Source organism: Mesoplodon bidens (assembly GCF_964165515.1).
Source record: "Mesoplodon bidens genome assembly, chromosome: 18".
Classification (NCBI taxonomy): Eukaryota; Metazoa; Chordata; class Mammalia; order Artiodactyla; family Ziphiidae; genus Mesoplodon; species Mesoplodon bidens.
The window spans coordinates 15,225,194-15,369,372 of NC_138175.1; the positions used below are offsets into that span (position 1 = coordinate 15,225,194).

The 144,179-nt window shown below is 40.8% G+C and overlaps 3 protein-coding genes across 7 annotated transcripts in view; 1 reads left to right on the forward strand and 2 right to left on the reverse strand.

Annotated features, from left to right (window-relative positions):
* Positions 1 to 967: 967 nt before the first annotated feature.
* Positions 968 to 14,479, forward strand: MARVELD3 (MARVEL domain containing 3). Of its 2 annotated transcripts, none has more exons than XM_081216170.1 (3): positions 968 to 1,398; positions 3,910 to 4,037; positions 13,462 to 14,479. In XM_081216170.1, the coding sequence occupies exons 1-3, from the start codon at positions 1,010 to 1,012 to the stop codon at positions 14,097 to 14,099; spliced, it is 1,155 nt and encodes a 384-aa protein (XP_081072296.1). In that variant the 5' UTR covers positions 968 to 1,009; the 3' UTR covers positions 14,100 to 14,479. The 2 variants fall into 2 exon arrangements, with proteins under 2 accessions (XP_081072296.1, XP_081072297.1); XM_081216171.1 differs by lacking the exon at positions 13,462 to 14,479 and adding an exon at positions 8,497 to 9,947.
* A 2,390-nt stretch (positions 14,480 to 16,869) lies between these two features.
* Positions 16,870 to 91,837, reverse strand: PHLPP2 (PH domain and leucine rich repeat protein phosphatase 2). 3 transcript variants are annotated; one of them, XM_081216142.1, is made up of 19 exons: positions 91,675 to 91,837; positions 84,167 to 84,444; positions 73,393 to 73,526; positions 60,041 to 60,231; positions 53,991 to 54,116; positions 51,796 to 51,950; positions 49,649 to 49,795; positions 49,041 to 49,271; positions 47,585 to 47,787; positions 43,225 to 43,285; positions 39,242 to 39,337; positions 37,777 to 37,932; positions 34,806 to 35,006; positions 29,919 to 30,081; positions 29,577 to 29,707; positions 28,320 to 28,430; positions 27,288 to 27,482; positions 25,609 to 25,840; positions 16,870 to 21,944 (listed from the first exon to the last, which is right to left on the reverse strand). In XM_081216142.1, exons 1-19 carry the CDS (start codon positions 91,771 to 91,773, stop codon positions 20,790 to 20,792), a joined length of 4,065 nt encoding a protein of 1,354 aa, XP_081072268.1. In that variant the 5' UTR covers positions 91,774 to 91,837; the 3' UTR covers positions 16,870 to 20,789. The 3 variants fall into 3 exon arrangements, with proteins under 3 accessions (XP_081072268.1, XP_081072269.1, XP_081072270.1); XM_081216143.1 differs by lacking the exon at positions 49,649 to 49,795; XM_081216144.1 differs by lacking the exon at positions 84,167 to 84,444 and having other exon boundaries at positions 91,675 to 91,763.
* A 7,072-nt stretch (positions 91,838 to 98,909) lies between these two features.
* The window catches only part of AP1G1 (adaptor related protein complex 1 subunit gamma 1), a gene marked incomplete at its 5' end in the record, with an annotated part of 80,566 nt that continues 35,296 nt past the window's right edge, over positions 98,910 to 144,179 (reverse strand). For both annotated transcript variants that reach the window (XM_081216146.1, XM_081216145.1), the window contains 21 exons: positions 98,910 to 100,218; positions 101,085 to 101,183; positions 103,830 to 103,990; positions 104,111 to 104,218; positions 108,773 to 108,899; positions 109,091 to 109,232; positions 110,103 to 110,207; positions 111,163 to 111,290; positions 111,907 to 111,996; positions 112,168 to 112,290; positions 116,744 to 116,798; positions 117,536 to 117,676; positions 120,051 to 120,164; positions 121,245 to 121,300; positions 124,736 to 124,834; positions 125,037 to 125,117; positions 125,582 to 125,677; positions 129,491 to 129,567; positions 130,746 to 130,842; positions 132,727 to 132,868; positions 138,228 to 138,352. In XM_081216146.1, coding sequence (XP_081072272.1) covers positions 100,117 to 100,218; positions 101,085 to 101,183; positions 103,830 to 103,990; positions 104,111 to 104,218; positions 108,773 to 108,899; positions 109,091 to 109,232; positions 110,103 to 110,207; positions 111,163 to 111,290; positions 111,907 to 111,996; positions 112,168 to 112,290; positions 116,744 to 116,798; positions 117,536 to 117,676; positions 120,051 to 120,164; positions 121,245 to 121,300; positions 124,736 to 124,834; positions 125,037 to 125,117; positions 125,582 to 125,677; positions 129,491 to 129,567; positions 130,746 to 130,842; positions 132,727 to 132,868; positions 138,228 to 138,352 — 2,268 coding nt within the window. In that variant the 3' untranslated portion in view covers positions 98,910 to 100,116. The remainder of the gene's footprint in view (positions 100,219 to 101,084; positions 101,184 to 103,829; positions 103,991 to 104,110; positions 104,219 to 108,772; positions 108,900 to 109,090; positions 109,233 to 110,102; positions 110,208 to 111,162; positions 111,291 to 111,906; positions 111,997 to 112,167; positions 112,291 to 116,743; positions 116,799 to 117,535; positions 117,677 to 120,050; positions 120,165 to 121,244; positions 121,301 to 124,735; positions 124,835 to 125,036; positions 125,118 to 125,581; positions 125,678 to 129,490; positions 129,568 to 130,745; positions 130,843 to 132,726; positions 132,869 to 138,227; positions 138,353 to 144,179) is intronic.

Genomic DNA, 144,179 nt, shown 5'->3' on the forward strand with positions numbered 1-144,179 from the left:
CTCCGCTTGCAGTGACATTCTCTTTTTTTTCATTAAAAAAAATTTTATTGGAGCATAGTTGATTGCAGTGACCCTCTTGTACAGCTCTCTGTATAAGTCAGGGTTTCTCTCTTTCTGGAACATTCTCTCAGCTCTCCTCAAGGCTGCCTCCTTCTCTTCTAGGACTCAACTCAAATGTCCCCTTCCCAGATCTATATAAAGAAACCTGCTCCGTCAAAATTTAGACGTCAAATTGTCTTCTCTGTTTCTTGCCAGTTCTCCTTTTCCACACACAGTAGAATGGACGCACGGTACAAGGAGAGTTCATTGCTGGATCTCCCGCCCCTGCTAGGCTAGGGGCTCACACATATTCGTTGAAAGAATTCATTAATAGACGGCAATTTTGTATGTTTTTAAATATCCTTCCTTGGCAAAAGAAAAGGCTGCCAATTCTGTGTGGTTCATCATTTAAAAAAAAAAAACATTTATGAGTCCAGGACTCTTGGATGAACTGGCCTCAAGTCCCCTACAACACAGTTGTTGTAAGGATAGCAGGAGAGGGAGGAAGAGACGGACAGTGGCTGGGGGGCCGGCTGGGTGGCTGAGTGGACGGATGGGTGAGAGAGCGGATGGGTGAACACTCTGGGGAAGCATACCCAAGGTGCTAAGTTGAGAGCACAGTTCCCTAGGCAGCCCATCTTGAGGGGTCGCGAAGCGGATACTTCAGGGCCGACGGGGCACGGCGGAAGGGCGGTAGTCCCCTCCTCTGTGTGTAACGCAGCAAACCCCGCCAGGCTCGCACCCCACCCAGGCGCACGCGCGCCCAGACCCCGGGCCGCGCTCAGCAGCGTCCCCTTCCGGCGCGCGCGCTCAAGTGAACGCTCTCCTGGCGCGCAGCGGGGTTAGTGCGCGTGCGCGCAGGTGAGCGTCCCGCCCCGCCCTGCCCCGCCCCCGGGCTTGGCCACCTGCCGGGGAAACTTGCGGATTGTTGCCCTCGGGTCGCTCTGGGGCGGGGACGCGGAACAGAGCCATGGAACAACCTACGTCGGGGAATCGCGAGTCCCGGGCCCGGCCGAGAGAGCGGGACCCAGACCGGCACCCCCGCTCGGACCGAGACCACCACCCCGAGAGACAGCGGGACAGAGCCGGGGACCGGCGCAGGGAGAGAAACGGGGGCGGACGGAGGGACGGGGACCGGGACAGGGGGAGGGACCGGGAACCCCGCCAGGACAGACACAGGGCCGGGGACCATCGTGGCGGTGAACAAAGAGTTTGGGAACAATCCCGCCAGAGTCGGTCGCGGGACGGACCCCGGCAGCCGACCTGGGACGCGGCCCCGCCCCCCTGGCCCGCGCCTTCGAAAACCCCGGAGCCACCGCCCCTGCGGAAGGAGGGCCTCGGACGCCGAGGACCAGAAAGGTAAGGTGGGGCAGCGAGGGCCCTCTACCTCGCCCCGGAAGAAGCCTGGGTCTGAGGCCAGTCTGCGCGGTTCTGCTGTCCCGGCTACTTGTCCTGGGAATCTGGTTTAAAGGAAGTGCCATTGTTCCCTTTTGAGCTCTTAAAGGTGACCTGGGAGGGAAGGAAGACCTTACAGTGCCCCCGCCACACACACACACACACACACTCCTTGACCTGAACCTGATGAACAACGCAGAGACCTACCCCCCACCTCCCTCCACCCTCCACCCCCCTGCCCCCCACCCCCCCTTTAGCAGTGGAAGGACCGGGGACCAGGTAAAGAGGAAGAGAGGACTTCAGGACTAGAAAGGGAAGGGGTGGGAAGGAGATTGGGTGGGTCGGGTTAACCTGAGGCCCCTCGCTGACCCCCACTCACGTGGTCACAGGACTGCCCCTTGGGGCTTCAGACCCTTGTCCTGTGCTCCAAAACCAGCCCTCCCCAAAGTCCCGTTCCCTGGAGACCCGGGCCTAATAAAAGACCAATGAAAAGCTAATAGTTTAATGTGTAATCCCTTCCAGGGGTATATGCATTTCAAAACCAGACAGCTGGGAGAAGATACACTTTTAGCCCAAGAACTGAATGTACCTAAAACTCTGCAAAAAAGGGCAGAGATTTTTTCCCCCCTTTGTCAGTGAGGTCTTTCTGGGCAGCCTCATTCAAATCCCATGATTGTTTCAGACCCCACCCTCTTGAATGAACAAACTTTGCCATCACTACCTTGTAGAACAGAGTTCCCATAAGGCCTGTGGGGTGAAAGCATCGTGACGTTCTGGAAGACTGTGAGCTGGGAGAGGGTAAGGATGGAAGGAAAGAGAGGTGGTGGTCCCAGACCCCACTCCCCCTCTAGGGAAGTGGTCTTTTTTCCATTGCACGTTCCATCCAACTCCACAAATATTACTGAATGCCTAGATTAGATGCCAGGCCAAGAAGGAGACAGGCAGGTACTGGCGTGATGACTGCCTTCTGGCTTTTGCCCTCGTCCCCAGGAGGAGTCCAGGCTCCTCTCTGCTATGGAACTTGGAGGCTTAAGCCTAGTCTCTCTTCTGGTTGTGTCCACACAGCGGGAAAGCTATTATCCTGAGTTTATGTTACATTATCTAGAACTAACTAGCCAAACTGTGACAAAGGGTGTGCCCAGTTACAGTCACAGGCACTGGCCACTGTCTCCCTGCCTAAAGCCACACTGCATTGCAACTGCCAGGCCTGGGAGAATCCAGAGCTTCATGTTTAGGTTTCCTTCTATACTGGTGTCCTGGTCCCCCTGTCCCCACCCCCGCCAAGCCCCAAAGCTAGTGAAGGGAATACTTTTGCTTCTTTTGCTCACAGTTGGTGGTTTAAAACCAAGAGCAATTTATTTCTGTCTCTCCTCCACATAACAAGCATGTATTTAATGGATGGGAGGTAGGGCCAGGGACTACAGAGATCTACTCACGGTGTCCACAGGACACTGACAAGTAAACAGGCCAATTTGCAGCACTTGTGAAACATGCCACTCCAGCGGGGGGACAGACACAAAGAGAACAGAACTGGGGCCCTGATTGGGCTCTGGAATGTTTTCTGGAGGAGATAGCCTCAAAGCTGAGTTCTGGAGAAGGAGCAAGAGGCTGTCTCAAGCAGAGAAGTAGTTTCCACGGTGACCTGGAGGCATGGGAATGCGGGTCATCTTTTGGGGCGGGGAGAGGGGCAGTTCACTATGGCTGGGTCTGTGAACATGAGGTTGTGAGTGGAGAGAGATGAGCACGGGCCCTCCCTTGCTGTGCTTAAAGTTTGGACTTTATGGATTTCAAACGCAAAAAATACATGGTGAGATCTATGTTCTAGAAGGATCCCTGGAGCCCAGCTAGTAGAATGCAGCCCCCACCATTCACCACTGAATCTTGGACAAAGCCCAGGATGTGCTGGATAAAGTGATAGGGAAGGGTGGTGGGGGGGGAGGAGAAGGAACAGAATATTCCAGGGCTGGCAGAGGAAGAGGGAGACATGTGAAGATGTCCAAAGTTGTCTGTACCACCCACAGCCTAGAGAATGATTGTGGATTCAACTCTTTCCAAAGTAACAAGGGAAAGAAGAGAATGCCAGCCTGGGCATCAGTCTTGTGAATGCAAACTAGTTTTGAAGAGGGCCTGGTCCTCACTGAACTGAAAAGCTCCCCCAGGTGGCTCCCAGCTACCTGTTAGATACCCCCCCAACACACACACACACCCTCCCCCGCGGGCCAAGCCAGCATGGGAGGCGGGGCTCAGAATTACTGAGATAAGTGATGTGCTTAATTAGCAGAACTGGGCCAAGTGTTTGGAGGCCTTGTATAGCCACTAAACGAGAAAATTCTCTGGAGTATGAAATCTGTGGCAGATTTTCTGTTCTGTGCATTCTTTAATGTCTGAGCCCAGCGTGAGGTGTCCAGAGTTCTAATGCTGAACATGCTATTGAATTTGAAGCCTGCTAATGGCCACACATGTGTTTGATTATAGTGAGCCCACTTCAGGGAGATATCCACTTTCGACCCCCAGGCCTGGACTTGAGGAAGTGGAATATTACCAGTCAGAGGCTGAAGGGCTCCTGGAATGCCACAAGTGCAGATACCTGTGCACCGGGAGAGGTGAGCCATTTTGAAGGCAGTTTGACCAATTACTTACCATTGCTGGTGGTTCTGGACGAGGTCCGAGATAATGGAGCAAAAATTCAAGCCGACTTCCCTTTTGGTTTCCTCGTATTTTCGTTTTCATACCTGCGTGAAGTTCACGCTTTCTAAAGAAGGGTAGGAACATCTGAAAGGGGCGGCTAGGTTTCCCGTGTTTCTCCTCGGAAGGGCCTGGGTGTGGTGAGGCGGTCATGCCTGCAGTTTTCAGAGCCAGCTCTGAGTTGCCGGCTGTCAGAGGGGGACCCCTCTGGCAAGGCGGGCCGAGTTAAAGAGAGATCACCGGAGATGGCAGCCAGGTTGAGCTCATGCCACAGGACGGGAGATCCGATGCCCAAACCTGCCATCATGGCTTTTAAATATTGTTGACTGAGACCCACAGTAAGAAATACGTTTCACATTAAGAACAAGTTCACATGTGCGCGCATGTGCACACACACGTCATGAAACAACACGCCATCACCTACGAAGGGCAGTAACTTCTATTTCACTGAAAACAAACAAAAACAAAAAACCACACTTATTAGAATCCACAGTATTAAGAACACTTAAATAATATCATGCGTCAGCTCCAAATGTGGTTTCCCAGAGTTCCCATCCTAGCACCAGGCCTGGCCTTGCCAACAATGAAGAAAATCTGGTTTGTCAGGGTGAAGAAAATCTTACCCTTATGGCTCACATGATTTGGTAAGAAATTTTCCTCGGCTACCTATGACTAAGAGGGGAAAACTTCTTGGCCTAAGGGGGAGAAATCATGGAACTTATACCTGAAGATGTCTCTCTCTTTTTTTTAAATTAACTTATTTTTGGCTGCATTGGGTCTTCATTGCTGCGTGCGGGCTTTCTCTAGTTGCGGCGAGCGGGGGCTACTCTTCAGTGTGGTGCGCGGGCTTCTCATTGCGGTAGCTTCTCTTGTTTTGGAGCACAGGCTTTAGGTGTGCAGGCTTCAGTAGTTGTGGCACATAGGCTCAGTAGTTGTGGCTTGCAGGCCCTAGGGCATAGGCTCAGTAGTTGTGGCACACGGGCTTAGTTGCTCTGTGGCATGTGGGATCTTCCCGGACCAGGGCTCGAACCCATGTCCCCTGCATTGGCAGGGGGATTCTTAACCACTGTGCCACCAGGGAAGCCCCTAAAGATGTCTCTTAGAATGATTACAATGAGATATGTTATTACGGGATTATGTAGAACTTTCATTGAAGAGCTCTAGGCAATCCAGGTACAAGAATCCTCACTCTAGTTTACGTATGTTGGCACACCCCGTTGCTTTTAATTCTCTCAACAACTCCTGAGGCTCAGAGAGGTACAGTAAGTTATACAAAGTCACACAGCAGTTAAGTGGAAGAGCTGGAATTGAAAGTTGGAGCCTGACTTTAAGATCTGAAGTGGTTTATGTGCTTGACCTTCTTTTCTTGATGATATAAATAATAAGAATAAGCCCGAGGCTCTTTAACAGGTTTCTCTCTAGAGGTATTCTTCTTCAGCAGTTGATTTACCAAGAGGAGAGGGCAGAGCTTGAGGCCCCTGATTTAGCTTTGATTGCTTCTGGCTATTTGGTTGGGCCTAGATGTTGGGTTTCTGAGTCAAGATAGTGAAAGGATAGTTCAGCAGTCAGAAGCTAACAAATGAGGGCTTATAAAGATCTCTGGACACGCAGGGACCCATATAAATACACAATGCTGTGTTGTGTTGAGAGCAACTGCCATTAAACACTGGGAACTTGTCTCAAACAGGAAATTCACACCTGGGTAAAGGTCACCTGAAGATTTTCAGCCTCGTCTTAGAGTAGATCTTCTGTGATTTCTTTTCCTCATCAGTGAAATCATGTCCTCCTCCAGCAAACTGGCAAAAATGGGAGGCAGCTGTGGCTCTCTCTAACTTCCTAGGGAGACCCTGCAGTTTGGGCTGAGTCACCCTTAGGAAGTTCAGTGGAACACTGACAAAAATAGATAAGCCTTCACGGTTATGGGCAAGACTCCTCAGCTGCTAAAAACTTTAAAGGCTGAGGATAAAGATCAGATAAACAGCAAGTACAGACGTCACATGTGCATATCAGATCACTAGGAATCCTGTCATTTATAGGTTGTGTTATAGGTTTATTATCTGGAAGGACTGGTGAGGAATTACAAGTTCCCTGGGGAGGAGGTACATGGCCTGCTCCCCTCCTGGCTCCCTCCCGGCTCCCTCCCATTTGCATTTGGAGCAGCTTCCCCTTTCCCTTTTGTCCTTTTCCTCTTCCTTGAGACCTTTGGTGCTCAAATCATGATGGAGAAGATCGTAAAAGGAGATCTAGGCCAGTGTAACAAGGAAATTGTGAAGAAAAAAAAAAGGGCGATGTTTGCATTCAGCTTGATGCAAGGGCTTGATGTTTGCCTTACTTGCAAACCATCCTTAAAAATTTAATTTCCTTCTCTCTCCAAACGTGTAATCCCTATAGTCAGTGGTGCTGTCTCTCACTCAGAGCCTGGAGGTTTAGGTTTTCAGATGGCTTCTCATTGCCAGTGGCATTGACTTGTGACCACACTGAAAAGGTTCAGAGGGACAGTGGTGGGGGTTTTGCCCCCCAACTTGCATTCTCCCTCCCCCCTTTATATGCTTTTTTTTTTTTTTCCGGTACGCGGGCGTCTCACTGTTGTGGCCTTTCCTGTTGTGGAGCACAGGCTCCGGACGCGCAGGCTCAGCGGCCATGGCTCACGGGCCCAGCCGCTCCGCGGCATGTGGGATCCTCCCGGACCGGGGCATGAACCCGTGTTCCCTGCATCCGCAGGCGGACTCTCAACCACTGCGCCACCAGGGAAGCCCTATATGCTTATTTAATACCCTAACTCAGTGCTTATGGGACTGAACCTATGTCAGCACGTACAACTCCCAGCTCAGAAGCACCCAGCTTTATATTATGCTGAGAAAAAAAAGCAACACACAGAAGAGTACATTAACTGTATGATTCCATTTGCATGAAATTTGAGAAAGACAAACCTAGTTCCTAATAGCAGAGAGTAGATCAGTGGTGGCCTGAGGAGGAAGGTGAGAGGTTGACCACAAGGGGTGACTAGGGAACTTTCTGGGGAGATGAAAACAGTCTGTATCTTGATTATGATTACATGGCATACACAGTTGTCAAAACTTACTAAGCTGTTTGCTTAATGCGGGTCATTTTGTTGTGTATAAGTTATATAACAGTAAAGCTGACTTTAAGGAAAGTAGCCAGCTTTGGTGGAAGATCTGGGGCTCTTGCATCGTCCAAGATAAAGCAGCCAAGGGTCCTGAAAAAATCCAGCCCTGGGAAAATATCACAGCCCAGATTTGCTCTTTAGGGAAACTAAAAGAAAACAAAATTAAACTTTAAAACATAGTTATTGAATTAAAGTCTAAGAACAGTAAAACCAATTATGTTTCTCTAATTCAGTAAGCCTTATAGTTTCTTTTTTTTGCGGTACGCAGGCCTCTCACTGTTGTGGTCTCTCCCGTTGCGGAGCACAGGCTCCGGACGCGCAGGCTCAGCGGCCATGGCTCACGGGCCCAGCCGCTCTGCGGCATGTGGGATCTTCCTGGACCGGGGCACGAACCCGTGTCCCCTGCATCGGCAGGTGGACTCTCAACCACTGCGCCACCAGGGAAGCCCAGCCTTACAGGTTTAATTAAGTTAACCTTTCTTATCCCTAATACGTGTGAACGAACCATGGTTAACATTCTGATGGATAACTTCCATGCTTTTTTTCTAACGTCATTATATTTTTTAAGCACTATGATATAAGCTCCTTCAAATTTGGAGAAATTTCCTCTTTCAAACTGAAGATGGCCACAAAACACATCTAAAGAGGAAATAACTACTTTTCAGTCTTCTTGGCAGGGAAGGGTTCGGGCAGAGAACGTGCTTGCCTTCCATAAAGGACCCCTTTCTTTCTGCTCACTGGCCTGATTTCTGCCCCCATCGTCCTGCAGCCCACCTGGGGCAGGCTGCTTTGCTCTTTTGAGAGTTACCCTTGGGCTTCCCTGGTGGCGCAGTGGTTGAGAGTCCGCCTGCCGATGCAGGGGACACGGGTTCGTGCCCCGGTCTGGGAAGATCCCACATGCCATGGAGCGGCTGGGCCCGTGAGCCATGGCCGCTGAGCCTGCACGTCCAGAGCCTGTGCTCCACAACGGGAGAGGCCACAACAGTGAGAGGCCCGTGTACCGCAAAAAAAAAAAAAAAAAGAGAGTTACCCTTTTCAGTCCAAAGTACCTCTGACATCATTTCTGGAGACCACAGTTCCCTGCTACCATCTAATGCTAATCATGCAGCTTTGGCTGCTCAGGCCTTCCAGGGGGCAGGATAAAGAGCTGGCTGTGGTGTGAGCTGCCACGGGGAAGATAAGCCTCAAGGTGGAAGTCTCCAAGCGCAAAGTAGCATCTCTCAAAATGGTAACACACCCTTCTTTTGCAGCCTGCTGCCAAATGCTGGAGGTTCTCCTGAACTTGCTGATCCTGGCCTGCAGCTCTGTGTCTTACAGTTCCACAGGGGGCTACACGGGCATCACCAGCCTGGGGGGCATTTACTACTACCAGTACGGAGGGGCTTACAGTGGTTTCGATGGTGCTGACGGGGAGAAAGCGCAGCAGCTGGACGTCCAGTTCTACCAGCTAAAGCTGCCCATGGTCACCGTGGCAATGGCCTGCAGCGGAGCCCTCATGGCCTTCTGCTGCCTCCTCATCGCCGTGGGCGTCCTGCGGGTCCCGTGGCATTGCCCACTATGGCTGGTGATCGAAGGCTTGTTGGACGTGCTCATTGCCGGGGCTTACATCCCAGCCTTGTACTTCTACTTCCACTACCTCTCGGCTGCCTACGCCTCTCCCGTGTGTAAGGAGAGGGAGGCGCTGTATCAGAGGAAAGGATACAGTGGCTTCAGCTGCAGTTTCCACGGGGGAGACATAGGTGCTGGAATCTTTGCTGCCCTGGGCATTGGGGTCTTTGCCCTGGGGGCCGTGCTGGCCATCAGGGGTTACCGAAAGGTTAGGAAGCTGAAAGAGAAGCCTGCGGAAATGCTGGAGTTTTAGGCTTTTTAAAACGTTCCGAAAAACTTGAGGGATGGAAGTTACTCTGAACCACTGTCTTTCATGGAATATTTTGTTGTAGAACTTGCCAACCCTTGGAAAGTAACAGACCGATTTTAGTTTGCTGGGCCTAGCTCCAGGGTACATGGAGCAGCACTGCCTGATGTAATAAACCCTGATTCTGGAGCCCTCTGTTGGTGAGGGACCAACCAAAATTACTTTAAAAAACAAAAACAAAACAACAACAAAAAACCACCAAAACTAGAGCCCGAGACCCACAAGGAAAAGGCATATGCTGCAGCAAAATGCACTTCTTGAGTGAATAAAGGGAGATAACCAAGTGAATTTGAAGAACCTCATCCTCAAAGTTCATGAAAAGCCACACAGACATGAAAAAACATTTCAGCCTTAAGTTCTCTAAACACAGCGGTCTTAAGCAGATTAGCCTCGAATTTTTTCCTCACTGAACTCTAGGCCCTTGACTTCTTTAATGCTCTGGATGGCAGGGGTTGGGGATGCCTGGGAAACTGCTGCTGTAAGATATAAGCTGGAGGGAGACGTGGGCTGAGGAAAGAGGAATCAGATTAATTCACTGGGCTGCAAAGGAGGTATTCTAACAAGCCCCTTACAATGGGCTTGAAAGCTCAATAAGTGTCTTGTACCTCTTGTAAATGTACCATTGTACGACGAATTCAACCCGACATCTGGAATTCAGGATCCATCCAAAATTAAAGAAAGTAAAATCTTTCCCAGGATAAGTATGCTACTTTTGGCCAGACAACTTCATGGGTTCTTACTGCATGTTAAGTTAGGATTTATGGCCCATTATAATATATTCTTGGTACAAGTGAATATGTTCTTTGCTTTATGTGACTCCAATAAAAATCCAAAGAAAAATTTTAATTTGGAGGTGATGGTTCTCTTTACATTTATAATATTATTTTCTTGTCACATTTAAAAGGTGAGTTGATTTTACAAAAGGAAATACATATAGTTGCTTGTATATGATTAGAAAACTTCTTGAAGAATATATAAGAATGTATTAACAGTATTTGCTTCTGGAGAGGAAATTAAAAAAAATTTTTTTCATTTTATGTAAGACTTGACTGCACGTCTTAGTCTTATTTTAGAAAAAAATGTTTTAATTTGATTTGCTTTCCTCAATTTTTTCACATTTACAGTGAAAAGGCAGATAGTAGATGTTTAGTTAAGCAGAGTACTAAATGATCAGCCACAAAAGCAGCCTCACCCAAAAAGATGCTATTTTGCAATAAAAATCTCCTGTTTCAGTTTCCACTTCCCTCTACAGTTTATCCCTCTCCATAGGGATAAACTGCTAGCTCTAGTAGGCCACTCTTTTCTTTTCTCCTGATGTCTGTGAATCTTTCTGCACTAACAGCATGCTTGGAAATACTTGAACCTGTTCGATGTTTTCAGCAAAGCCAGGTCAGGCCTGGCTGCTGCTCCGATAATATCCAGTGGCCATATTTCTTCATCACTGGCCCCAGCAACAGACCATTATTCCTCTTGATTGTTGCAGTCAGTGGAGTGGTTGACAACATCTATCAATAGATATATTACATTTCAGCCTGGCAGATATGTGCTGCGTGGATTATGCCGCTGCTGTTTTGGCAGAATCTTGTCCCAGAAGGAAACATTCAGGTTGCCCACATCTTGTAGTAGCACAGTATCCCTGCTTCCCTTCAGGGGGTGAGAGATTAACTGCATGCAGAAGGAAAACCAAGGCAGAGAAAGGTGTTGGGTGGGGGAGATAGCTACTCCCCGTGAATTAGAATGATGTCTGGGTCAATTAATTTGCGCTGCTTGTAGGGAGAGAGTAGCCAGTAGCTTATGGTGCCTGGGAGGAGAGTGGGCAGTTCTGGTCTGATGTTATTTTCAGATTTAAATTAGAGGAATGTAGCTTCTCAACCGTCAGAGCCCTTAACTGCTGCGTTCCACGGACCTCCTAGGAATTTGTGTGGGCCCAGCAGGAGATGGAATCAGCAAGCCCAGTAGCTGTTGCCTAAGTACATTAGACATACTGACTGGTCTTTAGCTGCCCAGTTTATAAACGTTGTGGTACCCCCTTGTGTATTGCAGGGTTTTCCTGACTTCTGGGAAACCATGCTTTTCATAAATTTGTCCCTTTTCTTCTTTTTTTTTTATATATTGATTTATTTATTTTGGCTGCACTGGGTCTTAATTGTGGCATGTGGGATCTAGGTCCCCAACCAGGGATTGAACGCCAGGCCCCCTGCATTGGGAGCGTGGAGTTTTCCCCACTGAACACCAAGGAAGTCCCTGTCCCTTTTCTTCTTAAATCTCTTACTAATCCCCCCCTTTTTTTTGGGGGGGGTGCATTGGGTCTTCATTGTTGCGCACGGGCTTTCTCTAGTTGTGGCGAGCGGGGGCTACTCTTTATTTCAGTGCCCAGGCTTCTCATTGTGATGGCTACTCTTGTTGTGGAGCACAAGCTCTGTGCGCCCAGGCTTCATTAGTTGCAGCACATGGGCTCAGTATTTGTGGCATGCGGGCTCAATAGTTGTGGCATGCAGGCTCTAGAGCACAGGCTCAGTAGTTGTGGCTCACGGGCTTAGTTGCTCTGCGGCATGTGGGATCTTCCTGGACCAGGGATCGAACCGTGTCCCCTGCATTGGCAGGTGGATTCTTGACCACTGCACCACCAGGGAAGTCCCCTCTCCTTCCATTTTATATATGTTACTGGGTAGCATCACCATCCACTTGTATAACATTTTATAATTTTCCAGGTATTTTCACATACTTGCTTTCATTTGGGCCTCATCCCAGCCCTGTGGGATAAGACAGGGAGGCATTTCCTTCATTTGTCAGATGAAGTATCTGAGGCTTAGTGTCAGTGACTTGGGCACGGTCACAAGGCAGTAAAGAGCGGGGATGTGAGCCTGGCATTCCCACTCTAGGTTCATATGCTTTTCTCTTCATTCTCATCTCTGACCCCTGAGAGAACAACAGGAGACCTTCTCCCAGGAAGACGCCTAACGAGAGGCTGGGGCCCCTGTCAAGTGACAAATGAAAGGTGACTTTGGACAAGTCGACATTCATCTCCATTCACCTGTTGGCTTCCGCTGCCTCCTGGCATTTGCGGGTTCCTTAAACTTGTAAGAACCCCCCCAAGTGAACAGGCCAAGTATTCAGCAGTAGGATCCTGGCTGAATAGACTGGTCCACCCACACAGTGGGCTTGGAGGCCACGTAACAGAGCATGTGGACACTGTAGGAGCTGATCTGAAAACATCTCCAGGAAGAGTAAAGCACAATGCAAAGCAGTGTGTGTGGTGTCCTCCCTGTGACACAAGCAGGGAAAGGGGGGATGAAATTCAGATTTGAGTGCTTTTACTTGCATAAACGAATGCTGGAAAGTTATATTAGAAAATAATGAAAGTGGTTGGGGGTAGAGAACAGGGTGGACAGGGACATGGGTGATTTTTCTCAGTTTATGCCCTTTTATGTCATTCTGATTTTTTTAAAACTTTAAAATTTGAAATAATTATAGATTCACAAAACATTGCTAATATAAAACAAAGATCCTGTGTATCCTTAACCCGGTTTTCCCCAGTGGTGACTACAGTACAAAATCACAACCAGGAAATTGACACTCTCCAGAGCTTAGTTAGATTTCACCAGTGTTACATGCACTCATGTCTGTGTGAGTGTAGGTCTGTGCGGTTTTATCACCTGTGTAGATTCGTGTGACCCCTGCCGCCATCAGCTACAGAACTGTTCCATCATTGGAACATCCCTACGCTCCCCACTTACAGTCACACCCATCCCCCTCCCGCTCCCACAATCCCACTCCTCCCTGACAACCACTAATCTGTTCACATTTTGAGACTGTTATGTAAATGGAATCATACAGTATGTAACCTTTTGAGACTGGCTTTTTTCACTCATCATAAATCTCTTGAGATCCATCTGAGCTGTTCTGAGTATCAGCAGCTCATTCCTTTTCATAGCTGAGTAGAGTTTCCCCTGGGGATGGCTGTACCAGATTGTTGAACCATTCGCCCACTGGAAGGCATTAGGGTTTACTGTGACATCTGTGTACATGTTTTTGTGTAGACCGGAGTTTTCATTTCTTTAGGATGAATGCTCAGGGGTACAGTTGCAAGGTCACATGGTAAGTGTATGTATAGTTTTTAAAGTAATGGCCAAAAGTTTTTCCACAGTGGCATTTTGATTTTCAAACATGAGTATTAAAAAACAAACACCAAGGATGTTGAGTCTGACCTCACAATCAGGTGGTATTTCTCTTGCCTGACCTAGAGAGCTTTCCTGGGTGAGTGACATCAGTGTTAAATTCCCAATCTCTCTCCTCCTAGGTGTGATACAGATAGTGGAGGTGATATTGAATGGGATGGTTCTCATGTGTATCGTGGCCTCCTACTTTGTCCTTGCTGGATTCAGTGCCAGCTTTACCAGCGGCGGTGGCTTTGGGAACAACTATTACTCACCGTTTGAGGGCACTGAGCTGGAGCAGGTTCGGCAGCTGGACCAGCAGTACACGATCCTCCGGGCGCCCCTGATATACAGCGGCGTGGCTGTTTCTCTGGGGCTGGGTGTCCTCACCTTGGGTGTTTTACTCCAAGGAGCCAAGAGTCTAAACAAACTGCCGGGGAAGTGGCTCCTCTTGGAGGCCGCCTTCAGCCTCCTCGCGGCATTGGGCTACTGCGTAGGCATCGGCATTTACCTCTACGCGGCCTTGAGGATCAATGCCACAGACACCTGCAGGACAAGAGAGAGGGTCTATGCCCGCAGGGGTCTCACCTGGGTGAACTGCCAGCTGGCAGGCACTGACGGAGCAGCAGCCACCTTTGCTTGTCTTCTGGTGGTGATGTATGGCGCCAGCGTGGTGCTGGCCCTGCGGAGCTACCGAGAACAGAAGCACTACAAGGACAGCCAAGAACAGCACAGCAATTATAATGATGCACCAGAATACCTGTGGTCTGGGATACTCTGAGATCTACTACTGGAACCTAAAAGTCAACCCAGCTCCCTTGTTTCTCTCAAAAACCACATTACACAAATGTGGTTTTCATGTACTTGATTTTATAAATGTTCCCTTTGGCACCAATGCAAAGCTAGATGATCATCCCATTTTTCTATCAATGTCTTTGTTGGCTGAGAGCTAGAAAAAAATACCTCCACCTTCGCTACAAAGAGCAACATTGGAAGTTTGCATATACGCTTATGGTTTGGCTGTCTTACCAAATGGTAAGGTAATAATCCTAGCTAAGTAGCCAGAGAAATTGTGAAAGATGAGAACAACACGTCAGGGGTAGCAGGCCCAGTGTTACAGTGGAAATAGCTTGCCTGACCGAACTAAAGTCACTAAGAAAAACATGACATTTCCCCCTGTATTTGATCCCAGGGGAATGATTATAAAGCATTTGTGTGATTAGATTCCAAATGAGTAACTACATTCTGGCTCTCTCCTGGAGGAAAACTCTCCTGCCCATTCGACAGTATACCATGACTGCATGGGTCCCAGAGGCTGGACCCCTGAAACCTGAAGACAGGTAGGTGCTTTTAGCATGCACGTTCCTCCTCGGGATTCCTGGGGTAGGGCTCAGATAAAATGGTTTTTGCCACCTTGCCAAGCTAGTTGCTTTCTTGTTTCAAGTCATTTGATTGGAATTCCCTTTCCTGAAATATTTTATAATTTCCTGACCTATGACGCCTCCAAATAGTGAGAAATAAAATTCATAAACTTCTTAAACGTGTTATTCAGCTGAGTACAAAGATAAAGCAGTTGATTTTACTAGACTATACAGGCATTTTGGAGCCTTCTTTATTTCTGCATCCCTTCCAGTGCCCTACGGAGTAGGCCTTCAGAGGTCGATTGTAATCTCTCACAATTCTGAATTGTTTCCATATGTAACAGATCATTAACACTGAATCTCAAAAATAAAGTTCTTTCAGTAATTTTAACCTAAAGTTTTATAGCTGTTCTTATACTTTACAACTAGTCTCAGATATTCCGTTCATGTAAGATGCAACTAGGAATATACATGTTCTTATTATAAAGGGTAGTTTTTCTAGTTGTCATCTGTTTTTTATAACATTGTTTTATTTTCATATTATAAATGGGATTAAACTATTAATAAGTTCGAACCAAATTTTTAGTACATTTCTAAAAATAGCAATTTTGACAGAAATCTCAGACTGTCTATACAGTTAGTAAGAAATCAGCAAACGTAAGCCCGTTTCAATGTATGCCAAAGTGGCTATTAAAAAAATTCAGTCAATGTCATTTTCCTCTGATGTGTGTTGGCCGATTTTACCCCTGCATGTTTGCTGACTCTTTTCCCTGGAATATATTACCTTTCCTCTCTCCTCTTAAATCCTCCCTATTGCTAGCTCTTATAGAACCTATCCAAGGTGAAGGATCCAAACTAAACCTCAAACAGAAATGAGAAAATATCTAGATTCTACTTTTACAAAAAGTAAAGCTTGGAGGAAAACAACAACTAGAAGTCTACACTGCTAGCTTCAAATACAAACACCAGTGCCACAGAAAGCTGCTTCTGCTCCACCACCTTAGCCCGAGGCAGTGGCTGGAGTCCCACAGAGTTTTCACTGAGTGGTAAGACAAGTTGAACAGCAGCAAAAATCAAACAACCCATTTCCCACCTGAACCCCCCAAAAGACTTCCCAACACACACTATTCTCACCTAGGATTTATTCCCTGAAACATACCCTGAGTAGATCTTTGCCCGTGTCTGGGTCCGGGGCTTGGAAAAATGAGGACTTTGGCCACTGCGAGCGACCCCAGTGTGGTGCACTGGCCCAGCTCAGGTCCTCTCACATCAGTGTAGCGACATTCAAAATGCCTTAGCAAAACTTGCCTTAGTTACTACCACTTGGCAGGTTGGCAGGTCAAGATTTCTTACTCACATTTTACAGATGAAATGAAAGTTCAAGAAGGCTAAGTGGCTCACCCAATGGTTGACATTTCATTGAGTGCTCACCGTGCTGGGTCCAGTACGGAGCTAAGGAAGCATTTGTTGACATCATCTCATTTTAGCTCACAGCTGTTGAGAGAGAGACCATTATCTCCATTTAACAATCGAGAAAAAACCACCTGCCTTGGAGAGGTGAACTTGCCTAAAGTCAAATCTTTTTAAGTAGCGGAGGAACAACTCAGACCCAGTGAATCACACACGGGAAAGTGTCCTGAGTGACTAACGTGCTCTTGTGGTGTGGACGTACCAGGAAGACAGTATCACACCAAGGAGAGAACAACCCAGAGAGGTTCACTTCTGCCACCCTGCAGGCAGGTGTGTGTGTCATGGAACCGAGGTATGAAAGTAGACGGTGGCATTGAGCCTAGCACATTGGAGGTACTCGAGGAACAGTTGGTGGACCAAGTTTTCAAAATTTCATTCTGCTCAACGAGGAGGAAACCAGCAAAATGATTTCAACTGGGCCTTTATTTGGAGTGAGAGGTAGCTAATCTTGCTTGGAAGTCCAGAGATTATGGGAGACAACCAATGGGGAGAGGGGAGGGGAACAATTTAGAGACTTAGCGAGATTAGACGTACTCTGTGAGCCAAAACTCACCACTGTCTTAAACTCTAACACCAAAGCCATTAGGACAGAAAAGATGGCCAGATTACCCACTTAGTTCCTCTGTATCACTGGTAGTTCTGTGGTTTAAGAAGAGCTGTAGATTATTTACAAATTAAGTTCCCTCTAGTCAGCTAATGACCTGCATGGAAATAAGGACCATGCTTCCTGTCTTTGGGATTTCTTTGAACATATAAACCAAGTCAGAATATAATATTTCTTAATGTAAAAAATCTTTATTGCTATTTCAGCTTAAATGGTGATCAAAAATATTTATTCTTGCCTTAACTCACAGCTTCATAGAGTGTTACGGAACGTGGTTTCATTTGTTATCTTCCCCTACAATAAGAAAAAGCAGAAAAATCCTAAAGGTGCTTTTGGTTAAGAAACTAATTTCACATACAAGTTAGAGAAAATTACAGTTTCATGCTAAAATAAAGTACTTATAAAATAACAGGTACTCCATTTTAAAACAAAGCCATGAAAAAGATTCCATTTTATTTATTATTATTGTTATTGTTATTTATTATTATTTTTTTTTACAAACAATAGATTTGCTGCAACATGCTCTGGCTCATATTATTGAATTTAAAAATTTAACACATTTCAAAAATATCAAAAATACACTATAATGAGTCTTAGGACTACAATATGACAATGATTGCACAAAACCATAAGATATGAACTCACTGTCTGGAGGACATCTACTGGCAACAGTGAGAGAAAACCCTACAGCTTCTGGGAGAAGTGCGTGAAATTTCGAAGGAGCTTATGTGTGATTGAATGATCATCAAATGAGGGAAACAGAGCAGGATTTACTGTAGCTGCTTTTCTCAACCCAGGAAGTGCTTACCCAACTATGGGGCAAAAGTCACTAACTGGAGAGAAAGATTAACTTGCCACTGGGGGAGTCTGAAAGTCCCCACCCAGAGGGAAGTAAAAAGTGACACAAGACAGTTCTATAGTGATGCTGAGGACATCACTGAATGGCTTGGAGACTATTTAATAATCGGTACATTTATCAATAACAGCCAAGTGCTCCCTTATGGAGGTCTCTTCATGAGTAATTATTGAGTAGATAGAGAAGGTGAGCCTGTGGCTTCCAAGTACCTGCTTTTGCTGAAAGCCTACATGGAAAGAAGGGCATCGTTTGATATTCAGCAGATCAGCCAAACCTCACTGGCTCCATCTCCTAGAAAATAGCACCCAATGATTACCAAGCTGCTTGTGTTGGCTCTTCTATACACCAGGAAAATGAATTCATCAACTTATTGCACACACACAGTCTACAGTAGTATAATAAAGCCCTCTCTTGTAATGAGGAGTGGTAAGTCAATGACTCTATGGTAGCACGGTAGATTTATGACATACTAGCGTTCAAATTTTCAAATGGATTTTCAATCCATTTGCATAAAAATAAAAATACCATGGCTGCCAAGACTTGTGTATTTTTCTTTCTTCCATGGGACTCCTGGACTGCTCCCATTAAACAGGAGTATTCTTTCAGAAATCCTCTTAAACGTCTCTATTAAATGGGAGGTACGCACGAGGACCTGAGAATCATGCAGAGGCCGGGATCTCTGGGCTAGGCCGGGATCTCTGGGCTAGAGATCAACGGGCCTCTGCCCACCTGGGGCACACATCCTCTGGGTGAAGTCCTGGGAAGTAGATTACATTCACCTGGAGACGGATTACTGGCTTTCACCACCCGACAACCTAATCAGATCACACAATAACTGTAAATGACTTCATAGGTCAAAAGAGTTCTGTGTATTTTTGGTGATGGGCTATGGCCTTGTCATCCCGTTTTAACAAAGAGCAATTATAGAGGGAAATGAATCAAAGGAAGTTACAAAAAAAGAGTAGTCAGTTTTGGTGTAGCCTATATTAAAGGTTTTCATACAACCTAACGTTTCCTGAACATAAATCTACCACATAAAAGAACATTTGGAACTTTAGGGTCCTGCTGACTAAAAAGTGAATACATTTACTTTTAGTAAAGTCATTTCATAACTGGGTTTTGTGGTGATTCCAACTAGTAGGGTGGGAAACAAAGACAAGAAAAGGTTCACAGATAAAGGGTAATTTTTAAAAGACTATACTATTAAAGTGGTATATTCCCAAAATAATTTCCAACACTGTCATCTTGGGTTTTTTCCTTCATTTTCATTCCCCCCCCAGTTTTTCTATTAAAAAATAAGGCAGCAACACACTACTGTTCCCATCATTCTTACAGCACCTGAACTTTGCATGAACCACTATGTTCCCCACTTCAAATCAAGACCTGAGTTCTAAAATTTTGCAGTAGCTAACCAGTAGTTTGACACAGAAAAGTTTGTGTTCCTGGTAATTTGGGGACTCAAATTCAGATCCTTGATGGGTTGAACACTAGACAGCCATTGGTATGGAACCCCCCAAGAGTGCACCCCACTGACACACGCACATGGGTACAGGGCCTCTGAGAAGATGAGGATACATAACCATTTGTGGAGTGGTCATCTGGTTTTCTACCACTGCTTTAAGAAAACATCCCCCCGCCCCCCCCCAAAAAAAAGAGACAAATATATGTATAGATTAACCTTATCTTTAACATTTTGTTTCTCATGAAACAAAAATGGTTCCACTCTATTTTCTTTTTAATTGTGAAAGTATTTAAAAATTCAAAGCACAGTCCCCACTGGGTAACATTAAGCAATGTCAAAACTTTGCAGGAATAAAGAGGAATTAATTTTCCTAAGTAAATCTTCTAAAAGAAAAGGCAACAGAACAGAATTATGGAAGGAACTGCATTTTGCAAGGGTTACATGGAATGTGCAAAAAAAATCAGTAAACCAGGTTTTTTCTGTAAGCTTAGGATTTTCTCAATTAAGTCTTTCAGAAATTGAGCCCAGTACTGTGAAACCATGTGAGATGGATAAGCATTTTCAGAAGAAGACTCTGTTAAACATTAAGAGATGAACCCTCAACTCACTCCTGATGTTTTAGAAAACCACCTCTCTGCTCTAGAGTAAGAGAAGGAACCTGCCTAACCTGGAAGCTCCATCCATCCATCTGTGCTCGTTAGGCCTCAGTCTGTTCAGAGTCATCTATAACTCAAGGTTACTTGGATGTAACCTTACAGCAGCAGCCTTGGACCTACGTGCTAGGAGGCTGACCGCCACCTCCATCACATGTTATGGAAAGAGGCCAATCCCCAAATGCCTCTCTTGTGACCTGCTGGGAGATTCCTAGCAGGTGTCACATTTGTCAAGGAGTTATTCTCTTTTTGTGATTTTGGGGGGAAGTAGTCTTAGTCCTCACTCCTTCTGCATCTTCATCCCCAAAAGAAGGCCCTACTCCCCTGTTTCTCAGGAACTTTCACAGTCTGACATCCAACAGTTAAATCAATTTCCCAGGGCCCTTCCTAGTACCCTCACAGCCGGCTCCAGCACCCGACGATCATCCTCCTGTGGACAAAGGCGCTGGGCTGCCTCTAAGAAGACTGGCTCGAGTGCAGATTCAAAAATAAAAAGTTCACAGTCAATGAAAAGTGCTCTCACTACATCACATACATAAATTATCTGTTTGATTGGTTCTACACTTCCAATAAACATCATTTTGATAGGCTGTATTCTCGTAGAGAAGAAGGAAAAGCCATGTGACTAGTCACGTTGCATCCCGTCAGGTTGAGATATAAGGTGATTTCTCTGTCACAGAGATCCAACAGCAGCAATCAGTAAAGGGAATCAATCTTCAGTTATTTCCTCCACAGATATAGTCCCTTTCCTGCCCAGGCAGGCAAATTCTCAAAATTATCCTAGGAGAGAAAGGGTTAATGGCAGGTGGTAGCACTGGTACAGGGCAATGCCTGCCTGCTCCCCAGTAGCCCTGGGGATCCCAGTGCAGGTTAAATGTGGAACTGAACACTGATGGTGTTTACTAGCTTATCCAGAGCAAGACCCTGACAGCTCTCACCATTTCTGGCTCCGAGTTCTACCCCCATCTCATCTGTGGTTTAGAAATGCAGAGGCAGAGTGCCCCTGGCAGGGTGCCCTATCCCACACCTCACAGCCTCCCCAGTGCCGTGGACCCCAGGGGAGTACTACAGCGCCGTGTCAAACTCCTCTGCGAGCTCGGTCCGACCCTCTTCGCTGGAATCAGGCTCAGGCCTGCTTTCCTGGTGGTGTTTCATTTGTTCCTTCACTTCTTCTTCGAGGTCACGAGGTACAACAAACTGGTCCTCTGGCTCCAGCTGAGCGGGGGCAGCAAAATAGCCAGTTTTCTTCCTGGGTGCTTCTGTGGCCACTTCGATGAGGTTCAGGCTATCTTCCAGGGGCACAATCGAGCCATTGGAGAGTTTCTTTCCGTAGAGACAGGAAGTGGAGGGAGACTTCTGTAACTCCATCTTGTCCTTGCTCAATGGCAGAAGGATGCCACTATTCACACTGTTCTGTCTTCGGATCCCAAAAACTAACCCTCTAGCACGTTCCTCGAGGCACGGGGTAGGGGAATTCTCCCTAAGAGTGGGAGAGTTCTCAGGCTGCCTCCCCCTACAGCAGTGGATATCTACTTCTACTTCCACCTTGCTGCCATTTGTCATGACCCCTTCAACGGGCTGGTCGTCATCACTGTCCAGGCCGTTGTCAGACTGGTTACTGGAGAAAGTCGCACAAGAAGGCTGGCGCTGGAACACCCCTGATGTGGGCGTTGGGTGGAGGCTGCAGCGCCTCTCTGGCCTTGAAGGCAAGCCAGCATCCAGGCCAACAGTGTTATGTTCGTCAGAAGCAGTGGATCCCACCTCACTGCTCACCTCTGAAGTGGACATCTCGCTGCTGAACTCAGAGGCAATACCACTACTGGAGGAAGGAGTGGTTGGCTTGGGTGGGTCCTTGATGACGGTGGTTGAAGCAAATCCCACAGGACCTGGGAGGGTGAGCCCGTTCATTTCACAAGTGCAGCCTTCCTCGCCAACGTTCAAATAAACCACCATCGCACCCACGTTGTCCTGACAACCATAGCTCTGCGCTAATGTGCACAGCTTCTTGGCAGCCGCTAATGGGTCTTGTACATGGCATACTGCGTTGACTGCTTCTGTGTATGACAAGTGTTCCCACAATGCTTTGTTTCCCAGAATCAGCAACTCATCCTGAATGGTAAGTGGAGTGGAAGATATGTGGGGCTTGGGGAGGATCCAAGGGTAGAGGTATGTACAGCCCAGCAGCCGGGTACAGCAGGTTACCCCATTCACTTTGTTGTCCTAGAGACAAGCAGAATGCAAACTCTGAGAAACAAGCGACAATGACACAGAGTTTTATATCTCTCTAGATCACAATGCTTAGGGCTCTACAACAAAACAGAATTGACATGTTATGTGGTTTTTCCTAGGACCTGTGTAATTTTAAGTGGACTTACGAAAAATAAATGTATAGAATTCTAAAAGGACAAGGGCCCACATCATAAAAAGGTGAGAAACCTAGCAGGAGTGACCTAATGCAAGAGGGCCCACATCACCAAGGGGAAGAGGAACCCAGCAGGATCCACCTCACACCAGAGGGCCCACATCACCAAGGGGAAGGGAACCAGGCAGGAACCACCTCATACCAGAGGGCCCACATCACCAAGGGGATGAGGCACCCAGCAGATTCCACCTCACACCAGAGGGCGCACATCACCAAGGGCATGGGAAGCAGACAGGAGTGACCTCACACAAGAGGGCCCACATCATATAAACCTGAGGAACCCAGCAGTTGTGACCTCACACCAGAGGGCCCACATCACCAAGGGCATGGGAAGCAGACAGGAGTGACCTCACACAAGAGGGCCCACATCATATAAACCTGAGGAACCCAGCAGTTGTGACCTCACACCAGAGGGCCCACATCACCAAGGGGATGGGAACCCAGCAGGATCCACCTCACACCAGAGGGCCCACATCACCATGGGAACTGGAACCAGGCAGGAGTGACCTCATACCAGAGGGCCCACATCATAAAAAGGTGAGAAACCAAGCAGGAGTGACCTCACACCAGTGGACCCACATCACCAAGAGGAAGAGGCACCCAGCAGGATCCACCTCACGGCAGAAGGCCCACATCACAAAGGGATGGGAACCAGGCAGGAGTGACCTCACACCAGAAGGCCTACAACACCAAGGGGATGGGAACCCAGCAGGATCCACCTCACACCAGAGGGCCCACATCACCATGGGAACTGGAACCAGGCAGGAGTGACCTCACACCAGAGGGCCCACATCACTAAGGGGATGGGAACCAGGCAGGAGTGACCTCACACCAGAGGGCCCACATCATATAAACCTGAGGAACCCAGCAGTTGTGATCTCACACCAGAGGGCCCACATCACCAAGGGGATGAGGCACCCAGCAGGATCTCCCTCACACCAGAGGGCCCACATCACCAAGGGGATGGGAACCAGGCAGGAGTGACCTCACACCAGAGGGTCCACATCATATAAACCTGAGGAACCCAGCAGTTGTGACCTCACACCAGAGGGCCCACATCACCAAGGGGATGAGGCACCCAGCAGGATCCACCTCACACCAGAGGGCCCACATCATCAAGGGGATGGGAACCCAGCAGGATCCACCTCACACCGGAGGGCCCACATCACAAAGGGTATGGGAACCAGGCAGGAGCTACCTCACAGCAGAAGGCCCACATCATAAAAATGTGAGGAAGCCAGCAGGTGTGAATATCAAATGGGTATTATTCTGCAAATAGTTCAGAGGACTGAGTTAAAACCAATTAAAATTAAGTGGCTAAAAGGCACCTCCGTCTCAAAAGATATTTGCTCTAACATGAAGTATAGGCCTCAGCCTGCTCTTAAATGGAGAAACATCTGTTAGAAAAACAATAAGCAAAACTATCAATTCCGCATCACTAGTATTCTTGGAGGGGCCAAAACTCAGATGGGTCACTAAATATGACTTCTCATTTAAAGGCAGAGTTGGGACTGAAGATACTAAATGGCTAAGAGAATTTTTATAGCTAAAGCACCGACTAATGCCTAAAGTCTGAAATCTGTGGCATAATTTACCTACTCTGGAATGGTTGTACCAAGAACGATGTAATTCTAAACTCAGAGGAAAAGGAAGAACCCTGGTTGCAGGCTGGGAATGTTCATCTGCCAGACGCTTCATATTGATTTCTTCTCAAGATAAAACCAAACTGCTAAAGCCCTCAATATATTAATTTCATAGTTGCAGTCATGCTTTGGGTGAAAATCCTGCCTCATTTATCAGAATTTGTCACAAACTCTCGAAATTTGTAATCTTATTTTCCTCACCTGTAAAATGAAAATAAAAGCACTTCTTTCATGGGGGTTATTGTGAAGCTTAAACAAAACAGGGAAAGTACAATGCTTAGCAAATAACAAGAAAACAATCAATGTCTGTAGTTATAAAAATGTTTCCTACTTGTCCAGGACTCCCTAAGAAAAATCTGAACATTATCTAAATTCTGTAATAGACTAATCAAGCAAAAAGTTATCTTTTATCTTTCATTTGTTTTGACTGAAAGACTCTCCTAAGACCAAATTTCCAGAATCTCCATAGCATCAACCACATTATAATGATACTTTTTTTTGGTTTTGTGCTTCCTTGGATGGAATCTTTTATAGTCCTTATGACAGAATTCTGACAGAACAGACAGCCTAGAAGTGGGCCCACACATATAGTCGACTGATCTTTGACAAAGGAGCCAAGGCAATTCAGTGAAGAAAGGACAGTCTATTTCAAAACACGGTGCTGTGTCAACTGGACATTCACATGCCAAAAAAGAAAAAAAACCTAGACACGGAGCAGCTTACACCTTTCACAAAAATTAATTCAAAATAAAACACAGGGGGCTTCCCTGGTGGCGCAGTGGTTGGGAGTCCACCTGCCGATGCAGGGGACACGGGTTCGTGCCCCCGTCAGGGAAGATCCCACATGCCGCAGAGCGGCTGGGCCGGTGAGCCATGGCCGCTGAGCCTGCACGTCCGGAGCCTGTGCTCCGCAACGGGAGAGGCCACGGCAGTGAGAGGCCCGCGTACCGCAAAAAAAAAAAAATAAATAAAATAAAATAAAACACAGACCTAAATGTAAAAGATGAAACTTCTAGAAGATAACACAGAAGAAAATCTAAGTGACTTTGGGTTTGGCAATGAGTTTTTAGATACAACACCAAAAGCATGACCCATGAAAGAAGAGAATTGGTAAGCGGGACTTCATTAAACTAGAAACTTCTGCTCTGCAAAAGACACTGTTAAAAGAATGAAAGACAAGCCACAGACCGGGAGAAAATATTTGCAAAACATTTCGGATAAGGACTTGTATCCAAAGTACACAAAGAACTCAACAATAAAGAAACAAACAATCCAATGAAAAATGGGCAAAAGATCTGAACAAAATTCTGCTTTGCAGTAAACAATGTTCACATGTAATTGCTAAAGTCTTTTTGAAAGCAAAAACGTTATGCTAGCTTCTGAAAAGGGAGAAAAGTTATAGAGATACTGAGGCTTCTTTATTAAAAAAAACAATACCAGAGTATACTAAGCCATATACAATATAAAAAGGAAAAATACTGTGAAACTTTTCATTTCAGAACAGGGATGTCAAACTATAAAACGTTTTTTCTTCTGTTTGGAATAACCAGATGAAAATTAACCAAGGAGGACATTTACATTTATTTTACATGCTATATATGTCTCAAGGACCACAAATTAGGATTTTTCATTTCTAATTAATTTGCTTTTTCTTTCTGCTAGTCATTAGCTGCTCATTAGATTTTCTTTTATTACTATTTTCAGGATTGGATACAATTTACAGGGCTTGATAGGAAGAAAATGGACCTTCACTGTTCCATGCAGAACAGCATTCATTAGATTCGGGGAGCGGAAGTGACCAGTGGAGAGCAAGATTCACCTCTGTTATGATGGCTTTTTGGTCCTTCACCCTCTGAGCCTCCTCTGGGTCCTGTTCCAGGCTGAAGACTTTAGACAGGGGCACTGGCTTCCCACTTCGGCACAGGACTGCTTGGCACATGCCAACGTTGGCCACGGTCAAGCTAAAGCTACTTGTTGGATCGGCAGTGTCGGGGTGGATATAACAAAGGAGAGCAGAAGAGCCCAGCTTCTGGCCAGCCATTCCTAGTTTCCTGTTGAGAAAGAAAAGAAAATGAAAACATGGCAGCTAGTTTTAGAAGAAAGCAGCAGTCCTTCATGTCCATGACTCCCTCGTTTTTTTGCCGTGTGACTGAAGCCGCTTCACCCTCCTCCGTCTGAAGGCAGTCTCTTGATGTGGGTGATGATGGTGAAGACAGCCTTGCCTTGTACTCTTAGCTGAGAAATTTTACCAGAAGGGTCCGGGTAGAGGAGACAAGGTGCGGCTTTCTCTGTTGCTTCTGCTTGCCTGATCATAGACTACAATGACCTAATTTGGTGGCTTCCAATGGTAGCAAATCAGAAACACCTGAAGGGCTTGTTAAAGACAACTCTGGGCCCACCCCGACAGTTTCTGATTCAGTGGGTAAGGGGCTGGCCCAATAATCTACATTCCAATAAGTTTCCGGTGATGCTGAGGCTGCTAGTCCTAGAACAACACTTTGTGAACCGCTTACTTAGGCTGCAAGTTCCCTGAAGGAAGGCCCATAATTTTCCTTGTATCTCTCCCATATACACGGCATCCATCCCCCTCAGCGATTGGTACACAATGCTAAGTACAGAGCAGATGCTATCAGAAAGATCTGGTTTCAAATTCCAGCTCTGCCATTTATGGGCTATAGAGCCTCAGCAAGTTGATGCTCCGAGAAATTTTTCTGACTAAAATACCCACCTCCACGGATTGTTTTGAAAATTAAAGATACAGTATGAAAAATGCTTGGTACAGTGCCCAGCTCTTGGGAAGTGCTTCATAAACTGAGTTTCCTTTCCCACACCCTTTGTTTTGCCAAGTCCCTAGGCTCAATTCTATTACTGAAAAATACTCCTTTCCCAACATCTTTGTGTCATAATGACAGATAAAACCACCTCGGGCTCCAGGTTGTTCCGTTTCAACCTTGATTATACAAAGGTACACCCTCTCAGTTGTATGTACCCTTTATGCAGCCCACCTGATGTGCAAGATGCTCTATTAGCCACGTAGAGATTTTCAACCATTGGTTTATAGGGTTTTTGCCCTTAAGTGGCTTAGACTTTAGTGAGGAGATTACTTGGTAAATCCCCAATAATAAGTATTTTGAACACAAGAATCTGATGAGTGCTTAACCTTTTGTAGGTCACTGATGCTTTGGAGAATCTTATAAAGGATTACCACCTTCCTTCCCCGAAATGCGCATACACACACACAACCTTTTGCGCAAGATTTCTGGGCTTTCCAGATTCTCAGCAGCCTTTGGTTTCAACAGAGAAAACAGATGCCTCCACAGGCTCTTTAAAGAGCCAAAGTCCCCACATTCCATGCTGATGGAGAGAATGGTCACAGAACAAAGAGCAAGATCTCACCTTGCCCCTGTACTTATAATTGAGACCCTGACCTTCTGGCTTAGTGAGATTCATTTTCCAAAAGCAGAACTGAGTTAGGAATTATTCAATCCACCTGCTTACCTGTGAGATACCAAGAAGGTGTGAGCCATGAAAACTGTGTCATTGGTTGACTGCTGTACCTCTTCCAAAAGCACATCTGCCATGGTACACTGGAGTAGGCGAGGGAGCTCCTCATTTCGGTCCCCATCAAACATGCCATACACAGCTCCCACGCCCTCTGCAAAGTTATCCACAGCTAGAGCAGATATACAAAGCCTATCACAGAAACAGGAGAAAGACAAACAATGAAGAAAGTTAGTGGTAAAGCATTCTTCTCCAGGGAGCCTTCTTTAAAAAAGTAAGTATTGATTGAGGGTGGAGAAGGATAGTAGTAAATCCTAATCTACACATGAAAGAAGTGTTACAGAAGATAAGTAAGCAGCATCTTAAAGAGTTGATGCCATAAGAAAAGGGGGAATTCAGCCACATTCAGGGGCAGTACATATTAGCTCTGCAATGCTGTGGAAGGCTGGGAAAATTAGATGTTTTCTCTTCGTAGTGATTAAGGACTAGTATCAACACCCTTCAGCCAAAGACTCCCCCAGGTGCACGACATACCTGTGGCTGCAGAAGTTGAGTTTATTATGCCTTGCAACAAGAGAAAGCACACCATGGGACTCTGGGGTATATGAGGGTATTGGAAAAAATCTAGTACAGGATTTGTGTCTGCCTGGGTCATTTTGGGGAAGATCTAACAAAGTGGGGGATCATACTAGATTGGGTGCTGTCAGAAAGCAGGGCTATTCTATGGTTGGGTACCTCAATAAATCTTATCTACAGGGAAAGAAGATTAGCATGGGGACAAAGCTGTGATTGATAAAGAAAGTAGCAGTCACCCATCTTATTCATGAGATGGCATGTGGGTGTTTTGTGGGCTGCACATTCATCTTGTTTTGTCTTACTGGATCATGGTCTCAGAGGAATCTTATCTGATGTTGGCATTCTGTGATTTGTTTATGTCCAACAGGAGAACAACATGGCCTAGCTTTCAGCACCAGATCCTTTCCCAGATGTCAGGGGAACTTTCTCAGTCTCCATGGCCGTGATACTCACTTGTTTCTCTGCCCTGCCATCTCAGCCAGTCCATGGCTCCAGAAGTTTGATGTAACTGTAGAATCAGTGGTTGGCAAAGGTTTCTGATCAATTTTCAGGGTGGTGATATGGCTGTGGGAAGTGGAGGAAAGGAAGTTTAAACCGTATATGCTTCTGTACTTTACAGAAGCTATCCCAACAATAATTTATGTTTTTATAAAATAATCTGTTGACAGACTAAGACTAATTTCCAGAGAGACCAAAGAAAGTAGTATGCTGACCCACTGGCCAAGAAGAGAGAGAAAGGAAAGGGGTAGGAGGAAGAAATAGGGGCCAAATTTGTTATAATCGATGCCGTTCATTTCAATGAAAAACTAAGCACAACAAAGATTTCTAAGTTTCAACTGCCTACTTATTTTAAGTATTTTGATACAGTGAAGTCTTGGTACAATGAATGAGCTTGCATTGTCTTAGATGTAATGTAATGTGATCTGTGACACCTAAATTACCTATGCCTGCTGTACAATCACACCACTCAGGATGGCTGTTCTCTTGCTCCCTGTATGACCCTGCCCAACCAGTGCCTGCCTCACCCACACCCTACTCGCCTGACTGACCTTCCCTCTGAATCACAGAGCCTGATCAGTAAATGCCTGCATACCTACCTCCCCACCCCCGCTTCACTCGGCCCCAGCTAGTGACTGTTCTCTCTTTAGATCAGAACTCTCTCTACTATGAGAGTTTATCAAAGGGGTGGCGAGGGGGCGTGCCTCTGCTTGTTTTCCAGGTAACTGATGAGCCAACCTCCCTCTATAACTGGTAACCTCCCTCTCCCGCAGTAGTAAAGCCACTACCATGTCCTGCCCACCAGATGCTGCACACGGTGGGGTGTTGCTCCGGGACCTTGCTTCAGACATGTAAGATCCCCCTACCCATTAAAACACGATGTCTCTGTTGCTAGCTCTGGGCTCTTTCTTTGGTCTCGAGGTTGGGCAAGTACAGGGCTTGCAGGCCTGTGGGGTGCAGCCACACACCTGCCCTGTAAAGATACTGGGGTACGGCTGAGCAGTACCCACGATGTTGAGTTCGAATATCTATGGGCTGACTGCTGGACAGAACACCCATCGAAAACTGACTCAAAGAACAGAACCGAGGGGCTTTGTGATCTAATTCATTCTATTCCTTTAATGAACTGAGTCTCCACAGTCCTTAAGAAGAATCACACAAGGCTGGTGGGAGTTACAGCACATGTGGATTCAACTTCGTAAGTCTTCCTACCTAAATGCGTCTAGCGTCTTGTGTTCCAGAACCAGATTTGTATTTCCAGTTAGGTCCAGGTCTTGTAAAGTAGCAGGCAGAGCCTCTGGAATCAGGATTTCGGTCAAGTCGTTGCAACTTAGGTCTACAAACTGAGAGGAAAACAGAGAGATTAAGTTAATTCTTAACTCCCTAAGGGTCAATGTCCTACTATATCCTCAAAGGGAATTTAATTTCTTCCCAGAAGCCAATTAAATATACTGTGATCCCAAACCTCCACTTTCCTCTTCCTTAGGAGAAGAGAACTGCCTCAGTCACACCCCTCCCATCACCCCCAGACATCACTCCAGCGCACACAAGTACCTGTATCTGAGGCAACTGCAGTATTTCTGGGAAAATGCTAATGTGGTTGGAGTGCGCCACCAGAGTGTGCAGCCTTTTGCAGTTTGCGATGGTCGTGGGGATGGTTTTAAGCTTGTTGCCACTTAGGTTCAGTTCCTCTAATTGCTCCAATTTATTTAGTTTGCTGAAAAGGAAACACCAAAATACCATATTGCACCCAAATGAGCAGCTGCCAAACAAGTTCCACAGCTGCCAGAGTACAGAGGTGACTGACCCGCTGCCCAATGACCAGCCAGAATGAAACAGCCACAAGGGTGAACAAACACTCTCGCTGAGCCTCAGCCCCATCTCCCTCCCTCTCAGTGCATTTCAAGGGCTGAACCCTCCTTGCGCTTCTACTGCAGCTGCTGGATCTTTAGGGCACGAACATCTTCCTATTATCTGACTTCTAGGAAGTGGCTGAATTGGCATCAGCCTAGGGTTGGTCGACCAGTTACAGTACTTGCTTTGCCACTAACTAGTTGCAAAATACTGGGTAGATTAGTGTCAGCGGACATCAATAGCCTTGGCTATAAAGTAAAGAAGTTGTACTAAATCATCACTAAGATTGCTTTTAGTTTTATTTATTTATTTTAAATTAATTTTTTAAAATTTAATTAATTAATTTAATTCTTGGCTGCTTTGGGTCTTAGTTGCAGCACGCGGGATCTTTGTTGTGTTGCGCAGACTCTTTGATGTCATGCACAGGCTCTTTGTTGTGGCGCGTGGGCGTCTCTCTAGTTGTGGTGCGCAGGCTCCAGAGAGCATGGGCTCTGTAGTTTGTGGCACGCGGGCTAACTGAGGTGCGAGGGCTTAGTTGTCCCGAGGCATGTGGGATCCTAGTTCCCCGACCAAGGATCGAACCCGCATCCCCTGCATTGGAAGGCAGATTCTTTAGCACTGGACCACCAGAGAATTCCCTCCTTTTAGTTTTAAATTTCTAGGGACTTCCCTGGTGGCACAGTGGTACAGAGTCCTCCTGCTAGTGCAGGGCACACGGGTTCAAGCCCTGGTCCGGGAAGAGCCCACATGCCACAGAGCCACTAAGCCTGTGTACCACAGCTACTGAACCTGCGTGCTACAACCACTGAAGCCCGCATGCCTAGAACCCGTGCTCCACAACAAGAGAAGCCACTGCAATGAGAAGCCCGCGCACAGGGAAACAAAGAGTAGCCCCCCGCTCGCCGCAGCTAGGGAAAATCCTCGTGCAGCAACAAAGACCCAACACAGCCAAAACTAAATAAATAAAATAAATTTAAACAGTAATAAATTTCTACAGTTACTCATAACGTAATCCACCTTCAGCAAACATTTATCAAGTGCCTATAATACACACAGCGCTGTGCTAGGGACTGTGATGCAGGCGATTCACACTGTCCCTCCAGTACGCAAAGTTTTCTACACAGTAAGCAAAACATCTTCAGACGGCCTAACACCTTTATCAGATTATGACAAATTGCTCTGATTTCTCTTTATCGACCAATTTTAAACACTGTAAAAATAATAAACTGCTGTAACATAGAAAGTTTAGAAAATAAACCAACAATAATACCAATCTGAAAAAATTACTATTTTCATTTTGCTGAATTTCCTGCTAAATTTTTCATATGGAGATTTTACATGAAATTTATATCCTGCCCTTTTCACATATCATAAATATTGATAATTTTCATTGCTAGAAAACTGATGAATAGTTTGTAATAATTAAGCTCAGTAAGTTAAAATTGTTTTCTTTCTTATTACAATAGTAATACTCACTGAAAAAAATTGAAAAATAAAGATGAACATCAAAAAAAACCTTTTAATCCCACAACTAGACATAATCTCTGATGACAATTTGGTGGAGAGTAGTCTTGTTGGCCTTTTTAATGCATGAAACTCTATGTTTCGAATTAAAACATGATGATGCTTATCATATGTATTGTTTAACAACTTTTTTTTTTACTTAATAATATATTTTAAAAATATTCCCATGTCCAAATTTCACACTTTTCTCTTACATGATTCCCTACTTGGATCCTTCTGACTTACAGATAGAAACGCAGCATCTGTATCTCATTAAGTGTCTTACTGAGCACCCAGAACTGTGCTAGATTCTGAAAATAGTCCAAAGGAAACAGAAGACTTGGGATTGTGCCTGTGCAATTATAACACTGTTCAGGAGATAACTTGACAGGAGATTTATTACTCAGTACGGAACATACATTTTCTTTAAAATAATGCTCTAAATTCCATTCATTCATTCATTCATTCATTTAGGCTCTGTTGGGTCTTTCGTTGCTGTGCGCTGTCTTTCTCTAGTTGTGGTGAGCAGGGGCTACTCTTCGTTGTGGTGCACAGGCTTCTCATTGCGGTGGCTTCTCTTGCTGCGGAGCACGGGCTCTAGGCGCGCAGACTTCAGTAGTTGTGGCTCGTGGGCCCAGTAGTTGTGGCACACAGGCTCAGTTGCTCTGCTGCATGTGGGATCTTCCTGGACCAAGGCTCGAACCTGTGTCACCTGCACTGGCAGGCGGATTCTTAACCACTGCGCCACCAGGGAAGTCCCCCATTTAGTTTTATCATCTGTATTCAGATTATTCTAATTTTGTGTAATCTCCTGTTGATTCTTGTCCTTACTTCTAACTTCTTAGTTTCATATTCTTAGGTGAGTTTTAAGTTTTCTATCAGCCTGCTTTTGACCACTCCAACAGTAAGAGTGTCGTCAAATTAGGTGGAATTCATTAGTTTCAGAGTATTACATCTGGTATCTCCCAACAGCTTCATAAACTAATGTAACTTGTCAGTGGTGCATCATTTGCACTTTATGTGAACATATTTGAGGCCAACTGAATTAATCTGATAGGATTTCAAGAGATCACATCCTGAAATTAAGATTCTGTATTCACTTTAAAAGCCATTGTTCAGGGACTTCCCTGGTGTCCCAGTGGTTCAGAATCCGCCTGCCAATGCAGGGGACACAGGTTCAAGCCCTGGTCCAAGAAGATCCCACATGCCCCGGAGCAACTAAGCCCATGTACCACAACTACAGAGCCTGTGCTCTAGAGCCCGCGAGAAACAACTACTGAAGCCCGCACGCCTAGAGCCCGTGCTCCACAACAAAGAGAAGCCACTACGATGAGAAGCCCGTGCACTGCAACAAAGAGTAGCCCCCACTCGCCACAACAAGAGAAAGCCCACGCGCAGCAATGAGGACCCAATGCAGCTGGAAAAAAAAGAAAAAAAAATTAATTAGTAAAAGCCATTGTTCAAATTCTTTCAAGGAAGCAATCAGTATCTCCAAATATCTCATTTTATAATCACAAAAATTATAATTTCTACGTTTTTCAACTTTAACACATTTCTAAGAAAATTTGTGAAACAAAATTAGAATAAAAATAGTTTGCTTTTCATTCAAATTGTATCAAACATGATATAATTTTATATGAAATATATATATAATTTCATTCAAATTATATCAAATGCCATTCCCCTATGTTCTTAGTTTTTGAAAACATGATTTTTAATGACTACCTTTATGGTATAAATGGATTTTTCTGGTGTCAAAAATTTTTTTTAATAATTTTTTTAGGGCTTCCCTGGTGGCGCAGTGGTTGAGAGTCCGCCTGCCGATGCAGGGGGCGCGGGTTCGTGCCCCGGGCCGGGAAGATCCCACATGCAGCGGAGCGGCTAGACCCGTGAGCCATGGCCGCTGAGCCTGCGCGTCTGGAGCCTGCGCTCCGCAGCGGGAGAGGCCACAACAGTGAGAGGCCCGCGTACCGCAAAAAAACAAAAACAACAACAACAAAAAAAATAAAATAATTTTAAAAATATATTTATTTATTTAATTATTTATTATTTATTTGTTTGGTTGGTTTTTTGGCTGTGCTGGGTCTTAGTTGCGGCATGCGAAATCTTCGTTGCCACGAGTGGGATCTGCAGTTGTGGCATGTGGGATCTTTTAGTTGTGGCATGTGAACTCTTAATTGTGCCATGTGGGATCTAGTTCCCTGACCAGGGATCGAACCCAGGCCTCCTGCATTGGGAGCATGGAGTCTTGGCCACTGGACCACCAGGGAAGTGCCTCTGGTGTGAAATTTTCTAAAAAAAAATTTTTTTCATCAAATGTATTTTGGAAGATACTTATTTCTCCACTGACACTGTTTAAAACTTTGACAAGGGATATATGTATATGTATAGCTGATTCACTTTGTTATAAAGCAGAAACTAACACACCATTGTAAAGCAATTATACTCCAATAAAGATGTTAAAAAAAAAAAAACTTTGACAACACTAAATATCCCTCTTATGTCTTATAAATGTAGCCTGGCTAAATACTATACATCTCTTCAGTGCAGCTACCCGTGCATATCTTTAACATCCTGCATTTATTACACTGCATTGCAACTGCCTATATACTTGTCTATTTCCCTAATTTGACTGCAAGTTCTTTGAGGACAGAGACTGTAATTTAATCACCACTGTTTCCCTAGTACTTACATAGTACTTGACATACAGTAGGCATTCAACATATATAAAAATGAACAAATTAATGGACTCAACAGTATTTTATATATCAGTGCTGACAGGAGAAAAGAAAGAATTATCTTCAGAATTTAATTTATTTCATAAGCCTGTACTTTCTAGGTTGAAAACTCTCAGACCACTATTAAGTAAATAGAACTAAGAATTAAACACATTTTAACCACAACCTCTGTGGTTACTGATACTTAACAACAGGGTACAGATTTTCCCATTCAAGTAGTGGAATCAGAGCACCAGTAAGTCGGTCAACATAAAGCAAGAGTACCCAGTAAAACAGCTGTGATGTAGTCTGACAAATGCAGAATCATGTTATGTATCTGACACAATCAAAGTTCGCGTTTGCTTACCTTGCAGGAAACGTCTGTAGCTGGTTGTTTGCAAGATGCAAGATTCGCAGGTGTGGGTGCCCCACCAGGACGGGCACACACTGATCTGTCAGGAGGTTGTTGGTCAGGTAGAGCAGCTGCAGTGCACTCAGACTCTCCTCCCCAGTGCAAGCAGATGGCAGAGACTCCAGACTATTTGCAGATGCATTCAAGTATCTGAGACTGACAGAACGCATGCAAATCATCATTTCCTTTATGGCTACTGGTTGCCTTCTTGTGTGGAAACCATCATGCCATCTCAGTATGTAACACTGCCTTTCCGTGCTCCCAAACTCATGACAAAAGTAATTTCCTTCAGGTAGTTTTCTCTGATTGATCCTACCCAAACAAAATTCCTTCTACTCAACTCATGTAAGCCAAGTAGAGAGGGAAGAATGCAGGCTTAGTTGTGTTCCCGGGATTCTGTGGTGGCCTAATTCTAACCCAGCTTCATGTTTTACTGTCTGCATGACCACTGAAACGATGTTGTTGAGTATCATGCTCACAAATATATGAACTGTGAGGACACCCTTTAGAAAAATGTTTGTCTGATTTTAATAGGATCATATTTATTTAGTCAATCCCCCTATAATCTCCTAATAACGGGCATATCGGCTGTTTCCAATTGTTTGCCATTATAGACATTATAATGAGCACCTTCGAGTCCTCACCCAATTATTTCTTTAGGCCATATTCCCAGAAGCAGAATATGTGGGGTCAAAGGCTACATATATCTTTAAGATTTTTATACACATACTGCCAAAATGAGCTCCAGAAAGGCTATATCAAAGTATACTTCAGATAGGCTATGCCACTAGAAGGATATATGATTGCATTTGCTCACACCTTTGTCAACACTGAGTATCAAAATTCATTTTAATCTTCACCAATCTAAGAAGTAAAACACGGTATGATTTAAAAAATCTGCCTAGCATGGTATTTGGTACATACAGAACATGCTCAGTAAAAGGCAGCTAATATTATTAAACTTCTGTGTTCTTTAGTCTTCTTCAAACTGTATGATCCACATTGCTAATTAGCTTTTAAGTTGTTGAGGGAAGTGTGTGTCTGTTTGTGTCTTCATATATCCCAAAAGTGCTCCGTGCAGAGTTAGTATTAAATATTATTGACAGTTTGCTACAACTGCTAGGTAACTTCCTTACTAAAGATTCTAGAGCTGAAACTGATTTTATTCAGACTGTCATCAGAATGAAATGCACTGTAATGCATTACTAACAAATGCTTATTAATTAACAAATGTTATGCACTAAAACTTTCCAAAAAGAAAATTTCCCTCAAATGTTTTTTTAGAATTTCCAAAGATTTTATTTTTAGGAAACTCCAACCAAGCATATTACACATTAAGAGATGTATAAACTGCCAGAGAACAAGCCAGACACTTGTGGGCTAAATGCTTTTTTGTATGCCTCCTGCAGCCTAGTTAAATTACCACTGTTTCTCTCTGCTTTCTCCATGTCAAAATTGAAGAACAATACTGCCTTCTCCATATTGCAGAAAACTATAATTAAAAACGAATTTTCAGGGCTTCCCTGGTGGCGCAGTGGTTGAGAGTCCGCCTGCCAATGCAGGGGACACGGGTTCGTGCCCCGGTCCGGGAGGATCCCACATGCTGCGGAGCGGCTGGGTCCGTGAGCCATGGCCGCTGGGCCTGCGCGTCCGGAGCCTGTGCTCCGCAACGGGAGAGGCCACAACAGTGAGAGGCCCACGTACCACAAAAAAAAAAAAAAAAAAAAAACGAATTTTCATTTAATGGTGACATATGTGTTAAATAAACCTGATTACAGGTATTAAAATAGGAAGACATACTATCTATTTGTTAATTTACAATGAGAAAGTAAATAATACTTTTGGAACAACATAACTTTAAATGCACAGTTTTCAAAGTAGGGAGTAAAAAAGCCCTGCAAATAAAGAATATAACTTAATGATAGCTTAGCAAAGCTAGAAGCAAAAACTAAATTAACTTCAGTGGTATGCCCTTTTCTCCTAATGCAAAAGCTGAAAAGTACCCAAAGAAGCTGTATCAGAATGCTGAAACCTCTATTTGAAGATCAAAGAGGCTTTCTAGATGAAAGTCTGAACCTTCCCAAGCTCTTTTTTTTTTTTTTTTTTGGCGGTACGCGGGCCTCTCACTGTTGTGGCCTCTCCCATTGCGGAGCACAGGCTCCGGACGCACAGGCTCAGCGGCCATGGCTCATGAGCCCAGCCACTCCGCGGCACGTGGGATCTTCCCAGACCGGGGCACGAACCCGTGTCCCCTGCATCGGCAGGTGGACTCTCAACCACTGCGCCACCAGGGAAGCCCCCCAACAAGCTCTTTAAATCTGTTTACAACACTGTAACTTCCTAAGTACTTGATGGTTATCTCACCTTTTGAGTTGAAGATTCCTGCCTCATAAGACAGTGTCACGGGGCTTCCTTGGTGGCACAGTGGTTGAGAATCCGCCTGCCAATGCAGGGGACATGGGTTCGATCCCTGGTCCAGGAAGATCCCACATGCCATGGAGCAACTAAACCCGTGTGCCATAACTACTGAGCCTGTGCTCTAGAGCCTGTGAGCCACAACTACTGAGCCTGTGTGCCACAACTACTGAAGCCTGCGCGCCTAGAGCCTGTGCTCCACAACAAGAGAAGCCACCACAGTGAGAAGCCCGTGCACTGCAACGAAGAGTAGCCCCCGCTCGCCACAACTAGAGAAAGGCTGCGCGCAGCAACGAAGACCCAACACAGCCAAAAATAAATGAATAAATTTATATAAAAAAAGACAGTGTCATATTTTATTCCATACAAATTGCAAATAAGTCTCCACCCATAGCTGGATTATGAGATAAACACTCTGTAAAGATGGTTCCCAAGGTCACTCCAATGACAAGTCTAGGCAGTTTGCTTAGTCAATGATTCTGCTCTTCTAAATAAAATCTACAGTACTTACTTTAAGGCCTTAGAGAAGAGGGTATCTGGCAGCCTGGTGAGCAAGTTATGCTGAATATCCAACACCTCGAGAGGGATGTGCTCCACCAGCGCTGGAAGGTTCTGCACGTGATTGTGTCCCACCATTAGTTTTCTAAGACTCAAGCTACTAAGGATTCTAAGGGGATAGAACACAAAGAAACAACAACAAAAAACGGATTTAAATCTCTCTTCCTGAGTCTGCCCTTGGCTATTTAACTAAAATCAGTAAACTAATAGAATTGTGTTCTTCTAGACAGTATAATCACTGACAGGTGCCAGAGCCAAGAAAGCAGCCACAACCATATGTTTACCCACCACCCACGAGGAAGTCATTCAGGTCATTCTGGGAAAAGGTGAATTAATGAAAGCACACAGCCCAGAACACATCTAAACAAAAAAAGCAATTTGTATAATAAATCAATTTAGATTTTAGGTCTAGACAGATAGCACCAAAAATTCAGTCAATTTATTAATACTAATAGAATTGATTATAATAAGCTAATAACAAAATTTATTATAACAAACACTACTCCTTATTCAATTCTTAAAATGTGCCAGGACATTTAACTATTAGGTCCAGAAGGGTTAAGTGACTTTGATTTGCCGAAGATATCACATTAAATGTAGTAAATGGTATAGTCAGGATTTGGATTAAAGTCTGACTCCAAAGCTGTGTTCATACCTACTATGCTACAAACCCTCTAATTTACTTTTAAAGACTCCACTAAGTAATAACTGCACATTTCACATCTTGGTACTTTTTAATATACGCCCCCCACCACCTCCCAACACCTTTATCTTTCCCCTCCACATACAGAAATCCTACCATCTTATAAAGGTCAATTCAAACAGGCATTCTCCATGAAGCATTCTCTAATTATCCAAAGTTCTGAATTTCTAAAACATTTTATTTATATAGTGTAGTGACCAAGAGTGAGGCTTTGGAGTAAGAATGACTACATTCAAATGCCTCCTCCTATCACTTCCTAGTTAAGTGCAATGTTGGACAAATTACCTAACCACTCTAAGCCTTAGTTTCCTTATTTGTAAGAGGAGGATAACAGCACTTATAAAATAAGGTTGATACAGGATTAAATAAGATAATGAAAGTGAAGGTCTTAGAACATTGCCCAGCTCATAATAAATCATCCAGTACAAATGTTCTATTATCACTATCATGTCACCGACCTATGTCAGCAACTCTTGTTACATTTTATCACAGTTATCTCTGCACAAGGCACCCCAACTATCTGTTTACTAAGTTCCTTGCAGGCCAAGACTACGCCTTAGGCATTACTGTATTCCTTACGGCACTCACACTGCCCTGCACTTAGCAGATACTCAGTATTTACTGAACAAATGAATCAAAGTACCCTTGAAAGGCAACCCAAATATAGGAAAGTTAATTAAATACACACATAATATATACATTAACACATGCATACCTCATAGGAATCTCTGTCAGGAGATTATAGCTCACATCTAGTATTTCTATCTTCTTTGCTTCACAGGCCCAGTCAGGGACACACTCAAGCAGGTTTCTGCAGAAAATAAATAATTAAAAGGCATCATTTAAGATGATGAGTGGAACTCATTCCATTTCACTAGTCTGTAATGTATCGTTAATGGTCCCCTGAGCTCCCTGAGGGCAGAAGCACTATCCCCAAGGCATCCCTGATGCACTGCCTGGAATACAGTAGGTGCTCAATGAATGTCGCTGATAGAAACGTGGAGAGAGACAAGCACACATACATGCCTGACACTGGATCAAGCGTGCTGTGGGCTCAATGAAGATACAAAGGCCTTCAGTATAGAAAAGCACATAGGTGGTGGGATGGGATGGAGAGGAAAGCCTTAAAGGAAGAAGAGCCATTTTAAACAAATATTCAAAAATGAGTAGGATTTCCTGAAGTAATGATGCGGGGAGAAGAGAAGCAAATTCTGGGAAAAAATGAACCAAATGAATAAAAGTGAGGAAGTAAGGACAAAAGATAACTAGTGGGGGAAAAGTTCCGGATCGTTTAGAATGTGAATTCAAGTCTTTAGTAGAGCACTGGGTGGATATTCAGTCACAGGAATTTATTTTCAGATGTTACGTAGCTTCCCCAAGCCTCAAAGTACCTACTGATCGATGGATCAACACGATGAGGCAGAATGAAATAAGTGCTGTTAAGAGAAATGCAGATGCTGCTCTGACGGTTTAGTGAAGGAAGCACTTCAAGGCAAGCTCCCTAAGAAATACGACATCTGGGGTAGAAGTTGAAGAATGCTGTACACACCGGAGGTGTGGTGGACATTCCAAGCAAGAGGTGACAACATGAGCTAGAGCACAGAGGCAAGAAAAGAATAATAAGCAGTTTGGTGATGCTGGAACAGCCAATACAGAGCACAGAGTGGGAAGAAACGAGGCTAGAAGTATCTGATCATGTCTAGGAGGTTGTGACTTTATCCTGCAGATGTAGGGGGATCGCTGAAGGGCTGGTGAGCAGTTTTGCACTTTTAAGAGCTCACTCTGTGCATACACAGAGGTCTGGTTGAGGTGGTGATAATAGTAAAAGGAAGCGTAATCAGGAAGCTGTTAGGGAATTCCCGACAGGGAATGATGAGGGCCTCAATGAGTAGTAACACACCTGGAAGGGAGGGGAGGGGCGCCAGAAACATGTAGGAGACAAAAATCAAAATGACTTAGAGATGGATTAGACATGTGAGTGCAGCAGAGGGAAGAATCAAAAGTGATGTTTAGGCTTCAGCCTAGATGACCAGAGAGGAAATCCTATCCAGAGAAAGGACGGATAAGCTCCAAATGAGGGTGGGAATCATGAATTTCAGTGGTGTCCATCTAGATCTGACTGTCTTATGATAATGCCAAAAGCCAAAACAGAAAACAAGACAAGTTAAAGTGTGGGTGGAGGGTGGCTCATAAATTTAATTTTGCACATATTTGAGGTACTTGGAGAAGTGCAGGATGAAACATCTGTTATGAAATTGGACATACAGGTCTGAGGCTGAAGGAAGGAGGTCTGGACTGGTGATCTGGGTGATGCTGACACTGAAGTGTAGTGAAATCCTGGGAGTAAATGAGATCGTGTCAAATGAGAAGTGCAGTGGGCCAAAGACAGACCCTGGGATAACTGACCTTTAAAGGGCTAGCGAAGAAAGAGGAGTTAAGAAAGAGACAGAAGAAGGGGCCAGAGCAGCATGAAAAAAAATCACACTGTCTCAGCCAGCCAAGGAGACAGCACATGTGAAGAAAAGAAAACAAGATGAACAGTGTCAACACAGAAAAGGCCCACAAGAGGAGATCTAAAGCCAGCTGTGGTGGGGTGAACAAAGGGAAACAGGAAATTGAGCCAAGAAATGCAGATAATTCTCGAGAAATTTGGACAAAAAGGGATGAGAGGGATGAGGGAACAGACAATAACTAGAGGGGTTGCAAGATAAAGGGAACATTTTTTGTTTGTTAAGACAGGAGCTATGAGTGTGCACGGAGACCAAGGAAAAGAAAAACACCAGGGCTTCCCTGGTGGCGCAGTGGTTGAGAGTCCGCCTGCCGATGCAGGGGACACGGGTTCGTGCCCTGGTCCAGGAAGATCCCACACGCCGCGGGGCGGCTGGGCCCGTGAGCCATGGCCGCTGAGCCTGCGCGTCCGGAGCCTGTGCTCCGCAACAAGAGAGGCCACAACAGTGAGAGGCTCGCGTACCACAAAAAAAAAAAGAAAAACACCGAACACACATGAGAGTTGGAGGAGGAGGATGACTAACAGAGCAAGGTCCAGAGCAAGGTCCAGAGCAGTGGGAGTGCATGGGATCAAAGGCACAGATGGCTGGACTGGCCTTGAACAGAGGAAAGAAGCAGAGAATGGATATGAATCTACATGAATTTATGCAAGGGGGTAGGAAGCTGAGAGAGATCACCCATGATGACCTCTATTTTCCCAGTCAAGTGGAAAACTGAGCTCTGGAGCCGAGGAGATGAGGGGCAGTGGGGCTGAGAGAAGCCAAGCAATTTGGAACAGATGTCAGGACACTCGAAGGAGCTGACGGCAGAAGAGGCTCCAGATGAGGCTGGAAACTAAATACATGATCTTCTTCAGTAATGATCAAGCTCAGTGGGGAAGGTCAATCTTAGTCTTGATCCATGTTGGGTTTTTTTTGTTTTTTTTGTTTTTTTGGTACACGGGCCTCTCACTGTTGTGGCCTCTCCCGTTGCGGAGCACAGGCTCCAGACGCGCAGGCTCAGCGGCCATGGCTCACGGGCCCAGCTGCTCCGCGGCATGTGGGATCTTCCCGGACCGGGACACGAACCCGTGTCCCCTGCACCGGCAGGTGGACTCTCAACCACTGCGCCACCAGGGAAGCCCCATGTTGGGGTTTTGATGGGAAGATATGACAGAAAGAAATGGATGGAAGAGAATCTAGAACAATAGCTTAATAATAATGATGATAAAGTAACAACAACAAAAAGAAACCTGGCTATCACAGCTAATACTTCTTGAGAGATTCATTTTATGCCAGGCACTATGCTACATATTTTGTGTTTACTGTCTCCTTTAATCTTTTTTTTGTGTGTGTGGTACGCGGGCCTCTCACTGTTGTGGCCTCTCCCGTTGCGGAGCACAGGCTCCGGACGCGCAGGCTCAGCGGCCATGGCTCACGGGCCCAGCCGCTCCACGGCATGTGGGATCTTCCCGGACCGGGGCACGAACCCGTGTCCCCTGCATCGGCAGGCGGACTCTCAACCACTGCGCCACCAGGGAAGCCCTCCTTTAATCTTTATGAAAACCCTGAGCATATAGGACTCTGTCCACTGACCCCTCTACCTGCTTCTAGCACTCTATACTCACAGCACTTATGATGTTGCCCTCTTACTGCTTATTTGATGGTCAAACTCTCCACTAGACTGTAAAATTCAGCCAGTGACTCCTGAATGCCTAACACAGTATTAAAAATGAATGAAGGAAAGAAAGCAAACTTCGTTTACATTTGCTCTTGAGCACCAACAGAAGAAATAAAATCTTGAATATAATTAATATCTCTCTGAAAATCAGATGAACATGGGTCACAAGAGTATCAAAAAAATAAGAGAACAGCATTTTAAGTCACTAAAAACCAAGAATTATCTGATTCCAATTGGAAAAAGAAAATCACTGCCATGGAGGGGAAATAGGTCTTTGTTTACAACTCATGCTAAATCCACAAACTCTAACAACGAGTAATTCAGAGGCACCTTCCTGTTTCAAGAGGACCTTCCTTTATCTAAATAGCATGGCCATTAAACTTATTCCTCCACTCAACCTTTGCCCTTCTCCTGGTTATCCAAATATTTCAATGTATTAGCATTTCTTGTACCTCAAAACTGTCAAAGTGCCCACAGACATCTCTTAAATACAGAAATCAAACAAGCACCACCCTCATGAGACACACTCACCGGGAGAGTTCTAGAGAAGTGAGCAGACTGGGTACTGGATAGACATTCACTGCTGTCAGCCCTAATCAGAAAACATATTGGTGTTAGCGACCTTCTCCAAAGAAGAATGTAACTGAGAGTAAACAAGGGGGAAAGCTGATGAAAATTGATGTCACCTACTGACACGAACTAAAGATGAAAACCAAATCTCCCTGTGCTATGCTGCTGCTTCCCACTAGCTACTTTTTTTTTTTTTTTTTTTTTTTGGCTGTGTTGGTTCTTTGTTGCTGCACGCGGGCTTTCTCTGGTTGTGGCGAGTGGGGGCTACGCTTCATTGTGGTGTGTGGGCTTCTTATTGCGGTGGCTTCTCTTGTTGCGGAGCACGGGCTCTAGGCGTGTGGGCTTCAGTAGTTGTGGCACATGGGCTCAGTAGTTGTGGCTCGCGGGCTCTAGAGCACAGGCTCAGTAGTTGTGGCGCATGGGCTTAGCTGCTCCGTGGCATGTGGGATCTTCCCGGACCAGGGCTCGAACCAATGTTCCCTGCATTGGCAGGTGGATTCTTAACCACTGCGCCACCAGGGAAGCCTATCCCACTAGCTACTGTACATTCGATAGTGTATATACGTTGATGCTACTCTCATTTCGCCCCAGGTCAAGAGGGAGGGGATCCGGGGACATGTGTATGCATACGGCTGATTCACTTTGGTGTACAACAGAAACTAACACAGTATTGTGAAGCAATTATACTCCAATAAAGATCTATTAAAATTAAAAATTAAAAAAAACAGTGGGTAACTCACATTGACTAACTTTAACTGCTTGATCCCCATTTGAAAACCAAATACAACAATTAATTGGAGGATCTTGGGTACTGCACTGGAGTCACACTGGATCAGGCAGCTGTTAAATGTTAACAATAACTGCTTAGCTTATTAACCTTAAAAATGAATAACTGAATTTTCCCTGGCAACATTTTAATTTTTAATTAAAGCAAAACAAATAAAGAAAAGTACAGTAATCTTAAATGTATAGATCAATGAATTTTTACAAAAAGAACACACTGGTATAACCAGTAGGCAGATCAAGAAACAGAGCAGTACCAGCTGCCCGGAAACTTCCCCTCATCCCCCCTCCCTCTAGTCACTACCCCACATACAGATTACTTTTACCTATTTATATAAATATACACATTCATTATATATAATTTTTTTGTCTGGCTTCATCACTGAACATTGTGCTTGTGAGATATTTGTTCATATTACTGAATATGGTTTTAGTTCATCCATTCTCATGGCTGTATAAAATTTTTCCTGGGAATATACCACCATTTATTTACCCATTGTAGAGTTGATGGGCATTTTAAGTCTTGTCTAGCTGGGGGTTACTATGAATAGTGCCTCTGTGAACATTTTGTCCACGTCTTTTGTGGACTAACATAAGCATTTATGTTGAATACAAGCTTAGGAGAGGAACTGCCGAGTGCAGTGGGTGCATATGTGTGACTTCAGGAGATACTACCATGCAGTTTTCCAGAGTGGTTGCAACAATTTACACGCCCAACAACTGGCACTGGTGTTTTCAGCCTTTTTTATTCTAGTCATTCTGGTAGGTGTGCAGTGGTGTCACACTGAGATTCCAATTTGCATATCCCTGATGACCCTGGTGTGATGGCACTTCTCTATGCTAATTGGCCATTTGGAAAAATTCTTTTGTGAAGCTGAAAGCTGAGTTCTTTACTTCTGAGGTGTCAAAACTTCAAGTGTTGATATGAATTCTTCTAGGTTGTACAATTTAAGGATTCTGTGAACAGAACAAGCCCCAATAACAGTACTGTGACAGAATCTGCTAAGAAGGCCTACATGTATGTCAATGAGTCTTTTCCCAGAGGGCCAGTCATTCAGAGTCTCTAGATACTTTAAGAATACAGATTAGCCCTGATAATAAGTATTTCCAGGACAAAAGAATTACTACCATCTCACAACATGTATAAACAGCATGACTCAACAAACAGCCCTAACAATTAATCTAAGCTACAATTTGAAGCGTCTATAACATGATAAAAGGCAATGAAAAGAGAAGTCTTAACTCTCTTTTATCCTAATAATATATTTTAGCGATACAGAAAAGGGAATAAAATAATGAATATTCTTTCACCCATCACCTAGCTTTTAACAAATTGTGACATTCTGCCTTACATGCTTCAGCCTTTTTAAGAATTAAAACGCTGCACATACCAAGAGGCAAACACCATCCGGAATATGATTTTTATCATTCCCATGGATTCTTTCATACTGTCATGGCATACTTAGAGCTAAGCAAACAACATTTTTATGTGTTTTAAAATTGGATATAACTATCATAGTGTACTCAACCACTGACTCCTGAATACTTAACATAGTGTTAAAAATAAGAAAGCAAACCTCATTTATGTTTATTCTTGACCAGTCGAAGTAATAAAATCCTGAATATAATTAATCTCTCCAAAAATCAGACCAATATGGGTCACAAGAGTATCAAAAAGGGGAAAAATTTTTTTAAAAGTCGGAAAAACCAAGAATTATCTGATTCCAATTGGCAAAAAGGAAATAACACCATGGAGGGGAAACAGATCTTGGTATCTCATTCTAAATCCATAGGCTTTTATTTTTTTGTTTTTGTTTTTTAAAATAAATTTATTTATTTATTTATTTTTGGCTGCATTGGGTCTTCACTGCTGTATGCGGGCTTTCTCTAGTTGCGGCGAGCGGGGGGGCTACTCTTCGTTGCGGTGTGCGGGCTTCTCATTGCAGTGGCTTCTCTTTGTTGTGGAGTTTGGGCTCTAGGTGCACGGGCTTCAGTAGTTGTGGCACGTGGGCTCAGTAGTTGTGGCTCGCGGGCTCTAGAGCTCAGGCTCAGTAGTTGTGGCACACAGGCTTAGTTGTTCCACGGCGTGTGGATTCTTAACCACTGCACCACCAGGGAAGTCCAATCCACAGGCTTTTAGAATGAGTAATTCATAGGTACCTTTCTGTTTCAAGAGGACCATTCCTTTCACTGCAGGATATCAAAACATGCACTTTCTTTTTTTGCTCAAAAGATATCTGAGGGGCTTCCCTGGTGGCGCAGTGGTTGAGAGTCCGCCTGCCAATGCAGGGGACACGGGTTCGAGCCCTGGCCTGGGAAGATCCCACATGCCAGGGGATGTGCAGTTGAAAATCCCCATATAACTCTCTATATATATATGTAAATACTACAATACTACACAATCCGTGGTTGGTTGAATCTACAGATATGGAATCATGGATACAGAGGGCTAACTATAAAGTTATACTCCCATTTTTGACTGTTTAGAGGATTGGTGCCTCTAAACCCTGCATTATTCAAGGGTCAAATGTATTTACTATTGAAAAAAATCCATGTTTAAGTGGACCTATGCAGGGAATCCCCTGGCGGTCCAGTGGTTAGGACTTAGTGCTTTCACTGCTGTGGCCCGGGTTCAATCCGTGGTTGGGGAACAAAGACCTTGCAAGCTGCACAGTGTGGCCAAAACAAAACAAAACAAACAAACCAAAAAAAGGGGACTTGTGCAGCTCAAACCCATGTTGTTCAAGGGTCAACTGTATAACTTCTTCGGTAAAGAAGAACTCTCTATAAACAGAATGGCCTCAACAAATATGAGGCCTTCTACATTGAAAAATAATCCTGGGGCAAATAAATCACTATTGAAATGAAGGGCTTCTCATTCTGGAACTGAGGCAGCAAAAGGTTTTAGACTAGAGATTGACAAACTTTTTCTGTAAAGGGCTAAATGTTTAGTAATATTTTGGCCTTTATGGGCCACGTGGTCTCTCTTAAAACTACTCAATTTTGCCACTGTAGCATGAGAGTGGTTAATATGTGGACAAATCAATGTGGGTGTGTGCCCATCAAACTTTCTTCACTTAAATTTGAACTTCATATAACTTTCCCATGTCAAAATTATTCTTCTTTTGATTTTTTTTAAAACGCTACCATTAAAAAATGTAAAAACCCATTCCACGTGAGCCATACAAAAACAGATGGTAGGCCAGATTTAGCCCCTGGGCTGTAGCTGGACAGCCCTTGTTTTAGACCATCACTGATATTCTCTTTCGAACATGCTTGCCCACCCTCCTAACTTCCTGTCATTTTGCAGAATGCCTCTTATTATTATGTTCACTTAGTGAATCTCAAATTGTCCTGCAATGTCTTTTTATGCATACCTCAACCACTGAAGTGTTGACGGCAAACTTAAAGCTAGGTCTCAATGAACCTCAAACTCCACTTCGCAGAGTATCTGAGGAACACCCCAGATGCCACTGTTCTTGGAAAGCTTGGACAAGAGCTACAAGAGGAAATACAGGAGACTGGGTAGAGAACTCACTGTTCGAATTGGCGTAGAGAGTTCGAAGGGAGAAGCCACTGAGTGTCAGCTCCCTCAGCCGGTTCCGCTCACAATGCAGCTGCTCCAAGTTGCACAAGGAGCTAAGATCTAAGTCAGTCAGCTGATTGTCCCGCAGATCCATGTGGGTGATGTACTTATTTCCCTCCAGATTCTCAATAACCATGGTTTTCAGATGGTTCATCCTTAATATTCAGAAATAAGAAAATCATTAGAAATAAATTTTACTAAATGTGCTGACCAAAAGAAAAATAGAAGTATGATCCTTTTTTCTCTTTCCTAAACAGCATAAGAATTTCACTACTTGCCTCATTTTGCAAGGTAGTAAGTAAATAGCTACAGATAGCTGTACCTTGAGTTCTTTGTTTATAAACTAAGTTAGAGACAATCCAGATTGGCAAATACATGTACAAATTAAATAAAGAGAAAGGAAAGGGGACCATGCCCACAAACAGTTTAAAACTTGCACCCAAATACCAAGTACATTAGGTAGGGATGAAGGAATAGGACAAAGGAACAAGAAGATGAACGTAACTTGTCAGGTTAGGAGTAGCAAGGCATTCACGGAGTAAGTACCGGGTAAGAGCAAGAGGAAGCAGTCATACTTCCTCTCGCTGCCTGCCTACTCTCTCTAGTGCTAAGATTCCCATTACCTCAATTAATGAAGAGGAAAATAATCTGTATCAATATGGAAGAGTTCAAGGGCAAATTATAGAAAATGATGACTTCTTTGTTCTCTTCTATATAAGTATCTGATTTAATGCATGCAGGCCTGTTCATTTTCCTGCATTTCAATAAATTTTTCTGTTACTATGTCTTTATAAGGGACATCGATGACTTAGTGTAAATGACAGGACATCCAGTATGTGTGTTTTACTAGCTTCCTTTAGGAAAAGATTATAAATAAATAATAAATATTTAAAAAGGGAATAAAACTCTTATTAAAAATTGTTAGTAGTAAGACTGTTAACATTTTAATTATAATACAATAGATATCAAGAAGCAACCCAATGATTCAACAGAAAAATGGTCAAGTTTATGGAAAAATACAAACTACCAATAAGCATACAAAAAGACACTCAACTCACTCACCATAAATGCTGATTAAAACGATGAAATACTATTTTCTACCTACTACATTGACAACAAGGAAAAAGGCTGCTAAAATCCAATACTGGTAAGAATGTGACAAAATCGGAGTTCTCATAAAACATTGCTGGGAGGGTAAGTCAGAACAACCTTTGTCTCTACCACATGGTACACCTACCTACCTCATTCATAATCTCTCTGCCATTGAGTGAAAAATGAAGCTTAACTACAGCTTTGAAAACATACAGTGTTCTAAAATCCTAATGTTTTAAAGAGTCTTCATAAAAAGAAAACGTAAAGGTCCATTAGAGGTCAGGTGAAAGGAAGGCACAGTGAAGAATGACCTCACCTCAAATCCACATGTTTGACGTGGCTCATACAGTTCAGCACCTCCAGGTTCAGCACTTCCAGTTGGTTTCCTGCCATAACCACTTTATCTAACATAGTGAGTTTCTCATAAACCTTGGGAATTTGACTAAAGTTGTTGAAGGAAATTCCCAGGGAGGAAAGCTGTTGCAGATTCCCCAATTCTTCAGGTAAAGTAGTCAGAAAGTTGCCATCAAGACAGAGGGTTTGAAGACTGCAGGAAGAAAACAAAACTGATGAAAGGTTTTAACTGGAATGGATGGAACTAGAATTATGGATTTTGACTTGTCATTAACTTATTATGAGTCCAATAATGATAAAATGCCCTAAGTCTATCTAAATAGACTCTTACTAAGATAACTGAAATACAGATGGTCCCTCTAACATCAAGGGTAATCAGAGCCTCTGCTGTTAAAACTGAGGGACTAGTTACTTCTGTAGGCAAGTAGCTGCTGCTGACCAGAATTCTCATAATTACATGATTTATTTCACTGCAAGAGCTCATGGAACTACCTTCATTCCAAATGCCAGACAAGATCCTTATGCTGCAAACACAGGAAAAGACAGATCTAGTAAAAGTCAGATACTTACTTCAGCAGATTGCCAATCTGACTCGGCAGGTCATGGAATCCATTACAGGAAAGGTTGAGCTCGGTCAGGGTAGAAATTTCACATAACAATACAGGAAATGACCCAAGCTTATTATGAGACAAGTTCAGGCCCTTAAGCTGAGAAAATCTAAAAAGCAAAGGCACATTATACTACTGAATGAAAAAGTGATCTATTTTAAATGTCCATCAAAGAATTTGTTCTGCAAATATTTACTGAGCACTCAGTATGTGCCAAACATTATGTGTGGCATAGACACTAAGATGACTAACACCCAGTGCAAGCTATTGAGAAAACCAGGTCTGGTGTGACAGGAGTTGTTCTCTCTTCTCCTTAAAAAGGCAGAAAATCGGGCTTCCCTGGTGGCGCAGTGGTTGAGAGTCCGCCTGCCGATGCAGGGGACATGGGTTCGTGCCCCGGTCCGGGAAGATCCCACATGCCACGGAGTGGCTGGGCCCGTGAGCCATGGCCGCTGAGCCTGTGCGTCCGGAGCCTGTGCTCCGCAACGGGAGAGGCCACAACAGTGAGAGGCCTGCGTACCGCAAAAAAAAAAAAAAAAAAAAGGCAGAAAATCTTGAAAAGCTCACATTGGTATAATTATTTTCTATCAAAGTGAATCAATCATTACTGATATGCTTCAAATCTTTTCCTTTATTAAATTTCTATGTGCAATATATGAAAGCCTTAACAATAATTAATCAACCCATGGACACAGGAATAGCTAACAAACCTTCAGATCAAATCCCATTATAAGCAATTTCTTTTTATGTACTGAAACTATGCTGGCTCAAAAGTCACTTGAAATGAATGGGCCAGTTAGAGCTTAAAAATATGTAGGTGATACTGAGTTTTACTGTAATGTGATGATATACAACATGAACTAATTTTTAATGTTTCAATTTTTTTTGTAGAAATATCTATATAATGTCTCACTGAGAGATAGTATCATCGTAAATTGGATCCACAGGAGCCACTCCTGTAATTCTACTTAGAAGTATTACACTTCATTACTATACTAGTACAAGACTGTAAGGCTGAGGTAGTGTTCTCCAAGATGATGAACTATATCATCTGCTTCTAGATTTGAATCCTTGGTACCTCTCTCTAATGTTCCTCTTCCAAAATTTCAGCTTGAGTACTGATTGTTCCTTCGGCTTGGCAAAGGACTTCCAAATTGCTAATCCAGCCCTCAAACTAGATTAACCCTCTTTTCATAGAAACAGAAGTAAATATTAGAAACCCACTTCCTTAAAATTATAGCTTGTTTTTATTTTTAAATATCAATATTATTAAAATAATTATTTCATTACTAAATATAGGCTTATATTTGAAAACCTTTGCAAAACATTTCAGATGAGGTAAAAATCATATGCTTTCTGAAAATTATTCTAGAAATATTAGTTACTAAGTACATAAAATATGTCATTTCAATGTGCATTTATCTTTTTAATCACCATGTAATTTGAACGTTTTAGTTTCCAATTTCTCTCCTCCCCACAAGAAGCCCAGACAATTACTTACACCATATATTTATTCACTTCCACCCATTTTTAAAGGAAGGAAGGAGATGAAATGGGTGGAGGGTGGGAATGGGGAATATATTCTAACAAAGGAGATGGGAAAATATATGGGTCATTGCCCCTTAGGACTGAAATGGTTCCTTTATTAGAAGAGAGAGGTTTCATAGCTGACAAAAGGCTTCAGAGTTGGCAGTAGCAGGTGCAAAGGAAAGATAAAGGCCCTAACCTGGGAGTGGAATTCTTGAAATCTGGCCTATTTCCTTTAAGTTATTTAAGTTTGAAACTTCTGATTCAAAAACTTCCCATATACAGAATCTCTCGATTTACCCTGGAGGCAGATCATGCATTGCTGTCAATGACATATAGAAAAGGATTATCCAAATCAAGGGCAGCTCAATGTTGCCTCCGTAACGGAAACTGTGCATCTGTCTTCTCTTGTACAGAGGGGAGAAGGGGAGTGGGAAAACTGTGTGAATAAAAATTCTTACTTCCTGTTCAAAATGGAGGGGAAGTTTTCAAATATATATATGATGGTAAACATGCTCGCTTATAGGTATTGATTACGATTCAGTTTCAGTAAGCTAGTCTGGAAACCTATGCCCCACATACTTGTAGAAAGTGTCAAGGCCCCCTGGTCTTTCTAATTGCATGAAGTTGTGTCGCAAGTTGAGGTAGGTGATATCTTGACTGTAGAAGAGATGCTCAGGAACCTCCTCAAGGCTGTGACACGAGAGGTCCACGGTACTGATACGCTGGGACACCACCTGGACAAGGTCAAAGAGAAGAGCCATCTGAGCCAGCCCCAAATGTTTCCCACCCAGCAGAGGACGGAACGGCACTGACACAAAAAGGCACCGATTAAAAAGATGGGAGGGACTTCCCTGGTGGTGCAGTGGTTAAGAATCCGCCTGCCAATGCAGGGGATACGGGTTCAAGCCCTGGTCCGGAAAGAAGCCCTTAGACTGCGTAACAACTAAGCCCTGTGCACCACAACTACTGAGCCTGCACTCTAGAGCCAGCGAGCCATAACTACTGAGCCTGTGTGCCACAATTACTAAAGCCCACGTGCCTAGAGCCCGTGCTCCACAACAAGAGAAGCCACTGCAACGAGAAGCCTGCGCACTGCAATGAAGAGTAGCCCCCAGTCGCCCACACACAGCAACGAAGACCCATCGCAGCCAAAAATAAATAAATAAATAAATAAATTTATTTATTTAAAAAAATAAGACGGGAAAGAAAAGAAAGGTCGTGAGATCCGATTATTCATTTATAAGAAACAGTTAATTTTTACTTTTTCCTAAAACCATGAGATGCTTGAAAAACAGAAAGGTATAGGCTGTAAAGTGTCTACAAGTAAAAGGTAAGAAAAAAATACAAATCATAAAGATGGAAAGTTAACAGTTCATGCAGGAAGTAAAGTTAAGATGATTCAAAATAACTGTACAAAACTTTAGGAGTGTGATACTGAAAGACACAGCCTTTTGCAGCCACACAAGCCCTGTTCCTTACTTGTGCAGTTTCTTCATCTGTCACGAGGAAAATTAAATAACCAAGCACACAGCACCAATGCTTAGCATGCAAAAGGTGCTCAAAAATATTAATTTCTCAGGGCTTCCCTGGTGGCGCAGTGGTTGAGAGTCTGTCTGCCAATGCAGGGGACACGGGTTCAAGCCCTGGTCTGGGAAGATCCCACATGCCGCGGAGCAACTGGGCCCGTGAGCCACAATTACTGAGCCTGCGCGTCTGGAGCCTGTGCTCCGCAACAAGAGAGGCCGCGATAGTGAGAGGCCCGCGCACCGCGATGAAGAGTGGCCCCCGCTCGCCACAACTAGAGAAAGCCCTCGCACAGAAACGAAGACCCAACACAACCAAAAACAAATAAATAAATAAAGCAAACTGTCAACAAGTAAAAATAAAAACACTATAAAAAATATATATATATATATTAATTTCTCTTTACAAGGGCAGAAGAATGAAATAGCTATTTAAAATTGAAACTAGTTTTATTCAGAGAAGATTTTATTACCACCACAAGTACAGAAAATCCAATAAAGCCAAAACAAGATTTATATTACTGTAATAGTAGGCTAATACAACATGGACTGTGAAAATGGGTCTAAAACAAACAAAATATCACTGCAAAAGTCATTCACGTTTTGATGGCATGTCATTATACTGAAATAATCCTTCATGAAGCTATTTAGCTCCATAAAGAAAAATGTGTTTAAATTCTGAAAAGATGGCTAGGAGAACAAGAGAATTTGGAAAATGAAATACAATTTTACAGCACTTCATCTTTAAAGGCTAGGAAAGCAGAAATTATGCTAAAAAGCCAATTATCCTCAGCATACAGGAATAATGGTTTGTGACAGGATCACAGGTCATGTTCCATCAATAAGTTCAAATTTAAAGTGGTTCATCAAAGCTGTGCTAAACACATACAGATGCACTCGGCTATGAGTTAGGGAACAGCTCCATCTATCATTGACCACTATGGTTGAGGGAGAGTCATTTGAATTTCATTGTGTCTCAAATCCTTCAAGGCCCTACCTTTTTCACAGAGATGGTATAAAGGTAAATGCACCTGAAAACACTTTTGTAAGCATTCTGTACTATGCAAATATAAATAATAAGTTAAGGACCTGGGAGAATTCCATTGCATTCACTATGTACTCAGAAAGGCCTAGAGTGATGTGCATAAGAATTATAATTTGATCTCTTGGGAGTAAGTGCAGTTTCAAAATATACTTCTGTTGGGTTTCTCTGCTCTTATCTCCACATCAGGATGTCTGACAGCTTATCACCTTGGATGATTGCCGCTGCCATCTCTGGTACTCAGCCAAAGTCTCAAAGCTGACATGATAGGTCTGAGCTTGGGCTCCAGCTGAGCTGAATGCAAGGCAGTACTGACGTCGCTTCACTTCTTCTACCTGAAGAAGAGGAGGGGAGAAAACCAGAACCAATTAAAGTAAACAATCCCAATCAAAAACTAAAGGACAATAACAAGACAAACAACTCAATTTTTTAAAACAGGCAAAAGATCTGAACAGATATTTCTCCAAAGAAGACAGAGGAATGGCCAATAAGCACACGATATGATGTTCTACATCATTAGTTATTAGATAAATGCAAGTCAAAACCACAAAGTACCATGTCACATTCACTAGGATGGCTAAAATCAAAAACACAGATAATAACAAGTGTTAGATAACAAGCATTAGAAAGCATACAGAGAAACTGGAACCCTCATACACTGCTGTGGGAATGTAAAATGGTGCAGCCACTTTGGAAAACAGCCTGGCAGTTCCTCAAAAGCAACCATGCGACGCAGCAATTCCATTCCTAGGTATATACCCAAGAAAAGACGCATCCACACAAAAACTTGTATGTGAATTATAGCAGCATTATTATTATAGCCAAAAAGTGGAAATAACCTCAATGTTCATCAACAGGTAAAGGTATAAACAAAATGTAGTACATCCATACAATGGAATACTATTCAGCCGTAAATGGGAATAAAATATTGACACACACTAAAACATGCATGAACCTCGAAAACGTTATACTAAGCGAAAGAAGTCAGTCACAAAGAACCATATATTATATGATTCCATTTATATGAAATGTCCAGAATCAGTAAATCTACAGAGACAGAAAGTAGATTAACGGGTGCCTGGGGCTGGAGAAGGAATGGGGAAATGACAGCTAAGTAGTGCAGGGTTTCTTTTCAAAGGGTCATGAAAGTATTCTAAAATCGATTATGGTGATAGTTGCACAACTCTGTGAATTTACAAAAAGTCACTGAATTGTACACTTTAAATGGATTAATTGTACACTATACGAATTCTGTCTTATAAAGCTGTTTAAAAAAAAACCAAAGGGGGAATTCCCTAGTGGTCCAGTGGTTAAGACTCCACACTTCTTCCACTGCAGGGGGCACGGGTTCGATCCCTGGTCAGGGAACTAAGATCCTGCATGCCACACAGTGTGGCCAAAAAAAAAAAAAAAAAAAAAAAAAGAAAAAACCAAAGGAATACTTATATAACAGATATGTTGAAGGAGTAGGATTCATAGGGCACAGCCATAAGTAAATTTATTACTCTTTAAATCACAAAACAATCTCAGTTTGATAATTATCTGCTGAATGAATACATTTTACTATTGTGGGTGCTAGGGACATAAGGGGAAAAACTAACAAACCCTCTGCCCTCAATGGAGTTTATATATCAAAATGGTGACATGAGAGCTTCCCTGGTGGCAGAGTGGTTAAGAAGCCGCCTGCCAGTGCAAGGGACACAGGTTCAAGCCCTGGTCCGGGAAGATCCCACATGTTGTGGAGCAACTAAACCCATGCACCACAACTACTGAGCCTGAGCTCTAGAGCCCGCGAGCCACAACTACTGAGCCCGTGTGCCACAACTACTGAAGCCCACGCACCTAGAGCCTGTGCTCTGCAACAAGAGAAGCCACCACAACTAGAGAAAGCCCGCGTGCAGCAACGAAGACCCAACGCAGCCATAAATAAATAAATAGATAGATAGATAGATAAATAATGGTGACATGATACAGCATAACATGATAAAATACAGAATGAGTAACATGAAGAAAAACAAAGCAGGGTATAGGCTTGGAGGGGAACAGGGTAGGTGATCTGAGTTATGAATAGGACAGTCAAGGAAGGACTCACTGAGGAGGAAACATGTGAGCAAAGACCCCACAAGGGTTCAGGGGCAAGGTGTGGAAACCTCCTGGGGAAGGAGCATTCCCAGTTTAGCAACAGTCAGTACAAGTTCCGGTAATGCAAGAATGCATGCCTGTTTCAGAACAGGAGAGTCTTCAGGCCCACATGATAAAAGCCAAAGTTTCCACTTCAAGGGTAAGGTTGTTCCAATGCTTTCCCCACCACTGCGGCACCCTGGAGGTAGCTGCTTGCCTGCAAAGGGTACCTTGGCCTACTTTTTGGACTCACCTCCCCCCTTACTTACGAGGTGCTGGGATAGAAGCCATTTCTGACTCCCTCCATCATTGAAGTGGGGCAGGAGGAAGAACAGGGAAGACACAAGCCCAACGATTCTTACTAGACTAGTAGAGTCATAACCTGACTTCACACTCTCTTGGGCCTACCAGATTTTAAAGGGGATGATCTTCCTCAGTAGGTCCTTCTGCGGGTTCTTTGGATACCCGGCCCCCCAATCCAACCAATGATGGCTTCTCACGTACAGATCCCTTGACCAGGCTAATGCATGCTATTCTAGCAGGTGACCACTCCCTCCTCAGACCTGAAGGAATCTGGTGGTCCACTGACAGCCCACCCTCCAGTGAAGTCTGTTTGCCCCTCCAGGTGGCCCCACTGGACATATTCTAAGAGAATCCACCCACCTACCCAATGGCTCCTGCTCTCTCTCAACCCATCTGGGTCACATACTAACAAACCCAAAGAGTACACAGTGATCCCAACACATGAGTTAGGCGCTTTGCTCAATCACCAAAGCAGCCTGCAGCTTATCTTTCGTCCTCAAGACTTCATGGTTAGAAGGCAGGACACCAGTGCACTATGTCCCCCTTACTGCAGGGGACCCATATCAGGCTCTCTTGGGTCCTTTTGAAACCTCTTTCACTAGGCTTGAGGAAAGAGGCAGAAACCTCCCTCAGTACCATTTGGGGTGGTGGCAGGGATTCACTGCACAACAGCTCTCTTCAACAACCCAACCTATATAGCTTTGAGGAGGATGAAGTCTTTTTATAGTTGTGGAACCACTTACATCTTTGTCTGACATCTCACTTTAGTATGTCATAGCTACTGAATCTTGGTGAGTCAGCTGGAAACTTCCAAGTTATACTCATAAATCACTTATCCCAAAACTGCATCACACGTTCCTTACTGAACACACCACCACATCTTGAATACTGTTCAGGATAGTTTGAGCTTTAGGTGTTTAAATTTAAATTTATATTTAAAATATTAAAAATTTTAAACGTTTTTACAATCAATATTAAATTTACTACCATATTTTGTCAGTGTCTGCACTCATCATCTATTTACCTCATGCCTTCCCTTTGAATTTACTTTCCTTTGTTGTTTTATTTCTTCTTTTTTCTTTGTTTTTTGGAGGGGCGTTGTTTTTAATTTTTTTAAATGAAATTCATGTCCACTCTTTTTTATTTATTTATTTATTTTTGGCTGCATTGGGCCTTTGTTGCTGCGTGTGGGCTTTCCTTAGTTGCAGTGAGTGGCGGCTACTCTTCATTGCAGTGCACAGGCTTCTCACTGAGGTGTCTTCTTTTGTTGTGGAGCATGGGCTCTAGGTGCGCAGGCTTCAGTAGTTGCAGCGTGCAGGCTCAGTAGTTGCAGCATGCAGGCCCTAGAGTGCACGGGCTTCAGTAGTTGCGGTGCATGGGCTCAGTAGTTGCGGTGCGTGAGCTCAGTAGTGGTGGCTCACAGGCTCTGGAGTGCAGGCTCAGTAGTTGTGGTGCACGGGCTTAGTTGCTCCGCAGCGTGTGGGATCTTCCCAGACCAGGGATCGAACCTGTGTCCCCTGCATTGGCAGGTGGATTCTTAACCACTGCACCACCAGGGAAGTACCAGTCTTTTTTTCTTTTTTTGGCTGCACCGTGGCAGTGAAAGCACCCAGTCCTAACCACTGGACCACCAGGGAACTCCCTCATTAGTCTTTATATGTCTGAAAATGTCCTATTTTGCCTTGACTCTTGTAAAGAAATTCAGCTGGATATAGAATACAGGTTGACATTTATTTTCTCTCAGCAATTTTGCAAATAGTCTTCTACACATATTGTTGATGAAAAGAAAGCTGCTGTCAGCCTGTCAATTCTTTGCAGGTAATCTTTTCTCTCTGGAAGCTTCTGTGATTTGCTCCTTCATGTTCTGCAATGTGTCTACGTGTCAACTTATTTTTATTTAACCTGTTCAGTACCCAGTGTCTTTTCAATCTGAACACTCATGTCTGTCTTTATTTCTAGAAAAATCTCAACCATTATTTCTTCAGATATTGCTTATCCATTCTCCTTTACTCTCTTCTCTGGAACTGCTATTAGATGTATACTGGACCCTCCCTTATGGGCTCTCTTATACGTTTTATCTGTGAAATTCTTCAGTACGTTCGTTGGTTCATTACATTCAGCTGTGAAGTAGTGGCTTAAAAACACAGCATCAGTCCAGGAGTGCTACAGCAGCTCCGCCCTGCCACCAGGGGCCCAGGCGCCTCTTGCTTTCCAGAAGGCCACACTCAGCAAATGCCTGCAGTTTCCAGCCACCATATGACTGCTCCATCTCCAATACCAAGAGACTGTGTTCCATAAAGGAAGGAAACACAGGGCAAAGGGTCAAGCCATCCACGTCTCTCCCACTTTAAAGGCCTTTCCCCAAAGTCCCACCTGCAAACTTCTGTTTATATTTATTAGCCACCACTAGCTACAAGGGAGGTTGGGGAGTTTTTGATCTTGGTCACATCACCACCCTGAACACAATTCTGTTCTATTAGTGAGGGAAGAGAGAGAACGGACAAGAATTACGTAAATGGGAGGTTTGTTTTTCTTTCTCTTTCTTGCTCTGTTTCCCACTTCCTCTCCGCCAATCCTCCAACCTTGTCCTCACTCACCTTCTCCCTTTGGAGAAATTTCACTTACTTTCTTCACTATCCTTCAGCCCCCAAGACCAGAACCAGGTCTCGTATTGGTAGTGGTGGGTTCCTGCTCCACGGGTGATACTGGAGTGACACACATTCATTTATTAGACCAGTTGGGGCTTGTTCACTTCCTAGTCACATGGCATACAACTGGGTCCACCCATCTGTTTAGAACCACAGCCAGGAACAAGCCTTGGTTCCAGTCAGTGGTTTACAGAAGTGTCTGGTTTGGGTTTTTGTTTGTTTTTTCCAGCTTTTTATCAGGAGCAAAGAATACCACTCATTTCCTAGCTTCAAGCAATAAGCTTGGGCCAGGTCCCCCATCATAACCAGAGTACTTTTAGACCCAAATACTTATAGGTGCTAAACCCCTAGGCTGCCACCTTTCAGACCCAGGGCCCAGTAGACCCTCACCAATTACATTTCTATTCCACATTCCTAAGTCCAGCTATGTCCTTTCATATGTTTATTTTTTTTAATATATGTATTTTATCTACATTGCTGTGTATCTGGATCAAATTGGCTATCTCAAAGCATGAGTCACAAAGTCATTTTGTCTGGAAGTTCTCTTCAATTCAGATTGTTTTATGATCTTCAAGATTCAACATAAAGGAAATAAAATTATGTATAACTTCCTATAAACATTAACATTATCTGTTTTCCAGACTTGGAACTGCCTTTCCTATGATGGGGAATTCTCTAGTACAGATGCAAGAAATGGCAGGTTTCTCTGGCTGCTGGGTAGGAGCTTACGACCACTCCAGACTCTGAATTTCAGTCTAACGGGGGAAAAAGAGAAACAGGAAAGAATCTATTTTGGAGGGGATGCTAACAGCTCCTTCTAGTTTACAAAGGCAGCTTCTAGTGGTAGCATCCTCTGTCCACTCTTGGTGGTACCAATGAGAGAGCATTTAGTGCCTAGCAGTGGAGGCAGGGGTTTCTCCAACAGACGGGTCCTGCAGCAGAATTTGGGGCATGGATAGTCTTTGGACCTCCCAGGGTGTCTGTGATGTACATGAACTTGTTTTATGCTTAAATTAGCCTTAGTGGTTTTGTTTAAAACTAAGAACACAAAAACTTTGTGACGTAATCTTTAATAATGCTCATATTGGCTTATTTGAAAAGATGTGAAAAAAGCTCTGAAAAGCATATGTGATATTTTTTTAATTAAGACGATCAGAGGAAGAATAATTCATCTTTGTGAGTCTTACCTTTCCCCCAACCAGAGGCAAAATGTGCATCTTTCCAGTCTGACAATCCTTCACTGAGGAAACGATGAGGCAGGTGCCACAGAGCACCACCAGGCGTTCAGCCCACTTATGCAGCTGGGTCTTTCCCTTTCGTACATTATAGATGCCAGACAGAAGGATTCGATCCAGATGATCCATCTGGCATGGTTTTTCTGAAAAGAAAAGAGTACTTCAAAAGCCACCATTAAAGTAGCATAAAAATAATGAAAGGGAAAAAGAAAGTATTACACGTTAACATTCAGCAACCCTAGTATAGATTTAAGTAACCAAGCAATATAAGTATTACAAAATAAGCTCTCAGTCTTAAACTGTTGTCCATCCCTAAGTTATGTAATGGGAGCGCTACAAATTTTGGTCTAGAGGGCAACATGTTATTTTGGATGCCACTGTTAATCCTTCTTCCAACAGTCATATCTCCCATGTACACAAAGAAAGACAGAATGACAGAGTGGTTAAGATCATGGACCTGGGAGTCAGACACTCAAACCTGAGTCTGAATCTTGGTTCTGCCACTCACTTTGTTTCATTGAACTAGATAATCTTACTGACCTTGACCTTCCTCATTTATAGAGTTTGGAAATTAATACTATCTACCTTCAGAGGGTTCTTATAAAAAATTAAGATAATGAATGTAAAATACTAAGCAGAGCTTTAGACACAAAGCAAGTATGGAATAAGTGACAGCCACTATTGTTGTGCTTAGTCTATTCTAGGATGAAGAAATGAACAACTAGCTCTGTACACAATCCTCCAACATGCTGCTCTTTGTGAAGAAAAGCTTTCGGCTGATATTTCAGTCAACTATCCCAATCATGGTGGCAGAAGCAATACATGCATGCAAGAGCTTCTCTATTTTTTGCCACCCTTTAGAAATCTTTATATGACTGAGGTATAGTGAACAAAACAGAGCATTATGACAGAAGAGATGTTCTTGGTTAAAGCACTACTAGAAACAGACAGTAACTCTACACAGAAATGAACAGGAGCAGCAACAGTACAAGGTTGTGCAAACAGCAATAAACGGGGAACTGAGAAAACTGGGTTGTACTCAGTATTATTATATAATTGATTATGGAGCCCTGGGCATTGCTTTGCCCTATTAACTATGTTTTTCCCATATAAAAAAATGAAGAAATGGGCTACCTTACTTCAAAGCTTTTAAAACTTTGTTTGTTAACACCAGATGTATGGAAGAGTCATTTCTCCTTCTATTCTAGGCCAATCCTTTCATCTCTTTTCTAAATTCCACCTTCCTTGGGGAGTTTGGTTCTTCATTCTTCTCACTCTTCAACTCCACCCTCCCTATTATTTCTATCAAAGCTCCAAAAACACTGAAGTTTTCTCCCATTCCTTCTCATTCTCAACAGAATTCCTTTAGTTGAGGGATTCTCCAATTCCTATGTGCCCAAGAATTATCTAAGAATTAGTTTAAAATGCAGAACGCCAAGACCTATCCACAGAGAGTCTAATTCAGAGGGTCTGGGATGGAACATAGGAAAATGTATTTTTAACAAGTATCCCAAGTAATTTAAATGCAGATGGCCCACAAACCATATTTTAAGAAACTGTAAGTTTAACCTTTTGAGGCTCTTTTCTTCTCATTTGTGCTTCTATATTAGCTATCTCTGTTACCTCACCTTTTATTTACTCAATTTACTTCAATCTGGCTCCCACTTGCCCAAAACTACACTATTCATATGTTGATAAGGGCTTTCAAATTTCTATCTCCTGCCCCAATCTTCCCTTAGTTCTGATCTCATATATCCAACTGCCTGCTAGACATGTCCAACAGATGTCCCCATTCACCTCAAATTTACAGATTCACAGACTCATAGACATAGAAGACAAACTTACGGTTACCAAAGGGGAAAAGGGCAGGAGGGATAAATTTGGAATTTGGGGTTAACAGATACAGACCACTGTATATAAAATAGATAAACAACAAGGACCTACTATATAGAAAAGGGAACTATATTCAATATCTTATAAGAATCTGTAGTGGAAAAGTATCTGAGGGGAGTTCCCTGGTGGTCTAGTGGTTAGGATTTGACTCTTTCACTGCCATGGCCAGGGTTCACTCCCTGGTCAAAGAACTGAGATTCCACAAGCCACGTGGCACGGCATCCCCCCCCCAAAACAAGTATCTCAAAAAGAATACACACACACACAAAACTGAATCACTTTTCTGTAAACCTGAAACACTGTAAATCAACTACACTGCAACAAAAAAGTAAAATAAAAAAAATTTTACAGATTCAAAACCAGTATCAGACTGAAAAGAAAGTAAAACTATCTCTATTTGAAAATAATATGATCTTGTATACAGAAAATTACCTTCCTAGGTAAGCCACACCAAAAAAATACTATTATAACTGAGTTCAGAAAGGTTGCAGGATACAAGATTTTTAAAACATTAGTTGTATTTCTATGCACTAGAAATAAACAATTCAAAAGTGAAATTAAGAAATCAATTGCGGGCTTCCCTGGTGGCGCAGTGGCTGAGAGTCCGCCTGCCGATGCAGGGGACGCGGGTTCGTGCACCAGTCCGGGAAGATCCCACATGCCGCGGAGCAGCTGGGTCCGTGGGCCATGGCCGCTGGGCCTGCGCGTCTGGAGCCTGTGCTCCGCGGCGGAAGAGGCCGCGGCAGTGAAAGGCCGCGTATCGCAAAAAAACAAACAAACAAAAAACAAAAACAAAAAAACCCCACTATGCTGAGTATAAGAAGCCAGCCACAGAAAGCCAAGTATGTATGATTCCATTTGTATCAATTGTTCAGAATAGGCAAATCTATATAGACAGAATGTAGATTCATGGTTGCCAGGTGTTGTGGGAGTGGGAAGGAATGACTGCTAACAGATATGGGGGTCTCATTTTACAGTGATAAACATGTTCTAAAATTGGATAGTGGTGATGGTTGCACAACTCTCTGAATATACTAAAAAGCACTGAATTGTACACTTTTAAAGGGTGAATTTTATGGTATGTGAATTATATCTCAATGAAGCTGGTTTTTTTTTAATCTCATCATTTTCCCCAAACTTGCTATTGCATTTATATTCCCCATCCTGGTTAACAGCATGATATATTACAAAGTTAGCTACATCAAATAAAAATGGGACTTCATTATAGCTTCTCAAATTGTCTAATAGTCTCTTTTGAAGTTTACATGAAACAGATGTTAAATCAATCGATGTACAATTCTTTGAGGCTCTCTTTCCTTGGCCTTATTTCTTTATATTTAATCTATCCATCACCACTCTCAGAAAGGAACATTCCATTTTGGGGGGGGGTAAGTTATTTATACATGAAATAACATGCTGTTTATTATTATTTTTGGAGGGTTTGCTAGACATTCAGAGTACCTGAAGTCTCTGATCTTCTGAAAGTGGTAAAAAACAGAATGAGGAAGTTCTAATAATCGTTTGGAATGTCTAAGAGTTCTAATTAAAAAACAGACTTATAATCTTAAAAGCCAAGGTTCTAAGTGGAAAATTAGGGATAATTTTAATTTCCCTATATATTTATACTTTGAAATGTTCTATAAAGAAAATGGATTGCTTTTATAATTTTAAAAAAAGAGCTTCTAAACAAAGAATCAAGGACAACCCTGTAGCAATGAATACGTCTATTGCCCATAGTATAGTCTCTAAATACCATTTTTCATTAAAATGAACCAGTTCTTAGAAAAATAATCTATTCCTGGTGTGAGTCAGATGATGAAAAGATCAAGAACTTAATGGAAAATCTAGAATGCTATCAAAGACAGTAGTTGGGTCATGCTGGAAGGACACAGAAAGCAACCTGAAAGAGCTCCTCATAGCTGAGATGGGACAAATTGAGCATCAGAAAGAAAAATGGCTGCAAATGAATTGAAACAAATATAAATAAGCCCATGAGCTCATGATGATAACTCAAAACAGACAATAAAAAATGAAGTCACACAGACAGATTGTGAATATAAACTGAAGGGCAAAGCAATATAGCTTCTAGAAAAGAATAAAGGGAAAGACTGTTAAATTGGACTATATCAAAATGAAATACTTCTTTTAATCAAAAGATGCCATTAAGGTTCTGGTTCTGAGTTAGACAGAGGAAGCCCACTCTACCCTGTCTCTCCCACTGAATTCACCTATAAAACCTGGACAGAATACCTGGAGCATTAGTGAACCCCAAGCAGGCTAAACTCAACGAAATTCAAGCCCAGACACTTCATAATCAAACTGCTGAAAATTAAAGACAAAGGAAAAATCTTTAAAGAAGCCAGAGAAAGATGAAGCACTATTTATACAGGAACAATGGCTCAAATGACTGTATAGTGTGCAGGAGCTCTATCATTCCAACTGCTCTGAAAATCTAAAGCTAGTTCAAAATAAAAAGTTAAACAGACAAATAAATAAATACTGGCTGATATATTTTGGGGTAAAAATGAAACATTTACTTACATTTAAAGAGTAGAACAGGAAACCTCAAAACAAATTTCAAACTCGCAATAGCCACCCCCCCACCCAACACAAGAACACACTCTGTGATTTGAAGTATTTCAGTAGAAAATCTTGTGAAGCAGTGGTGGGTGGCTAAGCAATCCCACTATCTGGTTTCATGACCCTGAACAAGTTCCATATTTTTAGGCCTTAGTTTCCCAAGTTTAAGACCAAGGAGTTGGATTAGATGATCCCTAGTCTTTCCCAGTTCTCATATTTTATGGATCCCTCTTATTCTTCTAAACTGTTTCTCCATCAACTATATGGTAGAGTACCTTAGAGGTTAAGAAGATGAGATTTAGGGTTTCCCTGGTGGCACAGTGGTTAAGAATCCGCCTGCCAATGCAGGGGACACGGGTTCGAGCCCTGGTCCGGGAAGATCCCACATGCCGCGGAGCAACTGAGCCCGTGTGCCACAACTACCGAGCCTGCACTCCAGAGCCCGCGAGCCACCACTAAAGAAGCCCGCGCACCTAGAGTCCGTGCTCTGCAACAAGAGAAGCCACCGCAGTGAGAAGCCCGTGCACTGCAACAAAGAGTAGCCCCTGCTTGCCACAACTAGAGAAAGCCTGCGGGCAGCAACAAAGACCCAACTCAGCCAAAAATAAATAAATTAATTAATTTTAAAAAAATAAAAAGAAGAGATTTAGAACCCGTTAAGATCTCTCCAGAGTAATAATATCTACCTACACGGTTGTAAGGATTAAATGAGAAAAGGTACATAGAGCGCTCAGCACCTTAGTACATGCTCAGCACATAGTAAGGGTATAAAACAAATGCTAGTTGTTATAATGAAAGTTCTGCCTTAAGCCTCCTTCTTTTCCTATATTTAAGTATTATTTTCAAGATAATCTTAACAACTTCCACGGATTTAACACTCCCATGTACCTGACTCCCAGATTTGTATTTCCAAAGCTCCTAGTTTCACACTTCCAACTACCTGCCAGACATCTCCAACTGGATGTCTACCACCACTTACAATTAAACATGCCTGAAACCAAGTCATCACCATCCCTGCAAACCAGATCCTTCTCACAGCTCAAGTCCTGTCAGTCTCCCAAAGCCACCCAGCCTCAAAACCTAAGAGCCAGCTTTGCCTCTTAGGTTCTCTTCCTCAACTCCTTTTTTCAATCAACCATCAACACTTACTGACTATTCCTTCAAGAAGTCTCTATACGAATGATTCCTTCCCATTCCCTAGTTCAGATCCCTACTAATTCACGCCTGAATTATTATTCACGCTGGTGCCAGATTCATCTTTCTCAGGCTCACTTGGATCCCATCACTTCCTGCTACCATCTGCCAAATAAAGGCTAAACTCCTGATATTGCACTCAAGGCCCAAAACAATCTGGACTCAAATTATCTGTGTGTGTGATTCACAGAACATGCACTGAAATTCCTAATACCCCACCTCTGTCCTCCTTTTCCTTTCTGATTACTGAAATTCTGTCGATTTTTAAAGAACCAACCCAAATACTACATCTTCAGAAATATTTCTTTGATTCTAGAGATCTCCCTGATTTTTCAAAGAAGAAAAGTGAATGGGAACTTCCTTACCGACTATCAGAATCTATCATATAGGTATATTAAAAATAGCATTGATATTAGCATAAGACAAAGACATCAATGTAATAGGATAGAGGCCAAAAATAGACCCCCGCTTGTATAGGAACTTAATAATAATAAAGGTGATGCTTCAAATCAGCAGGAAAAGGATGAGCTATATCATAAGTATTGTTGGGACAACTGGCTATCAACAGAGAAAAAAGTCAAGATAGATCCCTACCTCATATCACATTCTAAAAATATAAAAGTACTAGAAGAAAATATAGAGTATGTTTATGACCTAGGATAGGGAAGGAATGTAAAGGTATTAAAGGAAAAGACTGACTAAATCTGATTAAATAAAACTTCTGCACAATAAAAAACAATATGCAAAAATACAAAACAAGTTACAGGCTGGAAAAAAAAATGTGTCACAAATACAGTATACAGAGGATGTATATTCAGAATGTATACAAAAGTCCTTCTGGGGCTTCCCTGGTGGCGCAGTGGTTGAGAGTCCACCTGCCGATGCAGGGGACACGGGTTCGTGCCCCGGTCCGGGAAGATCCCACATGCCACGGAGCGGCTGGACCCGTGAGCCATGGCCGCTGAGCCTGCATGTCCAGAGCCTGTGCTCCGCAATGGGAGAGGCTACAACAGTGAGAGGCCCGCGTACCGCAAAAAAAAAAAAAGTCCTTCTGATCAATATGAAAAAGGATAAACAACAGAAATATCAAGGGTTAATTCAAAGGAGAAGAAAACTTAAAGATCAATGTACATATGACACAATATTCAACCATACTAGTAATCAGGTAAACAAAATCAAAACAACGAGACCAACATTTAATCCATTAGATTAGTAAAAGTTTTAAATGCTAATAATATTAAAAGGTGATATTGTGAGCAAAGGGGTACTCTGATATACTGATAGGATATACATTTGTTTTGCAGTAGTAACTATTAGTATTTTAAATGAGAATAAATATCCTATGACCCAATAACTTCATGTTCAGAGATTTACTCTGAAGCAACACAGGTGCAGGGACTTCCCTGGTGGCGCAGTGGTTAAGAATCCGCCTGTCAATGCAGGGAACATGGGTTCGAGCCCTGGTCTGGGAAGATCCCACATGCCGTGGAGCAATGAAGCCCGTGCGCCACAACTACTGAGGCTGCGCTCTAGAGCCTGCAAGCCACGATGACTGAGCCCATGAGCCACAACTACTGAAGCCCGCGCGCCTAGAGCCCGTGCTCCACAACAAGAGAAGTCACTGCAATGAGAAGCCTGCGCACTGCAACAAAGAGTAGCCCCTGCTCACCGCAACTAGAGAAAGCCTGTGCACATCAACGAAGACCCTATGCAGCCAAAAATAAATAAATTTTTAAAAATAAATAAAATAAAAATTCCGATTACATCATTTAAAAAAAAAAAGAAACACAGGTGCAAAAAGATGCAATTTTACTACAGTGCTATTTGTAATAGTCCATCACTAGGGAAATTGTTATATAAACTATAATACATACATGACATCCAATAGTACGCAACATAAAGAAATGCATATAGAAGATAGTTAAAAAAAGACCTCCAAAACACTGTTGGGAGAAAAAAAGCATGAAGACCAACACCAAATGACAGCATTTATGTAAACAAAATATATTTCTGCAAATACACATTAGATAGGAATAAAAGAAAATTCTCAATAGGTATATACCAAATTGATTATTACATCATAATTATCACATTATATATCACTGCTTAATAGATAACCACTATCGGTATATACTTGTATTAACTCAAAAATTCTACTTGTAGGGCTTCCCTGGTGGCGCAGTGGTTGGGAGTCCGCCTGCCGATGCCGGGGGCACGGGTTCGTGCCCCGGTCCGGGAAGAGTCCACATGCCGCGGAGCGGCTGGGCCCGTGAGCCATGGCCGCTGAGCCTGCGCGTCTGGAGCCTGTGCTCCGCAACGGGAGAGGCCACAACAGTGAGAGGCCCACATACCGCAAAAAAAAAAAAAAATTCTACTTGTAGGAATCACTTCCTCCCTCTACCCTAGAGGTCAGCCATTCTCTTCACTTTTATAATAATAATTTCCTTGTTTTCTTTATGTTTTTGCTACTCATGTATTAGTTATAGCATTTTTAACTACTGTAACAAAAAGAATATACTGGCCCAAACACAAGAGAAATGTAATTCTCTGCTAGGGTGGGCAGTCTGGGTTACCAGGGGTCAACTCTGTCAAGAAACTCCAGCTGATGGTGGCTCTGCCATTTTCAACACGTGACTTCAATATTGCTCTTGATGACTGCCTTCCTACCCTACAGAAGAGGAAAAGAGCAAGAAGTATGCATGGAAGGCTTTAGGAACCAGGTATAAAAGTGGCACACAATTCCACTCCATACCACTTTAGAAAGTTTTGTCACAGGTGCACACCAAACTGCACAAAAGACTGAGAAACGAGATGTAGCTGGGCAGTCATGTGCCCACCTCTAAGTCTTATTACGGAAGAAGGAAAGAGCAGCTTTGGATGGACAGAGAGTGGTACTGTCACACATCTCTAAACAATACAGCTGAGTTTTGCCTGTTTTCGAACTTTAAATGAATGGAAACATACTATATATGCAAGTCTTTTGTATCTGGTTTCTTTTGTTTGTGTTTATGCTCCTTGGATGAAACTGTCTCAAACGTGTACAGAGAATACCACACAGAAAGAAATGCTCAGGCTGGGTGCTATGCTACCTGAGCTATTCAACCCCAGGACTACAACTTCACTAGCAAATCACACCTTCTAGATGCCACTTCCTCTTACATAATAAGGAGTTGATTAATGGGCTCTCTTAATCTCTGTGATTGATCATGCTACCCACTCATCTTTAGTTACATACGTTATTTCAAGGCTTTTATATCATGAATCTGCACTGAGTCAGTCACTCCACTCACTTTCCCCCAGCACCCATCCCAGCAAGACTGATAACTAGCATTTGCACAATGGCCCCTGGAGTACCGGAGACGTTTCATATCCAGCAAACAAAGCAAAACACTAGTTTGAACTTAGGCCCTCTGACCCTGGCCTCATTAACACTATATTCTAAGCTAACGCACCAAAGACTCTATGCAAGAAATATTGAAAGCTGATTGCTAAGATACTTGCTTCAAAAAGAATACTTCAAATTCTTTACAACTCCTCTCTTCAAAAGGAGAGGCTTAAAAAAAAAAAAAGAGATGAGGGCTATTTCCCTTCTCTATATAGTGTGGGCTGTATTTGGCGACTCAATTCTAATAAACAGAAAGTGGTGAAAACGATGATGACTTACGAGGCTAGGTCATAAAAAACACTGAAGCCTCTGTGTGTTGTGTGTATGTATGTGTGTGTGTGTGTTGTGTGTTTGCGTGCACGTGCATGCATGCGCTCATGTGCATGTGTGTGTTTCTCATCACTGGGGGCAGCTAGCTGCCACATCGTGAAGATGCTTAGGCAGCCCTAGAGAAGGGTCCACACAGCAAGCAACTGAGATCTCCTGCCAAAAACTGGTGAGAAACTGGGGCCTTCTACCAACAGCCACATAAGTGAGCCATGTTAGAAGTTAATCTTCCAGCCCCACTCAAGCCTTCAGATGACTGCAGCTTCAGCCAATATAATGAGTACTATCTCACTGAGACTCAACCCAAAACCATCCAGCTAATTCCTCCTAGATTTCTGACCCACAGAAACTGTATGATATAATAAATATTAATATCGTGACTTCCTTGGCAGTCCAGAGGTTAAGATTCTGTGCTACCACTGCAGGGGGCGTGGGTTTGATCCCTGGTCAGAGAACTAAGAGCCCACACGCTGCGCATGGCGTGGCCAAAAAATAAAAATAAATTAAAAAATAAATATTTAATATCATTTTAAGTCACTAAATTTTTTTTAAATTTTTATTTGTTTTTTGGCTGCGTTGGGTCTCCACTGCTGTGCGTGGCCTTTCTCTAGTTGCAGCGAGCAGGGCCTACTTTTCGTTGCAGTGCATGGGCTTCTCACTGAGGTGGCTTCTCTTGTTGCAAAACATGGGCTCTAGGCGCATGGGCTTCAGTAGTTGCAGCATATGGGCTCAGCAGTTGTGGCTCGCGGACTCCAGAGCAAAGTCTCAGTAGTTGCGGTGCATGGGCTTAGCTGCTCCGCAACATGTGGGATCTTCCCAGACCAGGGATCAAACCCGTGTCCCCTGCATTGGCAGGTGGATTCTTAACCACTGCGCCACCAGGGAAGTCCTAAGTCACTAAATTTTGAGGCAATTTGTTACACAGCCAACAGAAAATACCCTTATTTATCTATCTATCTACACACACATACATACTTTTTTTTAACCTTTTATTTCTGGTACCATATACATATATTGCCTATTTTCAAAAGTAACTAGCTTTAAAAATCTCTTTCTCAAATGTAATTTTCTCACTCAACTTATACTAGCTTCTCTGAATTAAAAGAGCTCACTTTTGGAAATGTTCTCTGTTAAAGACTTCCCCCCTGCCCTCCACCAAATATAGTAAGTACTACGAACTGGTACTCTTTTTTTTTTTTTTTGGCTGCGCTGGGTCTTCGCTGCTGCACATGGGCTTTCTCTAGTTGCGCTAGCGGGGGCTACTCTTCCTTGCAGTGCGTGGGCTTCTCATTGCGGTGGCTTCTCTTGTTGCAGAGCACGGGCTCTAGGCATGTGGGCTGCAGTAGTTGTGGCTCACGGGCTCTAGGGCGCAGCCTCAGTAGTTGCAGCACACGGACTTAGCTGCTCTGCAGCATGTGGGATCTTCCCGGACCAGGGCTCGAACCCGTGTCCCCTGCACTGGCAGGTGGATTCTTAACCACTGTGCCACCAGGGAAGCCCCCCAAACCAGTACTCTTTTTGACTTTACTGGAAATATCCTCTTAAGGGAATATTAAGATCCTAGGCATGCTACAATTTATCAGGTGGTATTAATAAATTAATGCAATCATGCCAACTGTTGTGTGTTAAACTGACTTCAAATGCAATCTCACTGGTTATAAAGGAGCTCAACAGCATCTCAAGGCTCAACTTTCATCCCAGAATGACAACATGGAGTGAAGAACTTATGTGCAACCACATATAAAGAGCATCTTACTATCCAAGATTTATTTATTTTTTTAACCAAGCTTTACAGTAATAGATCGGTTGTGTTCCTCAAATTAGTCTTAAAACATTTTCCTCAGATTTAACATCAACCTAGCAACTATTCTCCCTCCATGAACTAACAAAGGAGAGAAATGAATGGAAATAAAATAAAACGAAACCAACTTTTAAGGAACATGTCAGAAAATATTGTTGTGATTAATCTCCAAAATTTATAAGCAGCTCATGCAGCTCAATAACAAAAAAACAAACAACCCAATCCAAAAATGGGCAGAAGACCTAAATAGACATTTCTCCACAGAAGATATACAGACTGCCAACAAACACATGAAAGGATGCTCAACATCTTTACTCATTAGAGAAATGCAAATCAAAACTACAATGAGATATCATCTCACACCAGTCAGAATGGCCATCATCAAAAAATCTAGAAACAATAAATGCTGGAGAGGGTGTGGAAAAAAGGGAACACTCTTGCACTGCTGGTGGGAATGTGAATTGGTACAGCCGCTATGGAGAACGGTATGGAGGTTCCTTAAAAAACTACAAATAGAACTACCATATGACCCAGCAATCCCACTACTAGGCATATACCCTGAGAAAACCATAATTCAAAAAGAGACATGTACCAAAATGTTCATAGCAGCCCTATTTACAATAGCCCGGAGATGGAAACAACCTAAGTGTCCATCATCGGATGAATGGATAAAGAAGATGTGGCACATATATACAATGGAATATTACTCAGCCATAAAAAGAAACGAAACTGAGCTATTTGTAATGAGGTGGATAGGCCTAGAGTGTGTCATACAGAGTGAAGTTAGTCAGAAAGAGAAAGACAAATACCGTATGCTAACACATATATATGGAATTAAAAAAAAAAAATGTCATGAAGAACCTAGGGGTAAAACGGGAATAAAGACACAGACCTACTTGAGAATGGACTTGAGGATATGGGGAGGGGGAAGGGTAAGCTGTGACAAAGCGAAAGAGAGGCATGGACATATATACACTACCAAATGTAAGGTAGATAGATAGTGGGAAGCAGCCGCAGAGCACAGGGAGATCAGCTCGGTGCTTTGTGACCGCCTGGAGGGGTGGGATGGGGAGGGTGGGAGGGAGGGAGATGCATGAGGGAAGGGATGTGGGAACAGATGTATATGTATGACTGATTCACTTTGTTATAAAGCAGAAACTAATTTAAAAAATAAATAAATAAATTAAAAAAAAAAAAAGAAAATATTGTTGTGGTGAAAAATTATAAATAAAATCTTTTGTGAAGTGCATTTAATAAAACTGGCTTGTGACGTGTCACAAGAGTTCAGATAAAATCAATAATTTGAGGAATGAGAGCAGGGAATCTTAGTAAATGGTTATGCCTACATACACTAATAACTTAGTTACTAGTTCGACTGATAAATGGGTCAGATTATCTCAAAACTGTTAGGTGTTAAACAGCTCTGTTATTTACTAGCTGTATGACCTTGAACAAGAACTTCTCTGTCTCTGTAAAATGAGACAACAGTTCCTAGAGCATAACGTGGCTACACTGAGTAAACTGGGTAATTCATAAGCATAAAAGCACACAGTAAGCACTCAAAACATGGTACTCAGTAGTATTACTAGTTATTGATGTATATTTGGAGAGTAATATTCAGAAATATTCTGACTTCCTTAAGTCTAACTTCATGACTAAAGTGATCAGATGAAAAATAGTCAATAGGGGAAAAATGCACCAAAAGAGAAGAGCATGTAAAATATCCGAGATTTAAAGCTTACTAAATTCAACAATACACATGTCTGATGTGTTCATCAAATGTTAAGTCATATATGATAATAACCACCTACTTCTCAACATTCTCAAACTATCTAGAAGTTCATGGACTTTACAAAGAACTTGAAAATATAACTGATACTAAAGCTATGATTTGATCAAGATGCTGGCAAAAGTACATAACAATTCTGTAAGTCAGCAAAACACCAGAACAAAGAGAGCAAAAATAAAAAGGGAAGGCTGTTTTTGCTGTTGTTTTCTAACTACATTAGTAAATTGGCTTAAAAATGGCTTTGGATAAAATATTTTTAAAAGGCTGAAGACAGAGGTACAAATAATCAATTAAAAGTCATTAATGTATCCACACAGCCGCTGATAAATCCTTACCACCATAAAATCGAAGCATACAGCCAAGGTCAGGATTTGCCGCCTCCTCCTGTATACGCACAGGGTCATCAAACCCCAGCCTGGACAAGTAATCATAAACAATCTGAAGAGGTCGTTCAGTAGGTTCCAATCTCCTGCTTACACAATTCAAAAGAAAAATATTTGTTAAGTAATAAACACACTTCATTTGATTTTTAAAATCTTTTAATATGCTCTAGATTTTTACTTCTATATCAAGATTTTCTCTAATATCACATGATACAACTAATCTAAACAAGTGGTGCTCAAAGTTTTTGGTCTCGGGATCCCTCTATAGTTTTTGAGGCCCCCAAAGAGCTTTTGTTTACACGGGGTATATCTATTGACATTTACTGAATGAGAAACTAAACTTAAGAATTTCTAAATATTTAGTTATTCATTTTTAAATAACAATGAACACATTACATGTTAACAAATATTTTTTGAAAACTATATTTTCAGAATAAAACAAATTTAGTGAGAAGACTTGCATTGTTTTACATTTTATAAATCTCTTTAACAGCTGGTTTAATAGAAGACAGCTAGATCCTCTAGAAAACTCCATTATATACTTACAAGACTGAAAGTGAAAAAGAAAATTAATACCTCATTATTATGAAAGAGTTTTGACCTCATGCACCTCTTCAAAAAGTCTCAGAGACCCCCAGAGGGCCCTTTGAGAACCTCTGGTTCAAACTTAAAGGCATCGAATTGAAATTATGAGCTATAAAAGATTGTACCTGGCCATAACTGATTTCACATAAGCTGCAACACAATTATAAATGGAGACTTTGGGTTGCTGACTATATCCTATATATTTCCTCTGGCTTCACAGATGATTTTTCCATAAAAACTAGGAATGAACTGCCCAGTAATTCCCCAGAAATCATCAGACTACATGGTTCTGACTGAAAGCTAGGTAAAACCAGAATGTTAGTAATCACTTGTGGCTTCTGGTGACACTGCATATTTTAAAATCACACAGACTTAAGGAGGCTCATTTACAATTCTTTTAACAGAAAGCAAAGAGTCATAAATACAGCAGCTAAGAGCATGAGCTCCAAAAGTCAGACTGCCTGGGTTTGAATCTCACTTCTGCCACTTACCAACTGCACGTGTACCCCTAGACAAGTTACTTAACTTCATTGTCTTAAATTCCTCATCAGTATAATGGGTAGTGCCTAACTCACAGAGTTGTTATTAGAAGTATTTATTTATTTGCTTACAAGAAGATATCACATAGTATATAAAGTGCTTAGCAAATTATGTGGCATGTAGTAGTGTTCAATAATGTACTGACATTATTCAAAAAATTCTTAGGAATAAAATTTTAATTAGAATAAAAATAAAATGTCTCCCCTATCTGAAACAAAAACCAAAGAAGAAGTATAGGAAAGCCTGTATGTTTAAAAGATCTTGAAGAACATTATTCATATCCTAAAAGGATTCTGTTTAGAAAACTTAAGTCTTGTATTAATCAGAAGCAACATGATAAACCTTCCATCATGGCAAAAAGATATGAAAGAACTCTGCGTTTTGTGGTTAAAGAACTAGAAAATACTGGTTGGCAATATGCTTTAATTTAAAAAAACATGAAATGGGAATACTACAAAGTGGAATATAAACAACTGTAAAAATATGGTAATTTAGGAATGGAAATCATATTGGTGAGTACAGAAAGTAAAAAATAAAAATAGGGACTTCCCTGGTGGTCCAGTGGCTAAGACTCCACGCTCCCAATGCAGGGGGCTAAGGTTTGATCCCTGGTCAGGGAACTAGATCCCACATGCCGCAACTAAGACCCAACACAGCCAAATAAATAAACATTTTTAAAAAAATCTAAAATAAATAAATAAAAATAAAAGTAAAACCACTTCCTGGCCCTTCCTGACTGTTCAGTTCTGACTTTCAGCTTCCATCAGCTCAGAACTACTACATGGGGAATGACCAAAGAACTAAAAGCCTACAAAGACCAATACATATTGAATTTAATAGAAATGAAAAATAAACTTTTCAGAATAAAAATATCAGTTACAATTAATCTCTAGCCAAATAAAATAAAAATCCACAAAGGGCTGTGACAATATTAGGCACCTTCCCAGTACAATGGTAGAATTCTTCTAAGAAGGATGTTTTTTTTTTTTTTTTGCAGTACGCAGGCCTCTCACTGTTGTGGCCTCTCCTGTTGCGGAGCACAGGCTCCAGACGCGCAAGCTCAGCGGCCACGGCTCACGGGCCCAGCCACTCCGCGGCATGTGGGATCTTCCCGGACCAGGGCATGAACCCGTGTCCCCTGCATCGGCAGGCGGACTCTCAACCACTGCGCCACCAGGGAAGCCCAGAAGGATGCATTTTAAGAGAGACTTCTAATAAACTACATCCTGGACGGGTCAATTAGCCATGTAATAGGAAGACTGACTGAAGGATTAACCTGAAGACAAGGTGACCAAGGGCATAAAGAACTCTCTCTACCTTCCAATGTCAAGAAGGATTAGACTTACTCTATCTAGATTGCTCCAAAGAATAGGACTAGGACCAAGGAGAAGTTGCACAGGTAGACTGGATTAAAAAATGAGGAAAAACCTTAATGATTAGAGATGCCCAATAATGAAACAGACTACCTCTCAAAGTAGCTCACAGAGAGCTAGAGAGCCCTCTGTCATGGACACTTTAGAAGTCTCCTCTAAGAACCAAGTTGGGCCAGATGATCTTTAGGGTCTTTTAAAACTCAGGGCTCTTTCAGGTATTTAAGACACCTTTCTAATATAATACAAATTCTACTTGAACACTGCTATTATTTTTGGATACAGAGATCAATGTACTTAAATATACTCCCTTATAATGATCACATATTCAAGACCAAGAAATATTATTAATACTTTCAGGCTAAAGCTCACTAACTCAATTTTCCTATTTCTCTCTGGAAAACCAGGAGAAATGGAAATATCCTAATTCTGACATATTTTACCTGATCAAATTTCCTGGTCTAAAAAGGCTCTGTAGATTTTGGAAAACCTCTTTCTATATTTCCACCTAAAGAAAGTATTCTCCCTGGTGGGAGGGAAAAAAAAATCAAGAGAATCTCAACATCTGCTCTTATTAATTTAGCATAAATGAGCAAACAAGAAATAGTTCAAGAACTGCAAAAACAAGGGACTAATTCCATTTACTCATTAAACTCATCTGCTTAAGAGAGTAGGGTATGGGGGAGGGAAATGCTGTAATATGCTTACAGATCAATTTTGTGTTTCAAAGTTCCAAAAGTTTAACGGGCTGCTAATTAGCTGTGTGTTAAATCTCTCACAAATCAAAGGAAATATATATACTGCAAAACAGGTGTAGGAGAGAGTATGTTAGCGAAGAAAGGTTCCATTCAGCATTTGAAATACTTCCACTGCGGCTTTAAGAAGAGACAATATGACTATTGTTAACAGTTTTAGTTTGCTTCTAATGCTTCAAGGAGCTACAATAGTCCTTGTAAATCTGAATATATGTGCATATGGTTATTTTTCTCCAAACCAGCCAACCAATACAGTGGTGCTATCAACAGTGTCTGTAGCTCTTAGCCAATCTGAACAGCGCCCACAGTTAAGTTAGAGGTAAGAGAAGAGTACATCTCATTCCAGGTATCATTTCACAAAAATTCTAGTTAATAGTGGGAGGCAAAAGTATACATTATTAAAATCCAACATATTGTATCCAAGACCCTAACAAAGCAGAGCAGCATTCTCTACATCAAAGTCAGGTTAAAACTCAATCTCTGGGCATCTATAAGGTAAAATCTGCAAAATTTTAAGACCGACAATACAGATCATGATACAAACAACAAGGATACTTCGATGAATGTTTACCCCATACGTGACACTATGCTGGGAAGTATCTCACATTTTACAAAACTAGGAAGTAAGAAAAATGAGGTTCAGAGAGTCACACAATTAGTACATATGGCATCAGGGTTTGAACCTGTGTCGGTTTCCTTACAAAGCCTAGCCTCCTTTAGGGAAACAATATCATTTTCTAAATGTAGATAAAAAATGTATGCAGAAGAGAGCTCAAAGCACTTCATATGTTAACTTACATCAAGAAAACATAAAAAGTTATGTTTTAAAATTACTGTACGTCATTAGTCTAATACATCATCATTTGAAAGATAGACTATTTTTATGCATCATTGTTGTATGAGAGTCTTTCTAGCCTTCGTGGTCCCTGGCTCCTGTGGGATAGATTTTAAATCCTCAGAGTTTCCTGAGTAATGGGAGTGTCTTAGTTATTCATGAGCCCCTTGGATCACCCCTAGGTTTATGCTAAGAAATGAGCTGACTCAGGATGGGGGCTGGTCACCAGAAAGACCAACCACGTGAAGAGAGGGCTGGGGCTTGGAGTGAGCCCGACCTTGGGGAAGCGGAGGGCTGGAGATTTGAGTTCAAGCACCTACCTGATCAATGATTAAATCAGTCAAGCCTACCCTATAATACCTCAATAAAAACTCTGTACTGAAACTTCCCGATGGATGAACACACTAATGTGCTGGGAGCGTAACACGGATGCTCCCAGACCTCGCCCTGTGTGTGTCTTCATTTGGCTGGTCCTGATTTGTATCCTTTATACGAAAATTGTAATCTTAAATGTTGCTTTCTTGTGTTCTGTGAGACATTCTAGTGAATTACTGAACCTGAAGGGGTCATGGGAGCCCCCTAAATTTTTATCCAGTTGGCCAGAAGTGCAACCAGAGTATAAAGTCAGGGCGGTCTTGTTGGGAGACCAGGCCCTTTAACTTGTTTTTGTTTGTTTGTTTTAATTTTTATTTTATATTGGAGTATAGCTGATTAACAACGTTGTGTTAGTTTCAGGTGTAATGTCCTTTAACTTGTGAAGGAAGTTTGTGCAAACTCTGCGTGGTTAGTGTCAGAACTGTACTGCAGTAAACCAGATGGCATTGTAATAACCATTAAGAAAGAAAAAACACTGCCAGTTAGACTATGACCTACCAACAACTGTTAAGATACACACTGATTTTAGAAGTATTAAAGTGTAAAAACAAAACAAAGTTTTAATAAAAACAAATTACTTAATGTGTAACACATTCTTTTAAAGCTTTAAAATACTACTGAAATATGAAACACAAAATAAAAATAATCTCCTTTTTCCTTCCTCAGGGTTAATCAGCTCAGTATGTATCCTGAAACAGGAATTTCGTTCCACTTTTACAATATCAAAATATGGTAAACAAAACTATAGTGACTTGTTAAGAGGTCACCCATCAAGTCAGTGATAGTAAAGGAATTAGAACTCAGGATCCCAAATCCTAAGGGCATAATTTTCTGTTAGATATATTTTATCGATTCTTAGCTTATCTTAAAAGATAGTGTATCAACCACAGAAATCTTAGTCATTTTGATGACTGAAAATAAAAGTAAAAGTATGACCATGAGCCAAAGGGCACTTCATTTTGTTATATGTGATATTTTTACAACTTTTCAAAGAGAAGGCAATGATTACACTAAGCTTCACTACTGAGTTATCTGTCACTTAAACAGTCCAATAAAACAGACAGACCAAATAGTATCATGTAAAGGGCACTGGACTGGGACACAGGATACTTGTGTTCCAACTAGAGCACTAGCACCAGGCAGCTGCAGGAATGTGCTTTGGACCTGACCTCTCCAGGCCTCTGTTTCACATCCATAAAACGAAAGAAAATGGTTTCAGTGATTCCCATGGGGAAGTTACTGGCCTTTTAGGCAGGACAATTCTTTGCTGTACAGGATGGTCCCACACACTGAGGACATTAAGGCTCCCTGTCCTGAATGCTGACCCTAGATGCTGGTAACCCTCCCCTGTAGTTGTGATAACCAAAAGCCCTGCCCCCACACGTATTTCCGGATGGAAAGGGCAGTGGATGGTGAGGCTGGTAGGTTGGGTTCATTTTACTAGTAGGCAGCGGTCCCCAGCCTTTTTGGCACCAGGGGCCGGTTTCAGGGAAGACAATTTTTCTACGGACCGGTGGCGGGGAGGCTGGTGGGGGGCGGCGGGAGGGGGTTCAGGCGGTAATGCGAGCAATGCGGAGCAGCAGATGAAGCTTCACTCGCCCACTGCTCACCTCCTGCTGTGCGGCCCAGTGCCAGGGGCTGGAGACCCCTGCTAGTAGGTATCTCTCTTAGGTTCCTTCAAGTGCTAAAATTCTATAAACTAGTAATCCTTCTGTTAAATTCAAGTGACAAGTCCATGATTAAAAAAGAGTAAGGGGCTTCCCTGGTGGCGCAGTGGTTGAGAGTCTGCCTGCCGATGCAGGGGACACGGGTTCGTGCCCCGGTCCAGGAGGATCCCACATGCTGCGGAGCGGCTGGGCCCGTGAGCCATGGCCGCTGAGCCTGTGCGTCCGGAGCCTGTGCTCCGCAACGGGAGAGGCCACAACAGTGAGAGGCCCGCGTACCGCAAGAAAAAAAAAAAAAAGAGTAAGGAAAGAAGGAAATCATGGATGATTTAGGAAAAACATGGGGTAATTTTAGTGCCAGTAATCCCATTTCTAGGACCTAGTTCACGGAAATCAACAATGTAAAGAGTCATGGGCAAAGGTTTAGTCATCACACTACTTCTAAGGGTTGAATGACTTGAAACGACCCAAACAGGTAACACTTATTGAGCACTTACTAGGTCCAGGCGTCATTTTAAGCACTTTACTTCCTTGCTCCTCAAAGTGTAGCAAATCACTTAGGAGCTTAATAGAAATACAGACCCACAGGCCCCACCCCAGAGCCACTGAATCAGAATCTGCATTTTAACAAGCTCCCCAGCTGGACATTCGAGTTTAAGAAGCGTTACAAGTATTAATTCACTTAATCTTCATAACATGTATAATCTATTTAATCCTCGTGATAACTCTATAATGTAAATATTATCATCCTCCATTGTACAGATTAGTAAACTGAGGACAAAGCGTTAGGTAACTTGCATAGTAACAGAGCCAATTTGAACACACACACTCTCAATCCAGAATCCAAGCTCTACACCATTACTGCATATAATTTCTCAAATTTTAAACAAGTTATAGTATATGCATAAAATAGAATATTCTGTAGTTATTAAAACTGGTATCTAAGGAATTTTTAATGACACAAGGAAATTAATTGAAGTAAGCAGTAAGTAAAATTGAATATATGGTGTGGGTCCAAATACATAATTTTTAAAAATTACACACACACACTCATTTTGAAAAAGAGCCAGAAAAAAAATGTCAGCATGGTGGGGGAAGGGGGAGGTAATATATGGGATCTGGTGTCAGAATGCCAGAGTTCAAATTCCAGCTCTACACTTACCAGCCAAGTGATTCTAGGTGAGATGAATAACTCTTTTAAGACTTATTTTCCTCATCTATAAAATGGGGAAAGTATTTACCTCACAAGATTGTTATGAGGATTGAGATAATCTACAAAAAGCATAAGCAATGAAAATTATTTCTCTTTATACTTTTTCATTTTTCCAAAATTTCTACAATGAATATAAATCACACTTCATTAAGCAGCAAAAAATGTTATTAAAAAAAAGACATTGCGTTAGACTGTCAACTATCTTATGAAGGGCTATTACAAAGAAAGTACCTATTCTTTTGATGCGATAAACCTAAGACTGAACTCAAGCAATTAACCATTGAGTAAGAGGTCTAAAAAAGATCTTTAAACAATTATGATTAAATAGTGAAACTGAGTAAGGCACACTGTGCCAGTTCCCCTCTGAGAGGGTCTTTACTCGGAAGGAAGTCTGCCATCTATCATGAATGATGTCAACATTCCAACTGGTTGGCAGTACCTGCCTGGCCTTGAACAGGTTACCGGACCTCTCGAAGAGCCTCAATTTTCCTCATTGGAAAGGAATAACCCTACCTCTCTTAGAGTTACTGTGAGGATTTAATGAGAAAATGTGCATAAAGCAGTAAGCCCGTTAACTAGCGAAAGAAAGCACCTAATGTTAGGTAAAATCTATCATCATCATTTCTTTGGCTGGCTGAGGCTTCTTGAGCTCCTATTCCAGCAATGAAAATATATTCGGATCTCAAATAATGTATGATCGCACTTCTATGTGGAATCTAAAAACACAACAAACTAGTGAATGTAACAAAAAAGAAGCAGCCTTGCAAATATAGAGAACAAACTAGGGGCTACCAGTGGGGGGTGGAGGAGCAACACAGCGCGGGGTGGGGAGGCACAAACTACTGGGTGTCAGACAGGCTACAAGGATGTAGTGAACAGCACAGGGGATATAGCCAGTATTTTATAATAACTGCAAATGGAGTATAACCTTTAAAAATTGTACAAATTTTTTTAAAAAGAAAATATATTCATATCTTCAAACCACAGCTCAACAGTGTTTTCATTATTTTGTAATCAATTATGTTTTCAAAGGGCTATTTCATTATGAAATTATCAAGGCTACAGGACTAAAAAGAGACAAACTCTCCATTTTAAGCATAGTTTAGATTCACAAAACTAAGTTGTATCACATTTGGATTCTTAACTAACTACACAACTAGCAGTAGCAAGCCAATTCAAGTGGGGTTTTCTCCACTTTTCTAGTATTTTTGTATATACATACATTGGTATACAGATGAGTAAGTCTTAGGTTTAAATACTTGAACTCCGTCAATCACTACCAGCTATAATGTAGGTCAAGGCTTTCCACCTGATAAAATTAGATCGGAATCAGTGTTAAGATTTAGAAAAGCCTAAGGATCACCCAGTCTGATCCTTTCATTTTACAAATGGATTTAGGAAGTGCAGTTAACTGGTGAACAAGGAAAACATTCAAGTGCTAGTCTACTTTTTCAGGAATTAGTCCAAATCCTAAAGGAACACATAATAAACCCCAGTTTAGACTTTAAAATGATATCAATGTTTAGCTCAGCTAAAGGTGTTACTATCATTGCCACATTTTTAGGTGTAAGTGGGAGCCTCCTTTCTCACTTTCAACAGTATTGAATCCCGAGTTTTGAATTCTGTTTTGAGACATTTATTTATTACAGGGAAAGGGGAGGAGAGAAAGTCAATGGTCAGGCACTTAAGGAGCTCTTATTTGAGGTCTAACTCAAAGAACTAATAGTTTTTTTTAAAAAAGCTGAATCAAAGAGTTCACATGCACAGTATAAGACTACTATGAGACTACTTTTCTTCACGTTTATATAAAAGATTTTAAAGAAAACACAAATGGCTTTTAAACCTATGAAAATATGCTCAACCTAACTCATTAACATAAATGAAAATTAAAACAAAATAACAAAATTCCTATCAGATTTGCAAAACTCTAAGTCATCAGGCTTGAAAAAAGATTTGTCCTTGGAATGCTGAATTTATGATTCTCTAAAAACTGTTGACAATCATTTCTATTCACAATCAAGTATGTGCTCGTGCAGGAGGATATGTCTGTATATGTAAAATTTAACATATTCTGGAGAAAGTAAGGGGGAAATAGGTATACTTTTATATTATTCATCGAAGTATAAGTTCTATGAAGAGGAATTTGACAAAATCTATCAAAATTAAACATGCACATACCCTTTGAGCCAGCAATTCCACTTCTAGGACTTTACCCTACAGATGACTTCCACATGGGAGAAATATCACAGGTACAAGGACATTCATTGCAGCAGTACTTGTAGTAAAAAACTGGTAACAACCTACATGTCCATTAATAGGAGACTAGCTAAAATTGTGGTAGATTCATAAAATGAAATACTATTTAGCCATTAAATAAATGAAAATTATATAAATATTAATATGGAAAGATTTCTAAGAGATATTAAGTTGACATGTTGCATGTGGCACCATTAGTTTTAAAATTTATATACAAACAATGACACATACTCATGCATGACCATAGGTACTTCTCATTCTATTTCCTTGTATACATTTCTATTTCATTCTGTTTATATGTATTACTTAAAAACTCTGGGCTTCCCTGGTGGCGCAGTGGTTGAGAGTCCGCCTGCCGATGCAGGGGACGCGGGTCCGTGCCCCGGTCCGGGAAGATCCCACATGCCGCGGAGTAGCTAGGCCCGTGAGCCATGGCCGCTGAGCCTGCGCGTCCGGAGCCTGTGCTCCGCAACGGGAGAGACCACAACAGTGAGAGGCCCGCGTACCGCAAAAAAAAAAAACTTTAAAAATATTTATTTTGGGCTTCCCTGGAGGCGCAGTGGTTAAGAATCCACCTGCCAATGCAGGGGACACGGGTTCGTGCCCTGGTCCGGGAGGATCCCACATGCCACAGAGCAACTAAGCCCGCAAGCCACAACTACTGAGCCTGCGCTCTAGAGCCCGCGAGCCACAACTACTGAAGCCCGTGTGCCTACAGTCCGTGCTCCACAACAAGAGAAGCCACCGCAATGAGAAGCCTGCGCACTGCAACGAAGAGTAGCCCCCACTCACCGCAACTAGAGAAAAGCCCACACACAGCAACGAAGACCCAATGCAGCCAAAAATAAATAAATTTAATTTTTAAAAAAATCTTAAAAAAAATTATTTTAAATGTAGATATCCAACCTATGATATAATCCAAATGAAGTTAACTATCAAATTTTCCTTCACTGACAGTTTTTAAATTCAAGAATCCTAATGTTAGCATTCCAAGGACAAATCTTTTTTCAAGCCTAGTGACCCCATAACCATCATCAGCTCCAGCACGAATGAAGTCCTAAAGCCCACTTCCCAAAGCAGAAACACATGTGACTTACACTGCAGGAGAATTAGTGGTAAAACTCTGACCTCACCTGACCAGGTCTCCATGAAGCTGCAAATAAAGACGTTCCCTTCCCTCTCCAGCACAAATTTCTGACGCTGGCGTGTCTACTGTGCAAAGGACAAGATGTAAGTCGGAGGAGGAGGAGGCAGCGGCGGAGGTGCTGGCTGCAGTGGCCGTGGCAGTGTCTGCTCCATACAGGTAAACACAGCCTCTCTTCACATCTTCTCGCAGCCAGTCTCTCTCTCGAGAGCCAAACCTACTTCTCCTATTCAGACAATGTCTGCTCCCATTGCGTTTCATAGTTCTCTAAAAACGTCAGGAAAAAGAAATCATTAGCTCAAATGTCTGACTGAATTAGACACATTCAGTCCTCAGCCCGCCTTTCCACTCCGTAGTCACCAATACTTGACTCAATACCGCCTCCTCTCACAGAGCCTTCTGCGCCTGCCATGCCCAGCCCTAAACTGAAAAATTTCATGCTGTTCATGTCTCTGTCCATCATCTTTTTCTTTTTCTACTTTTATCTTTTTTTACTTTTTTATTTTTGGCTGCGTCAGGTCTCAGTGGCGGCACACGGGAACTTCATTGCCATGTGCGGGTTTTCTTTCTCTAATTGTGGCGCACAGGCTCCAGGGTATGTGGGCTCTGTAGTTTGAGGCGCATGGACTTAGTTGCCTCGCGGCATGTAGGATCTTAATTCCCCAACCAGGGATCGAAACCCATGTCCCGTGCATTGGAAGGCCGATTCTTTACCACTGGACCACCAGGAAAGTCCCTGTCAGTCATCTTCTGATCTTTTTTTTTCTTTTTTATGTTTTCAGAAAAATGTCAAGAACAGTAGTGTACCTACTACCTAATTTTCACAAACTTTAATATTTTGCCATATTTAGTTCAGATCATTATTCTAAAGAACATACATATGATATATCCTTACATATATAGCTAAAGCCACCTACTACCTTAAAAAATCCCATTCCCCTCCCTCTCTCCCCAGAAGTAAACACTCTACTATAGTGTTTATCATCCCATGCATTTTTTTTTAATTTCTGATTTTTATTGATTGATTGGTTGATTGATTTTTGGCTGCGTTGGGTCTGTGTTGCTGCGCATGGGCCTTCTCTAGTTGTGGCGAGTAGGGGCCACTCTTCGTTGCGGTGCGCGGGCTTCTCATTGCAGTGGCTTCTCTTGTTGCAGAGCATGGGCTCTAGGTGCGTGGGCTTCAGTAGTTGTGGCATGTGGGCTCAGCAGTTGTGGCTCACGGGCTTAGATGCTCCATGGCATGTGGGATCTTCCCAGACCAGGGCTCAAACCCGTGTCCCCTGCATTGGCAGGTGGATTCTTAACCACTGTGCCACCAAGGAAGTCCTCCCATGCATTTTTTATGTTTGCCATATACGTATATATCTATAAACTCTATATAGTATTGTTTTACATGATTTAAAACTTTATCTAAAACCTAACATACTTATGTTTTACCCTGTAATTTTTTTTGTTTGATTCAACATTGGTTTAGAGATGTATCTAGGGTTAATACATCCTGCTCATTCTCTTGAATAACATTCCATTATACGAATACACTGAAATTTATCCATTCTCCTGCTGAGGGCATTTAGTTTGTTTCTAATTTTTCACTGTTGGAAACAATGCTGCAATAAACATTTCTGTATGTCTCCATAAGCAAACTGAAAGTTTCTCTAGGGTCCTAGTCCTCTGCCTCATCCTAAATAAGGAACTACAGAATCAACACAATATTGCACAAATATTCTTTCCATTATCCTCATGTTTCAAAAGAAAAATTACTGTTGCATTTGATAACTTAGGTATGCATATACATTGTGAAGTCACATTATCTCAAAGCAAAAACAACTGCTACAGCAATATAACAAGTTTCTAAAGATCAATATTTACCTGCTCTATTTTTTTTTAAATGGGCCATTTCTATTCCCGTTAATAAAAAACTAATTTCCACAATTACACTGACCCACCTCTCCAGGGCCACTCCCCACTGTATTTCACTCTGTTTGTCATATCCAACTCCCCAAACACACCAACTATTCCACAATTCTGTGACTTGCCTGACATGTCCTTCTCCATCTTGTCCATCTGAGTAGTTATTCTTCAAAATTACTCAAATGTCACCCTCTCTGTGGAGCTTTCCATGTCTCCCATCCCTGCTTTCTCCTACTAATTAAAAAGAATTAATTCTACACTCTCCTCCACAGAACTTCTTCACCTTAAACGTACTTCCATTACCATGTAAATCACAATGAGTTTTTAATTATTTATTTGGTATTTCTTCTTCTCTTACACACTGAGAACCTATTACAGTACCTTAGCACCTGGGTGGCCCAGAGATGCATGCAGAACTCAGTGATGTCACAGACATTTATTCCCAGTCTGTACTTTAGCCTAATTAGCTTTAGCAAGAAGCTGAACAAACTTGGGGGAAAAAAATCTCCATTTTTATAGGAAACCCTATCATCTTTCCTCTGTATCAGCCACAAAGTAAATAAAATACTTTTGCTACTATTCCTCACTGGAAAACAAAAATATCTATAAATAAAGCAAATACTATTTTTGTAATTACTGAGATTAAATATTTGAGGATAACTGTAGCGCCTAAAATTAAATCTCTGAAGATGATAAAGAAAGGGGAAGGAAAAGTTAGAAGGTATTCCCCACATGGAGAGAAAGAAAAACAAGAAATCGAGAATGGCTTCATTGTTTAAATTTATGACAATAGGTGAATCGATCATTTTACAGATCTTAGGGATTTGAGTACAGCTAATCAAAACCATGAGGATTATTACTGATTCTAACTTTAGATAAGTAGGATAAACCCCTGCTACACGTGGGAACTAGGTGTCTTTCTTCTCATCAAGAGCATTTTCTCAAAGCTGAACATCTCAGAATTAACAAAGGGCTTTTGAGCACGTCTTTTATAAACACAGGGACCATCATATTTGCACCACTAAATAATCTTAACCACTGCATAATTAGACAGTGATTTTAAATATTCCTTATTTTTTAATCTTTGGTAAAGATCAACTGAACCATCTGAAAACAGTATTCTATACAGAGCAGTAACATTTATACAAGGAAGCTCTGCATTCTGCACTCAGTGGAGAGAAATTTTGCTCACTGCTATTAAGAGAGGGCCAGTGGACACCACTCCACACATCCACCAAAAGACTTCTTTAAAAAAACTTTTTAAGGTCAAATAATATCCCATTAACCTTATCAATCTTAGAAAAGTCAAGGCAGACCCCAGGAAGTATTACATTAGTTCATCCATGATTTTTCTTCTGTGAGGATTTTTAACAGTCATTTTTTAATGTGTATATCTGTTTCCCTTAAGACTATACATAAAGTCTTTAAGAACTTTACACGGTTGAAACCCATGTGTTGTTGGTCAAAGAATGTATCTCCTGTTTATACGATATATTCCACCCCATGAAAATAAACTGCTGAGTTAGAACTTTAGTAGATATCATTCTCTTAAACCTGTTCAATGGCATTTAAAGGCCTAGATACCAAGCAAGCATAGCCTTCTGGCAACAATCTACATGGACTGTGTAGCTATCATTAGTTACTGCTGAATTACCTAGTGCTTCCTTCTCCACTGCCTAAACCATCAGGTAAATATTGGAAAGGTCACTTCTGTCCTCTGAGATGCCTGCAGCTTTTGGAATCACTATTCCACTGGAAATGCGGGATGGAGAATGCTTTATTTCCTCCCTTTACTCTTACATAAGAACTACTGACAAGTTTCTCTAAAAGGGAACATAACTATAATCACCCTCACATCAAACAAGTGTATAAAGAGCACATTTAAGACTTAAAGATATTTCTAGAAAGCCGAAATCTTCAGAGGAAGCCATGATTTAAGTACCCACTTCAGTTTTACACTTTTAACCCTCTAAAAATGAGGGCTCTGATCAGTTCAAAGGTGATAAACTATTAAACGCCCAATGAACTAACTCTAAGGTATGCATATGGGTAGAACAGGATCTACTGAAGTAACTCTTCATACTCAGTGACTTCTACTAGACTGTGAAATATCCTAAAGTAGGAGATATGTTCCTGCATTCAAAACTTTAGAATATGAGCTCATCTCTAGGAATATACATGCTAAGGAATATTTTGGAAGCAGTGGATGAGATAAAGAGGGGAAGAATATTTCAGTTCATTAAAATCTTTTTGGTAGTAACTGATTTTAAAAGCCATACACACACATTATTTTGATAAAAACCTGAAACTATTATTGAAAAAACACGTCTCACAGAATCCACTGACTAGATTAATTATAACTTCATTTCTTCTACAGACTGAGTAAAAAAAAAAAAGAAAAAAAAACTCTCCAAATTTCCAAACATCTGGAAATTTCTGCTTCAAGGATACTCCTAATAATTTTAAAGAGTATTAAAAATCTCATACTTATATTCCAACTACAGTTATAAAGGACTATATTCTAAATAGCAATTTGCTGTGGAGAAAAGGGAACCCTTTTGCACTGTTGGTGAGAATGTAAACTGATACAGCCACTATGGAGAACAGTATGGAGGTTCCTTAAAAAACTAAAAATAGAACTACCATACGACCCAGCAATCCCATGACTGGGCATATACCCTGAGAAAACCATAATTCAAAAAGAGTCATGTACCAAAATGTTCACTGCAGCTCTATTTACAATAGTCAGGACATGGAAGCAACCTAAGTGTCCATCAACAGATGAATGGATAAAGAAGATGTGGCACATATATACAATGGAATATTACTCAGCCATAAAAAGGAACCAAACTGAGTTATCTGTAGTGAGGTGGATGGACCTAGAGACTGTCATACAGAGTGAAGTAAGTCAGAAAGGGAAAGACAAATACCGTATGCTAACACATATATATGGAATCTAAAAAAAAAAAAAAAAAAAAAGAAAATGGTCAGAAGAACCTAGGGGCAAGACGGGAATAAAGACGCAGACCTACCAGAGAATGGACTTGAGGATACGGGAAGGGGGAAGGGTAAGCTGGGACAAAGTCAGAGAATGGCATGGACATATATACACTACCAAACGTAAAATAGATAGCTAGTGGGAAGCAGCCGCTGAGCACAGGGAGATCAGCTCGGTGCTTTGTGACCACCTGGAGGGGTGGGAGGGAGGGAGACGAAAGAGGGAGGAGATATGGGAACATATGTATATGTATAACTGATTCACTTTGTTATAAAGCAGAAACTGACACACCATTGTAAAACAATTATACTCTAATAAAGATGTTTAAACAAATAAATAAATAGCAATTTGCTAAATAAATCTGGGGCCACATTTTGAATCAAATTTTCCAGTATGCCATACGGTGTGGACCTAGATCTAATCTGGCTAAAGTTACACCAGTTTAGCTATATTAGCCTTTTTATGAAGATCTATACTCTTTGACAATAATGATGTTCATGATTTGGTATTAAGTATAAAAGAGTTACAAAAAAGAATGGTAAGCCTTTCTAAAAGGGTTTTCAGAAAAGAACATGTAGGAAACTACGGCTTTCTTCCCGATTCTGGAAGTCTTCTACTTTCATATTCCTTTCCAGTTTCACCTGACACAAAATTCAACCACTCAGCTACTGAAGGGAACTTCTGTCTGTAGAACACACCGCACCTATTCTTCATAGCCGATCCCATTTATTTGCAAGGATGCAAAGGTCTAAGACACTGTTAGCCTCCCACATCACCAGCTCAGCACTATAATCAAGATCAATTTCTGGACTCTTTCTAATGGTCCCCAGATTTGAACCCCACGGAACCAGTGGTAGGTTGGACCACTTCCTGGAAGTGTAGGAAGGTTGAACCCTTCAAAAAAAGATCCTCATTTCTCAATTCCTTCCCTCCCACAACTCACTCTCTCCCCACCAAAAAAACAGTTGTAAAAATAGCCAAGGCTGTTTACCTTCTAGGCCAGAGGGCATTACCTATCTCTCAGACCTGCCCTTTCCTGATAAGCCAGGCCAGCAGAACTTTTTAAGTTCATTCACAATTTACATTTTTGTGACCTTACAGTTTTAACTGAATATCCAAAAGCCTTTAATTAAAATATAATTTTAATATAAATTATATTTAATATAATTATATTTAATATAAAACATGATTAAAGTAAATATGTATAAGGTCTATGCAGAAGTGGAGATAAACTATGAAAAGTTATTTAAGTCGCTGCATTAAGACTGGGAGGTAGTAGCAGAAAAAAAGTTTTATATTTTAGAGTTCTAATTTATGTTGTTTCATGGATTCACCACATGCTTCAAATCAATTATTTTTTTCAATGTTGTTGTTTCTTTGTGATGCCCTACGTATAATCTTAGTAGCGAGTATACAGTGCGCACCCTCAATCCCAAAGAACAACTATTACTTAATGAATCTTTAAACATTATGCATTTTCATTGTTTTGCAAAGTATTTTTGAAACACGTCAAATCTAAATTTTCTTTTCTCTCTTCGTTTTCTCTGGCAAGTTTTAAAGCCTGCTGATTCCTCTTCTAGAACTTTAGAAGGAATTCCACTCCTTCTCCAGGACACCTAGTTTACATATCTGACCTACAGAAAAATTTCTCTCCAACTATTTCGAAGGCTAGTAGAAAACTCCATCCAGTGTGTCTCCCACAACCCCTCCTTTTAACCACCTTCACTGTCCCCTTGTCACCCTACATTCCTGTGCATTTTCACTTCTTGTCATCACCTTCAAGACTCCACTCCCCCCCATGCCTGCATCTGCCTTCATTTCCTCCTACTCCCCCCCAATTCCTGCCAAAAAAGCCCCGTTAGCTGCCTGTTGCATAACTGCTCCCCCGTCACCGTCTCTCTGGATTGTCAGCCCCACTCCCGCCAGCAGGAATGCCCCTTTTTGTCCAACCCCTCCTCCCTTCTGCAACACGCCCAGCGATTCCCCGAGATTAAGTTCCTCCGGGGATTCTCTCTCCAGGCCCACGCTCCGGAGCGAGAAGCGGGTCTTAACTTCGGTGGTAAGCTCCGAGGGCAGAGGCGGCCCACTCCAGCCGGCGCAGCCCCAGCACACCGCAGCGCCCGGCCAATCACCGCCGCCATCCTCCCGCTGGGGTGATGTCTTCAGGTGTCCGGGGAGAAAGCCCTGCGTACTATCAGCTCCGCTCTCGGGCCAGGAGCCGCCGGCCTTGGGGCCCCGTGCGCAACCGGGGGAGGCAGAGGCGGGCCCCGGGGTCCCGAAGGAGCCGAGTGGCGGCGGCGACCGGGTGGACGCCGGCCCCAAGGCGTGGGCCTGCGAGGCGGGTGGCACGCGGCCAGGGATGGGCAGCGGTGGGGACGGAGGCGGCCGCGGCCTCGGCGGGGGCCAGCTGCAGAGGCCTCCGCGGGTGCCGCGGCCCCTCCAGCCGGGTTTTGGGGGCGACTGAACCGTAAGGCTGACTGACCGACGCGAGGTGGGGGTCGCCGGCTGCCTCGGCCACCGCGCGGGGTAGGGGCGGCCTCTCCCTGCTCTCGCTCCCTCCCCAACCCGAACCCGCCCGCCCACCTCACCTTCAGGACCCGGATCCCGCCCGGCCGGCGGCTCGCGGGCGCTTCGGGCGGCTCCGGGGGTTCGAGCGGGCCCGCGGGGCCCGGCTCCACCTCCCCCATCTGCGGCTGGTGGAGGCTGCACAGGGACGCCCGGCCGGCGCTACGCCGCACGGAGCCTCGGAGGCGAGCGTGAACAGCCTGCGGCCCCGCCCCCCGCAGCCCGCCGGCCCAGCCCCCTGCCGCCCCTCCGGCCCCGCCCCCTGCAGCCCCGCCGGCCCCGCCCCACCCACAGCCCCGCCGGCCCCGCCCCACCCGCAGCCCTTTCGGCTCTGCGTAGCCGCGGGCCCGGTGCGTCCTGGGCGCTGCGAGCCGCAAGCCGCTGGGCGGGAGGCCGGGGACCTCGCGGGCGGAGCCCGGCGCCACCGCAGGGCTGGGCCTCCGTTGTCGGCCGCCCTCGGTTTGGAGGACTGAGGTACAGGGAGGATTATTTGCTGCTGTCCCCGCCTCCGAAGTACGGGCTGGACAAGGAAGGGGGGGTGGAGGGCTGCACCTGTCAATAGTGACGCGAGGACGCTGCCCTCCGCCAAGGGTGGCTCTTGTAATTGACCTTTCCCAGACCTTCCCTCTGTACTTCAAAACCGGATGCCTATATTCAATATCCCATCATGAAACATAATGGAAAAGAATATGAAAAAATAATGTATATATATTTATAGCTGAATCACTTTGTTGTACAGCAGTCATTAACACAATATTGTAAAACAACTATGCTTCAATTAAAAAAAAGAAAAAGAAAAAACTGGACTGTCACCCTCACGTACAAAGCCATTGAACGAATTGTTGAGAATACTCACCTTAGCAAGGCCCTTTCTCCTCCTTATTAGAGATGCTCATGGCCTTCTTCAGCAAATTCGACCCCACCTCGCGTACAAAATGTCATCTCACCTCCCAGCCACATTTTAATTTCTCCTCATGTAGTAAAATTATCAGAATATTGTTCTCTGCTTCAAGCAGTAATGTGGTCTGGTCTGAAAAGCCATTTTATTATCTGCAATTCTAGTTCAGAAAATTTTTATTATTTTCTTTTAGTTCCTGCAGTGATAGCTTTGTGACTGGCCAGTGGGCCAAATCAGACAGCCAGATTCCAAATTTCAGCTCTACCTCTTATTATTAGATCTATACCCTTGTACTAACTATTTTATCTAAGCCTTTGGTTCTTAGCTGTGAAATAGAAATTAGTCGGTATAGTAGTTATGAAGATTTTGCAAATGCATACAAAGTGCTTGACACATAGTAGTGATTCATAGGTGTCACTATTATTCTGTATTTCCCAATTTAAGAGACACTCAATTCCTTAGAGTCCTCTTGTTAATTCTGCTCTAAATTGTCTTAGGAAACCTTCTAGACCTCTGGATTTTTAGGTCTCCCCCTCCTACGCAGGTGTTGAATCTTCAGGCAACTTCTAAGGAATTAGCAGAAAAAACAATTTCTTGTGCTTTGAATAATTGGTATAAATGGTATCACCTATTAACCATTGCTTCAGCTTGCCTAGTCCAATATGTTAAGAATATTTTAATTGTAGGTTTAGAACAAGAGAGTTTGACATCAGTGCAGTCTGTTCCCCTCTTCTATGTACGCATTTATAGATATTTTAAATTCCAAGACAAAATTTGACTCTTGCAAAGATTCTGACTCTGTACAAATTATTTCTTCTGTGAAAGTTTGGTCACTACTTTCTCCCCTCTCATGAGTTACTTTGTATATACCAAAACTCCAATCTCCAGTCGTCTTCATTTCTTTGTCTCATTTTAGTGAATTTAAAATGATGTCTCTGTGAGTCTGGTGTAAAGTGAAAAAAACTCTTTAAGTTGTCTACCTCCTGGGTTTTCCTTCTAACCTGAAATTACTTTCAAGAAAGCTACTCAAAGTAGTTAGATTCCCATTTCAGTGCTTATTGGGTAACTTCTTCCAGCAAGAACACTGGTATGTAAGGGATAAGCACCAATATGGAGACAGAAGTGGACTTGACCAAGGGCAGACAGGCAGAGAAAAGAATGAAAATGTGGTTCAGAATTAAGTGCTTCTAAAAGCCTGTTTCTTGAGGTACTACACATTACCTTTTCCAGATCTCACGAGCAGAAGCTCTTTATTAGTTTATCATCTGAAGGGGAAGGATCCTGTCACACGACCAGCATTTGAGTTCATGCTGGGAACAGCAGTGGTAGATGATTTTTTTTTTTTTTAATTAATGGGAGAGTGGGCTAAAGCATCAATTCAGAATACAAGCATATGCTAAAAGTTATGTATTTACTACTTCTTCAACAACAGTAGTACCTCTTTCAAAAAGAGAACAACAAAAAAGCTACAAACCCAGGTGTTGCTGGGGATAATTTATGACGCAGCTCTCTTTTTTTTTTTTTTTTTGCGGTATGCGGGCCTCTCACTGTTGTGGCCTCTTGGCTCAGGGGCCCAGCCGCTCCGTGGCATGTGGGATCTTCCCAGACCGGGGCACGAACCCGTGTCCCCTGCATCGGCAGGCAGACTCTCAACCACTGCGCCACCAGGGAAGCCCCTGATGCAGCTCTCTTTAAAAGTCTCCATGGTTTAAGACCCAATTCAGTTAAGTGGTGACAACCAGTTGATTCTGAGTTTTCTTTTCAGATCATGTATTGCCATTAACATTTTATACTGTTTCAAAGGTCACATATTCATGTTCTCCCCCAGTTCAAGGCAGTGTGCATTATGTATGCCAAGGGTTATGTAACTACAATTTCTAGAAATGGTAAACAGCTCAGACTAACCCTAAAAATAAATTCCTCTGGGATTTTTTTGTGCACATATCCATCTGCCCTCACTGCAGGTTCATCATTACAAAAATCAGTTTGAATCAAGCCAAGAGACAGAGAAGTCATTAGACTCCCTCCTTTCTGTATCCTTCCTGTAAGCAGCTGTGCATACCTCTCTTTCCACCTGGAAGGGGTTGGGGAGGGACACACACACACACTTTATCCCAGGAGCTCTTCCTAATCTTCACTACAAAATGGAAAGGTCTGGAGGAGAGTTCATGTCTGTAAGATTTTGGTAGAGGAGCCATAAGAGCTTACTACATTTGCTTCTTTATAGCTAGTTCCCACTCCTTTGATGATCACAAGCCATCTTTAGGCCTAAATCCTTTGTTATTTCTACCACAGATTGAGCAGATTTAGATATTCCTTAGTTTCAAATACACAGGCTGTATTTACCTAGCTTCCAGGTTTGAAGGATTTTTTTTCCTTGAACATTTTTGTATTGTTGAATATGGGGACAACTGAACTAGGGAAGGAAATAGCATGAAAAATACTTTTAAAAAGTGATAAAAATTGGGCTTCCCTGGTGGCGCAGTGGTTGAGAGTCTGCCTGCCGATGCGGGGGACACGGGTTCGTGCCCCGGTCTGGGATGATCCCACGTGCCACAGAGCGGCTGGGCCCGTGAACCATGGCCACTGAGCCTGCGCATCCAGAGCCTGTGCTCCGCAACGGAGGAGGCCACAACAGTGAGAGGCCTGCGTAGTGCAAAAAAAAAAAAAAAAAAAAAGTGATAAAAATTAATTTGGTCCTTCTGGATGGAAGTTCGAATCTGAACACTATTCGCTGTATTAAGTAAATGTCTAGAGTCTATTACTGGCTAACGTTTTCTACTGCAGCTTTCATATTTTCCTCTCGTTACATGGAGATGAAGGTGTCAAGTAAATTTAATATTAGAAACAGATGAATTTTAACTAAGCCACATATAAGAAAAGATTATAGAAATGTCACTTATCAAACAGCACCAAAGGGCACTTCTGCATAAATTAGATAATTGCCAAGGCCTACTTCCTTCTACTTCTCAGTTAGGGGACTATCACACTCTCCCTCTTCTTAATAAGGGACTATCAGGGATCATCTGAGTACTAGAACACATAAGCTCCCAACTTTCAACCACTCTCACTTCTATGGAAGAGTTCATATAAAATACATCATGAAACAGAATTCATTTGGCTGGTCAAACCTTCCTCTTCTTAGTCACAGATAAACTTGAACAAGTCACAAACAGACGCTTTAAACTAAAAGCTCATGACCACCTCTAACATACAATTCATCTTGACATGATTTCTTTGCCTTGTTTGAGAATTCACCCATGTGGAGAATACCAGCATGGAAACAATCACTAGTTAAAATTTCCAATTGCACTTTTCACTTTCTGTAACTTCAAGTTTTTAAAAATTTGTTCAAGTTCCTCTCTTGGTGAGATTTCTGTGTAAAAGGAACATTAACAGGTCAGTAAGTTTAGCTCAAAGCTCTGGAATAAGAACTCATCAAAGGCTTCTCTAATCCACTTGTAAGAAGTGAGGAAGCAAAATTTAAATCATTGAGTATTGACTTTTTATTAGTCACTGTTCATAATTTGTTTCAACCAAAAGACAATACACACAGCAGAATTCTAATGCATCCCATGTAAATGTTTACATCCATTTTATTCCTCTCGCCTCTAAGACTTATCATTTAATTTTAAATTTTTTTACATCTCAAAAATATGTCTGCAATAATTAGAATTTCAGTAGCCGTCCCACTTGGAAACAGCCTTTTAATATTTTTACAGTAAAGAAGATGTGATGGGGCTTAATGAAAATGTAACTTACAACATTATGAAAGAAAAGGGACGATACAGGGACACAGTGGGAGTTCACAAAGGAGAGAGTTCAGAAGCTCTTTCCCATGAGGCCCCCAAAGAGAAAACAAAAACAAAACACACAAAGCGCAACAGCAGGTTCCAAAAACAAAAACAAAAACAAAACTCCAATGTTCCATCTTGAAGTCAGAATCAGCCTCGTGGAAGTTCAAGAAGCAACTGTGCAAGCTGCTTCAGCCTTTTCTTCTGTTTGAATGTTCCAGGTCCTGGAACCCTGTAGATGGGACCCACTCACTGCTAGTGCTTGCAAAAGAGTTATTCACTTCCAGTTCTACAAGCAGGCCCACCCTCCTGAGCCAGAGCTGGTCAAAGCGTTTTAAACTTCAGGACTTTCTGAGCACGTCTCTTTTCAGTGATCCCCCCCATTCCCAAACTCCTGAGTGCACAGACATGAACCACCTCTCCACCAACCACAAGGCTCGTGAGTATCCACTTTTTGCTCTCTAGCTCACTCTCTGTTTAGGACAATGTGGATAATACACATTCACTAGAAAAAAACATACGCATTCAAACTTTCCTTCCCCTAGTTCTCATAGCCCAAATATTTTCCAATGCAGAAGATAGTGAAGTTGAACCTTGAAAACAGTATCCCCTAATTTCCAACCTCTCAGAACAACATAAAAATGGAAAGCATGTTATATAGTAGACGGAGATACTCAAACCGTTAGTGCTGGACAGTTTTCTTATATAAATGGGACAAACAAAGGGTACGAAGCACATCTTTAACCTAACAAGAGGGAAGAATCCCCTCCCAAATGTTACACTGAGGAATGTTTCTTTAAATTAGAAAGACCTTAAAATGAACAGATAATCACTATACAAAGCATGAAACATTCCATGGCTGTCCAAATTACCTCGAGGTAACAGCACCGGAGCATAGTGGGAGAAGCTTCTCGGGTCGAGCACCCTTCCTACAGTTTTCTGAGATTACTTAGACAAATTCTCCCTTAGGATTACTGTGGGGGTGGGGAGGGAGTACAGAATAAAAACTACTCTGGAAGAGGGGAAAAAATGAGGTAAAAGTGCATGTGAAATTATCCAAGTAAGTGTGTTTAGGCTCACTGCTTATCACCCTGGAGTTATGAAAACAGCCATGGAAATCACCCTTTCCTCACGATGGCTCTGAAGTTGTAAATCTAAACAAATTTGCTCCCCCGTGAATGGTTATACTAGGGAAAGAAAGAACTGAAATGTGCAAGTATTCATAGAAATTAAGAGATTTCTCCTTTAGCAGCACGGCCAAATGAGAGGAGAACGAATTCTGATCCTAGAAACTAAGGCACGCTGAAGCTTTCAAAGATCCAATCATTTGAAACAGTCTTCACAACCATCAGTATCCTAGGCAGTTAGTTACCTGGCCGCTAGTCCTTCAATACGGTGCTCAGGTTCACTCTGGAATCATTTCATATTCTACACAGCACCCTTTGTGTTAAGGCCATGATTTTTACTCTGTCTAGACAAAGCTATGGATGATCACATAACTCTACCTCAAAACTACATTCACCCAAGAAGACACTTTGTTCTGAGAGTAGACCCTTTCCAGCCCCATTAGCTAGCACTGTCTCATAGCATGATCTTCAGCAGATTTCTGAGATTCAAATCAGTTCAACTAAAGAAACTTGAGCTGGTTGACTATAAACGTGAGAGAGAAAATAAAGCCTCAACCACAAGAGGAATGTTAGACAAATTCTATTCAAGAAATCCACCAATATTATGTTAATCCTATCACGTTTCACAGCATTAAGTATCCATCCGATGAAATCAGTCTGCAAAGAGACCTTTAAAGACTATTTTTCATCGCACAGGCAGAGCAGTTGTTTGAAACACACACTAGACCACACTTACTTTACTGAAAACTACGCACAAGGTAATATCCTGTTCTTGACTCAGTCAACCATTTACCCAGTAGAATAAGTTTTAGCAAATCTTGCTCTTAAATACTAAAATAAGACCAGAAAGTTCCCCCTTTGGAGCCTTTAGTTCAACTCCAGTTTGTCAAATGTTAGGAATAATCTAACATCTGATACAGAGCTAGATTTGACAAGACACTGAAGATTTTAAGTAAAGGCTTGGTGAAATGGAGGGGGAAAAAATGGATATCTGTATCCAGTTTTAAGACCAAAGCCAAAGTGGTCCTTATACTGTACTCAATACAGTAATGATTGCAAATATTTTAAGAGCAAGGTGGGCCTGACTTTTCCTTTTCTTTAGTACATCAGACATGGCACCTGTGCACCTGAACGTACACAGTACATTCAACACGTGCCACAGGAGAGTCACCTTACCTCATGCCAGCAACTCAGTGTTAAGGTTTGATAACATAAGGGTCCTTTCTAAAAGCACTCGGCACTCTCACTAGTTTAAAAAGCTCCAGATCTCAAGTCTTTGATGCAGATACTCATAAGATTGGCCTCTCTTGAGAGACCAACTTCTCACACTCAGGAAAGGATATTCCTACCCTATGGTGTCTATAAGACTTCCTCTGACATAGTGGGCAAGGAAGCTACAAGGCTTCATTCCAACACCATAAAGTACGATATAGGAAAGATTTCTTTAACTGCGTGGTCTTTATTTCAGTGCCAGTGTTACAGATACAACACAAATGTTCCAGTTAGAAGAAGGAATTCAAACGGAATGCCAAGGTCCAAGCCAGGCTCAGGAAATAAAAAGGGAGATTTGGAGTAATGGAGAAGATGACTCCAATAGGCTCTGGAGTGAGTCAGATACTCACTCTTCCTGTGGGCAAAGGTGCTTTCGTTAAGGAGTCTGTACTTTAAAAGTGGCAGACTCCTCTTTCCACCCATTTACCATATAGTTCAGGCAAGTTATGGGTTTGGGAGAAACTTTAAAATTTGTAGTGGGAATAGGGACATTAATAACTATTAATAGAGCTTTTGTAAACTGTCCACTTTGCACTTTAAGGGGAATCAATTTTGAAAATCATGGAGAGTACTCATGACTACAGCTAAAGAATGCAGAGAAAGGGGGGCTGGAAGAGCCTTTGAAGTTTCTATTACAAATAGAGCACCATATCCTTCATGCCAAATCTAAACAAAAGCTCTTTTTAACTGCATCTGTCCAGTGTTTACAAATAACCTTTCAAGGTCTGACCAGTTCTTGGTAACAAACATACGTACATGTGTGTGTCTGTGTGTATACAGTAATGCACAGAAAAGGCTACCAGGAGCCTAATGCCTCTTTCAAACATTGGGGGAACCAGTAGAAAAAGGCAAGGCTCCCTCATGTCCACTGTTACATTTCCGTTCTATATGCCAGATGTAAAAAGCGCCTGAAGGTGGTAACCCAGCTAGTGAGGAGTAAATACCCCACCTCGCCCAGTCCACAGAGAAACACAGTAAAAAGAAGGGGCAACTCTTTGCTGCAGAGACAGAGTGAGTGTCTTCTTGCCATGAATTCCAGTCCTCTCCTCCAGACCAGCTGCTTATTTCCTCAGGGGCTCAGGGAATGTTGATTCTGGCTGTAAATGTAGGAGGGGTGGAGAAGTGCAGAAAAAGGAGAGGAGGAGGAAGAGTGCAAAGTAGCCTCCAGAAGCAGCCGGCCTCAACAGTGGAGGAGAGGAGGTTAGTCTTTAACAACGCTTCAAGGTCAGCAATAACTTTAGGAAAATCCTCCTCAACAGTCCTCTTCAGCTCCTCATGCCCATGGTACAGTTGGGGGGGACTTGCAGCGATCACAATCTCCTTCCCAGAGTTCCTTTGATTGAGTGGGATAAGAATGAGAATGGTGCTGGACCCTCATTGCCAGGACTGAGGGGGAAAGTTGTTCACCTCTGCTAGATCTTGCATTGCTGAGCCCTTGTGATTATATGTGAGCTTGATCCGCATTCGCAGCTGTTGCTGTGAGAAGAAAAGAGAATAAAAAATTACACACTGAAATAAAATCTTTAGAATCTGTACAGTCTACAAATAGACTTTTAATCTTAGAAAACACATATTATTTTAAAACAGAACTCTCTTAAAAATGAAACACAGGCAAAAAACAACAACAAAAACCACCTAGTACTCTAGCTATTAGCCAACATCATGCAGTCAAGTAGAGAAAATGCATCTCCAGAACTCACTGTTGGCTTCAATTCTAGAACCACATTAACAGGACAGAACCACTCAGGAGCATTTTCACAGTAACATTTGCTAAGTGCTTTTCTCAAAGATTCAACACTTGTATCCAATTTTCTAGAAAAATGAGGTAAACGTACTCACCTTATGCTCTACACTCAGATATACTGGTTGCTTTGTCACCCTCCCCATGCAAAAAACTAGACTTTTAAGCCTCTAAATAGAGAAATCTTTAAATGTGCATTTTAAAGATTTTTTTTTTGATGTGGACCATTTTTAAAGTCTTTATTGACTTTGTTATAATATTGCTTCTGTTTTACGTTTTGGTTTTTTGGCCACGAGGCATGTGGGATCTTAGCTCCCCGACCAGGGATCAAACCCACACCCCCTGCATTGGAAGGTGAAGTCTTCACCACTGGACCATGGGGAAGTCCTCTAAGTGTGCATTTTAATAAGATGCCACTAAACCATTTTGTGTATCTGGGCTTCACTTATTATCTACAAAAGAACAAGGAGGTTAGACCAGACATTTTAAAAGATTTCTTTTCTGCTGTGAGTCAGAAAAACCTCTGAGAAACAAAGCAAATTGTATTTCAGGGAATATGCTTACACCTTGCTTGGATAATGTCTTCAAATGTGCTACTCACCTTCTGTGGGTTCAGAACTTTAATGACTTGTGTGATGGTCCCCGTATTAAATGCTGGGACGATGCTGCTGCTAGGAGACAGAAGCTGCAGCTGGAATGTCTGGGGGGAACAAAGGGCACTCTTCAGAAAAATACACTTAACACTATGTCAGAGATGTCAACAAATACAGTCAGACATGCAGATGATGGTTCAATGACCAGATTTACCTACTACTAAATTCTATTTGTTTTCCAGGTATCAGCAATTCACAGCATGTGGGCTATCACTTCATGGCATTTATAAAACGCCACTGTTGCTAGCAATGAGCTACTCTTTCCTTCCTGGTAGAAGCAACTTTGGCCTCCCACTTTTCAAAAAGTAACCAATTCTTGTTCTGGCGACCTCACTTAATAGTAACTGATCAACTATGTACGTAAAGAAACAAAACAAAACAAACAACAGCAACAAAAAAAAAACGGGTACCTGTGGTTAAAAAAAACTAGAAAGAAATGAAAAGCTTTCTAAAAATAGTAAACCAGCACACTAGTCACCAACTACACGCCTTCAAACTTTTGTGTATCTGGACGGTGGGGATCAGAGACTTGAACCTTTGTTTTCTAAAGCCTATATAATCTGGAAGGTGTCAAGGGTTACTCCTACAGGACAGAGGTGAAGGAAAAGCTGAAAAAAGCCAGCTTGTTAATACGTATGTGGAAAACATCAGGATCTCTACACTGGGGACACAAAGCCCTAACAGAAAAATTATGTGCAGAACTAACCCATACAGCAAAAGACCTGGAAAAGCCAAACACCATAATTTATTGAGTACTGGTGGATTTTGTCTGTTTGTTTACAGGGAAGAGAGATAAAAGTGCTATGAGCAAGATAGGTAAGTCATAGTTAGCACAATATAGTACGTATGTAGCTATTTTACAGACTAGGATAAAAAAATTTTTCTTGAAAGTTTAGTCTCCTAAAATATTAGAGAGAGAGGAGAATGAGAGAGACAGAAAGAGAAAGAAGAGAAGAGGGAGAGAGAAAAAGAAAGGGATGGAGGGAGAGAAAAGAGAGAAGGGCAAAGGGGAGAGAAAGAGAGGGAGGGAAGGAAGAAAGGAGGGAAGGAGGTTCATGGGTCTAGGTCTTCTCTAAGGCCCACAATTACAAAAGCAGAAATTTAATCTCAATGCATAGGTTTATTACTTTGGGACTTATTCATAAGTCTACTGTCAAGATAAATTATGTAAGCTAAAATATTATTCATTTATTTACATTTATTTCATTAAATGTTAGATGACATCAATTGTAATTCACACCATTATTTTATATACCACTGAGAAAGAAAATAGGCTGCCAATGAAACTATGACAAGGGTATCAATTTTAAAATGTACCTCAATTTCAGAAATAACAAAAAGTAAAAATAGTATTAGTAGAATCTACGAAATACAACGTTTTGAAGTTCAAGATACAGCATGATATGCAAATAGGCATTGTATAGTACAACACCAAGAAGAAGGCCATACTTTAAAGCAGAGACGGTATGTTGCTAGAACAGCAGTGTAAAATAATAAGTATGAAACTCTAAGTTGTAGCAGCTAACATTTACTGAGCACCGAACATATGAAAAGTGCTTACAACAGTACCTGGCGCATAAAACTCATTTATTCCTCAAAGGAACCCTATGACGTAGATATCATGATGACACACCCCCTTTGCAAATGAAGAAACTGAGGCATAGAGATTAAGTAACCTGCTTAATGTCATACAACTAGTGTTGAAACCACTAACTCTAATGCTTCTAAAACATCTACATTATTCTGACTCCTAAAAATCCAAGTAAAGAAGGTTGCAAAGTCAGCAGTAACCACAAGTAAAAGGTCTTCAATTTCCAAAATTGTGTTGTCTGAATGTCATACTTCACATGTCACTGAAAAGATCAGATTAGCCTAATCTATCCCAGGGGTTGGTAAAATATGCTCCATGGGCCAAGCATGAACTGACACCTCTTTCTGCAAGTGGTTTATTGGAACAGAGCTACCACCTTTATATATCGCCCATGACAGTTTGGGCACTATGACAGCATATAGCCTAAAATACTTACTATCTCGTCTTTTACAGAAAAATTTTGCCCACTCCTCATTCTACGTTTTCCTTTTTCAAAACTTTTCATTATTCAATGATGAACATAAACACTCCTTAAACTAAGATTTGGTATAAACAAAACTTCAATTTACAAAAACAAGCAGTCATTGCATCAATAGTAAACTAGATGTTAATGAAGGAGGAATGTTTCTCTCACATTATCAAGAGGCAAAAACTTTTAATTCTGATCCAGTGACTAGAAGAGAATATCAAATACATGAAGTCTCTCATCTTGATTGAACTTTAATTCCACGTTAAATTTGTGTTTTTTAGGTCTTTACCACTGTACTGCTGAACCCCAACCTATCCTCAGTGCCCTGAGCATTCATGAATCACCTTGTAGAATTCTGCTCTGTCGCTATTAGGCTGCCCTTCCTTTATCCTACAATACTAACTTTAAGAATATTTTTGACTAAGCCGAAAGTATTCATTAAAAATGACATGCTTAGTTAAAAAAAAAAAATGACATGCTTTAATGAACCATAATAGTTACATTACTGTTAGTTTGAGTTAAATCTGCAAACTTAATCTCTGAACATTAAAATATATCCCTTACCAAATACATAAAAAAATAATCAGCCAATTTTTAATTCAAGGAAAAAGGCCAAGAAGACAATTATAGTACCTTTGGTACTGCAGCCTGGAAAACAAAGTCCGTCATGTCCAGCTCTGTGCTGTTGGAGGCCTGTATCGTTATCACTGTGACACTGGGGTTGGTGTTTGACCGTTCAAAGGTGAATTCTATCTTCAAGCCATTCTTACTGTATGCTGTGATGGAGGGGATGCCTGCGAAAGCACAGGGAGATCAGTCTAATTGTAGTCAGCCTAATGCTTGCAAAATTATTACTTCCTTTCTTCAACAACTACCTCTCATTGCTCTAATGATGATAACACCAGTGATCGTACCTGTAGCAATGTCATTGAAGAGAGGCTGTGATGAAAGCCCATCCAACAAGAAGGGGGGCTGGGATATCTGTGGGACTGAGGCAGGGGCGGGAGCAGCAGCTGGAGCACCTAAATGAAACATCCCAAAGTTAGGTCAATCTTAGCCAGAATGACAAATCTCACCAAGAAAATATGGAAGAAAATTATCATGATCTCAAATTAAGGGAAGGATGCCTTAAACAAGATGCAAAAATCATAAACCATAAAAATAACTAAAAATTCAAATACTTTAAAATGAATAACTTCTGTTCATTAAAAAATACCATAAAAAAATAGACCAGGGCTTCCCTAGTGGCGCAGTGGTTGAGAGTCTGCCTGCCGATGCGGGGGACATGGGTTCATGCCCCGGTCCGGGAAGATCCCACATGCCGCAGAGTGGCTGGGCCCGTGAGCCATGGCCGCTGAGCCTGTGCGTCCGGAGCCTGTGCTCCCCAACGGGAGAGGCCACAACAGTGAGAGGCCCGCATTCCGCAAAAAAAAAAAAAGAAAGATCAAAGGCAGAAGAAAATGTATGCTACAAAATAACAAATGGATGAGCACCTAGAACTATAAATATCTTTTACAAATCAATAAGGAAAAAAGTTAACCTAATTTAAAAGTGGTAAGAGAAATGAACAAGCATTTCACAAAAGAAGGAATGCTTTGATTAATTCTTGCATATTTACACAGGGAGACATGTTACAAAAAGTGTGCATAGCAAGATAATTTCTAACAATGAAATTCTGGAAACAAAATGTCCATCATCAAACTAATGGGTAAGTAGGGCTTCCCTGGTGGCGCAGTGGTTGAGAGTCCGCCTGCCGATGCAGGGGACACGGGTTCATGCCCCGGTCTGGGAAGATCCCACATGCCGCGGAGCAGCTGGGCCCATGAGCCATGGCCTCTGAGCCTGCGCGTCCGGAGCCTGTGCTCCGCAACGGGAGAGGCCACAACAGTGAGAGGCCCACATACCGCAAAAAAATAATAATAATAATAATGGGTAAGTAAATTGTGGTACACTGACAAAATAAAATACTATACATAAACAGCAGTAAAAATGTGAATGCACTAGAAATGCATTTAACGTGGATTATTCACAAATACAATGTTTAGCAAAAAAAGGTATAAAAAAAAGTACACATGCAGTTGGATACCAGTTCTGGAAAGGCAAAAAATGGCAAAACAATACTACACACTGTATCATTCTAGAAATACACATGAATGGTAAACACCAAAGCTAACACTATTTTAGAATAGATAGTAGTTACCTCTGGGATCAAGAGGGAAGGAGATAAGGGGGCAGTACATAGGGAATGTCAACTCTCTTAGTAACATTTTATTTTACAAGCTAAGTAGATCAAGGCATTTATTAATTTTAACACACACACACACATTGAGAGAGGTGGTGTGGAGTGGGGGAAAGAAATCATCAGATTATCATACTTATTTGATCCTTCCAAATAAGAACAAGTTAAGGAGGGCCAGGGATAGAACAAGACCATGAACTGACAGAAATCAAGATTCTAAGAAGAGGCATAAGAAAATTCAGCAAAAGAAAGAGAATGCATTTTATGCTTAAATAGATTTCAAACTACTTATAAAATTAACTGAAATTTACACCATTTAAAAAGTTCACAAAATGAAATAAAGGCTGAATTAGCTTAAAAAAATAATACCCAAGTACACTCGAAAAAAAAATCACATACTAAAAATTAGCAAGGAAGGTAGAAATACATATGGCTAAGCAAAGCACAAGGAGCTAAAACAAATGTGCACACCAAAGGATGTGCAGTCAAGCAGATTACCAATGAAGAATATAAACAAATATTCATATAGTTATCCTAGTTTTTATAAATCTAATCTAGTATTTTTCCCATAATTTCCATTTTCCAAACAATTTTAGAAACGTGTTCCCATGGAAAATCACAGGCTACCCAAGACACATAGGCAACATGAGTCCCTAAGTCCCTCAAATTTTAGTTTTTTTTCGCCTGCAATGGTACAATACGTAGTCTTGAGAAACAACAGAAACTCACTGCTCCAGTTCCTCTAAAAGCTCATACTAAATTTATTTCCTACTTTCTACTGATTTAAATTACTGTACATTATGATATGGCTGTAATGATGGCTTAAAGAATCTAGAACTCAAAATTTTTTTACTTAAAAATAAAAAAAGGGGCTTCCCTGGTGGCGCAGTGGTTGAGAGTCTGCCTGCCAATGCAGGGGACACGGGTTCGAGCCCTGGTCTGGGAGGATCCCACATGCCGCGGAGCGACTGGGCCCGTGAGCCACAACTACTGAGCCTGCGCGTCTGGAGCCCGTGCTCCGCAACGGGAGAGGCCGCGACAGTGAGAGGCCCGCGCAGTGCGATGAAGAGTGGCCCCCGCTCACCGCAACTAGAGAAAGCCCTCTCACAGAAACAAAGACCCAACGCAGCCAAATAAATAAATAAAATAAATTTATAAAAAAAAAATAAAATAAAAAATAAAATAAAATTAAATTAAATTAAAAAAAGGGAAAACGTGTTTAAACTCATTATGAATAAGGAAAGGAAAAGCTAGACTTTTTAACATTTTATCATTTTACTTTTTCATTTAACACTAGAAAAACAAGAAAGTCAGAACAAAAACAAAACATTAAGACCCCACGATAAATGAGTTGAAGGATACAAAAGGAATGTACGAAAAGGAAATTCATGTATAATGTACATATGGATAAATATAAAACATTCCCGTGATTGAAAAAATAAAAATTAACAAAATGATAGCATCAATCTTTCAACTGTTAGGGTTTTTTTAAAAAGATGATAATATTTATGACTATACAGTGAAACTCATGGCCATATACACTGAGGAAACGATAAATAATTTACCAAATGCCTACTATGTGTCATGCATATACTAAGTCACTATTCCTCATAATACCCTATGATGTTAAGCATTTATCCTCTTACTTTAAACAGATTCAGACAGATTAAGCCTAACTTAACTTAGCCTAAGAATGTAAACCCAAAATAAATTTGGACAAATTTATGTAATAACGATATTTGTTGAGGCATCAGTTATGATAAGAAAAATATGGAAACAAACAAAATGCCCAATAGTAAGGAACTGAATAAATAATGGTTCAAACTTCTTAATGAAATATTAGACAACCATTTAAAATTATATTTGGTAAGATTATGTACTAACATGGAAATGCTATTATGTTAATTAATAAAGCATATCATCTGTACACTACGGTTTGTTTGTTTGTTTTGGCCATGCCGCACAGCTTGCAGGATCCTAGTTCCCTGACCAGGGACTGAACCCAGGCCCTAAGCAGTGAAAGCACATATAGTCCTAACCAGTGGACTGCCAGGGAATTCCCCATACACTATGTTTTAAACATGGGATTGTTTTTGTTTTTCCATATATCTAGGATAGCTTTGGCATCTCAAGATTTGAAATTGACTATTTGTAAATGGCTCTAAGTACATGACAAGTAACATTTTGAAATTTTGTTAAGACAAATATAAACCATAAGCTCTGGGAGGCTGCTAGGTTAGGAAAAAAATGATTTAGCCTGTGATAGCCAGTCTAGATGAGCATTCAACATCTTTATCCTATGGCTGTTTTCTACGTAAGGTCATGTATGCTATAACTCTCCATTATACTTTTAAAGAAGTCACTTAAGATAGAAATTATATGCTACAGTGGTACTCTTGGACTCTTTTCTTTAATTTATTAATTTAATTTATTTATTTTTGGCTGTGTTGGGTCTTCATTGCTGCACGCGGGCTTTCTCTAGTTGCAGTGAGTGGGGGCTACTCTTTGTTGCGGTATGCAGGCTTCTCATTGCGATGGCTTCTCTTGTTGTGGAGCATGGTCTCTAGGCATGCGGGCTTCAGTAGTTGTGGCACATGGGTTCAGTAGTTGTAGCTCGCGGGCTCTAGAGCGCAGGCTCAGTAGTTGTGGTGCACGGGCTTAGTTGCTCTGCAGCATGTGGGATCTTCCCGGACCAGGGTTCGAACCCATGTCCCCTGCATTGGCAGGCGGATTCTTAACTACTGTGCCACCAGGGAAGCCCTCTTGGACTCTCTTGAACTCTTGTGTTCACAATATCTCTGAACACATTAATTACAAATGTCTACTACATATAAATAAAGATAAGATATTCCCAAATGAAAAGTTATGTTTGAATATTATAACCATGGATGACTTTCTCCTTCCGTTGCTTTAATACCAAGGAGAGAGAGAGAGGGAGAGAGAGGGAAGGAGGAAAACAAGTTGACATCTCTCCAGTCTCTACAAATGGCCACAGTTCTTGGAAACTAACCATGAGTAGAAAGAAACCTAGAAAAAGTAATGTATTTCTTGGGATGTATTTCTTTTCTAACCTGAGACAGTCCTTTCTATCTTAAAATGCTATGAGTAATTTACTCTCCAAAAAATTTAAAATTAGACTTTAAGGAATCCCTATTAATTATCTCTAGAGTATTAGTATGGCAACATATCCCAGATGTTGTGAAGACTCTTGCTTTTCACTTAGCCTCTCCCATCTTCAACTGTTTCATGTGCTAGATAGAAAGGCTATGTTCAGTGTAGTTTTTCCCTAAGGCCCTTATCCCTAACCAAGCATGAAATAACTCTAGTCTGGCCTCACCTGTAAGGTTGATGTCTCCCAGCAAATCAAGAAGTTCTCCACCAGCAGAAGCTGGTTTGCTTGTAGGTGCAGTTGGAATAACAGGTGTTATGTCATTTCCTCCCAACAAATCCAATAAATCATTGGCCTAAACAAGGAAATAAAATCTTATTCATTAGTCATTGCCTAATCTGTATCTGATGCAAAGCCCTCTCAACACTTAAAAATAAGGAAGAGAACCATCAATCAATCCAGGAACATTGAAGGCAATCAGCTAAGAGATAGGTTCTAAGGAACTATAAGATCATGAAGATCCCCAGATAAGCAAGGGAAAGCTACCTGGCTGGTGGGCTGTGGCCCAGAGGGTGGTGGCTTGGTCTCTAGAGGAGCTGGTTCTGTCTCTCCATTTGTTTGCACAATCTCAGTAGGGCCATTTGTGGTCACTTTTTCCATGACAGGCATTCTCTCAAGCAGGGCAGACCTGAAAGAATCTGAAGTGGTTAAATTCTAGGCAGTTAACCTAGCTTCCCTACCCAAAACAATCACTGTAACTATATTGGAGCCAAACATGTAGAGACATCTCCCCTCCCCACATCCCAACACAGACACTAAAATAGAAGCTGGATTACAAGAATACATGACCTAAATTCCTGGCTGGATTAAGAGGAGGCAAGAAACACTGAATGGACAAACTGTCCCTCTAAATCCCGAGAGACTGGGAATTCTCAGTGGTAGAGAAATGGGAATGAAAGAAAGGCAAATAAGTATGTATTAGCAGTTTCCAATCAAGAAGATACTGGGGCTTCCCTGGTGGCACAGTGGTTGACAGTCCGCCTGCCAATGCAGGGGACACGGGTTCGTGCCCTGGTCTGGGAAGATCCCGTATGCCGCAGAGCGGCTGGGCCCGTGAGCCATGGCTGCTGAGCCTGTGCTCCACAATGGGAGAGGCCACAATAGTGAGAGGCCTGCATACCGCAAAAAAAAAAAAAAAAAGATACCGCATAACAGAAGACACTGCACACCAAAATGTTAATAGTAATGATATCTGAATGCGATTCTCTTGAGAAAAAACAACTCCTACTTCTTCACCAAATAAAATGGAAAATGAAACAAACTTTCTCTACCAAAAGAAAGGTGAGAAGGGGACTAAATGAACATAGTTCACTTATTTCTTTAGAGGCTAGGCAGAATAGAAGATGGACAAAACACAAGGGGCCAAGCAGTTAGAACTAAACAGAGTTTTGAAGTCCGGCTAATAAAGAACGAGGGATGAATCTCCTTTATGGGTTTATCATGACAATTTGTTTGAGATGCTAAGAGGCACATGCATTGTTTACTTTCTTTTACTTACCTCATATGGTCATATTTCTTAAAAAGTGCATTATATTCTACTGCCCTCTGCTGGAGCTCCACATCAATGCTGCTTCCATAGATAGAAACCACTTTCTTAATTCGGCTTTGGGATAAAATGACAAACAAATTCAAATACCCAAAAGAAAGTCCATAAACAAGCAGAGAGGATAATGTTTGAAACAGAGGTTTCTGGTTAAAATTTTGAAATGCTCTTAATGTACATAACTTTTCAAAAACAAAACACTTTTCCTTTATGTTCATTCATCTGACATATAGCTCAAGACCATCATACTTATTACCATCATACTTATTCTATTTGTATTGCTAGATTTTGTCTGTTAAATATCTCATACCCTAAAATTTGCGAGACAAAAGTACCGATTATTAATCTGCTACAAAAGAATAAATTTATAGTGTTCACTCTCTTCTTTAATAACTTTAAAATAAGCTTTTATCAACAAATGGGTCATGGCATCAGACTTCTTTCAACAAAAGGTCATTACCTGACACCAAATTCTTCTACTTCACAATTTAAATAGTAAAAAATACCATTCTTCACGAGGCTTAACATTAAAAATTAAAGCAGAAGGTCTAAGAGAACTAAGTTTAAATATGCTTGGCTGGGAGACTGATCCAAGAATTGACTTTTAGTCAAAATAGTAAAAAAAAAAAAAAAAAAAAGCAAAAATTTAAAGAGTTAAACACCAAAACCTTCACAATTTTCTTCCTATTCAGACATCTCAAAACATTATAATAAACCAGAACCCTTATATGGGAAAATAAGTTCGCTACTTTAAAAGAGAAAACAGGCATCAGAAACCTGATTTTAAAAACATTACTTTTTACCTCCAAAATACGCAATGGTGGGATAGGGGGATGACAGGGAGCAAAGTATAGATAAAATAAGGATTAACCATGAAATGATGATTGTTATTGAGGAATAAAGGTATATGCAATTGATTTTACTATTCTACTTTTGCTTTTGCTTGAAATTTCCATAATAAAGTTTTTAAAAATTACAAAACAACATGTTCACCCTACTTTTTCTCCATACTCACTTTACAGTACAGGTGAATCGAGTAGAAAGCTTCATAATGGCAGTGAGGGCGTAACCTCGTGTCACAGAGGTGGACATATTAGAGATTAGGACACTTTCTAAAATATCCAACACTTCATCCTCTGTTACCTGTGCAGAAAAAAAAAAAAAAAGACAACCTAAGATGAATTTTAACTGTAAATATCTACATCTGATATTAAGTCACAGGATGCCACCAGAAAAGACAATCCTGCCATCATTACCAAAGCTTCTAACACAATCTGTGCTTTACCAGGGTTAACTGTACAACCTAACCCACCAACCAGAAGCATGTAGGAGGGAGGTAAAAAGGATGGAAAATACCCACTGGGGGCTGAGAGGCATTTTATGACTTTCAGAGGCAGGAGACGAAGAAAGGAAAAAGATACACAGAGTTAAAGTGCTGTTGCCACAACTCCTCTGAAATCCAGTCCTTTAATGAGCAAATGGAAATATGGATACACTCTCATTTCTTCTTATCAGTCAGAGGGTAAGAGAAACAATGTAAGTCAGTCTGCTGGGATGGGGGGTAAGTCCTAAACGCAGTTTTAATATCTCACAATGGCCCAGTAAGTTCCAACTCAAAAATCAGCAGGTTTTCCAATGTAATTCTGGAATTGCTTCTTTAAAAAGTTTTCAAGGTATCAATCTCAACTCATTAAACACTACTCTCTTAAAACCAAAAACATTGTTCTTCCCCTCCTTAACCAAGAGTGACAAAGGGTACCTGAATAGGCTCTTCCTCTTCACATTGGCCAGACACAAGAAGATCTCCATATTCACCTATACACCAGGCAGCTACTTGCACCAAAGGTTGCTGTCGAAAGAAAGTCACCGTTTGTCAAAGATTTCAGTCCTTTAAAGGATTAATACAAATCACAGGTCATCTAACCATAAAGGTCAGAACTGACGCACCTCTGGAGTGACAGTAGTAAGAGCGCATCAGGAAAATAAAGGGCAATTTTCCCCCCAAAGTGAAAGTACTTACCTGAGAATAATCACCAAGAATTGCTTTGTACAAGCGCTGGACAGTATAGGCATGCATCTCCACGCTATTGGTTATTAACTGGATCAAGTTGGGAACTGCATCATCACGAACATAGCTTCCTGCCTAAAAGGAAATGTGGACAGTTACCCCTAGAAACACACAGTAATAATAAGAAATGTTAGCTAGTATTGTTGCTGTTCAAAGGAGACTACTACAAAACACCCTCAAAGATAAAGTTGTTTCCAATTCTCATGTTCATAAGCAGTTCCAACTTCAAAGTCTTTTTTTTTTACTGGAGTATAGTTGACTTACAATGTTGTGTTACTTTCAGGTGTACGGCAAAGTGAATCAGTTATACATACACATATATCCACCCTTTTTTAGATTCTTTTCCCATACAGGCCATTTCAGAGTATTGAGTACAGTTCCCTATGCTCTACAGTAGGTTCTTATTAGTTACCTATTTTATATATAGTAGTGTGTATATGTCAATCCCAATCTCCCAATTTATCCCTCCCCCATTAAAGTCTTATTTAAATGAATATTCTAAAGTTTTAAGATTTTATAAAAAATAAAAACTTCTGTTCGTCCAAAGTAAAAAAAAAAAAGGTTTAAAATTTAAGAAAGGGCTTCTCTACTCAAAACAGGTAAGGTCTACGATTACAAACATTTAAGAAATACATTCACTGGGAACTTAATTACAACAACCTCTCCCTTCCCACAACTCACCAACACAGGTGTTAAAATCACATGAGCTAGCTATAGTAGTCACGCTACTCTGGGGGACGGAGAAAGGAGTGTACGTGAACAGTTCAAAAAGGCTTGTTAAATAAGATGAGACTGAAATAAATAGTAACTTTTAAAAAACCTGAGTTTAGGGGACTTCTTTGGTGGTCCAGTGATAAAGAATCCGCCTTCCAATGCAGGGAATGTGGGTTCGATCCCTGGTCGGGGAACTAAGATCTCACATGCTGCAGGGCTTAGAACTAAGCCCATGCGCCTCAACAAGACAGCCCAAATGCTGCAAACTACAGAGCCCACGCACTATGGAGCCTGCGTGCCACAACTAGAGAGAGAAAACCCGCACACCACAACTAGAGAGAAGCCTTTGCACCACAATGAAGAGCTCACACGTCGTAACGAAAGATCCCGAGTGCCTCAAGAAGATCCTGTGTGCCGCAACTAAGACCCGACGCAGCCAAATAAATAAGCAAACAAACAAATAAAAAACCTGAGTTTATTCACACTCCTTTAAAAACTAGAGTTTATAAATATTATAGAACCAATAAGTAGTCCCAGGAATAGGAAATATTTTGTATTTAATTATCCACACTTAAAAAAAAAAAGAAAACCTTGATCTCTTTATTGTGCTCTTGACTAGTAGAATCTTGAGATTTACAACCACAAAAACAAAATACAGCTATTTAACCTATGAGGAAACTAAATTTTGGCCTTATCAGAGCATGATGATAACCAGGCTGCACAGGACATACAAACAGTGGAACCTGTGCCTAATATCAGCCCACCTTGGTCAATCTCTCATTGCTGGACAGAAGAGTTGATCTGATTTACAAGACTGAGACCAGGCCTACCCATGTGTACTTTAGAGAGGAAAAAGACCAAGAAAAAATCCCAGGTGGCTGGGATACCCACTCCTGTTAAGAAACACAAAGACAGAGGGGGATGTTTAGGGAAATGGTCAAAAAGGAAAGGTGAGAAGCTAAAAAGCAGGTAATTAGTGGTGTGACTTAGATATTTACATTCTTCCCTAATAGGAAAAAGCAGAGTGTGTTTTATTATTTTTTATTTTTTTAATAAATTTATTTATTGTATTTATTTGTTAATTTTTGGCTGCATTGGGTCTTTGTTGCTGCGAGCCGGCTTTCTCCAGTTGCAGTGAGTGGGGGGCTACTCTTCGTTGCGGTGCACGGGCTGCTCATTGCGGTGGCTTCTCTTGTTGCAGAGCCTGGGCTCTAGGCGCGCGGGCTTCAGTAGTTGTGGTACGTGGGCTTCAGTAGTTGTGGCTCGCGGGCTTAGCTGCTCCATGGCATGTGGGATCTTCCTGGACCAGGGCTCGAACCCGTGTCCCCCTGAATTGGCAGGCAGATTCTTAACCACTGCGCCACCAGGGAAGCACAAGCAGAGTGTTTTAAATAAGAGAAAGCATCAACATGATCTAATTGACATTTATAGACCACGCCATTCAACAACAGCAGAATACACATTCTTCTCAAGCTCACACGGAACATTCATCAAGACAGATCACATTCTGGGCCATTAAAAATAAAGTTAAAAGAACAGAGGGACTTCCCTGGTGGTCCAGTGGTAAAGAATCTGCCTTCCAATGCAGGGGACACGGGTTCAATCCCTAGTCGGGGTACTAAGATCCCACATGCCGCGTGGCAACTAAGCCCACGCACCACAACTACTGAGCCCACACAACACCTCAACTAGAGAGCCTGAGTGCCACAAACTACAGAGCCCACGCACCACAACTAGAGAGAGAAAAACCCAAACGTCACAACTAGAGAGAAGCCTCCGTGCCACAACTAGAGAGAAGCCCACGCTCCGCAATGAAGAGCCCCTGCGCCACAACAAAAAGATCCCGCGTGCCACAATGAAGGCCCAATGCAGCCCAAGATAAAAATAAATAAATAAAATAAATATTTTAAAATAAATAAATAAAATAGAAATCATGCAAAATTAAACTAGAAATAAGTAATATAAAGATGGCTGAAAAGTCCCCAAATATTTGGAAATTAAAAAACACACTACTAAATAACACATGGATCAAAGAAAACATCAGGAACAGAAAACTATAGACCAATATCTCTCATCAACACAGATGCAAATATCCTTTAAAAAATTAGAAAATCAAATACAACAATAATGCATTAAAAAAACTATATGTCACAACCATGTGGGATTTATTCCTGATATGGAAGGCTGATTCAGCATTCAAAATTCAATTAATGTAAGCCAACTATACTTCAATTAAATAAATAATTCTTTAAAAAATCAATTAACTTAACTTAGCACATCAATAGGCTGAAGAAGAAAAATCATATGATCATATAAAAAGAGAACATAAATTGATTGGAAAACCGAAAAGTTGGAGCAATTTTTTTTAAAAAGGTTTTGATTTTGATAAACATTTTTCTTCAGGAGCTCTAATTTTTCCCTTCTTTTGGGCCTTATAAAAACCATCGTATCTTTTGTTAGAATATAATTTCCCAATTAAGTATACTGACTTTTAAACTTTTACAAAATTAATTCATTGTAGGTAAACTATTTAATTGAAATTTTTAAAATTTCAATGGTATCACTCCCTCCTACAGATGTTTCATAATTTACTTAACCCATGCCCATTTGGAGACTCCTAGGTGTTTCCAGCTTTCCCCTATTATAAATAAGATTAGGATGAACACTTCTGTATATACATTTTTGTACAGTGACCTTTTATTTTTTCAACAGAAAGTTCTAAAAACAGAATTAATAGAGTACTGCCTGTTCTCTATTTTCTAACTAGTGCTAGGAATTAGATTAAAAAGTATGACAAGTGAAAAATGACACCTCACTTTTATTTTATTTACTATCTCTTTAAGAGTAAGGGTATTTTTCAATGTTAACTAGCCATTTCTTCTTTTGTCAAATGTCTGTTCAAATGCCAGTTTTTCCTTTAGTGTTTTACTTTTTCCTATTAATTGTAAAGTATTTATAGATTAAAAATATTAACACACTGTCATATGTTACAATGGTTTTTCCCCTAATTGTCATCTGCCTTTTAACTTTGTAGATTTTTTTCCTTCTGCTATACAAGTTTTAAATTTTAATGTGGTCAACTTTGTCAATGTTTTTTACTTCTGGTGACATAATTAGACATAGATAGTTACGCCACTACATTTTCATTTTTACTCTTAAATCTCTCATCCCTGTCTATTAATTGAATGATCGACTGAGAAGCTCCAAAATTCTGGAAGACTACCAAAGAAAGGATATTGTATAAAATCATAATTTAAAATCCAGAATTTAGCCATTCAAAACTTTCCAATGATTTCCTATCATATTCAAAATAAAATCCTAACTCCTGTGAGGCCTTATAGAATCTAGCCCCTGCATCAATCTTACCATTATCTGCCTCTCTCACTCTACTGGCTTCACTGGCCTTCTTGATGCTCTCCAGACAGGTCAAGCTTGTTTGCTACCCTAGGGCTTTGAAACACTTACTGTTCCCTCTGATTTGTACACTCTTCACCCAAATCTTTGCACAGCTCCTCATTTAACCAAGTTCTCTACTCAAATGTTACCTCCTCTGAGTGACCTGCCCTCTTCTACCTAAGACACCTGGCCCACTGCCCCATATCCCATCCTCCTCTGCCATCAGTATAGTCCCATATGCTACTTTAGTATTTTTCATAGCATTTTCCCCTGCCTGACAAGAGAGTGTTACATATTTCCCCACGAATTCCCTATCTCCCCCACTAGAACATAAGCTTCATGAGAACAAGGGCTTTGTCTGACTCGTTAATCGACACATCCAGCCCTTAGTATATGTTGACTTAAGAACACTACTTACCGTTGTCAGAACGCGCATAATTGTGTCTATATGCCACCGTTTGGAAGGTGCATACCTGAGAAAATAATGGCACTAGGTGAAAACACTGGAACCTATAAACTAAGCTCTGCTCAGTGACTTTCAAAAATCCTGTCCTACAGCATTTTTTAGGTTCACAGGTTAAGTGATTATATCTGGACCCATTTCACCTTCAGAACTAGCAGCAATTCCCATTTCAAAGGGTGATGAAATGGTACATAGTCAAATTCAGATGTTCCACGTAATATGCAATAGGAGTTGCTGAGCTGAGAACTGGGGACTCTGTCTCCAGTTTTTCAGAAAATACATCATAAAGTTAGGACAGGAGAGGACAGAGAAGAAAGAAGAAAAGGGACTCTTCTGAGACCCAGGCACACCAGGACTAGAAACTTGCTCCCTTAAATTCACAGTGAAAAGAGGAGAAACAACCATACTACCAAAATCTTGAGGTGCTTCTTCCTAAAAGTTTTACACAGAACCACCATCCAGATGCTGTAACTTTTCTATTCTCTTCATCAAAAGGACATCATAGATGAGAGATTAAAGAACAGATAAAAGAGGAGATTTTATAAAAGTCGGATTATTTTGGTCTTAGCATAATGCTTAACATTAGATACCGGCTAGAATGGCCTTCTCAAACCTAATTTCTAATGGGAAGCCTGAAATAAATGTTACATGTTTAAACATGTTTACAACATTTCCCCCATGTTTTAAAGATGCTTTCCAAAAAGTTCCAAGCATTTTTTACCAATGAATATAAAAATTAAATCTTACTTTTCTGCAGCAAGGAAGATTCCAGATGCACAGTCTGCTTTAAATTCTGGCTCACATGAATCCAGAAAATAAAGCAATTCCTTCATCATGCCTCGAATATTATTCCCATTTACCAGGGCAAAACTCAATTCCATTGCACGCCTTGCAGGGGGGAGGGAAAAAAAGTTATGATATTTACAGTGGGAATGAAACAAAGACCCAGGTATGTTGTCTTTGAACACCAAGCACTAGTGGATGTATTGATGTCTTTGCATGATCTTATGATCCCAATCTTTGCACATGAGATAACCAAAGTTATCAAATTTATTTTGAACGTTCATCAACACTTTTCTTCAAAAATCCCCAAGAGATATGCTACTAAAGACCAAAAATGCAGTTTGAGTTCAGCAATCTATTCTATGAAGCTGAAATTTAGAATACTTAAAAGGCTCAAAAAGAGAGGCAAAAAAATTATTACCCAATGATAATACCTCTGCATTATTCATTTAAAACATGATATATAGTCACCATACTCTCCTTTTATTACATCCACTTTAGTCCAAAGATGATGTAACATAGTTTACATCAAAAGGTACATAGAAGAGTAGAATAAAAACAAACCTTGAGGGCTAAGTGAAATAAGTTAGAGAAAGACAAATATTGTACAGTATCACTCATATGTGGAAGCTAAAAAAGAGCTGAATGCATAGGAACAGAGACTAGAATGGTGGTTACCGGGGTCTGAGGGGTGGGAAAAATGGGGAGATGTTGGTCAAAGAGCACAAACTTCCACCTATAAGATGAATAAGTTGGGGAGATTTAATGTACAGCATGATGGCTATTGTTAATAACAATGTATTATATACTTGAAAGTTGCTAAGAGAATAGATCTTAAATATTCTCACCATGAAAAAGAAATGGTAAGTATGTGATAGGACGCAGGTGTTAACTAATGCTACAGTGAGAATCAGTTTGCAACAGATAAGTGTGACGAGTCAGTGTGATGGACATCTTTAACTTACACAATTATATCTCAATAAAGCTGGGAAAAAAACTGAAAAAGAGAATAAGAGCCATGAAAAGGAAAAAAAGGGTATGTGTTATGAGAGCAAATAGGAGTTTCTAAAACCGCCTATCAAATTTGGCAATGAAGGCAAATATGGACATGTTTTACATATTAAAGTTATAAGGTTACTACAGGCATCTTTTCACATTTGGTCAATAATGTCAAACATGGCATATAATTAACTTTCAAAAATACCAATTTAATAATACTTTCATCTTAGTTAATCTACAAGCAACAGAAACTCAGTCCTTACAGAAATGCAATAATACCTAATTCTTACACAGTGCTTAAGTACTTTACACATGTTAATCCAGTTAATCCTGCATATAACCTTTTGAAGTGGGTGCTCTTGTATCCACATTTTGCATATGGGACAACTGAAGCACAGGAAGGCTAAGTAACTACACAAAGTTTATTAAGGGCAGAGCTAGGATTTGAAATGAGGCTTTCTGGCTCCAGAGTCTAAGCTCCTACTGTTATATAACCTGTCAAAGAGACCCAGGTTTTACTTTTGAAAAGCAAAGCCCAGTCATGAGCTATAGAGAAACAACACAATAGAAGTCAGAAAGTCTGATTTCTATTCCCACGTCTGCCATGTCCAAGGGGTAAGGTTTGGAGTAAGTCATTTGATTCCTTTGGTACTGTATTTTAATCTGTTAATTGGGGATAGAAGTAATTGCCTAGTCTCTTACTGGCTTGCTCTGAGAACCAACTGAGAGACTGCTTATAAATCCTTTGCAAAGTACTATGTAAAAGTTGTTATTACTGACTCTAGGTCTTATCTTTAGTTTGCCCAAGCACTTAGCACCTGTTCTCTGCAAATAAAAGGAACACAATTATCAATGAATATTTGTTAAGTGAATAGTTTCAGAGATCATTTCAAATCTAATTTTTTCTGGTTTGAACAGTAAACCAAAAGTTCACTGAGGCCAACTATAACTAGGTTTTACAAACAACTACAGTTATTCTAAGAAGAGAAACAGTACAATTACTACACCAAGGAAAAAATATACATGCCTTTTCTAAGTCCTATGTGCTGCCTAAAAGTCATTCCTAGATGCACTGTTCTAAGAAACACGGCCGCCTCTAGTATCTTGAAGTACTGTGAGAAAATGTGTGCTGTCAGCAATTTGAGTTTCAGCATTGTGATAAAACACTCAGCCGATGGATCACTCCGTATTTTCATCCTCCAACACACAGAACACAGTACCTCTGTTGAGTAAACATATGCCCAGCTTATGTGTACCTGTTTTACTCATCAAAGAACCAAGGACAACTTCAGTGTGCACTTCAGTATTCCGTACTGGCCTCTTTCATTAATCTAAACTTCTCCCTGCCAATCCTTTCGAAAAAAGGATTTACTCTGTGAAAATAATGACTAAATACATAAATGTCAACATTCTCCCTCTCAAAACTATTACAAAGTTATCAGGTGATGGGTGGGGAGCAGAATTTTCAATAATCTGTTACCGTTTTATTGAGACATCCAAATCTTTTAGACAGTCCACAATGGTACTTCTGTGCCTCTGTACTGCGTTATGATCTGTCTGCACAGTCTTCAACAAAGATGTTAAAGCTACATATCTGCATGACATAAAGTTGCAGAAGAACAGAATTAAAATGTAAAATTCAGGATAGTTCTCTGCTTAACGACAAAGAAGATGTCCAATGACTAAGGGAAAGCATACATTGTTAAATATTTAAAAGACAAGACAGATTAGTGAGTAAAATGGAAACACAGTAAAGCCATAAAAAACACTATAATCTAAAGCTGTGGCAACCAGAAGCCTTAGATTTCGATTTGTATTCATGGTCAATTCCATTTAAACTTCTAAAAGTGACTGACTTGATTCTTCCAAACTCTTTCAAGTAGTACAACAAAATAAGTATATAGTATGCCTTTTCAGGCTGTCTGAGCCCCAAAACACAAGAAGAAATTATTTCAATTTTACCATTTATATTTCCTCTGCTTTTGTTTGATACCAGTACCAAAACTGCCCCTGGAAAAAATGTGAGTTTATGATCCAAGTATTTAAGAATTCTTCTGGAAGGAGAAGATAATTCAGGGTACCATAATGATTATTTCCACATTTTTTCAATTGTAACATGACAAGAAAGAATAGAAGATAATACTGATAAATTCATCTACTTTAAAAAAATAGCTGGAGCTCACAAACATGTTCCAGGTTTGCAACTGAAATGTTATATTTTTCTTCTTAATTTAGAGCAGGGGTCAGCAAACTACAGCCTATCTGCAAAAACCCAGCCCTCTGCTGTCTGGTTTGGTAAATCAATTTTTACTGCAATACAGCCATGCTCATCATTTACACAGTCTATGGCTGCTTTCACACCAAGAGGCAGAGGTGAGCAGCTGCCAAATAGACCCTAAGGCCCATGGAATCTAAAATACTGACCATCTATCTGGTCCCTTACAGAAAAAGTTTGCTGACTCTTAATGCTAACGTATAAACAGGACTAAAAATTAACTCATGAGGCAAATACTCAAATTCTTATCAAAATGGTTTTAATACCAGACTAAAAATAAAAATCCTGAGTTGAAGTTCTAGATATGTCACTCAATACATGTGTGGTCTTGAGCAAAGTCACTCTTGAGTACACTGAGTTTATAATAGCCAGATACAAGACATTTTTCAGTTGACTTACCTAATATTCTTGTCGTTGTTCAATAAGAAACGACCCAGGATATTTATGGCTAGGACCTATAGAGAAACAGCATAGCTTAAAAATTTAGGAAAATCAAATATCTATATTGTTTAAGGGTCACTTTCTGGCCTCTGATAGGTGCAAACTATTTAAAGGTGGTAGTTTAATTAGTACTTCTTAGATTGCTAGCCAAAAAAAAAAAAAAAAAAAAAAAAAAAATTCTGAAGGCAAGCTCCTAAAACCGTATTTTACTTCTGCTGAAAGATTGTTTTAAAGTTTTTATATCATTAGCAGAAAAATAATATTGTTAACAGCCTCACTGGAAGGAAACCTGGCAGTAACTACAAATATTTAAAATGAGGAATTCCCTGGTGGTCCAGTGATTAGGACTCTGTGCTACCACTGCAGGGGGCACGGGTTTGATCCCTGGTTGGGGAACTAAGATCCCGCATGCCACATGGTGCAGCCAAATAAATAAATAAATAAATAAAAGCTACAAAATGAAACTATATCCTCTGCTTCAACAATTTCACTTCTAGGAATTTAGCTGACAAATGTACTTGTACATATGCACAAAAATCTACTGCAACACTATCTGTAATCACAAGTGATAGGAGAGTCCATTAATAGCAAATTTGCTACATGTACTATGACACATCCATACAACGGAATAGTATGCGACCATTAAAAAGAATAAATCCTGACACATGCTGCGAAATGGATGTACCTTGAAGACATTATACTAAGTGAAATAAGCCAGACACAAACACCCCATATTATATGATTCTATTTATGTAAAATGTCCTGAACAGGCAAATCCATAGAGACAGAAGGTAGAACAGTGGTTGCCAGGGTTTGGGGACAGGGGATAAGGGAGAGTTATTGTTTAATAGGTACGTAGATTCAGTTTCGGAAGACCAAATAGTTCTGAAGATAAATGGCTGTGTAGGTTGCAAAACAATGTGAATGTGCTTAATGCCACTGAACTACAGAGTTAGAAATGGTTAAAATGATAAATTTTATATTATGAATATTCTACCACAACCTTTTTTAAAATGAGGTCTCTATACATGAATATAAACTAGCTCCAACATAATGTTTTCACCTAACATGAAATGTGTAAGGTGCAGAACAACCCAGATGACAAAAAGAACTATACACAAATACTGTAGTAAAGCTATGGGTTAGCAATTATTATACTAATAAATGGTTGAAAGAATGAATAAATTCTTGAGGGAGAGTTTTTCCTTATAGAAGAATTCCAATTATTTAATGAGGAAAAAATGAGGGAAATAGAAAGGTATCATTAGAACACCACCCTAATAACTGTTGCAGACAAGATCCTCTGATGGGTACTAAAATGGTGGGTAAAAGTCTGAGGAGAACAGAATATCTGCATAGTGTCAAAGTGTTTCCTCCAAAATATTATAATTACAAAGGGGAAAAAAACAATTATACAGTGGAGAGACACCACCTTAACCAAAAGATCAAGGTTAATATCACCAGTAATGAGACAAACAGATAGCAGGTACCTCCTGATATGAAGCTGAGAAGGGCACACCACTTCTATGGTAGTCTTGCCAAAAAAGCATAACCTCAAGCTAATTATAAGAATGTATCGGGGTGGGGGGACTTCCCTGGTGGCACAGTGGCTAGGAATCCGCCTGCCAATACAGCCTTGGTCCAGGAAGATCCCACATGCCGCGGAGCAACTAAGCCCATGTGCCACAACTACTGAGCCTGCACTCTAGAGCCCACAAGCCACAACTACTGAGCCCATGTGCCACAACTACTGAAGCCCCGTGCCTAGAGCCCATGCTCCAAACAAGAGAAGCCACTGCAATGAGAAGCCTGCACACCGCAACGAAGAGTAGCCCCTGCTCGCCGCAACTAGAGAAAGCCCACATGCAGCAACAAAGACCCAAAGCAGCCAAAAAATAAATTTAGAAAAAATTTTTTTAAAAAAAGAATATATCAGGGACTTCCCTGGTGGCGCAGTGGTTAAGACTCCGTGCTCCCAGTGCAGGGGGCCCGGGTTCAATCCCTGATCAGAGAACTAGATCCCACACGCATGCCACAACTAAGAGTTCGCATGCCACAACTAAGGAGCCTGCATGCCACAACTAAGACCTGGCACAACCAAATAAATAAATAAATATTAAATATATATATATATATATCAGACAGAGCCAAACTGAGGGACATTCTACAAAGTAACTGATCAGTACTCTTCAAAAGTGTCAAAGTCACAAAAACGAAGGAAAGATGAAGGAAATGTCATAGATTGGAGGAGACTAAGGAGACATGACAATAAATGCAATGTGGGATCAAGGAGTAGTCATCAGTAGAAAAACTGGTGAAATGTGAATGAAGTCTGTAATATGGTTAATGGTACTGAACCAATATTAACTTCTTAGTTTTGGTAATTATACTACAGTTATACAAGATGCTAACATTAGGGGAAGCTGAGCGTAACGGTAATATTGGACTCTGAACTATTTTTCCAACTTTTGTGTAAGTCTAAAATTATTTTAAATAAAAAGTTTTTAAAAGTGGGGTAGACAAGAAATACACATGTACAGACACATTTAAATATGGATAAAATATCTCCAAAAAAAAGTACATTAGAAAATGGTGAGAGTAGCATTGACACATTTACACTACCAAATGTAAAACAGATGGCTAGTGGGAAGCAGCTGCATCAGCTTGGTGTTTTGTGACCACCTAGAGGGGTGGGGTAGGGAGGGTGGGAGGGAGACGCAAGAGGGAAGGCATGTATGTATACATATAGCTGATTCACATTGTTAAACAGCAGAAACTAACACCATATTGTAAAGCAATTATACTCCAATAAAGATGTTAAAAAAAAAAAGAAAATAGTAACCATATTTCCCACTAGAAAAATTGAGAGTCTACACATGAAAGCTACAGACAGACATCTTCCTCCCTGCATACCTTTTGTACTGTTTGAATTCTTTTACTTTGTGTTTATTTCTCAAATAAAAATAAATATTTAGAGAAATGAATTAACTCAAATATCATGTCTTATTTGAAGTGACTGAGCCCAATTCAAATCATGGCTCTAAAAAAAGCTCATTCAGAAATGCTTCCTTGGGACTTCCCTGGCGGTCCAGTGGTTAAGACTCCCCGCTTCCAATGCAGGGGACATGGGTTCCATCCCTGGTCGGGGAACTAAGATCCCATATGCCGCATGGTGTGGTCAAAAAAGAAAAAAAAAAAGAGAAAGAAAGAAATTTTTCCTTCACTTAACATTATCTATGTTTCTAATCATACCTAAGCTCTTCCAGTTTCTATTATAATCAATATTAAGCCTTCAGTGGAGAAAATGATACTTCAGATACCAAAAAAAAGCACTATATATTCTGCATCATTCTTTACTAAAGTTAATTTCCAAATGGAATTCATTTCCAAAATCCAAGTCAATTATTTTAAATAAAATGTTTAGGGAAGAAAAGATTAAAAAGACTTACTCGCAGTCCACTCTCTGACTTAATATCCATGATAGTCAAAACCGTTTCATAAAGAATAGCATTTCCTACATTTTTACTAGTCTCCGTATTAGTGGCAACCTGAAAAGACACAGAGGGTGTTACAAAAGTGACAAAACAATGCTCCCAAAAAATATCCAGAGGTAACAGGAGACATTTTGTGACTGATTACAGCCACCAACGAGAAAACACAAATAAAAACTGCTCCATTTACTCACAATCATTCTACACCCTGCTTTACTAAAATGAGTGTTTACTCAAATGCAAGTTTTGGTCTACTCACCTGTGCTAATATATCATTCATAGCTTCACTTGAGTCATCATCATTTCGTCCTAAAATTCTTAATAACCGCAAAATTCGTACCTAATGTGCAAAATATGACAAATGTCAACAAATTCCTCCTGGCACAAAGGAACTTCGCCTGATATGAAATTCAAATAACTTAAATTGAAGTCTTAGGTCCCAATAGAAATGGTAAAATTCAAAACAGAAGAAATTTAAACATTATCTTTAGAGAAGTTATACATGGTTCTATGTCTTAATGAAGTTATTAGACAACCCACACTTTGACACTTCACAGCCAAAGGATACCACCACTTGCAGAGCTGTATTATATTGGTAAATCAAGTTTCCATGTAGTATATGATTTGACTATTACAACTATAATTTTATCCTATAAATCTCATACAGAAATGTGTCACTATTCATTTGTTAATGTAATTAGTTTAATCAATTAACTACCAAATCTCTACCCAACACAAACCTAAGAGGAAGGAAAAATCTATTCCAAAATATATCATTTATCCAAAACTTTCTTTCAACCTCACCTGCAAAAAGGGGTCACTGATCCCAGAAACATCATGTTCTGGTGAATATCCGGACATGATGAGGTTCTTTAGAATACGAACTAACTGGGGCACAAGCTGCGGGGAAGAGAGATGCATCAAAAAACAGTGAACATCAAAGAATTTCTCATGAATAGGCAGGTAATTTGACTTAGAAAAAGGATGCAAGGGTCTGAGTCCAAGCAAATTCTACTGATACAATATACTAGTATACTGTTGATGTTTGATAAATATAACTTAGGAGTATTCTGGCCAAGAACTCAAGAAGGAATATCTCAATTAAAAACAAACCAGATGTTTTTACTCCAGAGTTATACACGCAAAGGTACTATAAATAACAGGAGGTTAGAAAGCCTCTGAGAACCAAGTAAAACAGGTACCTATGGGGCATCTTGCATTTCTACTTCTATAGGACTTGACACACCTAGGTTGCACAAATATATTCAGTTTTTAACACATTCGACACATGTGGATATAAAATGTTATCACATCCAAAATACTGGTGATTTTATTAAAATTATAGTCTTAAAACAAACTATCTCAAATAGAGAAAAAAATTCTCTCCTCTTAATATTTGGCTCGTTATATCCTTTTCCAACAAACAACAGGGAATACAAAAGCCTCCAACATTGACTAAGTGGAACAGACACATGAAAAATTGTATCCTTCACTTTAGGAAGACAGCAAGGCCATGAATAATGTCCTTTTCCTATTCTTAACTCATATGACACAATTTTAGGTAAAATTTCATTTCAGCACCTAATTATACATTTGTTGCCTGTCTTATCTCACTAATGAAACTATACATTCCTTATGGTCAGAATGCCCTTCTTCTTTTTACTCTGTCCATTAGACTGACTCACAGCACATAGTACAGGCAATTTTACTGTCAAGCTGAACTTAAAAATGCTTTAAATATTATCATTCATTTCAAACTCTGTTGATCAATCATTTAAGGTTAAAACCCTATTCCAAAATGTCTGCCACAATAAGAACATTTCCAGTCTCTAACTACAAACCCAATTTAGCTATATAAACAACTCTAACCACCTAACATTAAGAAGTGTCCAAAGCAAACTGAATCATATCTCTTTTGGAGGCAGTCAAAACAGCCCCAACTTTGCTGCAACTCAATTATTTTTTTCTCATCGTGTTTGGATTCCTCCCTACTCTCCAATTCTAAAAGGGGATCAAGACTGAAAGAAAAGCCAAGCTCTGCCCAAGGTGCACACTCAAAACATTTACAACACTAAGTCTACTACTAAATACAAGACAACATAATCTGTGGGAATTTAAATAAGTTTGGCCATAACACTTCAATTAAGCACTTCATAAGTCACCTAAACAAAAATCTAATTTGGACAACTCCAAGATTAAAACAAATCTAAGCTATCATGACCTGTAAATTCTAAACAGAATCCTCATTAAATCTGTCAACTGTGGACAGATTTATATTAGAGGTCAGAATAATATAACTGTATAAACTGCTTTAAAATGTAACAAAACCGGGGGCTTCCCTGGTGGCGCAGTGGTTGAGAATCTGCCTGCCAATGCAGGGGACATGGGTTCGAGCCCTGGTCTGGGAAGATCCCACATGCCGCGGAGCAACTGGCCCCGTGAGCCACAATTACTGAGCCTGCGCGTCTGGAGCCTGTGCTCTGCAATGAGAGAGGCCACGATAGTGAGAGGCCACGATAGTGAGAGGCCCGCGCACCGCGATGAGGAGTGGCCCCCACTTGCCACAACTAGAGAAAGCCCTCGCACAGAAACGAAGAGCCAACACAGCCATAAATAAATAAATAAATAAATAAATAAAATTTAAAAAAAAAAAAAAATGTAACAAAACCGGGATCATCTAGTTACCAAGCTCGGCACAAGAAGTAGCTCGCCTTGCATCATTCCCAATGGTCTCCTTTTTTGTACTACCCACATCCTCAATTACTTTTTAAAATCTGGTTTCTGGGGACTTCCCTGGTGGTCCAGTGGTAAGGAATCTGCCTTCCAATGCAGGGGACACGGGTTCGACCCCTGGTCAGGGAACTGAGATCCTTCATGCCACAGGGCAACTAAGCCTGCGCCACAACTACTGAGCTCACGTGCCTCAATGAGGGAGCCCGCATGCCGCAAACTACAGAGCCCGTGCAGCCTGGAGTCCGCGTGCCACAACTAGAGAGAGAAAAACCCGCACACCACAACTAGAGAGAAGCCCATGCACCGCAATGAAAAGACAGCACACCGCAAAGGAAGATCCCGCGTGCCGCAACGAAGATCTGATGCAGCCCCCAAATTCATTCATTAATTAAGTGTGGTTTGTTTTTCAATCTGGTTTCTGTCTCAGAGAAGTCCTTTTTCCTTCAGCTACTAAACTCACACCACGTAAGAGCACCCCGGGACAAAAAGCACAAATGTCTAAGTGTTCAGCATACAAATTCCTAGAACCCAGCTTTATTTTTCAGACAAAAATGCAAAACTGATGACAAGACAAACAAAAATAAAATGACAAAGGGAAAGGCTGCAGCCATGAAAATCAGTTGATGCCCACCCACTCTATCTCAAAAAACTTTTAATATCCCAAAACTTCAAGGCAAGATTGAGGGCAAGTAAGGGGGAAATTAAAGCTCTAAGTCTGAACTGAAAGTTCAGAAGTATGTACGGAGCTTTTTAAAGCATGAGGTTACCCACACGGCTCTAAAATATCTGCTTCAAGAAGAAGCAGTGTTTGGCGTCAAGGATCCAAACTGATCTGGAACTGCCATCACCAATGGGAAAGTGCTCAAAGTTTCTCAAGTGAAGACAAAGGAAAGGCAGAGAAGGAGGCTTACAAATCAGGAAAGGCTGCAACTGAAATCCAAGGCTGACTTTGGAGTCAGGAGTTTAAGTGACAAGACAAAACCTGGACTAGGAAGTTAGCCAAAAATGCTAGGACAAATAACATAGTATTAAGCACAGCTTCAGCATTAGTATATTTTTAAAAGCCACATTTGTGGATGGATACACAAAAGCCACTAAGGACCTAATGCCAGCATGCACCATCTAAAAGAGGGTTAATTCTTACCTTTTCATTCTAACATACAGCAGGATTCCAAACAGACAACAGGAACAAAACATACAAAGCAAGCATTAGGGACAGATATGGGCCTCATACTATTTTATAATAATTTAATCAATACATGAACATCTAAGAGGGCAAAAAAGCCTCCCAAAAAAGAGCTGCTCTTAGAGCTTCATTAGATCTAAAGTACAAAGTAAGCCCAATTTATGGAGTGATCAGCACCCTATAAAAGGAACTGAATGCAAGTAATTACCCAAAGAACAGTCTTTCTCTGGGTCCTCCTTACTAGTGCCTTCTAACGTAAATGGAGAAAAAAATTTCCACTTCAGAATGCTCTAAGAAAGGGAGGGAGGGACTTAAGAAAGCTAGAGACTTCCATCACTGTAGTTACCACAGCGTAAAATGAATAGTGGGGGACCCTATGTTAGGTAAAAGTAATGTCAAATTTCAGTTTGCAGTTTTCACCTTAAAAAAAAATTACCTGCCTTAAACTACATACACGCACGCACGCACACACACACATTTCCTGTGTGTAATTTGACCTCAGGTTACATTTCCTAACTTCACTGTGAAAACAGCAGATAAAGCACGTGAGAGACTGGTGTGTCTGCCAACAATGAGAGAAGACTTCTATTATGAAAGGGAAGACACTGCACTACTGCCAGTTCTTATAGGCCTAAATCTGGCTTCCAGCCCTACCACACAGCAGGGCTGTTTAAGTCCTTTATTCAGCTCCACAGCTTTCTTTCAAAAGGAAATTCATAGGTGAGAAAATCATGTACTTTTCAGGAAAACCATTTTCAATCAAGAAAGGCTTAGACACACAGAATGGCACCTACCTTTCTGAAATGTGCAAGCATGTCTGGGCTTCGCTCACACATTTCTGTGAGGAGGACTACAGAAGTGTGAAGGACACCTGAAAGAAAAGAACCAATGAAAACTAGAAATGAGGCTATATTATTCAACTTCATAGTACAAGGCTTTGAGTTCTGAAGGTCAATTCCGAAAGGATAGCTGCTATTTTTGTTTTTTAATCTCTCAAAGAATCTAAGCATTGAGGTGAATACAAAGAAGGTATTAATAGATACCTGCTGATTTAATACTGGTGATGTCAATCAAAACAGAATATTCTAAAGTTATATGACCAAAATAATTGCTAAAAAATGAGAACCAATACACCTGTCTCTACATTTGAGAATATCCATAAAGACATGCTCCTAGTCAATATAAACTGGACATCACCTGCTCCAGACTTAATAAGCTCTTAGCTGAGTTTTGATAGATATTTCAAGAAGAAAAATCTTACTAAGATTTTAAATTTCCAGATAAAATATATGAAAAACCCAAGGTAGTTGTGAATGACAAAGTAAATTTGCTTGGTCAAGAGTGAGTGAAAAGAATCACACCATACTTTTCACTAAATAATAAATAAGTACCCTAAACATTCATTTGTTCAACAAGTATATTTTGAGACTTCTAGGCACAGGACTGCATTAATCAAATTAAATACACGTTACCATTTTTTCTCTTAGCATTTAGGACACAAGAATTTTCTTCACTCAGAACTTGTTTCACTGACTTCAAAAGAAGAATAAAATGCTCGGTAAAGAACTGCCACATTTCATTTAATTTCTCTCAAGCTTTATAAAAATATATCTGGGTACCCATTACAAATTCCTGTTACAAGTAACCTAAGAGTAGTTTCACAAATCTTACACTACTACGGCAAAGCAATAAAGAAATAACTTTTTCTTCTATTATAAAATAGTCAGGAAATCAAAGGGTTTTACACATGAAAATTAAGGCTAGGATCCATTGTAATTACACTATTACTTAATACAGTATTTTTAATATAGTAAAAGAGGACCAGAAATGAAAAACAACAAGCTTACTGTAAAGGAATCAATCTCTAATTACAAGAACTAGGATACGGGAGTAGAAGAGAGATTCAACCCATTAGCCCTTCCTGGAAAAGCGTCCAAGCACAGTAGAAAGGTGAGTCCACTGCATGAGACAGAAGGCCAACACTGCCTGAAGCCTGTTCTCTTTCCCCTTCTCCCCCAGTACTTCATGAGTGCATCTAAATCACATTACCATGGTTCTTTTCATTCAACAAATTTTTTGTTGCTGGTAAGAACATCTCCATAAGTTCAGGAACCTTCCTGATGACATGAACAGCACAAAGTGCTGCCTATAAAAAACATAAAAAGGACAAAAGAAGATTTATTTCAATTAAGTCAGGACAACCAATCTTATAAACAACAAAACCTCATCAACTAGTTCACCTACATGAAAAAAGAAAGGAGTTAGGTATCAGATTTATTATTTATTATTATCAGACTTACTAGTTATTTATTAACTGGTTAGGGCTTTCCAACTTATACTGACTGCATTAACGAGAACTTCTAACTCACCTGTCTCTTCGGTCATGTATTACCAAATAAGTGGACAAAAGCTTTCTCGACTAGACCATGGTTAACACAAACTTATCAAACATGCTAAACATAATTTATGTGGAGTTTTGCAAAGTAAAAAATAAAGACTTCCATCTGTGATAATCATTCTTTTGAGTAAAAAGACCAAAAGGTTTTATAAAAACATTATGCAACTGAAAGATATATATACTGCAGATGCTTTAAATCTGCTGCTGCTTTTAATAATACCTATACTTTCCCCAATTCACTCTCTACTGAAATCAAGAAAATCATTTGAAAGTTACTTAGGATCTTAGTTAAACGCCTCTCAGTTAGCTAGTCTCTACTGAAGAAACTTGTTCACAGGAAAGAAAGACATTCAAAGACTGATTTTGGTTAAACGCCCCCACCCCTGGCAAAAGGAACCGTAACTACTATTTGTTGGAATTGAATAACATAAAAGTTTAGATACATTAACAAGAAAAGATTTCAGCTAATTCTTTCCATGCTACAGTTGGGGGAAATAATTTTTTTCCCTAATCTGTGGGAATTATTTTATTTAATAATTATTAATCTTTATTAATTATTTATTTAATCTTTCTGAACAAGAGCAGCCCACACATTTTTTTAAGAGAAAAGACTGGCTTTGGTCTGTAGCCATCATTAACAGTGCATGATCCTGGAAAACAGCTTGACCCTTTCAACAGCTTTGTCTCACACCATTAATACAGAGGCACAATAAACGCCAACCAGACGATATTATGTGACTCACTTCTAAAGACCTAAATTTTACCCTCTGTTTATGAAGGTTTTAGGATTCAAGCACAATAAAATAACAACAAAATGTTTATATCAACAAATAAAAGCAAATAAGTGAATAAGATCACTGTCTTCCATTACTATTCCATTTAGATATATCAATTTTAGGAAGTATGTTCTACATCATTCCCTAATAATTATCTAGGTCCCAATGGAACTGCACTTCCAAGATTCAAAGGCCCTAATACAAAGACATGGGCACTAAAATAAATTCGTAAAGATCTGTTCATTATCACTTTGTTTAATACTGTTTAGAATCAGGTAATTTAGGAAGTAATTAGGTATGCCATCTAGGGTCCAATAACATTTGCTTGTTTATAAATCATTTCCTTGAAAAACGACGAATTAAGAGAATTAAAGTGTTCACAATCACTTATTAATTGGAGAGTTAAATAGCAATAAAAAAAAAAATCACCTCCAGGCTTCCCTGGTGGTGCAGTGGTTCAGAGTCCACCTGCCGATGCAGGGGACACGGGTTTTTGGGACACGGGTTTTTGCCCCACTCCGGGAAGATCCCACATGCTGCGGAGCGGCTAGGCCCGTGAGCCATGGGCGCTGAGCCTGTGCATCCGGAGCTTGTGCTCTGCAATGGGAGAGGCCACAACAGTGAGAGGCCCGCGTACCGCAAAAAAAAAAAAAAAAAAAATCACCTCCAAAATTAGTATAAAAAAGATTTTGATTTATAAACAACTGATTCATATATAATCATTTAAAATACATTTACTGCACAGGGAAAGATAAGTTATATTATCATTTGAGGTTTCAAATATGAATAATCTGCCTTCTCATCTCCATAATACTCCCTAATCCAAACGCAGACATTCGGTTTCATGGAAAGTTACCTTTTTTCTCAAGTAAGAGTTGGAGGTTTTCAGGAGTTTCTCTACCTCTCCTGCAAGATCTCTGCACATCTCTGAGGAGCCCATGCAGCCGAGGGTACAAAGTGCTAGCCCCTGTACATATTGCGTGCTATGATTAAGATCACTGCAAAAGAAAGAAGGTGGCAGAAGTGAACATGCCCTGCCTGGTGCTCCCCATGAAGAAGCTTCACAATCTAACGAGGTAGCTCTGAACGATTCATGATTTCTCTAATACGGAAAATATTTATTAGGATTATTTTTGCAAAAAGTGTTTATTCTAACTTTATTCCAAATTACAACACAGCAAACTGACTGACAGTCTGTTCTACATGCTTGCAACCCAATGTTTCCAAATACCAAAGCAACATAAACTGGACAACATGCTATCTGTTGGATGTTAAAAGACAACTCTCTTTAGGAAATTCAGCAAACCACTGAAAGTAAAAACTAGCAATGACAGAATATGAAGCACAACTGTATATTTAAAAGATTTTAATATGCTCTATTACTAACTACAAAAAAAGTAATACAGTAACCAAAACCTTAAAAAAAAATCAGAAAACAATCTCTACTGCTAGAGCATTTAAGATGACTTAAACATCACAACAGAAACACTCTATACTATACACTCTATACTTAAACACTCTATACTCTAAATACTATACCATAAGGTCTTTGATCTTATGATATAGTATTAACCTTGATGTTACATTAATTTTTACACTTTTATTTATTCAAAAGAAGAAAAAATTAGTAACTAAAAAGATAGGCAATTAAACCATCATAAACTTAGCCAGATGTTTACAGTGAGGCTCAGTATCTAGTGATACAGATACAAAATATTCTATTTCTAACAGGCATTGATTACTGTACAAAATTATTTCTAAACCAGCTTGAAGTATACTTTCAGAAAAGCTGAAATATTAAAAGCTTGAACCAGTAAACTCATTTATATATTAAAACCAACTCTTACCATTCAGAAGCTGAATTATTATGTTGAGTTATGCTACTTCCACCAGCTTTAAGAGCATTTTAAAATCGTTTAGCTCAGTGGTTCTCAAACTGTGATTAAAGAATCTCTGGAAGTCTCCAAGACTGTTTCAGGGGGTCCACGAAATACAAACTATTTTCACAATACTAACTCATTATTTGTCAGCTTTATTGACACCCGCACATCATGATAGTGCAAAGGCAATGGTGGGGAAAAACTATGGAATGTTAGCACAAATCAGGGCAGAGGCACCAAACTATAATAGTGGTCACTGAATACACTGCCACACACTTAGAGTGAAAGAAGGGAGGTAGGGAGGGAGTTTCACTTAATACTGCCCATGACAAAGCAGTAAAAATGATTAGTTTTATTATACCTTGACTCTTTTTTTTTTTTTTTTTAAAGCCACGCCACATGGCTTGCAGGATCTCAGCTCCCTGATCAGGGACTGAACCCAGGCCACTGCAGTGAAAGCCCAGAATCCTAACCACTAGGCCCCCAGGGAACTCCCATATACCTTGACTCTTGAGTGCACATTTTTTAACATTCTGTGTGACAAAATGGAAAGTATGCATAAAGTACTTGTGATGCATACTGGAGTAAAGTGGCAATCTCAGAGAAAAGCACTTGTGTATTTGTTTCATTTGCAAGCTAAACTACAAACTAGCTACTTTTAAAATGAACATCATTCTTATTTGAAAAATAACTGACAACTATAATTATTAAGATGTGATTATTTGCCAAACATTTTCTTGAAGAAGAGCCAAGTAAGCTTATCACTTCAAGAGCAACAAGTGACAATATTTGTTGCCAATGATAAAATCTAAGCTTTGAAGTGAAAATTAGAATTTTGGAATATTTGTATTGCCACCATGAACCTGACAGTCTATCAATACTTTAAAACTCAGTGAACCAATTTTCTCCAAATGCCTTAAGCATGATGTTTAAAAAGCATGCAAGAGTAAAAGATTCATTCAAAAGTGTAAGACAGACCAATGGGTTTTAATATAACAAAGAACCAAACTTCACTGATACGGTTTCAGACTCCACATTGTAATTAACCCTAAAGAAACTACCACTTGTGGAGTTTTGATATACTATCATAGAACATTATCCATAGTTAATCTGAAAGGTTATTAAAGTCCTCTTTCTTTTTTAAACTACATTATCTGTGAAAGGCTACATCTTCTTCATAAACTTAATCAAAACGTAACATAAGAAACTGAATGCAGAAGCAAATATGAGCATCTAGCTTCTAGCTTCCATTAGGTTAGATATTAAAGAGATTTACAAAATTGTAAAATAATGCCATTCTTCTCACTGAAATTGTTCTTGTTCTGAAAAATAGTTTTTCATCAAAAAACTTATTTCTGTTAACATTGTAATGGGTTCATTATTGGTCATTTTATTTTTATTTATTTATTTTTTGGGGTAATTTTAAATGAACTAATAAATGGTTTTAGGCTTCCCTGAAGAACAAAGAAAGGAAAGGAAACAGAAGGTAAAGTGTCAATCAGTCAGGTTTGCTATTGTCTACCAATTTGAATATTTAAGATAAAAATTACTGATAAAATAAAGTTTAACTTAACTATGGCTTTACCATTTAGTGTCCTAGTTTCCAAGAGTATTTAGTTGACTCTTCAATCATTTTTCAATGATTAAGAATATTTGCATAATGCAAGCTCTGAAAGTATTATATTTAATTTTTAAAGATTTAATTCCAAGATCATTAATGTCAGAGTTTTTCTAGGCCAATGAACAATGAGGTAAACATTCATCATTAAACAGAAAAACTGCTGGTACATAGGATGCCCCATAATCAAAATGCAAAAAACCTCACAAATTAAAAAAACCCATTCATTAACAGATTAAAAAAAACACACACAGGGGACTCCCCGTGGTCCCGTGGTAAAGAATCCGCCTTCCAATGCAGGGGACGCAGGTTCAATCCCTGGTTGGGGGACTAAGATCCCACATGCCGCAGGGCAACTAAGCCCATGCATCACAACTACTGAGCTCGCGTGCCTCAATGAGAGAGCCCACGTGCCGCAAACTATACAGCCCAGGCACCCTGGAGCCCATGCGCCACAACTAGAGAGAGAAAGAAAGAGAAAACCCATACGCCACAACTAGAGAAGACCACACGCCACAACGAAGATCCCGCACCACAATGAAAGATCCCACATGCCTCAACGAAGACCCCATGTGCCGCAACTAAGACCCGACGCAGCCAAAAAAATAAAGAAAATAAATTAAAAAAAAAAAACACTGAATCATCCAAAGTCCTTTAACTGAGCTTAAACTTAAGTGCCAGATCAATTCCCAACTATTATTAGCTCTCTCCTAAATTCACTTGGGGCTTCACTGGGTCTCATGAAAATTAAACACAAAGATTCCTTCTTTGCCTGTATGCCTATTCTTCCATTTTTATCAAGCTACAAACCTATACTTGAGTTTGGTATTAAGTCTCTAATATGAACTTGCTGCTAGGCAGAACTGCCAAATTATCAGCATATGATTGATTGAAGGCTTGAATAATAAGGGCACAGAGCATGCAAGAACAAAAATTAAAGAAACTTTCAGAGGCCTGTCCAGAATAAATGTGTAAAGTCACATTAAATATCTAAAATGTAACCTCCATGACACCAAGGATTTCTGTCCATTTTTTTCATTCTCCATCCCCAAAGCTCATAACACCTCCTGGCATACAACAGGTATACAATAAATATTTGTTGAATAAATGAGTCAACTTAGTATTTTCATTATTAATATTTATTTCAAGGCCAAAAAGAACAAGGTTCTCCCAAATTAAGTCACAGAGTCAATGTATTTACATGACACACTCTATATTTACAAGCAATCATAATTCTCATTTTGAAATTTTTCATTATCCATTGGGAAATTTTAAATTATAATTTTTACCACAGCAAAATATATGAGTTCAGTGTCTTTAAATTGATCACCTATATCCCTCTGATTCTACTTTCTGTCAAATACAGAAATACTATAAATGAAAAAGAAATCTAAAAAAGGAGATTAAACCAATAGACAAACCAAAACCAAATCAAAACAAACCAAAAAGTACCTTTAATCAATATGGCCATCAGAACTTCCATAACTTTCTTTTTTGTTTTCTTAAATTTATTTATTTAATTTATTTATTTTTGGCTGCGTTGGGTCTTTTTTGCTGTGCGCAGGTTTTTTCTCTAGTTGCGGCGAGCAGGGGCTACTCTTCATTATAGTGTGTGGGCTTCTCATTGCGGTGGCTTCTCTAGTTGCAGAGCACGGGCTCTAGGCACGGGGGCTTCAGTAGTTGTGGCTCGCGGGCTCTAGAGCACAAGCTCAGTAGTTGTGGTGCACGGGCTTTGTTGCTCCGCGGCATGTGGGATCTTCCGGGACCAGGGCTCAAACCCATGTCCCCAGCACTGGCAAGCGGACTCTAAACCACTGCGCCACCAGGGAAACCCTAAAACTTCCATAACTTTCTAAGAGAAATTTATTATAAGAGAGATACTGAGGGGGATTCCCTGGTGGCACAGTCATTGGGAATCTGCCTGCCAGTGCAGGGGACACGGGTTCGAGCCCTAGTCAGGGAAGATCCCACATGCCGCGGAGCAACTAAGCCCATGTGCCACAACTACTGAGCCTGTGCTCTAGAGCCCGTGAGCCACAACTACAGAGCCTGCGAGCCACAACTACTGAGCCCGCTTGCCTAGAGCCCGTGCTCCACAACAAGAGAAGCCACTGCAATGAGAAGCCCGTGCACCGCAACGAAGAGTAGCCCCCACTCACTGCAACTAGAGAAAGCCTGCGTGCAGCAACGAAGACCCAACGCAGCCAAAAATAAATAAATAAATAATAATTTTTTTTTTTTTAAAAGGAGAGATACTAAGAACTGTTAATTCCCTACTCACAGGTCCTCTAATTTCTCCAGAATGGCAAGCATTAACTTTGTAAGTTAAACACATAACTGGACTAGTAAATCAGTAAAGCACCCATTAGAGAAAAAAGGACTTATACACAAAAATTCACAGGGCTAAATATAATTCCCAGCAACTGAAATCTGGGATTAGACTGCTGACAAGCAAGACCTCTCTTTTTACCTTTAAATGGTATTTATTAAGAACATACACTGGTAATTATTTAATAAACACAATGTTTCATTATTCATGGTATTCAAAAAAATATATGATAAGAAAGCTCAGATTTACCAATGCTCTTTCTATTCTATGAAAGTCCAAATGCTTATTCATGGCTAAATAGTTGCTATGACTCAAGATGTACAGCAATACCTTCATTTAGTTAAATTATCCCCTACAGAAGTTTTAATCCTTTGCTTAGCCTCTTTACATATAAGCTATAGAACCAAAAGCAGCTCAAATACATTCTAGACAGTAAATATAAAATCAATAAATAGAAGCTTTTGATGTCTTATTATAAAAAAGACCTAAAAGTACAAAGTAGTTATTGGAAGAAGGAAATTAAGACTTACTTCTTGATACAGTTGGTCATGAGAAGATGGACATCTTGTCTTTCATCTAACAGCAGCATTGCCCCTAAATAGCCAATGCGTTTGTCTGTGAATTTTTGAGAGGCGATAAGCTTGAGGCACTCCAACTACAAATAAAAAATAAATAAATAAATAAATAATTTTTAAAAAGAAAGAAAGAAAAAAGGAAAAGAAAAAAATTAAGAAATTGCTACCATAATCAGGAAAGCAATGTTTTTAACCCAGAGTCAATGGTTAACTAAAGTACATAGGTATAACCTGTATCATCAAACCACCTAAATAAAAGGCAAAGGTTTAAAAGATAGTTCAGTATCTTGATAATAATAATCAAGTTCTGGAATCGATCATCTTGTCAAGGTCCTATGGGATTTGCCATCCAAATAATCTGTGAAGTTTACCTGAGGTCTACATATTCATACAAACTACTAAAGTGTTGTCATAAAGTTTTAATAAACCTAATTCCTAATTTAATTCCCAGGTTATACTAAACGAGCACCAAGCTCATGTGTGTATTTAATGTCTGGTTCCTATTGTGAATATCAAAAACTCAGTAACTGGAAACATACCAAAGTGTCAAACAGTGTCCTAAACACCAGGAATGTACAACTGAAGAAGACATAGACAATAACTAACTTTAACATAATGTGGAAAGTGCTACATTTAGGGCTTGAACCAAGTACTATGGAGAGGTGAGGTTTTAGCAATCAAATATAGAAGTAAACAAACACACACAAGCCAGAGGAAAACCCAGTAATGGAATTAACCTAAAATGTTTTATATGATTTCTTCTTTACATAATTCTTCTTTACACAATCCTCAGAGCTTAAGAATCCGTGTAGTTATTTACAACAGCCAAGACATGGAAACAAGCCAAGTGCCCATCAACAGATGATTGGTTTAAGATGTGGTGTGTGTGTGTATGTGTATAAAAATATATACGTATATATACATATATACATATAATGGAATATTAGTCATAAAAAAGAATGAAATAGGACCATTTGCAGCAACATGGATGGACCTAGAGATTATCATATTAAGTGAAGTAAGTCAGAGAAAGACAAACGTTTTATGGTATCACTTATATGTGGAATCTAAAAAATAATACAAATGAATCTATTTACAACACAGAAACAGACTCAGGAAGTAGAAAACTTATGGTTACCAAAGGGGAGAGAGGGAGAAGGATAAATTACGAGTAATTAACAGATACAAACTACTACACATAAAATAGATAAGGAACAAGGATTTACTGTATAGCACAGGAAACTATATTCAATATCTTGTAATAATTTATAATGGAAAATAATCTGAAAAAAATATATATATATATAAAACTCAATCACTTTGCTATACACCTGAGACAATATTGTAAATCAACAATACTTCAATTTTAAAAAAAGGGTCCTTGTATTTAAACAGTTTGCCCCTCTACTTAGCCTTTCTTGAACATCACAGTCACTCTGATATACTTTATCATTCCATCTTGACTAACATGGAAGAGGCCAAACATTCCCTCTCGGGCAGTGGTTTACAAAGGGTATACACAAGTTAGACTCTTCAAGAGGGGTTTTGCAAACTATGCTCCCATTTAGAATCACTGCATTCCAAGGAAAGAGGCTCAGATGCAGACTGGTGTAGACAGGAATGTAAGATCACATGAGACTACTTCCCATATGAATCTGCCTGTAAGTATGAAAGTCAAACTGAGAAATGTAAAAGAGTTTACAAATAAACCTGTTTCGAGCTATTTAAAAACTGCTCTCTCAATGTACCTACAATAAAAATACCTAAAGGTTGTGGGATGACTACACCATCATGAGCAAGTCAAAGAAACCTCAAAGGGAGAATAACCAGGATCCCAAGGAAAACTGAAATGCCTCTGAGATCAACAAAGATTATCTAACAACCCTTCCCTTCTGTCTACACATTCAATTTAAATTTCAAAAACAACTTCTGAAATAGAAGATGTTTACAGTCATTCTTACAATGTCAGCAGGAAAATTACTGCTGAGGTGAATGAGAAAATCACAAGTTAAAATGTTATTAGAAAAATCTTTCTCTTTTTCAAACTGAAGGTTTTTAAAACTTCACATTTCATCATTCTATAAATAAATATTTTAGCAGTAAAAGAAAATGTTCTAAGAATCAGGTATCACTGAAATGTTTATCATCCTTACTGAATCATGCTTCAGGCAAACAGCAAGCATTACACAAACTATCCAAATTTTTTTTCTTAAGGTGAACTAATGAGAAGGACACTCAGGCATTAATATTACTTCATATTTTTAAAGGCCAAGTTTTAAGATAAGCACACCAGAAGTCACTGATGACTGGTGAGTACAATTTGTTGTTTTTTGTGACAGCTGTTAAAACTTACCTAATAACTAAATAGCCAAAAGAAAAACTAAAATTAAAGGGACAAATACTAAATTAATTCTTTTTTAATATTTCCTGTTGGTACAGTGACTTTGCTCTAAGAATGACCTGCTGTTTTTTTTTTGAAGGTGACAAATTTGAGGGGAAAATACAAGATTATATACTGGAAATGGCCTCTGAAATACATACTCCAGTGAAGGATTAACTCTGATCACACTTCACACTTACAGTGGCCAGCAAATAGAGCTCAGACTGTACCACGTGTCATCATTATAAGTGTTATCAAGGTTTTCAAATGTTGAAAAAGAAAATGATTGGAGGAGAATACAATGGGATGTGGGCAAATGTGAGGAGAGGGCATCCACTTTTTTTTTTTTTTTTTTTTGCTGTACGTGGGCCTCTCACTGTTGTGGCCTCTCCCGTTGCGGAGCACAGGCTCCGGATGCGCGGGCTCAGCGGCCATGGCTCACGGGCCCAAGCCGCTCCGTGGCATGTGGGATCTTCCCAGACCGGGGCACGAACCTGTGTCCCCTGCATCGGCAGGTGGACTCTCAACCACTGCACCACCAGGGAAGCCCGGGCATCCACTTTTGAGCAGCGATCACTAAAAACACAACTCAACACTTACATGAGTTACAGAACAGAAAAAAAAATAGTAACCAATTAAATGTATCCACCCCTTAGTCAACAACCTCAACTTCCATCTAGTACTACTCCTTCTCACTTAAAGCTACTTGAAACTGCCACGTGAAACACTGCTAACCCACAAATCTGGCTTTAAATCCACCATAAACAGTCCACCACCAAGGTAACAGAAAACTTTTGCTTTTACCCTAAACTCTGTGAGCAAAAGTCAAAAGACAAATGACAAACTTGGAAAAAATATTTGCAACTCATTTCACAGACATGAAATCCTATACAACAGGATTCTACAAACTTATTTTTTAAAAGACCAACAACGAATATAATAAGTCAAAGAATTTGAACAGACAGTTCAAACTAAGAAATAATTCAAACATACAAAATGAAGTTCAATCTTCTCATAAAACAAATGCAAACCCATCTAGGAAAATTTACTAAAACATCATTGACCTGTGCACCTGAAAAGGGTGTGTTATATGATATGCAAAATATGATTCAATGAAGTTATTACAAAAGAAATGCAAATCAAAACCATACTGAGATACTACTTTTTAACCTATTATATTAGCAAAGATAAAAAACTGTCATAACAGTGCAAGGACATTAGTAATGGCAGTATAAACTGGCACAAGATGTAGTAAGAAAGATTTGGTCTATCTAAATTACAAACACACATACCCTTTGACTCAACAAATCCACTTTTAGGAACTTACAATGCATTTATATTCACACATGAGCAAAATAATGGATATTATTCCATTGTAGTATTACTTTAAACAGTAAGATTGGAAGTAAATGTCCGTTAATAAGACATCAGTTAAATAAATTGACTCACACATATAACAGAATACTATGCTGTATTTACTACCATGAGCATGTCAATAAAGTTGGAAAAAAATAAGTACAAGGAAGCTCTTTATATATTGGTATGGGTTAATCTTCAAGACAGATTAATAAGTGGACAGTGCATACAGTATTTTACAATGTATTTTTGGAAGAGGCGAGAATATATATGTCCATTGCCTGGAGATGTATAAAATGTCTCTAGAAGTACAGTCAAGAAATGAATACCACAAGCTGCCTATAAGGAGGGAAACTAAGTGACTGGAAGAGGATAGAAAGCAGAGTTTTCATCGTATATCCTTTTGTATCCTTTAAATTTTGCATCGATGAACTGTCATTATTTATTTCAAAGATAAATAATATTGGGCTGGGAGAGAAAAAACTGCCGGATGAAGAGAACTTACATCTAACTTGTAGTTAGAAAAGTTAATACAGTAATATTATAATTAAAAAGGAAAAAAACAACTGAAATTATTTGTTCCCCCTCCAAAGTTAAGCAACATATATTTCAAAAAATAGCAAAAAAGCATTTGAGTCTTGGAATCATTTCATGAAAAAGCCTTTGAAAAATTTAAGAAAATCATATGAAAATATAACTCAGTAAATGGAAACAACCTTTTAAAGATAACTTAAATTCATAATGAGCAATTACTGTGCTATTCTATCATACCTGTGATGCCGTAGGAACGTGTTAAGAAGTATGTTCCCTTCTTATCTCTATTCCCCACAAGGGCTGTGCTCTTTTCTGCTGACAGTTATTTTGTATTCTTCACCTACTAACAATTTCTTCCTTAACAACCGCTCTTAATATATTGATACTTGCTTATCCACAGCAACCTTCTCCCTCTCCCCCCACCTACATCCCAAAGGGTTGACTGTGGTAACTCTTTGCTGCTCACTTATTTTTTTATATTTATTTTCCAAGTGTTTTGAGACACTGTGGTTTTCCTTTAATTTAGAAAGCTCCTGCTGTGTCCCAACCAATGTGCTAGTCATTCTCACTGATACACAGTTAGAAGGACACATAAAACCAGCATTTGAACATTTATCATAAAATATGATAGATATATACCGTGACAGTCATGCACAAGCTACTGTGAAAACAAAGTAGGAAGGCCACCCAATTCAGGTTAGAAACTAAGAAAACATCTGAGAAAAGTTTCTATCTCTTTACATAACACTTAGTGGAACAGAAAGAAACCAGTTAGCTTTGCCTCTCTTATCCTGGTTCTAGCTAAGAGACCTAAGTGAGCTATTTCAACAATCCGGGCCTAGTTTCCTTATCACTAAGGTAACTGAGCCACATCATGGAAGACAGTGCCCTAACAGTTGTCCTACACTCCATGTCTTCCAAGGCAAATAGTCCCTAATTCTCTCCAGCTGATCCTTGAATTTTTCTCAGAATATTTTCTCAGCAGAAGCATTCCAGAGAGCCATGAGCAACAAGCCTTAAGGGACTGAAGTAATCAGCCTCCTTTAGAACAAACACAGTGCCTTAAAAATCACTAATCAAAATCACCTGGGAGGGTTCTAAGATTTATATATATATATATATATATATATATATATATATATATATATATATATATATATATAGGTCACCCCCAGGATATTCTGATGGAGTAGATTTGAGAGAAAGCCTAACAACTTAATTTTTACATACTTTTCCTAAATGACTCAATGCTCCAATTTTCCTAGAATTTCAAAGCAATTTTTAATAGGAGAACTTTACCAAGTTTCTGGCCTTGTTACATTTTTCTGAAGCAAGTACAAATATTGCCTTTTATCAGCATTTAATCTGGTTGCCCTTTAGAAAAAGCTGCACTCATTTTGTTAGCTTTTAGAACAATTTCCCAAAAGGTCAAATGCACATATACATTTGCTTTTAATTTAACACTGAGCTTTATAATGTGAACAATCATCTTGATGAAGAGATGCAATTACAATATTGTAAACATTAACAGATCTGCAACTGATTGGTTAGGTCTTAGTTACTTGTATTTCATTTTAATACTCAGAAATAACTTTCTAGTTTATACACACACACACACACACACACACTCTCACACA

What these genes read in the sequence shown, in the direction of transcription:
- MARVELD3 (XM_081216170.1), top strand. Translation starts at nt 1,010, where the DNA reads ATGGAACAACCTACGTCGGGGAATCGCGAGTCCCGGGCCCGGCCGAGA. An exon ending in GGACGCCGAGGACCAGAAAG is followed by an intron (nt 1,399 to 3,909) that starts GTAAGGTGGGGC and finishes GTTTGATTATAG; the next exon opens with TGAGCCCACTTCAGGGAGAT. An exon ending in ATACCTGTGCACCGGGAGAG is followed by an intron (nt 4,038 to 13,461) that starts GTGAGCCATTTT and finishes CTCTCCTCCTAG; the next exon opens with GTGTGATACAGATAGTGGAG.
- PHLPP2 (XM_081216142.1), bottom strand. Translation starts at nt 91,773, where the DNA reads ATGGGGGAGGTGGAGCCGGGCCCCGCGGGCCCGCTCGAACCCCCGGAG. An exon ending in TATGCTTCGATTTTATGGTG is followed by an intron (nt 60,232 to 73,392) that starts GTAAGGATTTAT and finishes TTTTCTTTTCAG; the next exon opens with AAAAACCATGCCAGATGGAT. An exon ending in CTGACAGAGATTCCTATGAG is followed by an intron (nt 37,933 to 39,241) that starts GTATGCATGTGT and finishes CTATCCCCTTAG; the next exon opens with AATCCTTAGTAGCTTGAGTC.